At 35.7% G+C, this 144,179-nt stretch overlaps 1 pseudogene; it reads left to right on the forward strand.

The window, feature by feature from the left end:
- The first annotated feature begins 44,691 nt into the window (after positions 1 to 44,691).
- On the forward strand, positions 44,692 to 45,433 carry LOC118834978 (annotated as a pseudogene).
- Positions 45,434 to 144,179: the final 98,746 nt, after the last annotated feature.

Below are 144,179 nucleotides of genomic sequence, written 5' to 3' on the forward strand. Positions count from 1 at the left end.
AACCTTAAATAGGCTCCTCTCTTCCCTATTATGTCCCCTTGATGAATCAACTCTGCACTATACTCTATGTTCTTGAATATCTTGTATCCTTGTCCTATCACCAATGATGCTTTGCCAAATCCCAACCTTGGATTATTTCCATTACGCGTGTACTTCACTTCTATCCATATGGTATTGAATAGAGGTAGAGGAAGTACAGAAACTTGTGCTGACTAGGTCCACTGCATATTTTTATTACCTAATCTCAAATCAGCCCTCAGCACAGCAAGTCATTAATTCTACCCTTCCTTAAAAGACTCGCTATTAAAGTCTTTACAGTAGCCATTCTGAACCTTTCTATCTTTCCTCAAGCTTCTCTCATTACCTCCTCTTCCACTTAACCCTCTGAGATGAGGACCTCAGCCTATATTTAGCTAGAATTTTATACTTTGCAGAAAAATTATTAAAGTAATGTGATAAGCTCCCCTTTTCCCCTTTCACTTCTCATATCAATTAAGCACCTTCTCCCAATATTGGCTCCTTCACTCCTGTGTCTTATATATGGGTAGCGCATCTTTTTTGCCAAGCTAACACTACTACAGGTACCTTTGATATTATACAATCCCAGGTGCTCCAACTGATGACCCCCACTATCATTACTACTCTCCGTTTTGCCTTCCAGGTATTAGTATTTTCTGGCTCCCTTCCTCTCTGTTGCCAAGTCTTATTGCATTTCACTACTACTAACTATAATTGTATTCAGGGTTCTGTCCTTAGTCTTCTCTTTTTGTTTTATAACATCTGCCTTGATGATCTCATCAGTTACCATGGTTTAAATGGTCATCTCTATGCACATAATTCCCAGATACCTATTGCTAACCCTGGTGTCTCTCCTGAGCAATAGTCCTCCATCACCAAATGCCCTTTGGACCCCTCAACCTAGATACTCTAGAAGAATGTCCAAAACAGAGCTCATTAACTCTCCTGCCAAACTCTGCCCTCTTCTGAACTTCCATATTACAGTTGAGGGCACTAACATCATCCTCCAAATCACCCAGTATTACAATCTTTGGGTCATCCTTGATTCCTTATCAAATTCACCCACATATACAGTTTGTTTAAATCTTTTTATCTCTACTTTCCCATCATATCTTATATATATATATATATATATATATATATATATATATATATATACACATATATATTCCCTGTTGTCCTCTTGTAGAGCTTCCAAGCTGTTGCAGCTCTTATCACTTCATGCCTCGACTATTAACAATAGACTTCTGCTTGTTCTCCCTGCCTCAAATAGCCACTGAACTGCCAAAGTGATTTCTATAGAGTGGATCTGACCATTTCACTCTCCCTACTTAATAAACTCCAGCAGCAACCTATTACCTCTAGGATTAAATGTAAAATCTGCTAGCATATAAAGCTAATTATAAACTGGACCCTTCTTACCTTCTGATCTTATTAGACTTTGTTTATTTTCACACACTCTATATTCCAACATAACTGGCCTTCTTGTCATTGTTTACATACTTGCAAAGGACATTCAGAATCTTAGATCTAGACCTTTTATCCAAGACCTCCATGCTTGTAATGTTCTCTTTTCTCTACCCTACTTTTAGTTCCCCTGGCTCTCTTCAGGACTTAGCTAAAATCTGTTGAAGAATTATCTCAAATCCCACCTTAAGTGAGAGGCTTTTCGTGGGTTCACACTAGCTTACATCTTCCCTCTAAGATTATCTTCATCTACTATGTATGTATCTTGCATGTACCTAGTACCACATGTGAGAAGCATTATGTTTATGGCCCTCTCATCTACACCTTTACTGATGAGTGAATGAGTGGTCATGTGGACCAGAGAATTCTGAACATGAAGGTTAGTCCAATCTACGGGTTTGCTACCAAAGAAGACTATGTCAAGAAAGAGTGGAAAAAGTAGAAGAAATTTGGAATCATACTGTTTATTTTATCCTTATATTCACTCTTTCATATAGAGAGGCATTTAGATAGCATAATGGATAGAGTGGTAGGCCCGGAGTCATGAAGTCCTCAGGGCATATCTGGCTTCAGACTCTTACTAAAAGTGTAACTCTTGGAAAGTCACTTAACCTCTGTCTACCTCATTTTCCTCACCAATAAAATGGGCACAATAATAGCACTTACCCCACAGGTTATTGTGAAGACCAAATGAGATAATATTTATGAAGTGTCTGGAATAGTAAGTAGCACACAGCAGGTGCTTAACAAAATGCTTATTTCATTCCTTTTTTCCCTGCCTTTCTTCTTTTACAAGAATTTTTTATTTCCTTTTATTCTTCCTGCATCTTTTGGTTAATATTAACTTCACCTGACCAAAATCTGTCTTAAAAATATAAAATTTTACTTAAAAGGCTTAAGCATTCCTTAGATAAGAAGCCAGAATAAGAATTTTAACTCTCCCTGATTCTTTGGCTACATTTAAATTCTCCTTCTCAGTCAGTCTATTTGTGAATCCCCTAAATGCAGTTAAGTTAGTAACCTGAATTAGTTTAGTTTGGTGAGATTCATTTCCTCAGGGGATATTTGAGATTATGACTGTTTAAATAAGTTTGTTCAAATTTTATGACATTGAGGTAAGCATGGGATTATGGATCTATTTTTTTTAGCTTTTATGACCTAATAGGAATGTACAAGATTGCAACATGTAAATGAATTATTTCCATGTCACTCTGATATAGCTTTGCCTATAAGAAGACTTGTCAGAATCCTCATAAGTGTTCAAGCTTTCCCCCCCTGAAGCTTAAATCCATGCTTGAGTGTAATAATAAAACATAGGCTTTTACTTTCATAATTTTCACATTTAATATATACTTGCCAGCAGTTATCCACCACATGAATGCAAAGAGAAGATAATTCTTCCAATACACATTTGGTAAACCAGGAATGGACAGGCAGTGAGATTGGAAAGCCTGGAACTTCCACTTCAGAAGTTCTGTGCAAGGTTATATACTTTGAAGAGGAATACTCAGTCAGATCATAAAGACTGCCATCAAAAAAGAAAAAAGGAAAACACAGACATGGAGTTAAGTTTGTCTTCTCTGTGTGTCCTGTGAATTTCTATGTATTATTTTATGTTTTGTTTATGTTATGTTTTGTTTTTTCAATCCCTTGTATTTGAGTAATCAGTCCATTGAAACTTTTAGGATGTTTAATCTGGTAGTTGCCCAGACATTCTGATGAGCAAGCTACTGTAATTCAAGTATTTAAAGCAAGGGCTGGATTGATAAACTATGAGTTTTAATAGGCAAGACAAGGAATTTCCCCCCAAACCTGGTGTCCTGTTTTCCTCAAAACTTTGTGCCATTTTTAACCTCATTTTTTTTTGCTCATACATAAGCAAGAAACTTGTCTGTATGTTATGGCCATTGTCTCTGGTTCTATCCTGGGTAGGTTCTAACACCCTGGTTCTGACTGCTGATTAAGTAGTCCTGCTTCAGTAGCTCTAGTCTGGTATAAATCACTGCAATAAGTTACTCAGAGATCCTCTTTCTGTTTTAGTTTTGGTTCTGACTAGACTTTGGAAGGCACCAGTACTGTGGTTTGATCAATGGTTAAGCGATCCTGGAAAGAATGCACTTCTGGCATATATTTCAGTGTTATTTTGAGAATGGGTCAGAAATCACCTGGGAAATTTTATTTTTTCCATTTACTGCCTCAATTATCTATTTAATACTCTTGTTGATGCCAACAAAAACAAGGTTTGGCCTGACATATAAAAATTTATTTTGAGGCATTTAGTAAATTTATTTTAGTATATTAATCTCAGTTAAATTGTTTTCTGTGATTCTGATTTGATGGAAAATTTGGTTCTAAATCATTCTTCTTTTGTATCCCTCAAATTCTGGTTCAAATATTCCTGGTATTTTTCTAAAGTAATCAATTTTGCCCTGAAACTGAAAGACAGGCTGCCCAACAATTGGCTTTGACACTCATCCCAACCTATGTCTCAGTAGGCTTTTATAATTCAGAAAACCCCACATTCTTATTCAAGCATGAAGTTCTGGCCCAAACTCTCAGCATAATACATTCCATTAACTCTTCCCAAGAAAAGTCATTGAAAAGTAATAAATTGAACCAAGTTAAGGGACCTTAATTCTGAATCCCAAAGATATATGTGTATGTGTGTGTGTGTGTATATATATATATATATATATATATATATATATATATATATATATATATATATATATATATATATATATATTTGTACTAGGGTCTTAGGCTACATTCTTAGCAATATCATCTGATATAAAATAAGAGTCAACTTCAGAATAACTCTTCCATTTAAATTCTTAGTTCTTTTTTCCAATCGATTTATGGGAATGAAAACCTAGGATCTTTCAGCAAATATTGTTGGGAGGGACTCATTAGAACTGTATCCTGGTGGCTTTTATAGACTAGTTTCTACCATCTTTATAATTCTTTCTTTTTCCTCCATCCCTGGCTGAGATATTTCATGGTCTGTGCAATTATTGGGTCATTCAGCCCTGCAGGCAGCAATTCAGTTCAATTACTCTGCTTTCTGTGGTTGAAATTACCTCTTTTCTAGTAATGATTCTTTTCTAAGATGTGAAACACCCAGATGCTACAGTGATGAGCACCATTAAAAATACCTGAGTAAACAAATAAACCTAGCCAAAGGCTACCATTTCTTTATGTCACTTCATGAATTCCAGTCTCATGAAAGAAGCACTTTTGTTAGAGACTTCACAGTATTCCAATTCATTTTATTCTCCTTCCTTTCCCAAGAGATTGTTAGAGAAGTATTTTTTTTAGACATAGAGGGAAGGATATAAGAATCATGCTGCTTCCAACCCCCTGTCCTCTTGAAAGGGTGAGAGGAAGAAGGGACAAATTCTGGTGCAGTTATCAAATCCTGAATGCTCTTAGCAGGGAAGCTTCATTGAAAAAGAGTAATTCTGACCATGAATGTCTGGCCCAACCTTTTCAGTGAATCACAAAAGCAGCAGACACAGCAGCTGCTGAAGGAGATTGTGACTTTTGTCTGCTTTATGTCATTAAGAGCCACCAATACTCCTAAAAAGGGATTAAAACTTGTGAAATTGTGATAAATTTTCCATTTTCAGGTATTGTCTGACTCCTTATGAGTAAATGATTACATGATTGCATTAACATCTGCTGTAGATGATTGTGTTAGCGAACTGACTCTATCAACACACACACACACACACACACACACACATATATATATGGAATAGGCCCGGATACTTCTTAGGACATGCTACTACTTGTTATGTGGAAATAGTTATAATCAAAACACTTTTTTTCTCGTTTGCTTATCCCTGATCACAATGCTTTATCTGACTGTCACCTATAAGACAGTAGATTATTTCAACTATGATGCACACAGTTGGAAAGGACAAAAATCACCACAAATGGCTATGAAAGTAATATATTTAATCCATTATTTGATCACCAGCTGCATTTCAAAAGGACAAGTTGTGGGAAGGCACAGTTATCCTCCCTACTATTAACTTTGATGATAAGGTATATAGGGAATGACCCTTGCCCTACAGATATTCTCTTCCCAGCCTCTTTCTGCAAGATACATAAGGGGCTTTGGGCTGAGAGAGCAAAAGAGGAAGAAATATGACAGCAGTGTAGAGGGTGATGGAAAAAATTAATGTAAAAAGAACATGTAGAGACATGCAAGAGTCTCATTGAAAAGGGCAGGAGTGCTCTTTGCCTAGGCTGGTGGCTAATTCCATTAACCAAAATGAGTTAGCTATAGCCAAAAAAGGTCACAGGTCCCTACCAAGAACCAAATAAATCATCAAACTCTCTGAATTTCAGCTTGCTCCAGATGTCAAATTCTAGCTCTCATACACCCTAAGTGAAGGAGGCACTAACTCTAGATTTCCTGTAGACCTCATGACCAATCCAATGGAAAGTGAGTCAAGCATACTAAAGAAAAATGGATACCTCAGGCAAGGGAGTATGTATGCCCTAGAACCCTAGAATTCTTGATTATTGGCCAATATTTTGTCTAGAAGGAACTGGGGGGGGGAGAATATCTAGGGTTTGGGAAAGTGGGAGATCATATTGAATTTCATAAGGGTTTATGTTTTGTGATAAATTTTGTACTCTAGAAATTAAGTAGTATTTATTTGCTTATTGATCCTATACTCAACTGAAAAGAAATGCTGGATTCCAGGTTTTGTGTCTTCTGTAGGAAACTAGCTTTATTAATCCAAGGTTTTATGACTGGTGCTCACTGAAAATACAGTATAACAAAAGGAGGCATGATTTGTCAGAGGATGGGGGCAAATATTCATTAGATAGATCTATAGATGAACACATTTTTAGACACTCAGTAGTACTGCCCCTCAGAGATAAGGGGAGCTGAGGCACAAAAGACAATTTACTCTCAGCTAACCACAGTCAGCATGGCACTGTGCTATTTCTGCTGTAGTTTATTACTACTCCTCCTCCTCCTCTTCCTCCTCCTTTTGTAATATTTCTACTGTTGTAAAAAAGCATGCACATACTTCCAGGGTGGGTGTGGAATCCCCACTCAGGAGCTATCAAAACTTTCTGGTGGTTAAACAAACATATCATTACATCTCTTACTAACCATTGATGACTTGTTCTAAATAATTATGCTCCAACATTATTCAAAATTAATTTGTATCTCCTTCCCTTACCAATTTAGTAAGGATGGAGATAGAGGCAAGACAATTCCAGAAATTCATTGCTCACTGTTTGGAATACTCCTTTTTTATTTTAAATCAAGATTTTTTTATTTTTAGTTTACAACACTCAGATCCACATGATTTTGAGTTCCAAACTTTCTTCCCCCCTTTCCTCCTCCCCCGCTTCCTCCCCAAGATGGCATGGAATCCAATATGTCTTCTGCATAAAACTTTGCATTGAACTTATTTACACAATAGTCGAGTTGCAAAGAATAATTATGACCAATGGAATGCATCATGAGAAAGAAGAAATAAAACCAAAAACAAAAGAGAAAAAGAAAAAAAAAACAAAGGAAAAAAAAAGGAGAGCAAACAGTGTGCTTCAATCTGCACTCAGACTCCATAGTTCTTTCTCTGGATGTAGATAGCTCTTTCCATCGTGAATCATCCATCGTGAGCAAAGTCTATCAGGGTTAGTCATCACAGAATCCATATATCTGTAGTCGTTTATAACGTTTGCCTGGTTCTGCTCCGCTCACTCAGCATTATATCTTGTAGGTTTTTCCAGGGTATTATGAAATCCACATCTTCCCCACTTCTTATAGCAAATAGTATTCCATTACATTCGTATACCACAACTTGTTCAGCCATTCCCCAATTGATGGGCATCCCCTTGATTTCCAATTCTTTGCTACTACAAAAAGAGCCGCTATAAATATTTTTGTACATATGGGTCCTTTTCCCACTTGTGTGATCAATTTGGGATACAACCCTAGGAGTGGTATTGCTGGGTCAAAGGGTATGAACATTTTTATAGTCCTTTGGGCATAGTTCTAAATTGCTCTCCAGAATGGCTGGATCACTCAACAACTCCACCAGCAACGTAACTGTTCCGATTTTCCCACCTCCTCTCTAGCATTTACCATTTTCCTGTTTTGTCATGTTAGCCAATCTGACAGGAGAGATGTGGTACCTAAGAGTTGTTTTGATTTTAATTTCTCTAATCAGTAGTGATTTCGAGTATTTTTTCATATGACTGTAGATATCTTTAATTTCTTTCTCTGAAAACTGTCTGTTCATATCCTTTGACCATTTCTCAGTTATGGAATGGCTTGTATTCCTATACATTTGGCTCAGTTCCCTGTATATTTAGATGAGGCCTTTATCAGAGACACTAGTTGTAAAATTTTCTCCCAATTTTCTGCTTCCCTCCTAATCTTTGTTGCATTGGCTTTTTTTAAATCAATCAATCATCTTTGAAAGCTTCTTACTATTCTTTTTCATGGTGTTTTTTTTTTCTCCTGGTTTCTGAAGTGGATCTCTGCTTCTGGGGCTCAGGGGCTCTGTCCCAAGTTGCTTGTGTTAGGATCTAGCTTTATGTACTATGGCCTCTAGTTTCATGATGTGTGGGGGAGGGGTAGTGTGGGAGTCTCCTCTTTTCCATGAGTGTTCTACAGCACAAGTGGTCTCAGCTCTTGTCTGTGTTGGTGTCTGCCACTTCCCCTGCCTGTGCAAAGCCAAGTCTGGGGTCCTGGCATTGACGTTAGTTAGCTCCACCCCCTGGGTCTCAGTTACTCTGTTGTTCTGCTCAGGTGAGGGCTGCTGGGACACCTCTCTTCCTGCACTAGTCTCCTTCCACCACCACAGGAAGGGCCCTCTCCCCCACTTCTCTCGCATACTGAAGCCCCCCTTCTGGCTCCCATGTTTCTCCTGAGGTATTATTCTCTGGGTTTATTCAAGAGAGGGATAAAAGCCATTTTACCTTCACATCATGGCTCCCACAAGTTTAAGAAGCCGAATTTCAAACCTTTCGACTGTGAGTTGGAGGCCTCTGGGCTAGCTGCTCCCATGGCTGCCAGCTCTGCACTCCGACAGACTCCTGTCCTGGGCTGAGAGGCCTGGGGCTGGATTGCGGCCTTAGCCAGTACTTCCACCCTGGGCCTGTTCCTGCTCCGGTGTTTTGCTCACCCAGCACTCTCCCAGACCGGCTCACTGGCTGGATTCCTCTGCTGTTCCCTGTTGTTTAGTCTGGTGCCATTCCACTTGCCCAGCACTCCTACCCCTTTCAGTCTACTAGTGGCTTCTAACTCTCTCAAATATGCTCAGATTCCCTTTTTTAGACAGAATTTGTCTGTCTAAATATCTGACAGAATTTGTGAGAGAACTCTGGTAGTTCCTTCTTTTCACAGCACCATCTTGGCTCCTCCCCCCCCTTTTTTTTAAAATAGAAGATCAAACAAGACCCTGGCTTTAATTGACAGGAGGGAAGACAACACTGTCTTTGTCATTAAGATCTTCAGTTTATTGAATTAATATCATAATATTCACTAATGCTGCCTGGCACTCTTTTGGGAGGCCCATTTATCCCTATGTAAAGAGTTGGTGAATATCCAATAGTGACCATTAAGTCAATAAATAATGGTCATTAGTAGAACTAGTCATAGGAGCTTCTCTGTCACATTCTTTGATAGAGAACAGGTATCTCTATTCTTACCAGCAGGTCAACAACAACAATAAAAAACCTGCTTCAATATGTGTTACAATGCAGTTAGCAAGTAGTGGAGATACAAAAGAAATACGAAAACAGATCTTGCTCTCAAGTTTCATACTCTTTTACAATGAGGTCTTCGTATACATTTGGAAAAGTGAAGAGAACAAACATTTACCAAATGCCTACTGTGTGCCAGACATTGTGCTATGTGCTTTACAGATATTATTTTATTATTACATCACTTAGTTCTAGGTGTTCAGTGGTTCTTATTCCTCTCATCCTCCTCTGTCTCATTCTTGCAATCCCTGGGTACAGTTGGACTTAAAAAAAAACAACAATATGCATGTATATCGTTATCGTGAATGTATCTATACATACATGTGTACATATACACATGTATATGTATATACATACCTACGTATATATGCAGTGTCTTTCATTTTTAAAAGAAAAAAATCATTCTCTTTTATGCTCTGATGAAGAGTGAGAAACACTTTCACTCTTTTCTACTAGGAGAGGAAGAAGCCTACAGCTGAGCATAGATAAGGGTTATTTTTTTCATGGCCACAGTACAGATATCATGGACCCTCTGTAGGTCAGTGGAAAAAAAAATTCCTAGAAACCATACTTGCTGCAAGTAAGTGTTTTAGTTCTTTGTTTATGTTATTAGTTCTTTGGACCAAGTGAACTGCCAAGGCAAAGAAATAAAACCAGTGGTCTTTATCTGTTCTTTGCAATCATCCTATGGACCTCTTTTTATGAAAAGAGATCATATTCATAATCCTCCAATTCTGCAAAATAGTTATCAATTGTAACAAAATTTTGCACCTGTTGTACAGCACCACTAATTGTGAACTTAAATTACATCACAAAACTTTTATCCACGTCACCCTATTCTATCATATACATTTACTTTTAGATGAGACTTTTGGCATCCTAGGCATTGCCCACATTTTAATTTAATATCTATAATCAGTTTGCATCAGGGAGTGAAAATGGTCCTAATATTTTATTCGTGACAGGCTATGCCATAAAATTTATTCATCAAGTCAATCAACTACTTCTTATCCACAATATACCAAGTGATATTGCTGGTTCTACAGCTGTCTTACATACATTCAAAGAATGTCGTCAATTTGTAGCCCATTTCAAAATGTTTCCAATCCAGTTTCTTAGAGTTGCCACCTGATTTGCCATACTTTGCCATTCTCTTCACTTGAGCTATCATTTCATTTATGAAATGATATCTCTTTTTGTAGTAGTCTTATTGACCCTCCCAGATAGCTATGTAAAGGGAGTTTTTAGCTTTTACAAAGGTATATTTACTTCAGAGATATGGCAAGAATAAATTCACAGCTGTTTCTGTCAAGTACTTAAGGGCCTACTATCCCCCTATGCCACTTTGATCTTGCTATTTGTGGGTTGGAAGAAGTTCCCACAGATCACTGTTCCACCAAGTTCATATTCAGACATGATATAACTTATGGATGAATCTTCATCTCTATTTTCACTGACCTGAGTTTAGAAGATCACCTTTGCTTTTTAGGGCATTGATAATGGGTTTCCTGAAAAAACTCTGTATCAATATTGACTCCAGATTCCTCTGACTTGCTCTCCTGAACCTGCAAAACACAAATGATTAAAGATGCCACTCCCTTCACCAAAATGGAAAAGAGCAAATTCCAAAGACTACATCCTATTTCTTGAGGTCACGTTTGTCTTAGACAGGAGAGAACCTCTAATCCCCTCCATTTACAGCATATTCTTCCACATAATACCTTGAACAAAGAAGATTTTTAGAAATCTGAAAAGAATGAGTTAAAAGAACTCAAGAGGATTTAATAAAATAATTCCTGGTAATTTTGATCTTTGACATTCATTTACTCTGGGTTTTAATAAAATGCTTTTGAATAGTCTTGGGCAATGTTCTGGGTTATTAACTTTTAAAGTTCAACATTTTGATTTTCTTTTCCTCACATAATGGCAATATTTTGGTCATCATTTTTTAATTCCAAAATTGAATGACTTTATGGTGGACTTAAAGAGAAATTCCCCCATTCCCTCTAAGATGCTATAAAGACAGCCACACTGGCATACCCAAGATAGCTGCTAGTTCAAGTTCTTTTATCTGCTTTACTGGGAAAGACAGCTGTTTCAGGGGTCAAAAATCTTTAATTACATAAAATACGAACAAGAGAAAATACAAAGAGAAACAAAGACCAACAGACAGGCTTCTACTGCCTAAATCAAAACAATACTGCTATATATACTTTATACTCACCACTGGATTGAGACAGCCCTTACCTCTGAGCTGTCGGGGAGCTCTGAACATATGGCCACTCAGAGTCTCGACCAGGGAATCACAAGATCCTTCTTGTAAGCGAGCACCAAAGCAAAGAGCTCACCTCTCAGAATATATACTATTTCAGCTAATAGGCTCAGAGCCAGAAAGCATCACAACCCTCCTGACTCAGTGCCTAATTAGAAATTAACAAAAAGTGTGTAAGCCTTCCTACAAGCAAGTAAGCTTCCCTTAATGGGCTCCACATGAGGCCTATTGATGGGCGAGGAAGATCTTTGTCCCCATTAGCCTTACAGATGCTAAATAAAACGATGCATGATTACGATTAAATCTGGGGAAAGGAATGAGACCTGTGTAGATTATTTCATTAATGTGAAGAATTCCCAGTGAAGAAAGCATGCACATCAGCAACTGTTTTGCAACTTATAATTCTTGAGTTGTCAAGAGCACTTAAAATTTAAGCAACTCACTAAAATTATGTCAAAGATTCTATGGAAGGTTTTTTATTAACTATGACAAGATTGAAACAATTAGTAGAGGGTTACTATCATTCCTGTTCATTTGTGGCTCATCCCCAGTCACTTTTTTGATGAGTTCCAAACATAAATCAGGATCCATTCTAGTATGTTTTCCTTTGTTCTGTATTTTTGCCTTTACTTCTCTTATTATTGACGTATACTTTCCTACCTGTATCTCTCTAAGTGAAGATAGATGAAGATGTTGAGTGTGTGTGTATATAGCACTATAGTACTCTACTCCTATCTAGTATGCAGGAAGAACTGTTTTTCATAAAGTAAGCACTACTGGAGAGTTAAGTTCATACCTAACCTGAAATGCTACTTCTTAGTGGGAAAAAAGCAGAGGAATCTAAATGTCGGCATGACTAAATATCCCACTTGGATTGTAAATAGACAGTAATAACAATACTAATAACATAATTACACAGTATCTTTCTCTGAGGAGTTCAAAGCATTTTAACAGCCTCATCAAATTAATCCTTCCACTGAGGAAGGGAGTAATTAATTTACAGATGGGCATACAAAAGAACAGAGGCCAATCAGTCGATCAGGTCTAGATCTCACCCTGTGCAGCTAGCCAGCTCCCATGTTCCATCCAAAACGTTATTTCATACTGCTGTCTGTTTCCTGCCTGCCTATCTGTTTGGTAGATCAATATTTCCTGTAGGCCAGTGTGAGCCTTTAAATACAGCAAAAACCCACTGAAGACATCTATCTCCACAGCGGCCAGAAGTCCTTTTCATTTTTAACCAAAGTTGTTCAAATATTCATAAAGTGTGAAAACATGGGCACTTCGCACTGTATCCATGAAACAATTTTGTTTCTGTTTTGAAAAGCATCGCTCATGGTGAGCAAAAAAAGCTAATAAGTAAGAGAAACTGTGAGACATTAATGAACAGTGGGTGGTGTTCTCTGTCAAAAAAAATAGCAAGCCGTCTGACTTGTCACGGTATTATTTGTAACCAGGTAAATAACTGTTTATCATTCTCTCCCTAAGGGATCAATTAAAAATGAATCCTAAGTGATGAAATACAGCTTCAGGAACTAAAAGGGGCTCATTATACCTGTTTCTCCACTTAGTTTGCACACATATATTCCCCATAAATAGTAAAACTGGATTTTAAAACTTCTTCTCTAGGATTATGGATAGATTGCAGATCTGAAATACTGAACAGAAAGAAATGAGAAAGAGGGAGAGGGAGAGAGAGAGAGAGGGGGGGGGGGGGGGGAGAGAGAGAGAGAGAGAGAGAGAGAGAGAGAGAGAGAGAGAGAGAGAGAATTATGTGACTTTAACATAGATTGTCACGGATGAATTTTAACACTGGATATGTTGGTGACATGCCATGCTGCTTTAGGCTAGCCTCTCTACTATATTAAGTTTTGAATTATCAGGTAAGCATGAGATGGGAATCTCTGCTGCTTATCCATTTGCTAAATCACATGTGCAGACTAATAATTTGGCTTCTTAGAGTGGGTAAAAAAGAACATGGCCAGGTATCCTAGAATATAGTATGGACATAGGGCAGAGCAAAAGCTCTGAAAAATCTCTTTTGGCAATCATAAGAGTTACAGGATTTTAGAGGTGAAACCAACCTTTCAGGCCAACCCACTCCTTTTTTCAAAATGAGGATATTAAGCCTAAGAGATATTAAGTGAATTTCCCAAGGTCATGCTGTGCAGTGAGAAGTGACAGAGCCTGGATTTGAACCAAGCTCTTCACAAGTCCAATATGGGAGGAAAAAAAAACAAACACATATAAGAACATAAAGACTTATTAAGAATTATAGACAATAAAATTTTCACTTGATTTTATTCAGAATGCCAAACTCATCATGTCCTTAATAGTAACTTTGGTTTCATAATAGCTTTTTCTCCTGTTGGACGTATCTTGATAACTGTATCATTCCTATATTTCAATCTCAAATTGTCTCTGTATTAACCTCTATTGAAACTCTCCAAATCATAGGCCAAAATTTCCATGGAGAAACCCTCCTCTGCTCCCTACACCTCAAATTTATGGTTATTCAATGCCCCCACAATGCATGTTTTAGATGGAAGTCCTCCTAATCTACTACCTTTGATCTTACTACCATTCTGATACAGTAAAGTCCTACTTCTCCCCAATCTAATCCATTCTTGTATAACCCTCTATAAATCCTCATATCCTTTGGAAACTGCATCCTGCTGTATTCTATAACACCTTTTATTCTTTACTTTTTTTCTCTTACTAGTATTAACTTATATCTACTATCTGATGAATGAATATATTCTTTTCACTTTTTCTTTGTATCCTCAGCACTTGGCAATATACTTAACATACCACAAACAGCCAATAAACCTTTATTTATTGATTGATAAACAAACATTTTTGCTGATTGCAGTTTCTTGATTCAGGTCAGTCCTCCTTGAAAAGCATTTTCCTGTATTGGAACAAAATGAGACACCTACATGTAATCCAGACATTAAAAAAGTTATACTTCATCATATTGTAGGAGGATATTCAAATATGATAGGAAAAATAGGACACCACATGTCATTTTAGCTAAGTATAGCTCCCCTGCAACTATATTGGTCTTGGTGCTCCTCTAGTCAGGTATCTGAGAAAGGCTGGAACTCCTCTTGGCATATTAACTCAAGAAATCAGGAAAAGCATGTCAACCTTCTGAGTCCGTTGGGCCATAGTAAGTCTTGAGAATGGTTTCAACACATTTTAAATGAAATAACTAACATCATCTAAATGGCAAGAGATTCAGGAAAATCTTCCTCTAGCTATACTGTCCACAAGGGATTTTTGCCTTAGCAAGAAGAGGCAACATATGCATATACTGATAAGCATAGACTAGATACAGGATGATTTTGAAAGGAAATCACTAGTAGATGGATGTGAGGAAATGTGTCACATAGAAAGTGGCACCTGAGCTGAGTCTTGAGTAAAATAAAACAAAATGAAGAATTGCAGATGAGGAGAGTGAATTTTAGGCACAGTTATGGGAGGCGATATTTTATGTAGAAAGAACAAAAATGAATTTAGGTTAACTATAGTATACACACACACACAAAATGTTTAACGGCCCTGGAAAAATTGATTGGGCCAGTTTGTGATGACTTTAATTGCCACACCAAGGAGTTAATATTTGATCCTAAACACAAGATGGAGCCCCTGGACTTTGTTGAATTTAAGAGGTCAGATCTATACTTCAGGAAAATCATTTTGTATGGCTTGGGGTGGGGAGATATGAGTCAGAAAATTAATTAGTAGACCAGTTTAACTGACAAGATGAGAGGAGACCTTACATCTCTTAAATCGTAAATGCAGCTGAAGATCAATAGGCTAGAATGCACTGTGTTTTTACCTCCAGTTCCACTCAATCCTCAGTTTAAGTTCTTGATTGACTTGATAGAGAGTCAATTTTATTGAGTGAAAAGCTGAAGTCTGCTGAAATTTCAGTTATTGATCTTCAATTGCATCTATGCTTGAAGAGAAGCAAAGTCATTTATAGGTGCTTGCTATTCTCTGCTGTCCCCTCTGGTTTGAGAAGGAAAAACAGGTGAAAAGTAGGCTTTTTAGCTAATATGCCTTTGTATCCAATGTCTGCTAATTAAGTCATTCAGAATCATAGTGAGTGGAGAATTACATATATCTGTCTACTTTGCCCAGAGAAGGTCAACGAGGTGAGATTTGCAATTCCCTGGCTTAAAAAAAATCTAACTACCAAATAGAGAAGCATAACACTTGTAGTACCCTTTTAAGGGTGATTATGAATTAAGGAAGCTTGCTAATGCTTCATCAGTTTGAGAAGATGGAGGAAAAAATTTACTCTGCAGGGAAAAGTAGAGAGCAATTAGAAGAAAAATGTCATCCTGTTGTGCATTTTTCCCTGATAGAACCATGACAGACACTAAGGCCTGCACATCAGATTTGTGATTTTCTTCAAGTAAATTTTCCTCATTTGTGTATATCTCTGCCAGGCTTTTCTCTTTGACCACACTTTCTTACACATATTGAATACATTTGTGGAAGACTATGACCTAGGTTTAGGTCTGAACTATAATATATTGACTACTCTATCATTTGGCTTATATTGAGTATCTATTGTGTTTGGATTCTTATTTGTTTATTTACTGTCTATTTTTAGTTAATTAATTTAATTAATATATTTATTTTTAATATCTAATGGCGTCATCATTGTAAGTGACTTGTTTCTGGTTTTATTTAAATGGAAACACTCTAGTTGGGGCCCAAAAAATATAGGTAGGAGTGAGAAGAGAAAGTGCATTCCCTAAAACATGGTTGTCTCTACTATCCCAAGCTAGAAGGGAACTTGGAAACTATCAAATCCAATCCTTCTGATTTTATATGTGAGGGAACTGAGTCCTTAGAAGTTCAAGTGACTTACTTAACTTAAATTCACCCAGGCAGTAGATAGTTAAACACATGTCCTTGGACTCCAAAGTCAATATTTGTTGGTTTTTTTCACTACGTGAAGTCACCTTCTAGAGATATAGATGGAGAAGTGAAATGGTAAAGTAGGGTGGAAAAGAATAAGGAAGCAAGGTGAAACCAACATGGCAAATATGGCAACTGGAAGGATGGTTTTACCTTTTTAGAGAAATACGGAATTTCAGAAGAGGAATGGGTTGTAGTGGAAGATAATGAGTTCAATTTTGGACATGTTAAGCTTGAGATGGCTGCAGGATAGATCATGTCATTTATAGATGATATGTGTTAGACAAACTACTCTCTTACCATATTTTTCATTGTCAAGAGGGGAGAAGGGACAAAGAGAAGAAAATATATAGGAAGATAAGTAGGAGTGACATACACAATTAACTATTATGAACATGACTGTTAGTGGGATGAACTCACACTCTAAAATAAAGAAGGTAGCTGAATGATTCACAAAGTAGAATCTAACAATATGTTACTTATAAAAAATACAATCAAAACAGATTTGCAAAGAATTAAAATGAAGAGTTGATGCAGGATATAGGTAATAGGCAGACAACAAAAGTTATAGTAAAAAGACGCATGACAAAAGAAGTCACATGGGGAAAATACATTTTTTTGAAGGCATAATAGATGTTGAATAAATGTTAATAATTAATACATATGTGCCAAATAACATAGCATCTAAATATTTAACAAATATATATATATACATATATATATATATATATATATATATATGTATATATATATATATATATATATATATGTATATATATTGAAGGGAAAAATAGTAAAAATTCAATAGTGGGAGACATCAATGTATCTCTTTCAGATTAAGACAATGTTACCAAAAAGATAAAGGAAAATGAAGTTAAGGAACTGAATAAAATTTAGCAAAATTAAAAATGATAAATCTCTTGTAATTTTTGAATTGGAACAGAAAATAATTCCTATATTCTTTAGCCATGTATTGAACATATACGAAAATTAGTTACATCATGCAGCACAAAAATCTTACAATAAAAAGTAGAAGTGCAACAATTCTAGAATTTATCAACTTTCTCATTCTCTTTGGTAGATATTAGTGTATATGTTTCAGTTATCTTCATGGTAGTCTTTTTGCAAATACTTGTCATGACCACTACAATATGAGATGACCTGATGGTCCATGAAATGATCTTCCTCGCTGCTGTTATATGTGTGATATAAACCAACATTGCCAACTTTTAAATTTCCTTTCCAAAGAGATTCTGTAATTTCTTTTTTTATTATTTTAAATATATATATATATATATTATTTTTAGCTTACAACACTAAGTTCCATGAGTTTTCTCTCTCTCCTCCTGCCCTCTCCCCCTCCCCAAGATGACATGTGATCCAATGTAGGTTCTACATACACCTTCACATTGAACTTATTTAAATAATAGTTCAGTTGTAAAGAAGAATTATAACCAATGGAATGAATCATGAGAAAGAAAGAGGAAAACCAAAAAAGAAGGGGAAAAAAGAGAAAAAATAGTTTGCCTCAATCTACATTCATACTCCATAATTCTTTCTCTGGATGTGCACAGCTTTTTCCATCATGAGTCTTTTGGAGCTGTCTTTGAATATTGCGTTGATGAGAGGAACCAAGTCTATCAAAGTTAGTCTTTACAGATATTCTGTGTCTGTAATCATGTATAATGACCTCCTGGTTCTCCTCCCCTCACTCAGCATCAGTTCATATAAGTCTTTACAGGTTGCAATGAAGTCTGCCTGCTCCTCATTTCTTATAGCACAATAGTATTCCATTACTTTCATATACCACAATTTGTTTAGCCATTCCCTAATTGATGGGCATCCCCTTGATTTCCAATTCTTTGCCACCACAAAAAGAGCTGCTATAAATATTTTTGTACATACTGATCCATTTCCCACTTGTGTGATCTGTTTGGGATACAGTCCTAGAAGTGATATTGCTGGGTCAAAGGGTATGCACATTTTCATAGCCCTTTGGGCATAGTTCCAAATTGCTCTCCAGAATGGCTGGATCACTCAACAACTCCACCAACAATGTAACAATGTTCCAATTTTCCCACATCCTCTCCAGCATTTATCATTTTCCTGCTTTGTCACTTTAGCCAATCTGACAGGAGAGATGTGGTACCTAAGATTTGTTTTTATTTGCATTTCTCTTATCAGTAGTGATTTTGAGCATTTTTTCATATGCCTATAGATATCTTTGATTTATTCCTCTGAAAACTGCCTGTTCATATCCTTTGACCATTTCTCAATTGGGGAATGACTTGTATTCCTATAAATTTGGCTCAGTTCCCTGTATATTTTAGAGATGAGACCTTTATCAGAGACACTGGTTGTAAAGATTCTTTCCCAATTTTTTGCTTCCCTCCTAAACTTTGTACAAAAACACTTCAATTTAACATAATCAAAATTATCCATTTTGCATTTTGTAACTCTCTCTCTCTCTTGTTGGGTCATGAATTCTTCCCTTTCCCATAAATCTCACAGGTAAACTATTCATTGCTCTCCCAAATTGCTTATAGTATCAGCTTTTATTCCTAAATCATGAACACATTTTGACTTTATTTTGGTATACAGTGTAATATAATGGTCTATGCCCAGTTTCTGCCCTACCATTTTCCCATTTTCCCAGCAGTTTTCATGAAATAGTGAATTCTGAACCCAGAGGCTGGATTCTTTGGGTTTATCAAAGAGTAGATTGCCTTAGTCATTGACTACTGCATCTTGTTTACCTAACCTATTCTGCTGATTTACCACTCTGTTTCTTAGCCAGTGCCAAGTAGTTTTGATGACTGCTGCTTTATAATACAGTTTAATATCTGTAATGACCAGGCCACCTTCCCTAACATTTCTTTTCATCAATTCCCTGGATATCTGGACCTTTTGTTATTCTATATGAATTTTGGTATTATTTTTTCCAGCTGCATAAAATAATTTTTTGTAGTTTGATTGGTATGGCACTGAATAAGTAAATTAATTTAGGTAAAATTGTCATTTTTTATTATATTAGCTCAGCCTAACCATGAGCAACTGATGTTTTTCCATTTATTTAGATCTGACTTTATTTTAGTGAAAAGTGTTTCATAATTGTGTTCATATAGGTCCTGGGTCTGTCTTGGCAAGTAGACTCCCAAATATTTTATAATGTCTACAGTAATTTTAAATGGAATTTCTCTTTCTATATTTTGCTGTTGGGCTTTGTTAGTAATATATAGGAATTCTGAGGATTTATGTGGATTTATTTTATATTCTGCAACTTTACTAAAGTTATTTATTATTTCAAGTAGTTTTTTGGTTGATTCTCTAGGGTTCTCTAAGCAAATCATCATTTCATCTTCAAAGAGTGATAACTTAGTTTCTTATTTGCCTATTCTAATTCTTTCAATTTCTTTTTCTTCCCTTATTGCTAAAGCTAACATTTCTAGTACCAAATTGTATAATAGGGGTGATAATGGACATACTTGTTTCACCCCTGATCTTATTGGGAATGCATCTAGCTTATCCCCATTACAAATAATGCTTGTTGATGGTTTTAGGTAGATGCTACTTATAATTTTAAGGAAGACTCCATTTATTGCTAGGCTTTCTAATGTTTTTAATAGGAATGGGTGTTGTATTTTGTCGAAAGATTTTTCTTCATCCATTAATTATATGGTTTCTGCTAGTTTTGTTGTTAATATGATCAATTATGCTTATAGTTTTCCTAATGTTGAACCAGCCTTGCATTCTTGGAATAAATCCTACCTGGTCACAGTGTATTATTCTTGTGATAAGTTGCTGCAATCATTTTGCTAATATTTTATTTAAAATTATTGCATTAATATTTATTAGGGAAATTGGTCTATTGGTCTTTCTCTGTTTTGACTCTTCCTGTTTTATGTATTAATACTATATTTGTGTCATAAAAAAGAATTTGGTAGGACTCCTTCTTTGCCTATTTTCCCAAATAGTTTAAAGTATGGGAATTATTTGTTCTTTAAATGTTTAATAGAATTCACATGTGAAAACATCTTGGGCTGGAGATTTTTTCCTAGGGAGTTAATTGGTGGCTTGCTCAATTTCTTTGTCTGACATGGGGTTATTTAGGTATTTTAATTCATCTTCTGCTAACCTGGACAATTTATATTTTTGTAAATATTCATCCATTTCCCTAAGGTTGTCAAATTTATGGGCATACAATTGGGCAAAATAATTCCTTATTATTATTTTATTTTTTTCTTCATTGGAGGTGAATGCACCCTTTTCATTTTTGATACTGGTAATTTTGGTTTTATTCATTCTTTTTTTAAAACAAATTGACTGAGGGTTTATCAATTTTATTGGTTTTTTTTTTCATAAAGCCAGCTCTTAATTTCATTTAATAGTTCAATAGTTTTCTTGATTTCAATTTTATTAATCTCTCCTTTGGTTTTCAGTATTTCTAACTTGGTATTTAATTGTGGTATTTCAATTTGTTCTTATTCTAGCTTTTTCAGTTGCATGCCCAATTCATCAATCTCCTTTTTCTCTATTTTATTCATGTAAGCATTTAGAGATATAAAACTTCCCCTAAGAACTGCTTTTGCTGCATCCCATAAGTTTTGGTATGTTGTCTCATTATTGTCATTCTCTTGAATGAAGTTATTAATTGTTCCTATGATTTGCTCTTTGACCCACTCATTCTTTAGGATTAGATTATTTTGTTTCCAATTAATTTTTAGTTTATCTTCCATGGTCCCTTATTACAAATAATTTTTATTGCATCATGATCTGAAAAAGATGCATTGACTCTTTTTTTCCTTTCTGCACTGGATTGTGAGGTTTTTATGCCCCAGTTCACAGTCAGTTTTTGAGTATGTGCCATATACTGCTGAGAAAATGGTATATTCCCTTTTATCCCCATTCAGTTTTCTCCAGACATCTGCCATGTCTATGTTTTCTAAAATTCTATTCACTTCCTTAACTTCTTTCTTGTTTGTTTTGAGGTTAAATTTATCAAGTTCAGAGAGAGGGAAGTTGAGGTACCACACTAGTATAGTTTTGCTGTCTATTTCTTCCTGTAACTCCCTTAACTTCTTCTCTAAGAATCTAGATTCTGTACCACTTGGTGCATGGATGTTAAGTAACGATATTACTTCATTGTCTATGGTGCCTTTTAGCAGGATGTAGTGTCCTTCCTTATCTCTTTTAATTAGATCTGTTTTTGCTTTAACTTTGTCTGAGATTAGACTTGCTATCCCTGCTATTTTTTTTACTTCAGCTTTAGCATAATATATTCTACTCCAGCCTTTTACCTTTACCCTGTCTGTATCCCCTTATTTCAAATGTGTTTCTTGCAAACAACATATTGTAGGATTATGGTTTTTAATCCATTCTGCCATCCACCTCTGTTTTATTGGAGAGTTTGTCCCATTTACATTCACAGTTATGATTACTATCTGTGTCTTTTTAGTCCTATTTCCCCCACCACTAATGTTTTTATTTCTCCCTTCTTCCCCTCCTCAAAAGAGTTTTGCTTTTGACCACATCCTCCCTCCATATTCCCTTCCTTTCAGTTCCCCCCTCATCTTACTCTTTTCCCCTTGCTACTTCTTCCCTCCCTCCTAACTACCACCCACCCCTTTTATTTCCCCTATCCCTTCCTACTGCCTATAGTACAAGTTTGATTTCTATACTTTTCAGAGCATGTCATTCCCTCCTTGAACAAAATCCAATGAGAGTAAAGCACAAATTCTGCTCTTCTCCCTCCCTTCTTTCCCTATACTATATTTTTGTGCCTCTTCATGTGATTTAATTTACCCTTTTCTACCTCATATGATGTAATTTACTCTTTTCTACCTCCTCCTTACTTCTTCTCCAAGACCTATCCCTTTGCACTCCTTAATTGTGTTTTTTATTATCATATCAGTTAATTTATACTCACATCCTCTGTCTATGTATGTCCCCCTTTTGATTGTCATAATAAATATACAATTCTCAAGATATCTATATATATATATATGTGTATATATATATATATATATATGTATACATATATACATACATATACACATATATAACAAATATAAAACAATATAATACTATATAAGGATATAAACATTTTCTCTTTATTAAATAACAAGGTTTTTTTCACTCTCTGTTTATGTTTTTATGTCTCTCTTGAGTTTTGTATTTGAAATTTTCCATTGAGCTATGGTCTTTTCATCAGGAAGGTCTGGAATTCTCTTATTTCATTGAATGTCCACCTCATTGCCTGAAAAATTATGCTCAATTTTGCTGGGTAGTTGACCCTTGGTTGTAGTCCAAGATCCCCTTGCCTTGCAGAATATCATATTCCAATCCTTTCTGTCTTTTAATGTAGAAGCTGCCAGGTCCTGTGTGATCCTGACTGTAGTTCTGTGATATTTGAATAGCTTCTTTCTAGCTGCTTTGCAGTACTTTCTCCTTGACCTGATAATTCTGGAATTTGGCTTAAATATTCCTTGGAGTTTTCAATTTGGGATGTCTTTTAAGGGGTGATCATGGATTCTTTCCACGACTATTTTACCCTCTGGTTCTAGGACCTCAGAGTAATTTTCCTTGATGATTTCTTGGAAGGTAATATCCAGGCTCTTTTTTTCATCATGGTTTTCCAGTAGACCAATAATTCTTAGCTTGTCTCTCCTGGATCTGTTTTCCAGGTCAGTTGTTTTTCTGATGAGATATTTTACATTCTCTTCTATATTTTTCATTCTTCAGATTTTGTTTGGCTAATTCTTGATGCCTCATAGAGTCATTAGCTTCTACTTGGCCAATTCTAATTTTTAGCAACTTGTTTTCTTCATTTAGCTTCTGTACCTCCTTTTCCATTTGGTTAATTTTACTTTTTAAGAAGACATTTTCTCCAGTTAGATTCTGAACCTCCTTAACCATTTCATCAATTTTACTTTTTAAAAATTTGTTCTCATCAGTGAATTTTTTTTCCATTTTTTCTTTTACTGCTCTAATTCTGTTTATAAAATCCTTCTTGAGCTCATCCAGGAATGCTTTTTGGGCTTGAGACCAGTTCATATTCCATTTTGAGGTTTCAGAAGTGGATATAGTGTAATTGCTTTCCTCATCTGAATTTGTATTTTGATCTTCTCTGTCCCTATACTACGATTCAATGGTCTTTTTTACTTTTCTAGAATCCTTCTTGATGGTGGTTGCCTTTTTCGTGGCTTTTTAAGTGTGTGTTGACTCTATCCAAAGCTTCTTGGACTGAGAATTGGGGGCCTGGTTACTGGCTTTGTGTGCTGTGGCCTCTGCTTTTGTCAGAGAGGCTATTTAGTGCTGCCGCTCACCTGGTGCTAAGCTGGAGTTGGCTGGTGTGTGCTATGGATTGAGGCACAGTGAGGTCTTTCTGAGTCTCCTGGGGTGGGGGGTCATGGTGTGAGGTATGGGGGAAGGGTGGTCTGGCTGCTGGAAGTCTCCTCTTCCCCTAGGGCTGCACTATAGCATGGGTGGTCTCAGCTGTTGTCTGCCCTGATGTGTGCCAGTTCCCCTGCCTATGCAAAGGCATACCTGGGGTCCTGGTATTGGTGCCAACTACCCAGGGCTCAGGGCCTCCCTCTGGTCTGCCAAAGTGAGTCCTACCGGGGCACTTCCCTTCCTGCACCGATCTCCTTCTGGCACCACAAGATAGGCCATTTCCCTAGCCTCCTGAGCTATGAGATTGCTGATCCTCCACTATTGGCTCCTCTATTACAGGGTTTCTCCTAGGGAAATATTCTCTGGGTTTGCAAGTTTCATACCTTTAGACTGTGGACTGAATGCCTCAGGAGTAGCTTCTGCCTCGGCTGCAAGGTATGTGCTGCTGCCTCATGTAGCTCTGACAGGCTCCTATCCTGGGGCTGAAAGGCCTGGAGATCACCACCACAGCTGGCAGTTCAGCCCTGGGCCTGCTCCCACTCTTGCTCTGGTACCCTTCCCCACCCGCAGTGCTCTCTCAGCCCACAGATCCATCCAGTTGACCATGGGGATTCTCCTGTGTTTGAAGTCTGCCACACTCAGTCTCCTAGTGTCTTCTACCTCACTCAAATCTGTTCAGATTCACTTTTTTAGAGGTATCTGACAGAGTTTGTAAGAGAGCTCCAGGAAGTCACTGTTTTCATGCTACCATCTTGGCTCCACGAGATTCTGTGATTTCTTGTATTTAGAGGTAACTTTTTTCACTTCTGTTTTCATTTATAGAAAGCAATCAATCAATTGGTAATCATTTATTCAACAGTTTCTACGTGCCAAGCACTGTATCTAAGGATACAAAAATAAAAATTAGAGATTCTGTGCTCTCAAGCTTATATTCATTTGGGAGAAACAAAATACTTTTCCTAGGACTACACAACTAGTAAGTGTATGAAGCATCATTTAAACGCAGGTCTGTCTCCAAATCTGGTGCTTTGTTCACAGAACTACCTAGATATCTCAAGATAATGACAAAACCCTGGAGTTTACTGAGCAGCACAGTAACATGTTCAGTTCTGTGCTTTAGGAAAATCCCTTTGACAGCCATTTGGAGAATGGATTTGAGAGATGATATGCTTGAGGCAAGGAGCCAAATTAAGAGAATATAGCAGTGTTCTAGAGAAGATGGGATGACAGCCTTAACTAGGGTGGTGGATAAATGGGTGGAGAGAAGAGGGCATATGTAAAAGACTTTGTAGTAGAAATGACAAGATTTGGCAATTGACTAGATATATAGACAAAGAGAATGAGGAGTCAAGAATGAGAATGAGAATGAGGTTGAAAAACAAAGTGGCTGGAGGCATAGTGGTGCTCCTAGTAGTAATACTGAGTTCAGAAAATGAATGGGTTTATGGGGGGAAGTAATAATAAGTTCTGTTTTAGACATGTTGTGAATTAGATGACTGCAGAACTATCAATTTGCAATATTCAATAATTAATAAGAAAAATATGGAGCAAGACAGGCTGGGAGAAAGCTGGCACCCAAAACCAGCAGAGATCCCCAGGCCTCCCAACATAGGATGGAAGTCTGTGGAAGCAACAATAGGCAATTGGAAAAGAAGACTCAAAAGCAAAATGAAAACACTAACTCATTAAAAATTAGAGTTGAGCAAGTGGAAGCTAATGACTCTATGAGGCATCAAGAAGTAGTAAAACAAAATGTAAAGAATGAAAAAATAGAAAAAAATGTGACATATCTGATTGGGAAAACAACTGACTTGGAAAACAGATCCAGGAGAGACAACTTAAGAGTTATTGGTCTACCAGAAATCCATGATGAAAAAAGAGCCTTGGCAGTATCTTCAAAAAAATTATCAAAGATAACTTTCCAGAGGTCCTAGAACCAGAGGGTAAAATAGTCACTGAAAGAATCCACCAATCACCCCCTGAAAGAGATTCCAACTTGAAAACACCAAGAAATACTATAGCCAAATTTCAGAATTACAAAGTTAAGGAGAAAATACTGCAAGCAGCCAATAAGAAATAATTCAAATATTGTGGAACTATAGTAAGGATCACTCAAGATCTTTCAGCTTCTACAATAAATGAGAGGAGAAATTGGAATACGGTACTGCAAATGGCAAAGGAGCTGGGACTACAAGCAAGGATCAACTGCCTAGCAAAATTAAGCATAATTTTTCAGGCAAGGAAATGAACATTCAATGAAACAAGGGAATTCCAGATCTTCCTGATGAAAAGGCCAGAACTCAATGGAAAATTTGATCTTCAAATGCAAAACTCAAGAGAGACATAAAAAGGTAAGCAGGGGGAAAAACCCCCACAAACCTTATTAATCAATAAGGGCAAAATATTTACATCTTTATATAGGATAATATCATCTTTTATGTGTGTGTGTGTGTGTGTGTATGTATATATATGTATATATATACATACATACATACATACATTTATATGTATGTCAATCTTGAGAATAGTAGAGCTATTATGACAATTGAAAGGGATACACATAGACTGTGGATGTCTGTATAAAATAACTGATATAAGGATAAAAAAACATAATTAAGAGATGTAAAGGGAGGGTTATGGGAGAAAGGTAAGGAGGTAGTAGAAAAGGGTAAATTATATCAAATGAAGAGGCACAAAAACACATAACAGTAGAGGGAAAGAAGGGAGGGAGAAAAGCAGTATTTGAGCTTTACTGTCATCAAATCTGGTTCAAGAAGGGAATAACATACCCTGATAAGTATAGAAATCTAACTTGTCCTACAGGCAGTGGGAGGGGAAAGGGAGAAAAATAGGGAGGGTGGTGGTCAGAAGAGAGAGAAGAAGTAGCAAGTGGAAAACGGTAAAATAAGGGAGGCGAATCAAGAGGGAGGGTAAACTGAGGAAGGCGGCAGTCAAAAGCAAAACCTTGTTGAGGAGTGGAAGGGGAAAGGGAGAAATAAAAGCATAAACAGGGGGGAAATAGGATGGAGAAAAAGACACATATAGAAATCATAACTGTGAATGTTAATGGGATGAACTCTCCCATGAAACAGAAGCAGATAGCACAATGGATTAAAAACTATAGTTCTACAATATGCTGTTTACAAGAAACACATTTGAAACAGGGGGTTACACACAGGGTAAAGTTAAAAGGCTAGAGTAAAATATACTGCACTTCAGCTAAAGTAAAAAAAAGCAGGTGTAGCAATCCTAATCTCAGACAAAGCAAAAGTAAAGAGATTTAATTAAAGGAGATAAGGAAAGACACTACATTCTGGTAAAAGGCACCATAAACAATGAAGCAATATCATTGTTTAACATATATGCACCTAGTGGTATGGCAGGCAAATTTTAAGAGAGGTTAAGGGAGTTACAGGAAGAAATATACAGCAAAACAATAATAATAGCAGACCTCAACCTCCCCCTCTCTGAACTTGATAAATCTAACCTCAAAATAAATAAGAAGGAAATAAAGGAGGTGAACAGAATTTTAGAAAAGGCAGATGTGGTAGACCTCTGGAGAAAAGTGAATGGGGATAAAAAGGAATATACTTTCTTCTCAATGGTACACGGCACATACTCAGAAACTGACCATGTACTAGGGCATAAAAACCTCACAATCCAGTGCAGAAAGGCAGAAGTACTCAAAGCATACTTTTCAGATCATGATGCAATAAAAATTATTTGTAACAAAGAACCATGGAAAAATAAGCTAAAAATTAATTGGAAACTAAATTATTCTAAAGATTGAGTAGGCCAAAGAGCAAATCAGAGAAACAATTAATAAATTCATTCAAGAGAATGACAATAATAAGATAACATACCAAAACTTATGGGATGCAGCAAAAGCAGTTATTGGGGGTAGTTTTATATCTCTAAATGCTTACATGAATAAAATAAAGAAAAAGGAGATCAATAAATTGGGCCTGCAACTGAAAAAGCTAGAAAAAGAACAAACTGAAAATCCCCAATTAAATACCAAATTAGAAATATTGAAAATCAAAGGAGAGATTGATAAAATTGAAACCAAGAAAACTATTGAATTAATAAATAAAACAAAGAGCTGGTTTTATGAAAAAAATCAATAAAATTGATAAGCCTTTGGTCAATTTGATTAAAAAAAAAGAAAGAAGAAAATCAAATTACTAGTATCAAAAATGAAAAGGGTGAATTCACCTCTAATGAAGAGGAAATCAAAACAATAATTAGGAATTATTTTGCCCAATTGCATGCCCATAAATTTGACAACCTTAGGGATATGGATGAATATCTACAAAAATATAAATTGTCCAGGTTAACAGAAGAGGAAGTAAAATTTCTAAATAACCCCATCTCAGAAAATGAAATTGAGAAAATCATCAATGAACTCCCTAGGAAAAAATCTCCAGGGCCAGATGGTTTTACATGTGAATTTTATCAAATATTCAAAGAACAATTAATTCCTATACTTTATAGACTATCTGGAAAAACAGGTGAAGAAGGAGTCCTTCCAAATTCTTTTTATGACACAAATATGGTACTAATACCAAACCAGGTACAGTCAAACAGACAAAGAAAATTATAGACCAATTTCCCTAATGAATATTGATGTAAAAATTTTAAATAAAATATTAGCAAAAAGATTGCAGCAACTTATCAAGAGAATAATACACTATGACCAGGTAGGACTTATTCCAGGAATGCAAAACTGGTTCAATATTAGGAAAACTATCAGCATAACTGATCATATCAACAACAAAACTAGTAGAAACCACATGATTATCTCAATAGATGCAGAAAAAGCCTTTGACAAAATACAACACCCATTTCTATTAAAAATACTAGAAAGCATAGGAATAAATGAAGCCTTCCTTAAAATTATAAATAGCATCTACCTAAAACCATCAACAAGCATTATTTGTAACGGGGATAAGTTAGATGCATTCCTGATAAGATTAGGTGTGAAACAAGGATGTCCATTATCACCCCTACTATTCAATTTGATACTAGTAATGTTAGCTGTAGCAGTAAGAGAAGAAAAACAAATTGAAGGAATTAGAATAGGCAAAGAAGAAACTAAATTATCACTTTTTGCAGATGATATGATGATTTACTCAGAGAATCCTAGAGAATCAGATAAAAAAACTACTTGAAATAATTTAGCAAAGTTGCAGGATATAAAATAAACCCACATAAATCCTTGGCATTCCTATATATTACTAACAAAGCCCAACAGCAAGAGATAGAAAGAGAGATTCCATTCAAAGTTACTGTAGACACTATAAAATATTTGGGAGTCTATCTGCCAAGACACACCCAGGTCCTATATGAACATAATTATGAAACAGTTTTCACACAAATAAAGTCAGATCTAAATAAATAAAAAAAAAACATCAGTTGCTCATGCTTAGGCTGAGTTAATACAATAAAAATGACAATTTTACCTAAATTAATCTATCTATTCAGTGCCATACCAATTGAACTAGCAAAATTTATTTTACAGAGCTGGATAAAATAATAACAAAATTCATCTGGAAGAACAAGAGGTCTAGAATATCTAGGGTATTAATGGAAAGAAACTCTAGGGAAGGTGGCTTAGCCATACCAGATATTAAACTGTACTATAAAGCAGCAGTCATCAAAACTACCTGGTACTGGCTAAGAAACAGAGTGGTGGATCAGTGGAATAGGTTAAGTATACAAGATGCAGAAGTTAATGACTATAGGAATCTACTGTTTGATAAATCCAAATAATCCAGCTTCTGGGCTAAGAATTCACTATTTCACAAAAACTGCTAGGAAAATTGGAAAATGGTAGGGCAGAAACTGGGCATAGACCAATATCTTACACCATATACCAAAATAAAGTCAAAATACATTCATGAGTTAGGAATAAAGGCTGATACCATAAGCAATTTGGGAGAGCAAGGAATAGTTTACCTATTAGACTTATGGAAAAGAATTCATGACACAACAAGAGATAGAGAGCATTATCAAATGCAAAATAGATAATTTTGATTATGTTAAATTGAAATGTTTTTGTATTAAAAAAAAGCCAATGCAACAAAAATTAGGAGGTAAGCAGAAAATTGGGAGAAAATCTTTACAACTAGTGTCTCTGATAAAGGCCTCATCTCTAAAATATACAAGGAACTGAGCCAAATTTATAGGAATACAAGTCATTCTCCAATTGAGAAATGGTCAATGGATATGAACAGGCAGTTTTCAGAGAAGTAAGTCAAAGATATCTATAGGCATATGAAAAAGTGCTCAAAATCACTACTGGTTAGAGAAATGCAAATAAAAATGATGCTTAGGTACCACATCTCTCCTGTCAGATTGGCTAAAATGACAAAACAGGAAAATGATAAATGCTGGAGAGGATGTGGGAAAATTGGAACATTGTTACATTGTTGGTGGAGTTGTTAAGTGATCCAGCCATTCTGGAGAGCAATTTAGAACTATGCCCAAAGGGCTATAAAAATGTTCATACCCTTTGACTCAGCAATACCACTTCTAGGGTTGGATCCTAAAGAGATCACACAAGTGGGAAAAAGACACATATATACAAAAGTATTTATAGTGGCTCTTTTTGCAGTAGCAAAGACTTGGAAATCATGGGGATGCCCATCAATTGGGGAATGGCTGAACAAGCTGTGGTATATGAAGGTAATGGAATACTTTTGTGGTATGTGATATGTGGTATATGTGATATGGACTATATGTGGTATTGTGATATGGACTTCATAACAATCTTGAAAAAGCTATAAGATATAATGCTGAGTGAGCGGAGCAGAACCAGGAGAACATTTTACACAACCACAAATATACGGATTCTGTGATGACTAACCCTGATAGACTTTGTTCTTCTCAGCAACAGAGGGTGCAAAGACAACTCCAAAGGACTCATGATGGAGAATGCTATCTACATCCAGAGAAAGAACTATGTAGTCTGAATGCAGATTGAGGCACACTCTATGCTCTCTTTTTTTCCCTTTGTTTTTTTTTCTCTTTTGTTTTGTTTTTGTTTTGGGTTTTTTTTTATTTGTTTCTTCTTTCTCATGATTCATTCCATTGGTCATAATTCTTCTTCACAACTTGAGTAGTGTGTAAATAAGTTCAATGCGAAGTTATATGTAGAAGATATATCAGATTCCACGCCATCTTGGGGAGGGAGTGGAGAGGAGTGGAAGAAAATCTGGAACTCAAAATTATGTAGAACCGAGTGTTATAAACTAAAAAGAAAAAAAAAAGAAAAATGTGATTGATTTGATTCACTTTTACTTTGCTATGCCATTTTAGGGAAGGGAATTAGGTCAAATGGAAGAGCAATTAATTAGCATGTCAGAGGCAATAGGATCAAAGATGATGTTTTCTAAAATTTTGGAAGATGTTGTGCATTGGATAGTATATTGCATTTTGAGTCAGAAATTCAAATCACAACCCTGCCACTAACTACCTATGTGACCCTAGTCAAGCTCTTTTCAATATACTTGCCTTATTTTCTTCATTTATAAAATGGGTTTCTCTCTTCCTTTCAATTACAGTTCAAATATGCTCTTCTGTATAAATTTTTTTCTTGGTCTTTCCAATTTCTAGTGCCTCTCTCCCAAATTTCCTTAGATTTAACTACTTTATATGAATTTGCATGTATATTTAGCTCTTTAATACATACTTGTTGGCTCCCCCATTAGAATGTAAGTTCTTTGGAGATAGGAGTTGTTTAATTCTTCGTACTTGTATTCCTGGTGTCTAGCCCAGTGTTTGGCACATAGTAGAAACTTAATAAATGCTTTTTTATTAATGAATTGGTTAACTAAGAGATTCTCACTTGGTGACTGCTAAGGTACGTTTAAGTTCTAAAATGATGACCGAATCATGTAATATTTGTAAAATGCTTATCACAGTGCTTGGTGCATAGCATGAACTTAAGAATTGTTTCCTTACTTACTTTTTGCCTATAAGACATCTTAACAGAACTCTGAACTGAACTTGTCTTAAATCAAAATCTATTTAGAAGCCATGACTCCAACAGAATAAATGTATTTAGTCAGAGGATGTTTGACCCGGGACAATCTAGGAATCCTCTGTGCCTTAGTTTTTTAAAGAAAATGCATGATTTGGACAGACTAACTTTTAAGGTATTTTCTACCTCTAAACCTGTAGTGTTCTATATACTCGTGGAATTCTGGATGAAGATCTCACATTTAGAGCATCAGGAATTAAATTAATACTTATAGGCAGTATAAGAAAATTCTGATTTTTATGATGGTAGGTCACCTTTTACCCCATGAAACCCTAGTCCTTGCAAAAGTAGAAGGGGATCACACAGGACTGAGTCCATGTTGAATTTCTCTGTTTCATAGGTTTTCATGGGTATGGTCATACTTTTATTGTTAACTGCAGTCTTCTGCTTTTTCCAGCCAAGCCTTTTCAGTTTATGTCATTATTTGATATCAGGATTAGATAATGCCTCTGAATTCCTGCAGCATTTAGTTTTTCTTGCATAAATTATATGCTTCTTGGTGTCTTGTAGCTATTGGTAAAATGAAAACTTAGCAATTACTATACATTTAATACAAAAGTGGGTGCTCTGTAAACAGTTTTGCTGACAATGTGCTTCTATTGTGCCTGAATTTGAACAGTAAGAATGTACAGTAGAGGTCTTGATTTTATTGCTTGGATTTTATTCTCAATCAATATTGTCCAAGGTGAAAGTGGTCAGGAAAGCATTGCCATATACTTAAGCTAATGTGTGGTAATTTATCATCATAGTTCTATAAAGAAGAATTCAAAATAATAAATGAAATTATTGATATATTTTATTTTTACTTCACCTTCATTTGCATATCCATCACCTATGAACAGCTACTTTTGGTAATAAAAATTACCAAAACTGGGAATAAAATAGTTAGGCATGAGTAACCTACACATAAACTATGTCTGAGTATCTACAGTGTACCCCAGCCATAACCATGCTCCATTTTCCAGAATAGATGAAAAGTATACTCTCTGTTCTTCCTTCAAACTAAATTTAACCAAATTACACAAAGCTTTTAGTTGTTATTTTGCTGGGTCTTTCCATTTTTATTGTTTTAATCCTTATGTGTATTCTGGCTTTTTTTTTCCTCATTTTACACATCTTCCCATATTTCTCTATATTTTTCATATTCATTATTTTCATGTAACAATACTATTCATTAATTTATTTAGTCAATTGCCATTTGATGGGAATCTACTCTTTCCAGTCTCCTTGATGTATATGCCTGACAGTGGTATTTCATTAAAGGAAACAATCCTTAAGTCTATGCTATGTATCAAGCACTATGATAAATTGTGAATTTAATAGCTATTCACTATTAGGTCAATAATCTAACATGTCTTTAGCTCCAACTAGCAGTATCACAATGTGCCAAATACTGTTACAAAAATATAAAGTTTAAGAAAGATATAAGTAGCTTACAAAAATATGACTCAAAGTTACATTCTTTTTTCTTACTTTATAATGAATATTAAATAATCTCACTGGTTAGTTAAAAACAGATATTCACTCAATGTTAAACTTTATTTATAAAATAAACAATAAAGACTAAAAGCTACATCTGGCAGTTTCATAGGCTATTTTGCTGAATTACTCTTGTTTCTTATTACAGTGATCATACAAATAAGATTAATATATGTGTAATATTTATGTAATTCACACATACGTCTACATATAAATATATAATTTATAAATATATAAACATGTAATTTATGCATATATAAACATTTAGTGCAATATGCACAGAATTATATAATTTTTATATTATTATATCATATGCATTTTTATATATGAAGACAATATATATATATTTCCTGTTGAGTAGGTAATATTTATTTTCCAATAAATGAAAGGTAAGGTACATTTGTCATCAATCAATAAGGATTTCTTAATCCCTGAGCATGTGCAAGGCACTATAAAAGGTGTTGGATGTATTGAGGCAAATAATCCAATACTCAGTTATCTTAGGGAGCTTAAATTTTATAAGATTGTTTTAATTTTTTTTTCACATTGGTAGTAAAATGCATGAAACAAATTGTTTCACCAATTTTTTTGTGTTAAATTGTATTATAGTAGAGTCATGCAAACTTGAAAATGAACAAATGAGTATTTTTCATTACTTGGATATAACACAACCCAAGATCCCCACTGAGTTATACTGTATCCTAATAAATAATGAGAAGAGAATTCACTTCTTTGAGGTTTTGTGTAGTTGAATATGTAACTGTAATCTGACCTCATGTCTCAGAAAATTATTTCAATGCCAGCTACATTATAATATATTATTCCTTAAAATGAAGTATGGATTTGACTACTGCCTTAAAGTGACCAAATTTCATGTAATAGATAACTATGACTTCTCATCAGGGTTTCAAGTTACATATTTTCTTGCCAAACAAATTTTATGCCAACATTTATCCCAAGATGCTCTACAAAAAAATTTCAAGACTATCTGACAAATTGTTAGAAAATTACACTTTAGAATATGAATATATAACAACAAAAAATCCTGAAAATATTATATGGTGAATGTAAGAGTGTAGTAGACATGAAAACATTACATGGTGAATATAAGAGTACAGTAGACAGAAGGAAGAGCAAAGAGAGAAAAATATCACTTTAATCCCCTGCTAATTCTCACAGATCTGAACTCCCAGAAGAAAAAGAGATATGAAGTTTTCTGGCCTTATGTATATAATAAAAACATCAAAAATGTAAAAGGTCATAAGTTTTGAGAAAAGCTTGATCTTTAAGTCAATGAAAGGAAATGTGGAAAATTCTTATGCTTTCTTACTTCATTATCTGATAAGAGGTTACCAGACAAATCACAAATATCAAGGGATTATTTTCAAAGAATGACTTTTAATATCATATTGCAAAGATAATATTTTAATTGAGAAAAATAACAAAAGAATACACTAGGATTCTAAGGAACACAAAATAATAGGGATTTCTCATAATTGTCACAAAAAGTTGAACTTTTTTCTTCCAGTTCTGATTTGAAAGATAATAATGAGATTAGAAAAGCAATTTCAGAGAAAAGATGATGCCACATTTTTAACAACAGAAAAAATACACTAAGTTATACAGAAGAAAATGAAAAGTTTCGATCAAGAAATAAATTTGAAGAATGAAATTATGAATAGAACACCATAGCCAATAAAATCCAATTACCTTCATTAAGATGTTCTTTTAGAAAAATCCTTATGTAGAGTTGCATCATTCAAATTAAAACTTATTTAGAAAAAGATTATGTAGAAATGGCAACAATACATTAAAGATGTATGGGACAGAATTTTCAAATAATAGGAGAGACATCTTTAGGAGAAACAAAATAAATTTATTTTACAAACCTTGCAAGATTTGGACACACCTCCATAATGGAGGAAGCTAGGTAAAAGGGAACCTGCCTTAATTTATACTCTTAATGAAAAGATTCCTGCCCACCTCTATCCCTTCTCACCACTGGGTGGAAGGTGGGCTTACAGTCTAGGCACAAAAACTAGACAGAGGACCAAGGTTGATCCAGTCCATTCAGGTTTTCCCTATGGGAACTCAACTGCCAGGGTGGTATCTGAAAGTCTAGGAGAAGAAATGGGGGCTGGCAGGGAGAGACCTTCCTGGAGCAGAGAACAAATAGCTCACAGGAAGTGCATTATATTCGTATTTCATGCTAACATCTGAGAGAAGGGGAAGGGCATGCCCACAGCTCCAGGCACTGACCTTCTCGAATCACCACAAGGCCAAATCCCAAACCTCTCCTACTCCCTTAGACATTTCCTATTTCGGAAATACGAGAAGAGTGCAACTCCTGCACTTCACTCTGTGAAGTCTTCACAATTATCCTTCCCATTCAAAAATAACTTAGACGATTTCACATGCTGAAATTTGGAGGGGAAAAAAAAAACAAAACTAAAGAAGTCTTCCAAACAACAATTTTGTCAAAGTTTTAAAATGACTTACTATATATTTCTTTCATTTTATGTAAATTTGGAGGGACAGGGATGGGGGGGGAGGGTAAGCTAAGAAATTTCCCCAATGTTAAAGCTACTGAGAAAGAAATCATGGGATATTATTGAAGTTGCCTTTAATCTAAAGGATAACAATGGCATTTGGAAGCTAAAAAGAGGCATCACGGGGAATATTCCACAAGAAACCTGAATTTTTTGTCCAGTCATCCAATAGATAAAATTGAAGCACTCCTCCAATAATAGAAGATGATAAATATCTGTCACTTTTGAAATAGAAGGGATTACTTATATTCTGGAAGTTCCTAAATGACCCTGATTGTCATTCCTATGATATGAGTCAAAACAAGAGATAAAAGGAGATCCAGGAATGCAGAGAAAGACAGAGAGAGACAAGAGGCAAAGAGAATGCCACCTTTACCCCCAATTGAGAGTGCTGGGAATTTCATCAAGAACTATCTACACTACAGAATGGAAAGGAGATTGTAGGGAACATTTTCTTTTAGCTTATGTATTACTTTGGGGAAGCATTTAATAGCATGAAGCTGATTCTTAAGGCAAATTTTTTCCCTCAGCTTACCTGCTTGACCCATAAAGTCATAAAATTTTGAAAATGGAAACAACCTTAGGAAGTCAAAGTTGCAATCTTCCCTGAAACACTTTGTCAGTCTAAAGTAAATCAACAAGCATTAAGCATCTGCTATGTACCAGGTACTGTTTTAAGCTAAGCACTGAAGGATATAAAGAGAAGGGGACAAAAAAGAACATTCTTGCTTTCAAGATCACAGTATAATGGGCTTTGTTAAATGGACCTGTGACCTCTGAGTGATACTTCCAATGACAGACTGTAATAGTAATTAAGGTGGGACTTTTTGCTGTTCTTCTCTTAAGTGCCTTTAATGATTCTGGCCTTTGTTTGAATGGGGCAGATAAAGTGGGATTTTGCCTTGGAGTGTTTCTCAGCATTAAGACAATCAAGAGTCACTGGATTGTATATGATGTGATACTAGTGATGGGGAAATTTCACACACCCAGCCTGGGTGAGGTCAGAGCCCTCAAGGCTCTGAACAGGATATAATTGAGGGGATCTTCGGGTTTGACTTTTGGAGCACACTCATGGAAGGAGGGTTGAGACCTGACCAAGCTGTAACTGCCCCCTGGCTTTGCTAACCCAGACACATTGGTTCTTCTCTGGTAACTGTGTGTGGAGATTTGATCACAAAAGGTCTGTCTGTTGATGTTTGTAATTTCTGTTTGTATTTGCCTTGAAGTTCAGGGGGCTGATCTTTTCCCCCTGAACTAAGTGGTTGATATATGCATGTTTAATTAAACTGAGATTGTTAACCCCTTAAAGTTGCTTTCCTTAGAAAAGCAGATCAAAGAACCTGTGTTGGCAGCTTTCTGTGTGCTGGTTGTTGGTGGGTCTTACACCCCCACAGTAGCTGTTAGCAGATTGTTGCTACACAGACAGATCATTACTCTGTGAGGCATCACATTCAAGTTTGTCTAGCTCAAAAACAAAAACAACCACCTTTGTGTTTATACTCATTCTTACAGAGCAAACTGTTCTGAGTACTTACATTTTCAAAGCAATGAAGTAGATAGTAATGTAAGAGAGTTGGGGTGGGGGGGAGGGAGAGCAGTTTTGTTTCCACAGAGTCCAAAGCATTCCTCTTCCTTCCCCTCCCCCCCAGCTTTAGCAGAATGTAAGTCAGGCGACTGGTTAGAAGGAGTTCTAATCAAAGCCTTGGGGTGAAAGGTTAGAGGCTTGTGTGCATGCTTAAAAGAGCCATGCTTAAAGGAGCCATTTGAGGATGGCATGACTAGGCAGTCAGGGGGTTGTATGTGGCCAATGAAGTGCCTGGCGGGAGATTCGAAGGAAAAGTTAATAAAAGGACTGGCGTCCATTTGAGTCCTTTGTACGCTCCTGTACTCTGTTCAGGGGACATGCCCACTTATTCAGACTGAATAAATGTAAAACATAATTAAAGCACCCCCACTTAGGTGGTGTCCTTTCTCATGAGAAAGCAATAAAATTCCTTTTTGCCTTCTCTCGAGAACAGTCTCTATTTTTAATGTGATTGGTGATCTCTGACCCACACAGTATGGGGAGAGAGAGAGAGAGGGAGAGAGAGAGAGCCAGAATCACATAGATGGAGATAGAGACACAATAACTGAAACACAGAAAAAGAGATGGCAAATCAAACAGAAAGGAGGAGCAGCTATATAGCTACATACACATATGCACATGTATGTATATTTTATATATCTATATCCGTATATCACCTTCTCTTAACTCAAACAGTAACCACTCTGTTGAAACTTTTCTTTAGCTCAAACTTGGGCTATTGAATTAACCTTCAGGTAGATTTCTCTCCTTGAATTCTATTCCCTCTTCCAATCCATCCTCTACTCGGCTTAAGTGATTTTCCTAAAGCACAGTTCTGAAAATGTCACCTCCATGCCCAATAAACTCCAGAGTCTCCCTTTTTCAAAGCATCAAATATTTAAGGACATTTAAAGCCCTTCTCAATCTGTCTCATTTCTAAATTTCTGTTCTTCTTACACTGAGTACCCCTTCAAGGACAATTGTCCAACATCGTAATCTACTTGTTTTTACACATGACACTCAGTCTCTATTCCCCATGCCTGTAATGTGTAACTCTCACTCTTCACCTTAGCCTTTTGGCTTCTTTGAAGACACAGCTTAAGGTCTCTACAAAAGCTTTTTGCTACCACCACCAACCCAACCCTGTACCTTCCCTCTAGGATTACCTTCCATTTATATTGAATATATCTTGAATGTACATAGTTATTGGTGTGTTGCTTGCTCCTTGAGGACAGAGGCTTAATTTTGTCATTTTCTATCTCTGGTCCTAAGCATCATGTCTGGTCTTTAATAGGTTCCTAAGAAATTCCTGCTGACTGGATGACTGATTACAAAAACGTCATGACTGAAGAAATAGTCACATAAATGAATTAATAGATTCATTATTGTGTTAAGGAACATTAAATTAGCAATGTATACTGCTATGATACACTACAATTACTTTCACTCTATTGAAATATCCAAGTCTTCTTTCCATCATCATCATCCTCACCATCACCATCACCATCACCACCACCACCACCACCACCGCCCCCACCATCATCATCAACAACAATGATGGCACCAACAACACCTTTCTATTAAGCCTTTACTCTGTGTTATGTATGTTGTTAAATGCTGTGAATTCAAAGAAAGTTTCTATCAAGGAGCTCACAGTCTAATAGGAGAGACAACATGTAAACAACTACTTAAAAATAAGTTATATACAGGATAAACTAACTGAAGGTAGACTCAGAGGAAAAGCACTAAGATTAAGGAAGCCTGGGAAGGCATTAGCAATCAGTGAGGAGGGGGCAAACATAATTTTCTCCCCTTTGTTCCACCAACTTCTACTTGTTTGGTTAATTCATTCTCAAACAAGTGAGAGAACCTATGAAACAAAGGCCAAAGCATTTATGTTATCTGGGGCATGTGAAAAGCATTATGAGGTCACTGATTACGGGGAGAAATATTTTCACAGGAGATAAAACACAGAATTCACTGGTTCTGATTTTTCTACACTTGTTAGAATGAAATTTAAAAAGAGAATGTAAAATCCAAGGCAAGATGTTAAAACACCAAAATCTATATGCTAGATGAATCTGGGAATTATCTTCAATTTTATTCCCCCATATCTTTCTTCTCAATGGACTACCACTAATTTGAAACAATTCAGTATGCTGGATATTAAGTTGGAAATAAATTTAGTAAGGCTGCTTTATTTAGAGAAACCAAAGTACAGAATTTAATGACCTTTGAAATCTAATGTTATTTCTACCAAGTACAACAGAAATTAACTTCAAACCAGAAAATTAAAAAATTAAAATAAGGAGACACAACACTTGTATACATTACTTAACACCTATAGTGTTAGTGTAGCAAAACTGTCCCACATCCAACTTATCAGATATAAGGTTGAACTGGAGACCCTGATTCCTGGTGGCAAATTTAACAGAAACTTGGTGGAATAAGACCCATGTGCTGATTTTAACTATAGAAAGATATATCTCATCCTAAGGAAACAGGAAAGAGCAAAAGAAGGAAAGGAATTACTGTACATCAAGAAAAAATGGAAGGAAATGCAGGAACCACAGTGGGAGGAATTATTGCAGAGAAAATTTGGGTAATGACCAGTGGAAACAAAAGCATAAATATTAGTAATATTGAAGTGTAAGAAAAATATATATGATTTGGGGAGAGGAATTACATATTTTGCAGATTCTTGATAGTGATAGTGATAGGACACTTCAATTATATAGACATGTTACTGCTTCCTTTTTGCCAAAAAGTATAGCAATTAATATTTTTCTGACAAAACTTAATGATCATTTCATCCTTCAAAAGGTAGAGTAAGCAACGAGGGGAAATTCTATTTGGAATCCGATTCTTCCCAGTAAGCAAGAACTTAGTTTTGGTGGGAAACGGATGGGAACCTTTAGGAATAGTCATCAATTCATTGTAAAGTTTGTGACAAAAAAGTAGAGGCAACTCCTAGCTATACTTGCAAAATGGATTTCATCATTACTGATTTCAAAAGGTTTATGTGCACTTGCCTGAAAGAAGAAGAATAAACAAAATCCCCTGGATAAAATTCCGCAGGGAAATTAAGTTAAGGTGGAATGGGATGCTCTCAAAAAGAAAATTCTGAAAATGTAAAGAGAAATCATTCTGAAGAAAGGAATGAAAGATGTCTAAAGATACCAAGGTAAATGCACAAGAAAATAAGAAAATAACTTCAATTTTTGAAAAAAGAAAACTACAAACTATGGGGAAAAGAGCAAGTAACAGATAACATGTATACAAAAGCATAGAGCAGACCAAAGGACATTGTTAGGAGTGTCGACGCTCAGAATGAGTTGAGACATGCAAAGAAATTGAAGGTCATCATAAAGCTTGCTTTTCAAAAAAAGCTATATTGAAGAAAAAAGGCTAATCAAAGAACAGGTATGACCATTACTTATGGTGAATGGGACAAACATAACTCACGACAGAAACAAGGCAGAACCACTCAAGTGTCATTTGGCTTCTGTGCCCTCTGTCATGGAGAATTCAAGTTAAAGTCCAGTTCCCTTGATGTTTTCTAGTTCACAGGCCCAAAAGAACTAAATCTGTCAGTACTGAGAATACTGGCAGGTATAATTTCTGAACCACTCATAGAGATATTGCAAAAGTAGAGAAGGGTAGAAGCACAGTTTACAAAAGCAAACGATGTTTGTATTTTTTTAGAGAAGGAGAGAATGGAAACTACCAACTTAAATCAGTAAGCTTGACCTTGATTCTGATAAATCTTTCGAATGTGTTACTAAGGATAGTTTTTAAACATCTAAAAAAAAAAGGAAAGACTGCTCACAAAGGTGATCATGACTTCCTCAAGAAAAGATCATGCCAGAGTAACCTTATTCCCTGTGTGGACAGGGAGATTACCCTTAGCAGAAAAGGAAAATGTTAAAGAAATCACTTAAGAATTTTCAGAAACGGAAGGGAGAAGTGGCCTAGGCACTTATGGAATTCCCATGGTTTGGAACAAGTTCAACAGACAAACCATAAAATGAGTCATTTATGGTCTGATATTAAATAGGAAGGAGGGACCCTCTAATTCTAATGTCCCAGGAATCTTAGTTTGTCCATGTTCTGTTTTAAACTTTTCTTCAATTACCTGGCTAAAAGCATAAGTGGTATGCTGATCAAAATTTTAGTTTACATAAACCCAGAAGGGATAACTAAAATGATGGAAAAAGTAGAGTCAAGATTCAAAAACAACTTGATAGGTGAAAACACTGAACCAAATAGGATAAAAGTACAAAGGAACACTACTGTAAGTAAAATGTAGAGGATGTATAGTTGGCAGATGGTCATCTGAAAAAAAAATTCTAGGCTTTGAACATTTAATTTCAAGCTCTCTATAAATCAGTGTTATAACATGGTAACCAAAAAAATGAGTGACCTTCAACAGACTCAAGTAGGAATACAAAATGGAGAGTTCTGCTATATTCTGCCCTGGTCAGAAATATCTTGAGTATTTTGTTCAGTTCTACAGTGGAAACAACATTTGAAGAATGACACTAATAAGTTGGAGAATAGCCAGAGGAGGAGAACCGGGAGGTTAAAGTCTTTCAAGTTAATGCTGAGTGAAGGCAGTGAGGTAGCATAGTGGATAGAACACTGGACCTGGAATCGGGAAGACCTAAGTTCAAATATCACCTCAGATACTAACTAGCTGTGTTAAGTACATGTCACTTAACCTCTGCTTCCTTTAAAAAAAATCAGGGTGATAATAGTATTTACCTTCCAAGGTTTTGTGAAGATGAAATGAGATTTTATTTACAACATGGGATTGTAAACTTTAAACCACTACATAAATACTAGGTTTTATGTTGTTGAAAGATAAAGGACTTGTAGACATTTAAGCTGGAGTAGAGACAACTTAGGGGAAACAATATAGTTGTCTTCACGTACTTATAGAGCTACCATGTAGCAGAGATTAGGCTTCTTGGCCTGAGAGGACCCAACTAGGAAAACTGGAGAGAAATTGTGAAAATTAACATTTAATTTTAATGAGAAGGGAAAATGCTCTCGTTCTAATAGTTATACAAAAATAGCATATGTTACTTGAAATGTCAGTGAGTTTCTGTTCAATTGAGGTCCACAAGCAAATCCTAGATTATTCCTTGTCAAATACATTGCACAGAACTGTTTTTTCTTTTTTTCAGGTATGAATTGAACTCTATGATTCTTTTATTCTATGGTTGCCCCAACCTCTCTGCCATCCATTTTTAATGCTTCTGCTGGGGGACAAGGGGAACGTTAAAACTCAGAGAGATATCTGAAGTTATGCTGGCCTGCCAGCTAAGTATCATTTCATTCCACAGATGATTCAGGTAGCCATCGATTGAGACCTCTCTCACTTAACTCCCCTACAGTACACAGACACCAGTGGTATACCTCAAGCGCACTTAAGTTTTCTGGCACACAAAATGTTTTCCATAACTGCAGTGGATGGGTCCATTGGAAAAGGGGATCCTGATTGGAAAAATAGCATATTCACAATTTATTCATTTAGACCTCTGAAAACAGAAAATCCACAAAAGGGCTGAATAATAGACTATTGTTACAGACAACTAAAATAGATGGAGATCTCATGATAGTTCCAATGAGCTGGTAATTTCCAGCAATTGGCTTTGGGATGAAAAAGGTTTATTTTCTTGCTGTGATGAGCTGTCAAAATTTCTGGGTCTTAATCTAACTTCATTCTTAGCAATACCTGGAGTCATTGAAACATCCTTACCAGCAACTTGCCTGGCTTATGACTATTGATAGTTTCAATAAAAGGAATTTTTTGGCTCATGTTATGAGAATAATTCATAAATTTTCAACTTATCTATGACAGATGTTCCTCTGATCAAAATGGTAGATCTTATCATAAGTTTAAAAGGAAATAGATCAAGGAAATAAAAATAATTAAATTATTACCAAGTAAATTTAATCAACATAGAAAAAATACTAATTCCATTCCATACAACCTCCCATACAAACAAATCAATTTTCTTTTAGTTTTGGTGGTCTAAGTTATTCGGACAATTATCTTAACATTCTGATTTACTTTTCCTGTGGAGAGATTCTGGATTAGAAAATGTTACCACTTGGAACTGAGGATGAAATTATATTTTAAAAATTCACTTTTACTCCCAATCAATCAGTAAGCATCTGTGGGAATACAAAGACATAAATAAAACAGTCTTGACTCTCAGGCAGTTCTCATTCTATCGGGGTGGACTACAGGTGGCTAGTACACACACACACACACACACATACACATGTACACATACATATAAACTGTGTATGTATATGTACTAACATATAATATATAATGTAATATAATGATATGATATATGATACAACATAATATATCATATAATATCATATATGCAAACAAGCTAAACCAGGTTGAGGGTAACTGACAGGTCTGGTAGGGGGATGTCTTCCCCAAAGCATATGAAGACTTCCCCCAGCAGAATGAGAACAATTTGTTCCAAAGGCTGAAGGCAGCTGGAGTGCATGGCGCTTGGGTAGACATCAAAGGTGCCAAGGTCATCCACTGCATCCCAGGTCATCACCCATGGTCTTAACTTTTATCTTGCCACTGGATTTCTATGACTCTGGAAGAGAGAGTGAAACTGAAGGAAGACTTTGTGCAACTCCTCCTCACTTAAATACAATTCATGTAAGATTCGAGATATCATACCATGGTGTCATTATTCCTCTTTGAAAACAAAGGATGATCCACAAGGACTATAGGCAAAATATATACAAAACTAACATAACATCACGGGGAGTAGAAGGAATCAGGAGAGGTTTTCTGTACAAGGTAGTGCTTGAAGTGAGCGTAGCAGAATTGCGGTAGCTCAAAAGAAACGTGAGATGTGCAAATTTACAGATATGGCCACTCCAGACGTTGATATAGAGTAGACTATTTGTTCTCAACCTGTGGTAGAGCCTTCCGAGCTCCTATCGATCTAATCAACCACAGTCTGGCATACTGTACCTTGACTCCAACATAGTGATGTCATGTTGGTCCTCTTCAAGAACAAAAGACATCTGTGCCACCCGGGGGGCAGGAGGGGGCGGTGAGGAGGGGGAGGGGTGGACAGGTAAGAGCGACTTCGGCCCAGCGCTCCTGAAAGTACTGGGGTGTCCGACATGGATATGGGCCAGCGGTGTGCTCAATAGCCTGGCCTAGGTAGGTGCCATGGCCCTGACCGAGGGGGTGGGGGACGAGGTGACTGTCCTTTTTGGGGCACTCCTCTTTCTCCTGGTGCTGGGCCTGGCCTGGATCTCTACACACACCTCAGAACAAGGTGATCTGCTGCCCCAGGACTCAGGGACCCCCTCCCCAACACAATCCAGAGAGGCTGCAGTATCCAGTCAGCAACAGCCAGGGTGCTACGGGATCTGAGGCCCCCACACTGAGACACCGAGTTCCAAACTTTTGGTCAGAGCCTGGCTTGGTATCTCCAGAAGCACCCCCTGCCCCAGCTCTCAGCCAGCACCCTTGGGGCTTAGGCTGAAGCTCCTCAACGACTCTGGGCAGGTAGCTAGATATCCTGGCCACAGGATATCATTGGCTCCTTGAAAAGCACCTAGTTTGCAGGCCAGGAACACCAAGTTCGACTGATATACCAAGGGCAACTTATAGGAGACGATGCCCCGACACTGGGCTAAATTCACCTCCCCCCCCCCCACACTCCCCGCCTGCGTTCTCCACTGCCACGTGGCCGCCAGAGCAGACCCCCAACATCTAGGCTGCCCACCGGGGTCAGAGACCGGCCCCTTGGGGTTGGGAGTGGACGATCTGCTGCTCCCCCTGCTGCTTCTCATGCTGACGTTGCTATGGTACTGCCAGATCCAGTACTGACCCTTCTTTCACCCAACCTCCACCCGGCCTCACCCTGCTGGTCAGTCTCCTGGCCTTCTCAATGTACCGCCGCTAGTGCCTGTCAGAGCTCAGGGCCAAAGCCACCCCGGATCCAACTCTCCGAGGCACAGGGGGAGCTACTGCCTCCCCCGGCCCGCAACTTGGCCAGGCCTCTTCCTCCTGCCCTGAAGTCCGGCTCTGCACCGAGAGCTACGGGTGCACTCAGAGCCCTCCCAGCACAGCTTCCGGCTGGCTCCCGGAACCACAGGCACCGCCCCCGCTCCAGGCCGTGCAGCTGTTGTCCCTGCTTGGGGGTGCAGGGCATGCCCAAGCCTTTGGGCCCCCGCGAAAGCACAACCTGCCCATGCACCTTGACCGTTGCCACTGACCCTCGGAGCGACTAGGTCGCAGCCGGCTCGGGCTCCCCTGACAGGACCATGCCGCCGCTCTTGTTCTTTGCATGGACTTCTATTAAACAAAAATGTGAATTACTTCCCCCCAAAAAACAAAACAAACAAAAAACAAAAGACAACAAAACAATCAAGTACTTGAAATAAACTATGAGGGAAAATGGGGATTTTCTGGGACAAGTAAGGAGGCAGTAAATCCCAGGAATGGGGGACAGCCTGGGCAAAGATGCAGACACCTGTGATGGAGTGTCATATGGGTAGAACAACATGAAGGTGACTTTGGATAAACTGTACTTGAAAATTATGGTCTTGGAGTTATTGTATCAATGCATGTCTGTTATTTAGCTATAGAGGCAGATGTAGACAGCTGTAAAGTTAGAAAATGAGCTATAGGGAAAGAAAGAAAAGAGAGAAAGGAAGAAAGGAAGAAAGGAAGAAAGAAAGAAAGAAGGAAAGAAAGAAGGAAAGAAAGAAAGAAGGAAAGAAAGAAGGAAAGAAAAGAAGGAAAGAAAAGAAGGAAAGAAAAGAAGGAAAGAAGGAAAGAAAGAAAGACCAATTGGTCAAGACTCACAACTGATATCATATCCTACTGAAATGTCTGTTTCTAGTGTGATGGTGTTTAGGAATAGGAGTTACAAGGAGCCAAGAAATCATCTAATTGAGACCTGTGATTTTGCCCCAAGGAATTAATGACATCCAAAATCACAGAGGTAAAAAATAAAGGATTCAAACACAGGTCCTCTGCCTACAATTAAAGAAACTTTTCTATTACATCATGATTGGGGGCCGCTGTCTGTCGACATTCAGAGGAACATGACAACACTAATCAAACTTGGCTACTTTACTATTTATGCTGATTCATCCACATGTACATTAAACTGATACATAAAAACATTAGAAACTGGTGAAAATGATCATGTTACTCAAAGTTTCTATCCTGTTGGTTTGGATTAAATGAGTCAATGCACATAATTTATAAAGCACTCATGCTTCTTGTTCTATTTTGGCTGAATGCATGTAAAATCATTAGTATCCAATTATATTCTTAATATTGGCCTATCTATGAATAGTTGGCAAATTTTTAAAAAATTGGGAGTAATGACAAGTGTATTAATAACAGATTGACGGTGAAATTAGTATCCATCAGCCTAGTTTGAGGACAAAGTCTCCTGCTTGTGCTTCTGACTCTTTATACTTTACTATCATGCCTCAACAGCCTTCTCACTTTGGAATTTTTGTCCATTTTGGCCTCTTTCAATGGTGAGTTCCTTCTAAGGCATTCATTTTTGGTGGGGGGTGGGGGGGGCAGGGCAAGCCAACCATACTTTGTTCTCCTCCTAGCTGTACTTCTGACTCTCCATACACATTTTCATGGCCCCAAACAAGTACTTTCTCTCCAGCCCTTTCCATCTCCTTTTATCTATTATCTTCTATCATTAGAATGTAAGCTTTTTGAGGGCAGGAGACTATATTACTTTTTGTTTGTATTTGTATCCCATGTACATTGCACAGTATTTAGTTTCTATTAAAGGTACAGAAAAAATCAATGTTGATAGCTATGAGTTGAGTTTCCTTCTAATAACATATAATTTGGAAATTTGAAATTATATTTTTAAATCATAATGCTCTACCCATCTATCTCTCCATTTCACTCCTCCCAAAGCTATTCTTTATCATCATTGAATTCAATCCATTTTCTTCCAATTTGTTGCTATCTGATTAGCTTCCCTTCTCCTTTTCATATTTGACACTTTAGTTAATTAAGTTTAATTGATAAAGCTCTGTTCCCCACCTTTGAATCCTTTGATTTGCGTCCTTCCGGTGTTCATCAAGTGCCTATTCTCAACCTTAAGGATATGTTTTCTGAAATTGTGTCAGCTGAGTCCATTTAAAATTCAAGTAAGCAAAGTTCAGCTAAGACCTCATTGCTGCATATCTATCCTTTAATTTTTCCTTGAAAATAATTCTATCACATGCCCCAGAGCCAGTATTACAAATTTTATTCTTATTTCTTCTCCCCCACCCCCACCCCCAAGTCTCTGATTCTAAGCAGATAGCCTGGCCTCTAACTATACTGGGAAAGTCAAGGCCAAACCTCGCACATATCTATTTTCAATAATTCTGGCCCAATGGAAAAAGGAATTTATAAACAACATAGAAAATTTGAAAACTAAACTCTTGATTACCAAAATGAAAATATAATGAATCAAAAAGATCCAGTCCCCACTTGCTTAAAGGGCAAGTGAAAATTATTGCTAGGTATCATATACGGAGAGCTAATGCATTCAATATTTTTTCATAGCTATAAAACGGTTATAGATTTCAAAAAAAATAAATTCCTTTCACAATATAAGCATTTATAGATATCATCACGTATGTAATGAAATTGTTCTGAACATATAAGCTTTTAAAATTAGTAGAAAAATTTTATTTATTGTCAACCAAGTACTTAAGTATTAAACACCTACTATGTGCTAGACATGTCAGTGGGAGCTTGACATACAAAAAGAAAAATACTACCATCCCTGCCTTGAAGGAGATTACATTCTCTGTGGAGAGATGACATATATTTAATTAAGAATATACAAAATAAATACAAGGTAATTGGGGGTAAGGTGAAAGCACCAGATGTTGGGAGGAATCAAGAAAGGTTTCTTGTAGATGTTAGTTGTAGCACTGAGAGTGGAAGGAAATAAGGGATTCTAAGAGTAAGAGGTAAATATAGAGACCATTTATAGGAATAGATGACAGCCAGTGGAAGAACACTGAGAAGGGGCAATAAAGTGTTTTGTGTAAGGAACAGCAAGGCCAGTTTGGCTGGACAACCAAGTGGGGAAAGAGAGTAATATATCAGGGCTAGAAAGCAGATTGGGTCTAGGTTTTAAGGACTTTATATTTGATCCTAAAAGCAAAGAAACTTTTGGAATTTATCAAATAGGGGACCAACAAGGTCAGACCTGCACTTAACAAAATTACTTTAACAAAAGAGTTTGAGTAGATTGGAGTAGAGAGAGACTAGAGGTAGGAGGTCCTATTAGGAAGCTGTTTCAATGCTCTATGTATCCCATGATGAGATCCTGACCTAGAATGGTGACTTTAGGGGAAAGAGATAGATTTGATAGATGTTGTAGAGGTAGGAATGACAAGATTTGACCAACGATTGCACACGGGGGTGAGGGTGCATGAGACAGAAGTTACAAAATTAGTTATAACTTTGACAGAAATAAGGGAGTTCAGAAGAAAGGTGGACTTTTGGTGGAGTGTGATAAGCTATTTTTCAACATATTTAGTTAGAGAGGCCTAAAAGACATCTAGAATGAAGTGCTCATTGAAAATATCATTATTTTTATATCATTTTAAAAATACTTAACAGCAAAAAGATTATCAAAGTGAAATGTTCCACTATTGTAAAAATCTCACAATTCATAATACACAAAATGATGTGGAAGTCGCCTCAGGCAAGCTTCATAAATTTTGTAGCTTAGTAAAAATTCATTAAATAACTATTTATTCCTTCACTCTGTAGAGGATGCTTTTAAAAATGACTATCTGAAGAGAAAATTCAAACACCAGGCATTTATCAAGTGTGTCATTTGTGCCAGGCATTGTGTTCAGTGCTGGATACATAAAGAGAAAAAAAAAGAAAAGACAATCTTTAAAGAAGTTACATTTTACTGAGGGTTTTTGGGTTATGACGATATTTTTTCACCAAAATTTAAATACTAGACATACACACGATAAAAAAAAAAAGTGATTTTGAGGACGGCACCAAGCCAATTAGAATAATGCCATTTGGTGACCCTTGGAGCACCCTAGGGTCCAAAAGATTGGGATGATGAAGAAAAGCACTCCAACCACGGGGGTATCCTGTGCAAAGGCACTAAGGATGAAGATAGAATATCATGTTCAGAGATCAGTAAGGAGGCCAGTTTGGCTGGAAGAAAGAGCAGATGAGGGGGGCAGAATGAAAATCTTTTTACAGTGACAATTTGGATCTATATTATTAATACCTTTAAGAGTCAAACAGAGGGGTTTATATTTCACTTTAGAAGCAATAGGGATCCACTAAATCTTGTTGAGCAGTGGAGTGGAACCGTCAAAATTGTGCTTTAGAATTATCAATTTGGGAAGTCTGCATACAAAGAATGGAAAAGATGAATGAAGGAAATACATTTGGCATCTATCACAATTATCCCAGCAATATGTGAAATAAGCTTAGACAACAATAGGACCATCTGACGATAGAGAAGGAAATGAATGTGAGAGATGTTGGTGGGGGTACGGGGACTGACAAGAATCATAACTGATTGGATATGAGGGAGTGATGGAAAGTGAAGAGTCAAGGATGATTCCTAGTTATAACATTGAGTGAAAAGAAATGATAAAGATCAAGGCCATGAAAATAGTGAGTAAATTGAGATGAAAAGTGAGATTAAAAAGAAAAAACAAATGAATTATTTTTTAATAAATTGAGGTTTTGAGGTACCTATTGGACATCCAGGTAAATATGTACAGCAGACAATTTTGATGTAACAGTAGAGCTCTGTAAAGAACTAATAACTGGATATTTAGAATTTGGAGTGATCCTAACAGTGATAATAATTAAATCTAGAGGAACTGATTAGATTACTTAGAAAAATACAGTAGAGGGAGTAGAGCATCTAGGTCATAGTAGGGCTATGTCCACAGACAAGAGACCTGTCATGAAGTAGTAAAGACAACTAAGATGGATAGAAGGACTAGCATGTGAGTGTAATATAAGGCAACCCTATGGAAGTGATTGTGTACAGTACCGAATTAGAGGAAAGAGGTCAAGAATGATACCTGGCAATTGTAAAATGATTTTTTAAATTTTATTTTTAGCATGTGGAATAAAATAGGCATCCCCATAACACAGTACAATAAAAAAAGATGACTGTAAAAGAAACTGCAAGTTCTACTATGTACAACTTGTTATTCCTATCAAATATACAACAAAACTATCTTGTAAATTTCTTTTTTTTTCTTCCCTTCCTCCCATTCCCTAGAGAGGGCTACCATTACATATAACATCTCATTTGTAACCTCCCTGGCTTTTAAGATAGGCACTATAGGCATTATCATTTTACAGATAAAGAAAAGTAAGGCCTAGAGAGGTTAAATGGTTTGTCTATGATCACACAACTGACAAATATCAGAGATGGGATTTGAACTTGTATCTTACTGATTTCAAGCTTAGCCTGAGAAAAGGTCATTGCACTAAGTAAGAAGGATATTATTAGTGATCTTGGAGAGAGCTATTTCGGTCAAGTTGTGAGGCTAGAAGCTAGTGAAGAACAGATTGAAAAGTTAATAGGTTATGAGGCAATTGAGGCAGTGACAGAATATTTTTTCCCCAGACTTTAGCAGTAAAAGAGAGAAAGACATGTAGAAAGAGATCTTGAGGAGATGACAGGGTACAGTGCTTATTTTTTGTTTTTGTTTTAGGATAAAAGTGATGGATATCAGTATGTTTGTATGTAGAAGGAAAGGAACTACTGGTTAGCGATTGAATGTTGGAAAGGATTAGGGGATGATAGAAATATAAGGTTCCCAGATATAGAAACAAAATATGAGGAATGTCAGAAGCAAATTTCAAATAATATTTGGAAAAGTATAAGAATGAATCTTTCCTGTTGCAACACCCTTACCTATAACTATGACTATTGTAGTCAAGCAATATTGATTTTGCATTTTTAAATATATTTTGTTCTCTCAGATTTTGTACAATAGATTTTTAACTTTTTTCCCAGTCTGTAACAGTGATTTTTGAAATTCTAATGATTTTTACATGTAGAAAGAAACTGTGATTATATCATATATCAAAGTAATCAGAACAAGTTATATTTGTTAATTTGTGTAATTCTTGTCAGTTACAGAGATTCAAATTTTGTTTCTAATGACACTGCCATAACTTACAAATCCTTCTTACTGTTGAGATCCTATTTGCAGAGTGTTCAGCTCAGTTCTTGTCATAGCAAGCACTTGATAAATACTTGTTCAATTCTTCTTTACTACTTTTTCACTAGCCATGTTCTTTCCGGCCTCATCAGCATCTTTGCCCAAGTGAGTTTATTGTACATGAAAGAGGCATATCAATCTGCTACCCTATGACACAACTCACCATTCTTATAACATCCTGGACCAAAGTACCTCTCCTTGGCCAAGATCTGTGTTGTCTCACTTTCAGAATGTACATTGCTTGCAGGGAGCGATTATTTTTGTTTTAGTTATTGTATCCACAGAACTAAGCACAATACTTGACTCATAGTCATCATTTGATTTTTTCAGTCATTCATTCTTTAATTTTGTAAGTACCTTTTCAAATCAGTTATTATGATCTTGATTTATATTCATGATTTATAGCACTGGCTCCTTGTACAGGTAACTGCTCTTCTAGTTTGATTTAAGGGTTCTTCCAAATTTTTGCTTTCCCCAAAATATTTATAGCCATGACTCTAACAATTCACCTCTGGAGTCATTAATAGGTTAGAAACAAAGGTGGAAGATTTATGTTAATGTCTACAGAAGATCTCATTAGGAAATAGACTCTTATTGGTAGAGATTCATTTCTCAAAGTAGCTTGTTGGGCTTTCTGATAAGCCAGAGAACAGACGACATTTGGAGAGAAAGGAGGAAAGAAGAAAGACAATCATAAGCCCTTTCTGGTTGGAACTAGTAGAAGGGTCCATGATAGTACAGGGACACAAAGGAAAGGGATATTGAAGCCAATAGGACAGACACATTTGAGAAGTTTATGAGACAACTAAGGAATAGATAATAAACTACAAAATTAACAGAATCACAGAATTCTAGAGTTGGATGGTACCTCAGTAGCCATATAGAAAGGGATGAACTGGAATCAGCTCTGAGCTGCTGTAATGTTAATGTAATGGGAAGATCTTTCCCATCCATTAATAGGCCCATGTGACCTGCTTGGGTCACACTGAAGCCAGAGTCACATGAGCCTGTGGTGGAAGGAGTTTGCCAAATAGTGGAGCAGGAAGGGGTGAAGCAGGATGTTGGAGTGATTTGAAATTTGGAAAGAGAGAGGGGAGGCAGAGAGAGCAGAGCAAGCCAGCATGAGTGAGAGAGGGAAGGATTTTGCTTAAGGGAGTTCATTTGTGGGGAGGTCTGATAGAGGGAAGGCTTGAGGATGGTGGTGCCCCCTGCATTGATAATGTGCATAAATTTCTTTGTTGCTATGGGGGATTTGACTTTCTGGTGTTTGAATAAATGTTTTGGTTTTGTCTTCAATGAAGAGAGTCTGCTATATGTTGTGCTTCAAACCTGGGAATATGCCAGCATATTCATAACAGCTGCCATGGGTATCACATTGGTGATATATACGTGTGGGAACCGGTTATTAAATTTTCAGTCTAAGCATTTATGCTTCAGAAATTAACTATTTTTACAAATCATAGCTTATTTTATTGTTTTGCTTATATCCAGACTTAAAGTATTAATAAGGCTGATTAAACATGAAATTCTATATACATACTTTTTTTTTAATTAGCCCAGTTAAACTTTTACCAGGACACTTTTGTATTGCTCTTTAAACATTATCTGAGCTCAACAAATATTCAATAGAAGACTAAGAGAATGCAGACATCATCAGACTAGGGGTCTGGTGTCTGTAGGCTAATAATAATAATAATGTTAATGTAATTAATGTAACACTTTGAAGTTTGTAAAGAGTTTTATATCCATTATCTTGTTTGAGCCTCAGAATACTCCTACATATTGGCTAAACTCTAATTCAGAAAGAATCCACACAAATTGACAAATATCCAGTCTTTGTTTAAAGACCTTTGGCACTGGCCATAGTGGGAACATATTGCCTTTTGGTTGGCCCATTCCGCTTTGGGATTGCTCTAAAAAGAGAGAAAGTTTCTCCTGATATGAAGCCTAAATTTGTAAATTATCTTCATTTATTCATTAAGCATTTATTATGTACAAAGCCTCTACTTGGAGTTTTATAAAGGCCTGGCAAAAATCATGTCATTATGATATGTGATTAAAACCCTTTTTTTTTAATCCAGTTCCCTGCAGACTTCCACTTTTTTGCAGCTGTTTAAGTGTTGATTTGATCATACCACATTGCTTTTCAGTAAAGCAGATTAATTACTACAAACAAACATGACTGAGAAGCAATATTTAGACAGTAATGATCATCTTAAGACGTGAACATATGTAATGTGATGGAATTTCATTAGTGTTTCTGATGGAAAACTAAAACCTTGAAAATAGAAAAGCTTGATTTTTTTTTCTTTCATATTAAACTAAATGATAGTTCCACTCTAGCTATAAAAAAGAGATTTTTGGTTCCTTACCTCTGCCACATGGTAATTATTGGCCCCTCTGTTATTTTAATGGGGAAAAGAGAACAAGGAGAAGATGAAAATGAAGAAGATAAAGAAAGTGGAGGAAGAGGAAGAAGAGGATGAGGAGGAGGATGAGGAAGAAGAGAAGAAGAAGAAGAAGAAGAAGAAGAAGAAGAAGAAGAAGAAGAAGAAGAAGAAGAAGAAGAAGAAGAAGAAGAAGAAGAAGAAGAAGAAGAAGGAGAAGAAGGAGGAGGAGGAGGAGGAGGAAGAGGAAGAGGAGGAGGAAGAGGAGGAGGAAGAGGAGGAGGAAGAGGAGGAGGAAGAGGAGGAAGAAGAAGAAGCAGGAGGAGGAGGAGGAGGAGGAGAAGCATTAAGAACAAAACAGAAATTTCACTCTTCAAATCTGTAAGACAACGTGAGAGGAAGCAAAGATTTCATGCTAAATGTGGGACTACAACAAACTTTAAGCAAGTTTCCTTAATGCTGACATGTTCAATATTTGTTTAAGGAAGAAATAAATCAAAGCACTTAGAGGACGTTGTGAAAGGTGGTGAACTTTAAGCATAACAAACATTTACACAAACATTCCTTTCACGAGGTCAAAAATTTATATAAAAGGTTCAACTTAACATTTAAATTAATAACAAGGGCTTAAAACTTTTGACTCTAAATTAAATTAATTTAATTCAACAAACATTTGCTAATGTACCTACCACATACAAGGCCTTTTGTTATGTTCTCGGAGCAAAAATGAAAGCCTACACCATTTTTGCCATCAAGGATCTTAACATTTAGTAGAAGAGAAGACAGTTTCACAAATATATGAATAAAAGAATGAACTGCAGTTTCATGGATATGGGTAACTCTTGGCATGTAAACTTCTCTAAATGCAAATAGAAATAACAACTCTTAACTGACTTAATAAATGGCTCATAAGACCATTTAGTTTACCCAGGGTTTTTATAGCATCAAGAGTGCTGGATTTGAAATCAAATGATTTATGTTTGAATCCAAGCTGTAACTGTAACTTTGGGCAAGTCTTTTAGTTTCTCTAGGTCTTGGTTTTCTTATCAGTAAAATAATGGGGTTGGGCTAGTTGACCTCACAGAGTCATTCCAGTTCTAAATCTGTTGCAGAGTTGAGTCTGAACCCAGATCTTCCTGGAAACAAATCTAATTATCTCTGTGCTATGCCTTCATATCTATTGAATACAAATGACAATAAAAATTAGTAACTACAGAAAAGAGACAAGAAAGTAGTAGAAAAGTTTTGGGGTAGGGGCGGGGTATGCCCCTACCAGCTGGCAAAAGATTAGGAAAGCTTTCTTGGGGGAAGTAGCATCTAATTTGGTTCTTAAAAGAAGGTTGGCATTTAGACAAGAATATGTTTGGCAGGGGTGGCAGGGGAGGGGGGAGTCCATTCCAGGAATTAGGGAAGGTATACACAAAGATACAGAGACATCAGAGGACAGGATGAGATAAAAGTTGAGATAGTTCTAGTGTTATCATAGCGATAGAACACTCTCTAAGTATGAAAGCAGGGAAGCATCTATTTAGGAACTTAGCAAAAGGGACAAAAGGTTTAAAAGAAAAACATACACTCAAGAGCTGGGATTCTCATCCAATGTCTTTCACATACTTACCCATGTAATTTATCTTAATCAGGACTGTTTGCCTTATCTACAAGATAGCAGTAATCAATCAAACTTTTTCTAGAGCCTGTACAGAATGATAACAGTCTTTGAGTAGTCTTTATAAAAGGGGAAATGATGCTTCTATTTGGGTATCTTTGAATTTTCATGGGTATTTTAGGTCTCCTCTTTAGGAAAGCCATAAAAAGCAAGTTAATAGAAGAGATCAATTAGAAAACAAACCATGGAAGATATTAATAAATATCATATAACCCATTAATCTTAGTATGAATTTAACAGGATTGAAATTAGAACATATGAAACCGAGTGGTTCCCCTGTGTGCAGAATGTCTACAGTGTTATTTAGATTGAGACTATGAATTAATACTGTGAACTGCAAATGTTCAAACCCTTCACACTTAAAACCTGTCTATCAAGAGTGTTTATGTTTGGAACTCTCCATAAAATTGATATACATCATAAAAATCAGGTATCTTTGACCTCAAAGAAATCCAGGCTTCTTTACTTCATTTTGTCCATTTCCTCTGTGATTGAATTTCATGGGGTAGGGATGTATTTTAAGGAGATTGCAAGGATGGCACATTCACCAGATATTTTTCAAGGTTCAAACGTATTTGGCAAGCACTGTACATTCATGATCTTAACTGAGCTTTGGAATTATCTGAAACTCTCCACATTGTAGTTAAGAAAACTAAGACTCCAAGAGATTAAATGACTTGCCCTGGTTTGCATAGCTAGTAACTATCAAAGTTAAAGTTCAGACCCACATCCTTATGTTTTCAGGGTTTTATCCATTATCTGTGCTGCCTTGACCATGTTTTCACAAGGAAACAGGCTTACCCAAAGTCACAAAGGCAGTAAAGAGCTGACCTTGGATACAAACTAATGCAGAAGGCAGTATTTTCCATTGAACCATGGTCCTCAAAAGGGGGTAATAATGTTCACTGTCTTCTATCATATTCCTCTGTGTTCTTCATTCTTTCACTTATTTTCAATTTCTCCCTGCCTGCTGGCTAATTTCCCACTATGTAGGAACATGTCCATGTTTCCTCTATTACAAAAAAAAAACTCATTTGATCCTTTCATTCCCACAACTATCCTATATCTCTTCTGCTCTTTATAGCTAAGCCCTTCAGCAATGCTATCTACAATAGGTGCCTCTGCTTTTTCTCCCCTCATTCTCTTCTTAACCCTCACAATCTGTCTTCTAACCTTATCATCCCACTGAAACTGTTGTGTCCAAAGTTATTCCTGATCTCTTGTTTGTTAAATCCAACAGCCTTTTCTCTATCTCTCGTCCAAGTTTCTACAGCCCTTGACACTTTTGATCAATACTGACCTCCTTGGCTTCCTTTAACTGTCAGCTAAAATCCTTCCTTCTATGGGAAGCCTTCCCCAAGCTTTCTTATTTCCAGTGTTTTCCCTCTACTAATTATTTTCTATTTATTTTCTAACTTGTTTTACATATATATATATATATATATATATATATATATATATATATATATATATATGTTCATGAGCTATCTTCCTCATTAGATTGTAAGTTCATTCAGAGCAGGGATTGACTTTTGCCTCTTTTTTTTATAACTCCAGTGCTTAGTGCACATAGTAGGAACTTAATAAATGTTGTTGACTGATCAAATGCTTTTAAAATCAGCTTGTACTCCAAATTAGTACAAGCTCATTATGAGTTACTTGGCTATTCGGAACCTCTTCACCATGGCTACTGGCTTGCAATTCTCTATGAAATGGTTGGAGCAGCTATTTAGCACAGTGAGTGTTGTACATGGAGTTAGGAAGACAAATTTGAGTTTAAATCTGGCCTCAGACACTTGTTAGCTATGTGACCCTGGACAAGTCACTTAACCCTGTTTACCTCAGTTTCCTCATCTGTAAAATGAGCTAGAGAAGAAAATGGCAAACCATCCCAGCATCTTTGGCAGGAAAACCCTAAATGGGGTCATGAAGAGTCAGACATAACTGAAAACGACTGAACAACAAAGAAATGGTAGTGGTCAGGGTCCATGTCTTTAGTCAATTTCTAATTTTAACAAGCCAAGAGTATGGTTTTTAAAAGGTCAGATTGAAGTTGTTGTAAGTACATTTGTGTCCTCTTGTTTTTAGCCTCTCTTCTGACTTGGAATTAGTTTTGACCTTTGTTCTCACTAGTTGATGACCACAGTGAGTATATTTATACACACAATTCTGACATGACTATTGCCAACTTGCCATTTCCTTCTGCTAAGATAGATATATTGAATTCCATTTTGTGTTATTTTTTTGGTGCTTCTCAAATTAGAGAGAGGAAAACAAGAAGAGGGGAAGAGAGAGGAGAGAGGGAGGGTAGTGAAAGTCGGAGGCAGGGGGGAAAGAGAATATATAGGAAGAAAAGGGGAGAGGAAGGAGAATATAGGAGGAAAGGGGAGAAGAGAGAGAAAGAGAGAGAGAGTGTGAGAGAAAGAAGAGGAGTAGGTGAGGGAGAGGGGGAGAGTAAAGGAGCTAGAAAGGGGAAGAGGGAGAGGGAGAAAAAGGGGGAAAAGAGGAGAAAAAGAAGGAAAGAGAGGTGGGGTGTGAGAGGTTCGAAAAGCAGAGGAGGAGAAGGAGTGGGAGAGAGAAGGGGAAAATGAGAGGTATGGAAAAGGGATAGGGGAGGAGAAGGGGAGAGGGCGAGAGTGTTAGAGAAGTTAGATAAGGGAGAGTGGGAGGGGAAGGAGAGGGAATGAGAGAGGTGAAAAGAAAGAGGGAGAGAGAATGAGGAAAGGAAAAAAATAGAGATGGAGAAGCCTGAGTTGGAGAAGAAAAAAGAGGAATAGGAGTTTTGATAGTCAGGAACTGTTTGAAATGGAGACTTCAAGTTAGTCATTTCCCCCTTTCTCCTTTGAGGGAGGCAAGCTGCAGCAATCCTAGCAAACTGAGCTGAAACTCTCATTTCTCTTAGGGATCAAGAAATTGTACTGAACTGTGTTCTGTCATGACTAATCAGGCAAGCAGCACCACAGACACCCAGATACCAATCTACTGCTGGAATATCACTGCCTTGCTTGACCCATTCAATTTTCTCTGAACCCAAGCTCCTCCTGTCCAGTATGATTTGTGTGATTTTTTTAAATTTACTTAAGTGACTTCATTATAAAGGAAGTTAGTTTCTGGAGGATTTATTGATCCATGCACCTCTGTCTCTACATAGATGTCAGTGTCCATGCATGTAAACAATCATAGAGTTATGCACCCTTCAGAGGCAGCAAGGAGGAGTGGATAAACAACCATCATCAGAGTCAGGGAGATCTCACTGCAATTCCTGACTATGTCACACACTAGCCTTTTGACCAAAAGCAAGTTGTATAATGTATCAGTACCCCAAGCAACTTTGCCAATTTTTTGTTAGAAAAGAGAGCTTTCAAATAGGGAAGCCTCCACATTGCTGATATCAGAAGTCTGAGTGACTCTTTCCTCTCCCCAAATATGTAAACCTATGTTTGCACACAGATACATATATGTAGGTGCTATTTTTCTCTTATGCCCTCTCACTATTTGAAATTCTAAAGCATAGCAATAGTCATCTATATTCAAACTCAATATTGTTAATAAAGGTATAGATTTGTTAATAATGTGACTAACATTACTTGCTAAAAGTGTAATATTTTTGAAGTAGAAAAGATCTTAGAGAGTTTTTGTTTGTTTGCTTCATATAAACTTTCTTTAAATTGAAAGAAGAAACTCAATGCTGTGTAGGTGCATTGCTACAGTCCAGAGAGTATGTTTGGAACTCTTCTTTGGCTGTTTGCTTTTTTAGTTCCCCAATATCTAGAGGAAAAACCTCAACAGCAGAAGAGAAATGTGCCTCCAGGGCACCAAGTCAGGTGATGCTCCAGAACCTGTTTAAGCCTATAGGGCACAAAACTCAAAATCACCCAGAACAATTTGGTCCTTAGTGATTCGAAGCTTTTCATTGTACTTCATACATCTTGTTGACCAGTCTTTTAAGTCCAGTCAGAAAGCTTGCTCTTTCTCTTTCTTTCTTCCTTTCTTCCTTTCTTCCTTCCCTCCTTTCTTTCTTCCTTCCCTCCTTTCTTTCTTTCTTTCTTTCTTTCTTTCTTTCTTTCTTTCTTTCTTTCTTTCTTTCTTTCTTTCTCTCTCTCTCTCTTTCTTTCTTTCTTTCTTTTTCTTTCTTCCTTCCTTCCCTCCTTCCTTCCTTCCTTTCTGTCTTTTTCCTTCTTTCTTCCTTCCCTCCTTCCTTCCTTCCTTCATTCCCTCCTTCCTTCCTTTCTTTCTTTCTTTCTTTCTTTCTTTCTTTCTTTCTTTCTTTCTTTCTTTCTTTCTTTTTCTTCCTTCCTTCCTTCCTTCCTTCCTTCCTTCCTTCCTTCCTTCCTTCCTCTCTCTCTCTCTCTCTCTCTCTCTCACCCACCCACACACACACAAACACACACACACACACAAACACACACAAACAATCTCCTCAGAGGCTTTGTTTCCTAGTCCCTTAATTTGTATCAGAAAATAAGTAGCAGAACAGTGTTAAATGAGTTGCGGTGAAATGGGCTTCACCTTCCCATCTTACAAAAACTGCTCATGCAATTTAAACAGCAGACATCTGGTAACCTTCCATATATTTGAGGACATGCACAGTGTGGGCACACTTCCAGTTAGGAAGACCTAGGCTCAATCCCGCCTCTGACAGATACTAGTTGTGTGACCTTAGACAACCTCTTACTCCCACAAGCAACCCTCTAAAACTATATGCTACAGTAAGTGCTGATCTGCATTAATAGGAGGAATTTCCTAATGGGAAGTTTACTCTGACAATTAAATTAAAGGTCTAATCTTAAAAAAAAATTAGTAGGTAGTGGGAAAATTTTAAAAAATCAATAACATATGGTATCCCAATATCTTTTGGTGCTGAATGAATGAAAAAAAATGTATTATGTGCCAAACACTGGTAAACTTAAAATTGTTGTAGGGGAGTTCAAATGCTGATATACCGCAGGAATAACACAAAATACAAAATGACACACACACACAAGATAGCTATATTAGTTTGAAGGTGGGAGAGATCTCTTCTGAATGCTCCAGTTAGAGAAATCTCCATTGAAATGCTGAAATCTTAATGAATGCTAAGATAGCAATAGTCATTCGTTTTAGGCTCAGGGAAATACAAGAAAAAAAGACGGGAAAATATTGCATGTGTTCAGAAGAAATGGAATTGTAATCTTGAATAAATAAGCCCAAGATAGTGATGTTCACACTTTACCAAGTCCCCAACCTAAGAGAGTCTGTGATTGGAAGCCAAAACAGACAACTGCTTATATGGCATGGTTTGAGAATGACTAAAACCCCTAAGTCTAACTGATTGAAGACAGCTCTTTAGTATGTAAATATTCTAGATGAGAGAAAGGCATGTGCACTGATGCAAGCCAAGGCAACAATGGAGTACTTGGTCAAAAACTACAGAAAAGCACTTTTTTTTTTTTGCAGCCAGACAAACTGAATATGACTCAGTGTAATCCAGGAAAGGATTATACTTACGCTATGAAATTCACTTTTTTAACACAAGTGACTTTATATTTATTTCTTTTAAATTACAACTTATTAGATGCAACCCATCATTCTAGCCAACCGAAATCTCTTTGGATTCTGACTGTATCATCCACCAGGTTAGCTTTCCTACCTCCTGCCAACCTTGTGTCGTCTGCACTCACACTACTTTTCCATGTTTTCCCCCTATGCTAGAGTGGCTGCATGGCACTATGGTAGGAATACTGGGGTTAGAGTAGAAGATTCAAATTCAAATCCTAACTTTGTCACCTCCTCAACCTTAGCCAAATCACTTATCCTCTCTTGGCCTCAGTTTCCTCACCTATAAAAATAAGGATTTGGGCTACAGGACTTATAATTTTCCTTCCAGCTCTAGATCTATGCTCCTATTTGCTATTCACTGTGTGTGTGTCATCTTTGATGAGTCATTCTTTTGTCTCCACCACAATTTTTTTTATCTTTAAAATGAAGGATTAAATTAAATACAGACCTCTGGTACAGATCTCAATCTTTTCATGCATCCCTCCTTATCCTACACTAATTATCTTAAAATTGTATCTTTTCTGATCTCCCTCTTCTGGACTAAACCCTCTTCTAGTCAGTATAGTAAAGAAATTTATAAGTAGCCAGTATAAAGTAGCAATAGCAGAAGTAAGATTGCAAAGGAGAGCCTAGAAGTCACGTACACACTGTCTCCCAAAATCAAAGGAACATAATTTATAAACTAAATCATAGATTAATCAAAATCACATCCTAATAATATGTACTAAATCAGACTGCATCTAGGTTGTGCTGTCAGAGCCTTTTCATTCTATGATATGTTCTAGTCATTGGCAGTAAGACCATCAGAACTTCAAATGGTGTTGATAATTTTATGATAAGGACATGTTAAATTTAAAGTTGTAGTGAGAATTTTGAGATGTTTTGGATATGTAAATTAACAAACCCAAAAGTGGCACAGATAACAGTCATTCTGTTTTCTCTGAAAATCCCTATGAAAATGAGACCTCAAACTCTTGCCCCTAAACACTCTTCAATCTCTATCCAGTCCATGCTGCTTCCAACTTCAAATTATGGTTATGTGACTTAATCACTGGGATTTTCCCCATCCTCCTCCTATGCTGCCTGCCTCTTTTCACCACCCTATCCCTGTCCCCACACCATTGCCCTCTATGCTCTTTTGCCATTTGTTTCTGTACTTCCTGTGTCATTCACCCCTATACCCTCTATGCCTTAATAAAGTGTGATTGCAACCTCACTTCCCACTGCTATCATGGACTTTCCCTGTGAGTGCCCAAAGAGCCCAGTGTGCTGCACTTTTTTAAATAATTTCATAAATTAGTTAGCAATTAACTAATCTTGTCTTCAGTATATAATAAATCCCCTATTGAGGGTACAGCAGATACACTAGAAACTTGCTTCTAATTCTCTTGATTCTATGTGGGTCTCAGTGTTGCATTTGGCATGTCCATTTATTATCAGTATTAAGGCAGCACATGCATTTCATAAGGTATTTTAAGCAACTTCACCAGCGTAAGTCATCAGAGAAAATGTATCGAGGGGCACCTCTTTCTGGTCCTTCACAAAAATACCAGCCAAATAGAAGAAAGATTGTGTTTGAAATGTTCAACATCAGAGCATCAGAGCTATTTTATGTCAGCATTATGTGGTCTTGACAAATATTTGCTGTGGTTTAAATATTACCTGATGCTCAGACCAGAAGCCATGTGGAATCATTTTTCTCTTACATCACTTCCTAAGTTTATTATTGCCTTGAAACTACAATCTAGAGCTTTATTTTAGATAAGATAGGCATCTATGTGTCAAAAATTATTCATTTTGTTTTTCCTTGATAATATTTATTTACTTAAAATTAATTTTGCATGGAACCTTAACATTGAGAATTGCTAAAGTGAATTAAATTTATTTAGCAAGTATTTACATTTAATTTCAATGCATAAAGTTTCATAATATTTTTTTCTTTAATTCCCTGTCCTCATTATGACTCTATCCATCATTTTTACATTCATCTTTTATTAACATTGCAGTAGTTAGTATGTAATCCATTTTTCTGGCTCTCCATTTTTCCCACTTTATATAATGTCATAATGATCTTTCTGGATTTCTTTATATTCATCAAACATGTTGACCAAACTGCATTAATAAACACATTGAATGGCAGCATGGAATAGTGGCTAGAGGGCAGGCTTCAGAGTAAAACTCTAGCAATGAATGGGTTCAAGTTGCCTCTAGCACACACTGGTTGTGTAACCCTCAGCAAGTCACTCAATCAGTCTATCATTTTAAATGCCATTTTATATTTTTTACAAATGAGCTTCACCTTACCCCATTACCAGCTCCAAGAAGAAAATCTGTCAGATGCCTGATATATCAAAGGCATGCGAAGCTCAGGTGTTCTTAGTGTGGCTGGAGCCTTTACTTAATATGATTTATGACATTCCAGGCTAATTCGGCTTACTCTTTCTTATTGGCAAACTGTCCTGTAATTTGCATCTTCAAATGTACTCAAAGTGTCTATGCTAGATGTCTATCACATACATACGCACATAGAGTACTGTCTTGATGACTGATAATGGAAAACAAAGGTAAAAGTTCAAACAACTTTTCTTACCCTCATTAACCTTTTTCTTAAGCCTGTGTGTTGCTCAGCAGGTAAGGAGTTTTATCTGTGTGTCACCATCTTCACCTACAGAGAAAAACCATCCAAATGTTCTGAGACAAGAACTACCTTCAGAGCAACTACAATTTTGAGCTTTTAAAAAATCTACTTATTTTTAGTGCTCAGAAATTCTCCTTGTACCTTCACTTCACCTCATTCCCCATTAAATGAAGCCCTTCAAAGAAGCTAATAAAGTCATCCAACATAACAGTCCACAGTCAAAGCCCCTATAAGTGTTCATTATATGAGTTTTCTCTGACTTCTTTTTTTAGATGTGTCATCTTCTCAGCTTTCATAACTACAGAAATCAAATCCATTTTTTCTTTGAAACAGTAATAAACCAGAACCATAGAATTTTAGAACCAGTTGAACAAAAGCTGAGAATGTAAATAAGAGTATCACTTTCTAGTGTCAGTGGGTTCCAGAATCATTATTTGAAAGTTTGGGGGCCAGTTCAAAGACTTGTAACCGAGCTAAGTGGTGAGAAACAGAGGAAGGGAAAAACACAGCTGATGAAGAATGATCAATTCCCGCTTTCAAGGAGCTCACAGTCTAATTGGGAAAAGAACATTGGAATAACAATACACAAAAGGGATATAAATTGTTGAAATTGGAGATAACCTTGGAAGGGTACTAGAAGTAAAAAAGTTTCTTTAAGGAAGCTATGTTTTTAGCTGAGCCTTTAAAGAAGCCAGGGATACCAGGAGGGAGAGATGAAGAGGAAGAGAATTCCAGTCGTATGGGACAGCCAGAGAAAACGCCGAGATTCTGAACATGGAGTGTTTTGTGTGAGGAATAATAAGGAGGCCAGTCTCAGTCGACTGTAGAATAAATGGAAGGGAGGGAACTTTATGAAGAATGGAAAGATACAAAGGGGCCAGGTAAAATAAAGCTTTAAAAACCAAACACAGGATTTCTATTTGATCCAAGGGTTGATAAGGAGAAATTGGTGTCTATAGAAGAGGAGGACGATATCATCAGGCCTCATTTTTAAAAAGATCACTTTGATACCTGAGTATAGGATGCACTGGAACGAGGAAATTCTTAAGGTAAATAGACCAGCCATCAGGTTATTGCAAGAAGCCAAGTATGAGATTAAGAGATTCAGCAACAGAGTAGTGGCAGTGTCATAGCAGAGAAGGAGATATAGATGAGAGATGTTGCAAAGTTGAATAAATAGGATTTGGCAACAGATTGAATGTGGGGCATGAGAGATTGAGGATTCAAGGATGACACTTAAATTGTAAACAACTCAGATATATTTCCTTTCTAGATTAGTATCACAACTGCAGGGTCGTAACTCTAGAGCTACCAGGGCTTTCAGCATCTGTCTAGACCAAACTTTTATTTTTTTAAAATGAGGAAATTGAAGAACATTAAGGGATTTGCCCAAGTTTGCACAAATAGTAAATATAAGTAGAATCTGAACCCAAAAACAGAATCCAGAGCCAGCATACCTGCCACTGTCTTCTTCAAGTTTTAAGGAAGGCAATATCATGGCATTAATGCTTCATCTGGAGAGTCACACGTATCATAATTCAGGGGTGACAAAGCTGAACTAGAAACAGTGCTAATAAACCATATTCAAGTTTACATAAGGATTCCTGCCTACCACACACTGACTAGAAAACCACATGTTCATGTTATTTATGTTCTATTATATTTTTATTAATTTTGTTCAATTTTAATCCAATTACATTTTAATCTGGACCAATTTTCACTCAGGAGTGTTGTCCACCGAAATGAAGCAGTAGGCTTAGTTTTTGACACCTCCGTTGTAAGTAGCCCATGGTTGTATCTCACATTATGATTTACAAGGGACTTTCCTTAAAATGATTCCATAAGATAGTATAAATATCATTATCCCCATTTTACAGATAAGAAAATAGAAAGGTGAATGGTGAAAAAAAATTGCCAATGATTACAAAGCTATTAAATGTGATAATGGACACTTAAACATAGATCTCTTGATTTCAGACAGTCATTTTTTAGTGTATAAAAGAAGGTAAACTAAGTCTTTCAATTACCATTGGGAAATTACTAGGAGAAAAGCAACCAAAATTTCAAGTAATATTTAGATTAGCTATAACAACAATAACTTGGATTTACAAAATCCCACGGAGACTTTTCTATTATAGACTCTGAAGTATTTTCATATGCATTACCTCATTTATTTTCACATTATGCTGGTGAAAGTAAGGCAATTATCCTTCTTGGATTAAAGAGTGAGAAACTGACATACAAAGAGATTTTATGACTTTCTTCCTCAGTGCCAGATAATCATAGAGACATTCTGAGAAACACAAAAGAAAAATTGAGAGCTTTTTCTTAGCTTAGTTCTTTTTTCAATAATTTACATAGTCTTTCTCATTCTAGACATTGCACAACACTGAATTAAATTACTCTCAATTAATTAACAAGTATTTATTAAGCACCTACTATGAGGCAGGTACCATCACAGGCACCGAGGATACAAATATAAAGTATTCTAATAAAACTAACCTTTTTATTCCTTTATCTTGACATTTGTCTGTGCATTTCACTGTAATCTTTTTGCATAAAAACTTTCCTGATCTAGTACTGCTAGTACCCTACTTCCCAAACTACCATGTACATAACTACTTTGTATGTAAGCTTATGCATATATGCATAAACATGTATATGTATATAGAAATATGCATAGATTTTGTTAACTTCATGCTATATATATATATATGCATATATATATATATATGTGTGTGTGTGTATACACACACACACACACACACATATAAGCCAGACCTGAAATTCATCTTCCTGAGTCCAAATCTGGCCTTAGACACTTACTAGCTGATTGACCTTGGACAAATCACTTAACCCTGTCTTTATCAGTTCCTCATCTGTAAAATGAGCTGAGGAAGGAAATGGCAAACCATTCCAGTATCTCTCTGCCAAGAAAACCTCAAATAGAGTCATAAAAATTGGACATTACTGAAAACAACCAAACAATAAGAACAACATACATGCATAAGTATATATAATTTATGTATATATGTTTATGTGTGCATGCATGTGTGTGTGGATATGCTTGTCTGACCTATTATAACATATGTCATAAAGAGTAAGGATTGAGTTATTGTTTCCTTCTGGCACATAACTTGTTAGTTGACTAGTTGGCAAAAATATTCAATGATTTTCTGGGACAAAGTAGGTTTTCTTCATTATAAATAGCATAAAATCTGAATACTCCAAGGTGAAATGCACTGATTTATAAATTATTATAGACTCTCATAGTCAAGATATTAAACTAAATCATAGAGTCCTCATCAGTGCATACAACTCCCCGAGATATTACCTCAACACTTTAATCATATCATTGTATAGGCAAATGCAATATATCAGATAGTATGATGTTATCAACAAAGAACTCCAAAGTTAGTTAGGAATTAAATCCAAATACTTTTCAAATGGAAAATATCAGTGAAAATGATAGGTTTTAATGAGAGAAACCTTTTATTTTTTCCCATTTTTAGAAACTTCAAAAGTTATATAGAATTTAATTCAACAAATATGCAGTAAGTTGATACTCTGTTCAGAACATTGTGCTATCAATCAAGCAATAAGCATCTACTATGTGCACTGCATTAGGTACTAGACAAACAAAGATAAAAATAAAACTATATCTGTTCTCAAGAGGCTTGAATTTTCTTTGGAGAAATAACATAAGCAGGAACAAGTATATTTCAAATATATACAAAATGAATAGAATGTAAATTGAGAGGGCGCAATAACAGAAATTGACTCTAAAACAAGGATTTAAATGAAACATAAGATTCTGAGATGTGGAAGTGAGGTTGAAGTATATTACAGGCATGGAGATAGCAGGTACAAAGGCATGGCATTGGGAGCTAGAATTCTTTGTGTGTGAGAAAAAATATTAAGGTCATTTTGGCTCCATCACATGGTTTTGGGGTGATGGTAATAATTAACAAATTTGGAAAGTGGGGTTGAAACCAGGTTATGGAGGGATTAAAAACTCAACAGAGGAATTGGAATTTTCCAAAGAAGATGGTGATATTTTAGGACCTAGAGTAATTGTTGGCAAACTACAGCCAGAATCCCATCCTAGTACAAACCACGGTGAACTAAGAACGTGTTTTTATGCTTTTAAATAAATAAATTTTAATTTAAAATGTAAAAATGATTCTTAGCTCCTGTTCCAGCTCCTGTCCAAAAAAGATGGTGATATTCTAGAACCTAGAGTAATTGTTTGCAAATTACAGTCAAAATCCTGTCCTGGTATAGACCAGGGTGATCTAAGAATGTCTTTTTATGCTTTTCAATAAATAAAACTTTATTTCAAAATGTAAAAATGATTATTAGTTCTTGTTCCAGTTGTACAAAAGCAACCTGTGAAAGCACTCTCCCTAGGGTTGTAGTTTGCTGACCCTTGGCCTAGAGAATCCCAAAGTTCTAAAAATTGTGACAGAAGGAAAAATGATTAAGAAAAACAAAATGACTTCCAATTGAGATGGCTATTTGATAGGCCATACAAGTGCCCAATTCTTTCAAAATTATTCCAGTAATGATCTAATAAAAGTACCAGATCAAATACAGACCAATAAAAGCAGAAAAGACTTTAGTAAGTCTATTCATCCAGCCCAAGTCCAAGACTGAAGAACAGTTCCAAAAGACACTGAGAAGCCAGCATAAGTACAGGTGAACACATCAGAAACTTTCAACAGGCAAGAAATAGGATATCCCAAGGAATGTTATGACTAAGTACCAAGGAATGAAGAGATCACCTGGTGCTCTGGTAAAGAAAACCTCTGTGAAAGGTGGGAAAGTGGTAGCATTGTAGCTGCAGAAGTCCCAGGAAGGAATGGAAGCTCACCCAACACCCTGATCAGGTAAGCTTCAAAGAGTCTAGAGAACTACCCAGCACCCTGTTCAGGGAAACACAAAGTGAGGACAAGAGACCACCCAGCTTTCTAGTAGGGAAGGCCCAGTAGATAATACAGCATCCTGATAAAGGAAGAGAATATAATAAGGGAAGTAGAAAATGACTGTCTCTTCATCAAGGAACCCCCAAAATTACATAGACCACCCAGCACCCTCATCACAAAAACCCCAGGGGGACAGATGTACCCTGATCAAAATTGTCATTGTCAGGGGAAGAGGAAGTAGAGAAAACAGACTACTTAGCAACTAGATCAGGAGAATCCCACTGGGGCAGAAGACCATTCAGTGCCTCAGTCAAGGAAGCCATGGTGAAAACAAAAGACTATATAGAACCACATCAAATGAAGACTTAGATACAGAGACCACCTAGGCTCCTGATAGATAACAGCTAACCATAGGGATCTGACTGGAAATGATGACGCCTATCAATACTCTGACCACAAAAACACCAAATGAAGATCAACAAAAAGAACCTAGGAAAGGGATTTCATGACCAAACAGAACCTGACTGCCCTATACAAGAATGTGGGAAGGGTCAGTTTCTTGGCCTGGCACTAGGGATCAGGTCAGGAAATAAGGCTGAAAAAATGAATAAATAGAAAAAAACAGCCATTATAAATCTTAGACAGATAGGTGAAAACAAAGCCTATATGAGATAATTCAAAGTAATTTCAAGAGGTAGGGAATATTAAAATCTGGGCTGGGGGAGGGGATAAGAAAAATACTCATGCAAGGGATGGATACTTAACCGAATTTAAGAGATTGGATTTCTAAAAGAAATAGTGTTTCTAAGAACTGGGGAGAAGAGAGCACATTATAGTCTATAATCTATACAAAGGCAGATACAAAGGAGATAAGAGAATGTTGTAACAGGGAATAGCTAAGCTAGTAGGTCATTTGTTTGTTGATCATAAGACCTACAACCCAAATGAATGTTGGAAAGGACTTGATAATAAAAAATCTTAGATGATAGCTCCTTTTATGCTCACTATTGAACATTTACTTTTGGAATTCATATTGCCCAAGAACAAGTTGTTGTTGTTTACATATTAAGGGACTATGACCCTTCCATTGTCTATGCATCCGCTTAACCACAACAATTTCAGTTTCTAACCTTGGTAATGGGAAGGAAGGGAAGAAGTTGTTATTCATCTTTAATTTCATTGGTATAGAGAGCTGCAAATATGGAACTGCCCTCTACTAATGAAGCTCAGTAACTCTTCTGTGTTACTGTGTTACTGTGTTAACTCTTAGAGAATTGACTGAAACCCTTAAAGTATTCAGAGGCTTGTCAAGACTCACATGGCCAAGATGCTTCAGAAGTAGAATTTGAATGTCGGTCTTCCTGATTCTGAGGCTAACTCTAAGCGCTACACCACATTAGTCAAATCTGGAGCCAAATATTATAAATGCACTTGTGTTATAGCAACTGTCCATTACTATGATGTATTTTTCTACACTTGAAAGTAGAGTTTGGGTCCTCAGCAAAGAAGTTTCACATGAAAACTTCTGACTTTGCCTGCTTTTGGTAATAGGGCCAACATTTTGCCATGATCAGTACCCCTGACAATTTTTTTTCCTTGGGGATTTCCTTGCTTCTCAATTTTCTTATCAATGCTCTCTGATCTATCTATATAATGGATTTATCAAACTTTATAATCATCTTGAATATTCTGATACCTTTCATTTGGAAAGGTCCTATATTTCATGACCAGCTAGCTTTGAGGTCCTTCCAAGATAATGAAGTAGTCGCTGACACATGCTTTTAGTAAGTATTCACTGTTGCATGAAGAATCCACAAATTCAATCATCTAAGCAAGAATCATGGAAAGCTGAAGCCTTCTAGTTTAAATCACTTGCCTGCTGTTTAATCAGATTATTAGGACAGTCTCTGATAAACAGAATTTTGGAGAAGTTCTTCAATTATTTGGATGTACAATTTCAGCCAAATTAAATGTAAATTTAAGAGCCTCTGCTCACAGAGGAAATCTTTTCCACCAGGTCTTGATATTTTGGGGAATTTTAAATATGAGGAAAAATCTGTCTCATGGAAGATTAGCTCCCCTGTGTGCCAGCATTTTCTCTGTCACCTTAGAAGGAAGTTTTAACTTTGTCCTCATTTACAGTAATAATATCACTTGCCCTGCTGAGGAGGAGGACTGGCTGTCACTTAGAGAACTAAGTACTGGACAAGGCCTTGATGCTGTATCTCCAACTGGTTCGAAGTTGGAGTTTCATCTAACTAGTACAGATTACAGCTAATTTATTGCCAAAGTCCCATATCAGGCCCAGACACAGGTTCCTTTCTTTAACTTGCAATAATTGAAGTCTGCACATCTTTTTGTGTGAAAGAAGTATTATAGACTTGAGTTCTTCAATTACAATGAAATGCTATCTCTAAATCTTACACTGGATCTTATGATTTTTTTCAAAAAAGAAAAATTCTCAAGTTACAAACACTATTTCTGGTATTTCTGTTTTTATCAGAGACACAGTATCTTTGCTTATCAGCACCAAGACACCCAACAACAGAAAGGGGAAAGATAATTTGCTTTTTTCTTGATCTTTTCTGCTTTGCAGTAATAGATGAGAGAATGATGCATTACTGAGCTGGCTCTGCAGACAACAGGGAGAAACTCAGATGTCAGGACAGGAAGTCAACGAGAAAAAGTGGGGATAAGGAAGAAAGTTTTATACCTCATATCATAACCTGAGGAATTTCCATAAGAAACTTCCATTTTATATTCTTCTTCCCGGTTATGAAATCTTTTGTTTTTTTTATAAAAAGTATTTGTTCAATCAACTAATATCTATTAAGCAGCTGCTCTGTATATAGTACTGCATTGAGATTGGTATGTAATTAAGATAAGACATGATCCCTGCTCTTATGAAGTTAACAGTTCACAGCTAAAACTCAAATTTTGATAACTGTAAGGTGGTATCTTACCAAAGTGAATTTAAAAAGTTCAAAATAAGATGTTCTGTGAGGTTTCAGGGATAGTCAACACAGAGACAAGGTTGTAGAGTGGCTAGAATCCTGGACTTGGTTCAAATCCTGTCTCTTACACCTACTAATTTTGTGATATTCAGTCAGTCACTTCACCTTGTCTCAGTTTATTTATCTGTAAAATGGCTGAATTGGCTTGGTTGATCTTTAAAGTTCTACACAGCTTTAGATATATAAATATAAAGCAGAGGTACAAGTGAAAAAAATGCTGGAATTTGAATCAGAAGACCTTGATCAAATCCTGGCTTTCATGTGACCTTGGGCAAATTACTTAAACTCTCTGGGCCTCAGTTTTCTATAAAATTAGAGGACTAGAGATCTCTAAGGTCCTAGCCAGCTCAAGACCTATGATCATGTCATCCTAATAATTGTAGAATGAGAACAAATTGATGTAAATAGAAAGTGTGTCTGTGTGTATGTGTGTGTGTGAGAGAGAAAGAGATAGAGAGACAGAGAGATAGACAGAGGCAGCAGACAGACAGACAGGCAAAGAGAGTCCTTTTCCAGCATCAAAGTATCATATAAATTTCAGTTATCATTACCTCTAATGGGTGAAAGATGAAATGACTGAGGAAAACAAAGGTTTGATCTTCTGAGTGTGTTGATTTATTAAGCAATGCACACCAATTGTCTAATGAATTGGGACCAGGCTCTTTCCTCAGCTTAGGGCTGGACCCCAAATACAGGAGGAAACAGACTTTTACAAATTAAAAACAATCCAATAAGACCAATTAATTAAAAGAAACAATGCATTAGGTAATCTAATTTTTAATTAGAGGAAAGGTTAGGGACTTTCCAAGTTGGGAAGGGAAAATGAAGAGGTACAATTCCCCGAAAGCAGAAAAGGAAATATAGCCTACTTCCCCCAAGTGTCTGTAAACAATCAAAGAAACATGGAAACAATAACTGATTGATTTAGTATAGGGTCAGTATTCAAATAAGGCATATGGGTTGCTTGATATGTACAATTGTGAGAAAACTCCTTTTATCAGTCTTTGGCCCTGACTGGGTTTCTGGTCAACATAACCTAGGTCTTTGTTTAAAGGTCTTAATCAACAGAGAGAGGTGGTCTAGTTTCCTAGCTGCATAAGGCTAGGTTCAAAAATGAAATAAGATTTTCTCCCAATTCTCACAATTGAATAAACTTTTCTCATAAGACAGAAATTGAATTAGACCCACAACTAAGCTAGCTCCAGAACTGAGTCACAAGATGGAGTCAGTGTGGTTCACTCAATTCCCACAATTAGATGCTTTCTGTCCTAATCCCCTCAATTCCCTCATACTGACCAGGGAAATTTAGGGAAGGCTTCATGCAAGAGGTGACATTTCACTTGAAATCAATTAAAAAATACTTGTTAACCACCTACTGTGTGGTTACTAGTCACATTTCCATACTTCACTGGATTTTTGATCACATCATTATAGGTATTTTGTCCAACAATGTAGATCATGATTTACCTGTGTCTGCTTATTCTTTGACAGCTTCATCCATGCACACCCATACATGTGCACGATCCTGTTCATCCAACATTCTTGCCTCTTCCTCAAGTTCTGTGCCAAGAAATATAATGCTGTGCTCAACAATAATGAAGAAATGTGGAAGAAGGACAGATTTTAGAAGGAAAATATTTTATTGTTCCCTTTTGGGTTTGAGTTTGAGGTGCTTCTGGGTCTCACAACTTGAGGGAAGATAGCTAACAGACAGTTGGCAATGAATAATAGGTGAATGAATAATAATAGACAGATTTGGGTTAAATATGCAGAACTGTGAATCATTTGCATAAAGAAGATATTTGAAACCATGAGACTTCTAATAAAATATGTGTAGAGAATAGGACCCAGAACAGAGCTCTCAGGAATAACTTCTCTAAAGAGCCAGAATATTTATTGTGAACCATCTAGTATTGTCCACTAGACATAAAAAAAGAAAAATGGGAAAAAAGATTACAAGCCTAACATAAGAGGCAAGATGCAAAAGTGATAAGAGGCTTCAGTAATTCAGGCATATGCTAAAGGGAGTAGCTGATTACTTATTTACTGGATTTAGTAATTTCATCTTTCAAAAGGAGCAACCAAGAAGAAAAAAAATTCCGATAATAATCTGATCTTTAGGAATTGGATGGAGGTTTTGGGGGTGGAAATGATGAGAACTTTTCTAGGAAGTGAACATTCCCTTCTAACTTTTCTGGTGGAGAAAGAGGAAAACTGGGGAATAATCTTGTACACAGCCTAGAATGTGAGAGAGCAAACAGCCAAAAGACTATAGGACCACCAGTTTAGGAGGTCTTTGGAAAAGGCTCAGAGGAAAATTAGGTAAGAGTCCACCCATCTACAGGACAGGTTAGCCTAAGTGGTAGAAGAAACTACAAAGAAAGAAATTCTATAGACAAAAAGAGAAACTATTTTACTGAATAGGAAAATAGTAATTATCTAAGGAACCTGACGTGGATACACTAAGAACATGCCAACCAACTTGAATATTTTAGAACATCTCTAAGTCAAAACTGAAAGAAGAGGAAAATAAGTGGGAATGAATACATGGCACAATCTAAAATAATAATGTCAAGGAGTACTAAACCTCAGAAATATCTGAGATAGGCAAGTAGAACTACAGACAACAACAACAAAAGGATTTGTTTGTATTTCAATATTGGGGAAAAGGGAAAGGATAAAAAAAAGGACAGTATCACTGCTTTATGTGTAAGATGATGATAATTGACAGTAAAGTAAAGCTTCTTGATTCTTACGCTATTTTGTTTTTTGTTTTTTTTTTTTAGTTTTTTCTCTCCGTCGGGGGATGACCTTTGGATTGGAAACAACAGAATGCAAATGGCTAATAGAGAGATAATACTCATTTTAAGTAAGGTGATAGGAAGAAATCCCCCAGTTGTTTTTAATGAGTTTAACTAATTAGACTCACATCAATCAACAAGCATTTATTAAATGTTGCTTTGGTCTAAGCAAGTATCAGGTAGGGTGGGCTGAGGTGGGGTCAGGCTGGAGATATAAGCACAAAAAAATCAAACAACAATTGTCAATGTGCTTACATTCTAATGAGGCATATAGCAGTATACATGTGTGCATATATTCATGTTTAAGCACATGCAGAATAAATACAAAACAAATATAAAGTACACTAGTGGGGACAGGGGGACTGAATGTTGATGAGATAACTAACAGTTTCATGGAGAAAGTGGTGTTCATCTTCTTAAAGAAAACAATGAATTATCTGAGTTGGAGATGAGGAAAAAGCACATTGCAGGCATGGCTAATGTCCATGTAAAGTCAGGGAGATAGGACATGGAATAATCTGTGTGAGGGGCTAGTAGGAAGGTAAATTTATTTAGACCACAAAGCTTGGGAAGGGGAGAAATGTATGACATGAGTGGAAAGGGGAATTGCAGACAGGTTTTTGAAAGGATTTAAAAGAAAAACAGAGGAACTTGTGTAATTCTAGAGGCAATAAAGAGCCACTGGATTTTATTGAATGGTACAGGGCCATGTTCAAACATACACTTTAGGTTAAAATACACACTCATGCACATACATACATACATACACATATGCACATATGTGCACATATATACACATGCATATGCATATATGTACACATATATATCTTTCTATCAATCATTTTACAGTTGTATCTGTTAGTGACATTTAAAAGATCATAGAGAATGGGACAGGTAACTTAAAATTGGAGAAAGACAAATGCCCTTATTTATTCACTTATTTATTTTGGTGGGGTTTTTTTTTTTTGTTTTTAATGGGAAAATCTGAAAGTAAAAAATACAAACCAGTGAGCTTGACTTTCACACCTGAAAACATTAGAAAAGGAAGTAGTGATAATAAAGAACTAACATGACTTCTTAAAGAACAGATTGTGCACAACTGACTTATTTTCCCCCTTTTTTATATAGAGTTACTACTCTGATAGATGAGGGCAATGATTTTGATCTATTTTATGCTTTAAGAAGCAGGGAAAGAATGAAAGAAATAAGCAGTTGTTAATCTCCTACTATGTGGCAAGAACTGTTCTAAGTTCTTTACAAATATTATCTCATTTGGTTCTCACAATAACCCTGCAAGTTAGATGCTATTATCATACTCATTTTATAATTGAGGAAAGTGATGGAGAAATTAATTGACTTGACTAGGATCACACAACTAGTAGTCTAAGCCTGGGTTTGTATTCAGATCTTTTTTTACTTTAGACCTATTACCCTGTCCACTGAAGCTACCTGCCTCTAAATAATAATAATAATAATACAATTCATATTATTTTTATTTAAAAAATGGAGAGATATGGACCAAATCATGTCTCATTTAGATGGATTTGGAGCTGGCTAAATGTAGAAATTTAGAAAGTGATCATTAAGGCTTTGATGTCAACCTGGAAGAGTTTTCATTGGCATGCCCTAGGAATCTATGCTTTTTCCTATAGTATTTCACATTCCTCTCATTGATTTAGATAAAGGTGTAGATTCTAAGCTTATATGTATAAGTAACACAAGGCAGGGAGAGATAGCTAACACACTGGCAAACAGATTTGGGATACAAAACAGTGATGAGAGGATAGGACACCAGGATGAGTCTAAAAGGTGTAATTTATTATGGAGAAATATTGGATTCTACACTGGGTTCAAAAATGTACTTCGAAGGTGAAAAAAGGCAGGAGAAAATGTTAGCAGATTTTTTTGGTTTAATTTTTGATCTTAGGGTTTTATGAGACTGTAAGATCAATATGAGTCAGTAGTGGGCAATGGAAACCAAAAAAAGTAATATAAACTTTTGCTATATTAGAAGAAGTGAAGCATTTATCAGTGATTGGTGACATCTCTGTGGTACTCTGCCTTGGTCAGAGCATATCCAGAAGACAGTAATCATAATGATGAAGTTCTATGCCATATGAGGGTTGACTGAAGAAATTGAAGATATCTGGTCTGGAGAATATGCAAGGGGACCATGAAAACTGTTTTTAAGTATTTGAGAGATACCTTGATGAAAAAAGTATTAGGTTTATTTATATTCTTTGAAAATAGAGGATGAAAAAGGGAACAGGAGGTTAAAGTTGTAAATAGGTCAATTTTAGGCTTAAAAATCCTATTTATTCAAACATTCTAACAGTTGAATATACTGCTTTGGGACTTAATAGGCTTATTATATTTATTAGACTTAACTGGAGGTTTAATGCAGAGGCTTGTTGAACAGTTATCAGGCATTTTTCAATGAAAATTCTTCTCCAGATATCACTTGGACAAAATAGCCACTGAGGTCCTTTTCATCTCTTAATTCTGTTATTTTGTGATTCTGATTTCCAGCAAAAGAAACTACAAAGGAGAGTAGGAAGACAGTAGTCACAGACAAGGAGAATGTTGAGGAGAATCAATGGTTGATTACGTTAAACAAACATTTCAGCATCTGCTATGAATGCTTAGTGCTAAGTCCTGGAGTCAGGATCCTAGGCCAGTCAACAGTAAAGAAAGCTACAGAGAAGTCAAAGTAGATTATGGTTGAGAAATGTCCACCAAATTCAATGCGTATGAGATCATTACTAACTTCTGAGAGAACAGTCTCAGTTGAAGGGAGGGGTTGGAAATCAGATAGCAAGAAAATTAGCATTAGTGAGTAGTGAGGAATTCAAAGCAATGGAAGTAAATTATTCTTTCTAGGAGTTTTGCAAAAGAAAAAAAGTAATCATCAATTCACAAAGGCTGGGTCAACTACGTTTTTTTTTGTAAAGAAAAGGGTAGATAGGAATGTATAGGTAGTTGGGAAAGACTAAGTTTATAGGGAGGGACTTAGGCTGAAATAGAGGAAATGACTCATGGGATTCTGGAGGAAAAAGGATGGGAGAAGGATCACATACATAAGAAAGGATGAATGTAGAGGGAGAGCAGTTTTAAGGTTCAGAGGAAGGGGCCTCACAAAGTATAGGACTGATAATTTTGGTGATATTAGAGTCAGCCAGGCGGTACAGTGGATAGAGTGCTGAACTTGGAGTCAGGAAGAGCCAACCTCAAATCCAGCATCAGACACTTTAGTAGTTGCATGACCCTGGGCAAATCACTTAACCACCATATGCCTCAGTTTCCTCATCTGTAAAGTGAGTATAATAATAACATGTACCTCACAAGGTCGTTGTGAGGATCAAATGATATATTTATAAAACACTTAATATAATAAATGGCACACTATAAGTGCTTAATAAATGTTTATTTCCTTCCTTCTTCTAATGCATCTTCTGAGAGAAGGAAGGACCAAAGGCCTTCTGTCCTTGAGGAGAAAACATTTTTTAACAGCTGTTGAGGGCAATAGGCTGGACATTCAGCCAAATAAAAATAAAAATTTCCTAAGCATTTGGGGGAGGGGCATTGGGACTAGAAAAGGGGAATATGTAGTGGACACAGTAAGCACAGGGATGTGACTTAATGCAACCGTATTCAATAGAACAAGCAGGATAGACTGAAATTGGTGAGGGTGGGATGAAGAACAGAAAATTCTTGGTGGAGGACTGGAAAATCATGAATGGATATAGGACAAGGTTATAAAGGTGCCAAGGATAGAACACACTGTATTAAATTGATCAGCTACAGGTTCTAGACCAAGGGTTATTAACTTCTTTGTGTCATCGAAACTTTGGAGGTCTGCTAAATTCATGGACTCCTCAGAATAATATCAGTTGCCCACATTTGTAATCATAATCAAATTTTAAATTTTACTTAGAAGACAGTGAAAATTAAGCTGTATTTTTCCCATCCAATTTTACACACTCACTGAAATATATTCATGAACACCAGATTAAGAACCAGCAGTCTAGACAGTTCTTGGAAGAAATGATGCTGAAATTGGGGTGGTGGACTGAGAAAAAGAATGTGATGGGGTGACTATGGGATTAATGGGAATAAAGAGCAGTTTCAAGAAGAATGAGAGAAAAGCAAAAATGGAAAGAAAGAAGATTATAACAGGAGAGGGGAAATTTCAGAATGTGAAATCATGGAGATAGCAGAGTTTAGTGATGATTTAAGATGACATTCCTTTCCTCTGGCTGAGGTAGTTGAAATTCCTGAGGTAGTTTAAATTGGTAAAGGGATTTGAGGAGATGATGAACCTGGAATTCTGGGCATTTCTGGTTATATCAATGTTGAAAGCCTCAAACATGAAGGTTGGATTTTACTGAGTCAAGTTCTAAAGAAAAAGAGGGAGAGTGACCTCCTTAAGAAAGGAGGGAGTCAGGAAGAGCACTATAATAAGAATCTTGTCTTATGAATATAGACTAACAGATGGGTGTGGAAACCTAAAAGGAGGAAGACTGCTAAGGCATGATGCCTGAGAGGAGACTTAGAAGTGACTATGAGGGATATGGTTATACCAATTCTTTCTCCTGACTTGATAGGCATCACCTTCAATAAGAGAAGTAGCAATTGTTTGGGGACTTTAGCTTCCATGGTTCTGTTACCATAGAAAGGTGGTGTATGTACAGTTACTGTTCTCTAAATATTGGGGGGTGGGACTGGAGATAATGTGGGAAGGAATTTTGATCAGGAATTCTTGGTCCTGGGAAAGGTTTATATTCACATGCAGCTTCATCTCATTACTTAAGTGGAAAAATAGTGGAGAATGAAACAGACCCAGAAGATACACCAAGTAAAGAGAAGGGTATTATGGGACATTATCAGGACAATGAAATACTTACTGGAAGAGCAGTAAACTTAATGTTTACTCTGTTACTTCACTGTCTCTCTATGGCAGTCCATTCATTACCATAGCCAATCCCACTCCCATCATTTGAGGAGCTCAGTGGATTTGGTAAATGAAAAATAATTCTTCCTCACATAGTGTGGGGACACCAGGATCCAGTAGAAAGAACCCTATACTGGGGCCAGGACACCTGTATTTACATCTCATCTCTGAGGCATACTAGTCATTTGACTTTAGACAAGTCAACTTTTTTCACCTCTCTGTGCCTTAGTTTTCTCTGAAAATTGGAGTCAATAATATTTATACAATTTAGCACAGATAAATTTGAGAAAAGTATTTCAGATACCTTAAAGCCTGAGATTACATTGATTCTGAATCATTTTTATTGATTTTATTTATAGTTAATTCATTTTGTCTTGTAATTGCCTAAGTCATGGTCTCTGAACTTAATGCATAAATTCAGCTGATCTGAAAGGAGTTAAGTTTAGAAATCCAGTTCTGCTTATTACTGTTCTATTCTTGCCATGAAGAAATCTGCTATGCTTGAGGAATGTTTGTTGACACCAAGAAGTCTGGTCTAGCATCTTTACACTACCAAGCTAGCCTTCAAGAATGGCTGATATACTATCCAAAGAAATCTAGTTGCATTGCAAGTGGGCTCAAACAATGAACGTGTCTTAGTCACAGGAGGGAAGGAGGTGGTTGTTGCTAGCCCCTCATTCCCTACTTCCAGCCAATTATATTGTTTCCCCATGCCTCAGCATGGAAACAATCATGTTGTTCTCAACCCCATGAGGTCACCAACCCTATATAACCAATTGTATTCTTTTCCCACCTGTGAAGTCCTATTTTTTGTTCTAGAAACAAGGGGAGTTGTTTTTCTTCTCAGGGTCTTTGGCTATAACTGAGGCAGACATAGACCTATTCTTTTGGCAGGTAGCACCCCTGTTAATAAAATGTTATCTTAATTGGAGAAAATGTGCCTCAATTTACTTCTATTGAAGTTTATTCATGACAAGCCTTATGGATATTTGAAATGTTCATAAGTTAGAAGATTCTGGGAAGATGGTCAGAAAATTCCAAGCTCCCAAGATTTTCCCCACAAAAGAAATAAAATAGCACCTTAGGGTGAACAAAGTGCAGGTAAAAATAAATAAGAATAAGGGCACAACTGGGGTCTTTCTGGGACAATTTGAGGTCAGGAAAAAATACCAGGATGAGGTTTGGTCTCTGCAAAGAGTAAACACCTCCAGACTAGGGTCCCCTTTGACAACAAGATGCAAGCCCTAGGGTTAGTTGGTTTGAGAAGCTGCCTTGGTCCTAGCCACAGGAATTTTTACCACCACTCCCCTCACCAGGATAGTGAGGGGAGTTGAGTGTCTGAACCCAGGAAGATCAAATGAACCTCTGCTGACAAGCAATACCAGACCCATCTGTGCTGCTGGGGTGATGCAGAAGCATTGGGGCATAACGTTCCTGGCTGTGGGCACTTATAGAAAGTTGAAGGTTTGGCTTTGGTTCCAGGCTAGGGGGGAGAACTGAAGATCTGGGGCAAGAGGAACCATCCCCCATACCCTAGGGCCAGAGGTGATTACAAAAATTAAGCTATTACCACTAAAAATGAACAGGCAAAGGAGAAATAATTCAATCACATAAAACTATTATGGGAATAGAGAAGACTGGGGTTCACCTTCAGAGGATGATACTAAAGTAAAGAAACCCTCAAAGAGTAACAGCAAATGGTCACCTGCCCTAAAAGAATTTGTAGAAGTTCTTTAAAAAGACTTTCAAAATCCAATGACAGAGATGGAGGAAAAACTAAAAAATAGTAAGAATAATCCAAGAAAAACAAGAAGATTATGAAAGAAAAAGTCAACCAATTAGAAAAAGAGGTACAAAATCTTAAGGGAGAGAATGACACCTTGAAAATTAGAATTGGGCAAGGTGAAGCCAGCAAAATTATAAGAGATCAGGAAATAATTAAACAAAATATGAATAATGAAAAAAAGAAGAGAAAGTGAAACATCTCATAAGAAAAATAACAGATTTGGAGAATAGATCAAGAAGAGAAAATATAAAAATATTCTAACTGAAAGATACTAAAAAAAGAATCTTGATAAAATAATACAAGAAATATTACAGTATCCTGAAATATTAGAACAATCCATTACCACTTAAAAGAGATCCTATGAGGAAAACTCATAGAAATATTATCATAAAATTCCAAAACTACCAGCTCAAGGATAAAATATTAAAAGCAACAAAAATAAAATGATTTAAAAATGATTGTGCCACAATTAGAATCACACAAGACCTCACAGTGGAGACCTTAAAGGACAGCAGGTCTCAGAACACTATATACCAAAGAGCAAAAGAATGGGGTCTCTAGCCAAAATATCATTCCCAGCAAAGTTAAGCATAATCCTGAATGAAAAGGAAAAATGGACATTTGATCAACTGTCAGACTTTCAAGACTGTGTTATAAAAAACTGAACTTAATAGAACATCTGACATACAAGAATCAAGAGAAAAATAAAGTGCATACCAAAGACTGATTGTAAGGGATTCAATAGGGACTGTCTACTTTTCATATATGTAAAATGTATGTCTAAGATTCTTATTAATAATTGGGTAGTTCATAAGATAGATTGAGGAAAACCTGAGTATGACATGAATTTAAAAAGTAAAACCATTTAAGAACAGCTAAAAAGGGTAATTTATTTTATACAAATCAGGTGAAAGAGGAAGAATCAATACAGAGGAATTCAATGGGGGAAGATGGCTGGTAATTCTGGTAGCCTACTTTCATTGGGAATGGGTTTAAGAGGGAACATTACATATATATTTAGAAGAGTATAAAAGTCTTCCAAATTCTGAAGTGATAAAATGGTAGAACCATAGGGAGGGAGGAGAGGACAAGGGAGGGATCTTTAGAGGAGAGAGTGAGGGAATAGATAAAAGGGGGTATAGAAGGGTGTTTAGATTTATGGGAATGGGAGAACAGGGGGGGGATCCTTGGAGGGGTTTAGGCAAATAATAGGAGGGCGAGGTGCCGCGTAGAAGTAAAGTAGAGGAGGCAGGAGGGATAGGAAACAAGAGATGTGCACAAACATAAAAACAAAATAAGGAGTAAAATTTGTTTGGGGAAGTATATGTAAAAATTTGTATGTATATATGTATATGTCTATTTATATATGTATAACTATAGAGAAACATATGCAGACTCAATTGTATCCTTCAAGGTGGGGGCAGGGGAAGGGAAAAAAAAGAACAATGTAAAAAAAGTGCACAGCAGAGAACAAAAGAAAACTTACAAGGAAGCAAACAAAAGATGGAAAATTCTCAAGACCAAGTATATTATTTATCAAACAGACTTTCTTGAAAAGAAAATTTATTGTTACATATTTTGAATCCTCTCTTATGTTCTGCTATGCACATGACATGCTTTTTTTTCTTTCTTACTTTATATTTAACTTCCAATATTTAAGTTTATGATATGGTTTTTTTTGTTTCTTTTCTCTATTTTGAATTTGTGTTCTGGAGTTTGAGTCTAAAAATTAAAAGAAAAAAAGAAATGTTCATAAATTCACCTCTTAGGTAATTAAAATTATTTTAAACATTTCCACCAAAGAGAAAGCACAGTAAATTAATTATCTGATCATTTTAAAATTTCAGTTATCTCAGTTCATTACTAATACATAGAGACTTAGACTCTTGTTTTGAAACCTATAAAATTAGAAATATCCAAGATGACTAAATTACCAGAACAGCTCATTTGTATTTACTACATGTCAAATAAGTACATACGTACATAAATATATAAATAAACAAATAAATAAAAGGGCACAGGCTGAGCAAATAAGTGAATGAATAAATGAGTAAGCAAATGAATGAACAAATAAAATGATGAATAAATGAATGGATGAACAGATAAACAAAAATACCTAAACAAAGGAATGAATATATAGATGAATGGATAAATGGATGAACAAATAAAAATGAATGAATGCATAAACAAATGATCAAATGAATGAAAAATAAAAGAATTAATAGATTAATAAATGCAAGTTTTTATTAGCACCCTTTTAAGAATGAAATGGGGGGTGGAGCCAAGATGGCAGCTGGAAAGCAGGCACTTGCTTAAGCTCTCCCCTAAATTCCTCCAAACACCTGTAAAAAATGGCTCTGGACAAATTCTAGTGCTGTGGAACCCACGAAATAGCAGAGAGAAACAGGTCTCCAGCCCAGGAGAGCCTGGATGGTTGCCAGGAAGGGTCTATCACACTGTGCTGGGAGTATAGTGCAGTCCAGCGTGGGCCTCACCAGGACAGATCAGATTCAGAGTCAGCCAGCCAGAACAGGCCTTAGGGTGATGAATCATTGAGCTGTGGCAGTTACCAAACTTCTCAACCCACAAACACCAAAGAGCAGGTTAGTGGGAAACTGTGGGATCGAGTTCAGAACAGTACAGCCAACAGCCCTGGGGGTAGCAGAGGTGGTCGGGTGGTGGCCATGGTGGCAGCAGCAGGAAGCTCCTGAGGCTGCTTCCAGAGCTACAGCTTCAGCTGCTTCCAGAGTCCCTCACTCACATGGTTGGAGGAATCTATCAGCAGATCAGAGCGGGTGCGCGAGGAGTATTTTGTGGCACAAAGGATGGTTCTCTTGCTGTGCCCTGCTCAGATATGCATTGTGGTGCTGATTGGCAGTTCTTGGGGGAGGAAGAGCACTGTTGAGACAGAACCTGGGCTGATAGTGAAGTAGAAGTAGCTCTGAAAACAGTAGTACTTGGACCCTAAAGCTTGGGACAAAGTACTCTCTACTCTACAAGCAGTCATACCCTGACAGAAAGCTCAAGGGTCAAGTAGTTGGCTGGGAACATAAACAGGCAGCAAAAATGAACTCAGACTCAAACTCATACTGAAACTCGAACTCTAGATTTCCTTTTTTGGTGACAAAGAAGATCAAAACATACAGACAGAAGAAGTCAACAAAGTCAAAGAGCCTACATCAAAAGCCTCCAAGAAAAGCATGAATTGGTCTCAGGCCATGGAAGAACTCAAAAGGATTTGGAGAAGCAAGTAAGAGAGGTAGAGGAACAATTGGGAAGAGAAATAAGAGTAATGCGAGAAAACCATGAAAAACAAATCAATGACTTGCTAAAGGAGACCCCAAAAATACTGAAGAAAACAACACCTTAAAGAATAGACTAACCCAAATGTCAAAAGAGCTCCAAAAAGCCAATGTGGAGTAGAATGCCTTGAAAGGCAGGATTACCCAAATGGAAAAGAGGTCCAAAAGACCACTGAAGAAAATACTGCCTTAAAAATTAGATTGGAGCAAGTAGAAGCTAGTGACTCTATGAGAAACCAAGATATTATGAAACAGAAAAATGGAAGACAATGTGAAATATCTCATTTGAAAAACCACTGACCTGGAAAATAGATCCAGGAGAGATAATTTAAAAATTATTGAACTACCTGAAAGCTATGATCAAAAAAAGAGCCTAGACATCATCTTTCAAGAAGTTATCAAGGAAAATTTCCCTGATATTTTAGAACTAGAGGGTAGAGTAGAGATTGAAAGAATCCACCGATCGCCTCTTGAAAAAGATCCCAAAAATAACACTCCTAGGAATATTGTCACCAAATTCCAGAGCTCCAAGATCAAGGAGAAAATACTGCAAGTAGCCAGAAAGAAACAATTTGAATATTGTGGAAACACAATCAGATTAATACAAGATCTAGCAGTTTCTACATTAAGGGATTGAAGGGCTTGGAACATGATATTCCGGAGGTCAAAGGAGCTAGGAGTAAAACCAAGAATCACCTACCTAGCAAAACTGAGTATAATGCTCCAAGGCAAAATATGGATTTTCAATAAAATAGAGGACTTTCAAGCTTTCTCAATGAAAAGACCAGAGCTGAATAGAAAATTTGACTTTCAAATACAAGAATCAAGAGAAACATGAAAAGGTAAACAAGAAAGAGAAATCACAAGGGACTTACTAAAATTGAACTGTTTTGTTTACATTCCTACATGAAAAGATGATGTGTGTAATTCATGAGACCTTTCCCAGTATTAGGGTAGTTGAAGGGAATATACATATGCATACATACATACATACATACATACATATATATATATACACATACACACACACACATATATATACACACACACACAGATATATATATATATATATATATATATATATATAGACAGAGGGCACATGGTGAGTTGAATATGAAGGGATGATATCTAAAAAAAAAAATCAAATTAAGGGATGAGAAAGGAATACATTGAGAGAGGGAAAAAGGTAGAGATAGAATGGAGTCAATCATCTCACATAAAAGTGGCAAGAAAAAGCAGTTCTGTTGGAAGGGAAGAGGGGGCAGGTGAAGGGAAACGAATGAACCTTACTCTCATCAGATTCAACCAGAGGAGAAAATAACATACACACTCAAATTGGTATCTTACTCCATAGAAAAGTAAGGGGAAGGGGATATAAAGGCGGGGATGATAGAAGGGAAGGCAGATAGGGGGAGGAGGTAATCAAAAGCAAACACTTTTGAAAAGGGACAGGGTCAAAGGAGAAAATTGAATAAACGGGGACAGGATAGGATGGAAGGAAATACAGTTAGCCTTTCACAACATGAGCATTGTGGAAGTGTTTTACATAATGATACAGGTGTGATCTCTGTTGAATTGCTTGCCTTCCTAGGGAGGGTGGGTGGGAAAGGAAGAGGGGAAGAAATTTGGAACTTAAAGTTTTAAAAGCAGATGCTCAAAAAAAAGTTGTTTTTTGCATGCAGCTGGGAAACAAGATATATAAGGAATGGGTCATAGAAATCTATCCCGCCCTACAAGAAAGTAAAGGGAAAGGGGGTGGGGGCAGAAGTGGGGTGATAGAAGGAAGGGCTAACTGGGTAATGAGGCAATCAGAATATATGCCATCTTGGAATGGGGCGGGGAGGGTAGAAATGGAGAGAAAATTTGTAACTCAAAATCTTGTGGAAATAAATGTTCAAAACTAAAATATTAAATAAAAATGATTAAAAAGAATGAAATGAAAAATCTAATTTTTAATTAAAATGTCAATCAAATTTATAGCTGCATAACATAGTGATCCTTGGATGTATTCATTACCTCAAATAAGAGCACTGAAATTCATTTAGACATCTGTCTTTAACTTTCAATGCCATTGTAAGACAAGAAGTTCCACTGCAGATGAGTAGGTGATGAAATTTTACAAAGAGAACTCTATTTTAAATTTTATAAGTTTATATTACATTTGTAGAATTTTACATTTATTTATGTATTGTGGACTCATTTTCATTGATAAGAAAAAAAAGGATGATCACATACTGGGATGATGGCAGAGTAGGTCAGAAATTTCCAGGCTTTCCAGATTTCCTCCATGAACAGGCAGAAAATCATCACAAAATGAACATAGACGAGGAAAAAATAAAGGGGTGAAGTAGTTGTCCTTCTAAAATACCTTGAGAGGACCTCCAGTGCTGAGTTTTGTACTGAATGAAGGGTAGACACATTCAGGCTGACTCCACTGGGTCAACAAGAGGTAGGCCTTGAAGGTAGCTCTGTAGGGAGGTGTACTAGGTCTCAAAAAATTTCACCTCAACTTTCACCTCACACACAGCCTCAAGAAATTTCACCTCACAGTCTTAGTTCACCCTCATAAACTTTTACCTCCCAAAGAATAGCAGATAGCTAAGTAGGGGAAGATTGAAGGACCCTCACTATTTCAGACCCCAGACCTAGTATTGCTGACTAGATGTGATCTCAGGCTGTGCCTGGAGCCAAGGAGGAGCAAGCACAAGCTGAGTTAGTGTGGTACCACAAGGAGTAAAAAATTTTGGAGACAACATTGTTAGGGGCCCTAACTGTGGCTTAGTGGAGGAGAGGAGTCCCTAAGGGGGAGTCCCTAGACAGAATTCAAAAAATAACAGTAAGGAAGACCTGAGGCCTGGGGCAACATTACTCACAAATCCAGATCAAAACAAGGTCATAAAAATAAGCTGCTAAAAATTAAAATGGAACAAAATAAAAATGAGTAAGCAAAGGAAAAAGAACTGAACCATGGATAGCTACTTTGGAGTAAAAGAAAATCCAGGTTCATATACAGAGGAACTGAAAGACCTTCAAATATTTGTAACAAAAAGACCAGAACTCAATGGAAAATTTACTATAAAAGATCCAGGAGAAATATAAGGAAAACATTAATGACTAATTAGAAAGCACTCAGTAAGGTCAAACTGTTTACTTATCATATATACATATATATATATATGTATATATATATGAAAATGTTATTGGTTTTCTTAAAACTGTCATAATTACTAAGGTAGTTTGAAAGAAATATTGGGGCTGAGTTGTGTATGATGGGGTGATTCTTAGAAATAAAATTGGTTAGGAAAAGGTGAAAGGAACAATTATATCATAAAAATCAGGTGTGAAAGAAAGAATACTAAGGAAGCAGGTGGAGGTGGAAGGCTTGTGATGTCAGGACACTACTCTCATCTGGGTTGAAAAGGAAACAAAGTGTACATCTGGAAAGCTGTAGAAGTCTTTTCAACTTGTAGAGAGGTGAGGAAACTGGGGACAGGAGAGGGGAGGGACTTTTAGTTGGGTGTACAGATTAAGATTTAGGAGGGTGGGGGACAGAAGATAAGGGATGGGTTCTTAGAAGGGTGGGTAAAATAAGGAATAGGAGGGTAAGGGGAGAAAATAAGGTAAGAGGGTTAGGGTGAAAGGAGAGGTTGAGAAGGTAAACAGTGAGTAAAAATAAGATGGGGGGAAATTCACAAATAGTAATTGCAACTTTAAATGTGAATGGGATGTTTATAGCAGCTCTCTTTGTGGTGGCAAAGAACTGGAAATTGCAGGGGTGCCCATCAATTGGGGAACGGGTGAACAAGTTGTATATGATTGTGATAGAATAATACTATGTTTTAAAAATGATGAGCTTAATGATCTTAATAAAACATGGAAAGACTTTCACAAAATAATGCAGAGTGAAATGAGTAGAATCAAGGGAACATTGTATACAGTAAGAACAATATTGTTTTTAGAATAACTTTGAGCAAATAAGTCATTTTGACTATTATAAACAGACAAATAAAAAATAAAGGACATGTGAAGAAAGACAGTATCTTCATCCAGAGAAAGAACTGATAATAGAAGTATGTATAGAATATTTTTACATTTATATCTATCTGTTTCTAATAGTAGCCATCTCTAGGATGAGAGAGGGAGAAAAAAAGAAAAAATAGGAAATGAACATGACAACTTTATATATTTAAAATTAATAGCAAGTTGTATATAATAGGTTTGCAGTTTTATACGCAATCATCTTTTATCTTAATTTTACTATGTTATAGAAATTCTTGTTTTATTCCACAATTAAAAATAAAATACATTTTTAAAAAAGAATAAAAGGATGAGAATATTCTCAGGTATGATAACATGGCATATGTAACAGTCATTTGGTATTTTTTCTTGAAATATAACATTTCATATAAATGTATCAAAGCAGTTCTCAAAATCAGAAAATTCAAGTAACAATGATAATAGTTCATGTGTGTAATGCTTTAAGGTTTATAAGGCACTTTTTATACATTAGCTCATTTGATCCTCACAGTTTTATTAGGTGAGTTCTGTAGTTATTATAAACCTCATTTTACAGAAGAGGAAATGGGCCAAAGGAGGTTAACTGCCTTCCCAAAGTTAATGTTTAACATGGCTTAAAAACATTTTGAAAGTCTAGACTCTCAAATTTGGAAAAATGTTTAGAAGCCATGTATCTAGTCATTCATCTCCCTGAAGCAATTGAGTTGAGGAGTTGGAGGCTGAAAGAACCTACTTAAATTTCAGCCTCTGATGCTGATGGGCTATGTGATAATTTCATTGCTACTCTATGAATTTCATTTTCCTTGATATGTCGAATCAGTCAATACCTATAGTATTTTTCTTCAAAGGATTTTTGTGAGGCTCAAATGAGATATGATACATAATCAACAAATGTTAGTGAACTGGATATGTGTTAGTTCTTACTCATTATTTTTCTTGTTCTGCTCATCTTCTATCTGATGGATTTCAGAAAATGAAAAGGGAGAGCTTGTTTTCCTACTATTGTTCTTTTATTTTTACTGCTAAGTGGGTAATAATAAGGGCCAAAAATAATGACTTTTAAGAGAAGAAAAGTAATGAGATGTAAGCTCATCTTTTGCAACTTTACTAATACCATTATCATGAAGTAGGGCCAACTTTGCTATTCAAGTAGGAGATAGAATAATGGGAGTAATATATATTTAATCCTTTTCTCATTTGGTTTTGAATTCTTCTCCTAAGTCTCTATATGTTGAGAACTTTTCATTCCACTTTAGAGGATGTATCTATTCCTATGGTAATAGCTCTTAAAAAATAATGTGCTTAAATTGTTACAATTCAATGTTATATCTAGATGATTATGGATAGTTGCTCCCCCAGGTACTCCAGCTTCAGTACAATTTATTTCTTGATTTTTCAAAATAACTAGGGAAGGAGGATGGAGGATGGAAATTTGCAGTAAAAAGAAAAAAAGATTTGTTGTTTGTTACTTCAAGGACAATAAGGAACTTTTCTGGCACATATTACTGGACAAATTATCATATTTTTCATTTGTAGACTAAGCCTGACAGTAAATCAATAAAATTTGTTAAGTGCCTACTATATTCCAGGTGGGGGAACTAGGTGGTGCAGTGGATATAATGCCAGGTCTGGAGTCAGGAAGACTCATCTTCCTTCATTCTAATCTGGCCTCAGACACTTACTAGCTATATGGCTTTGGGCAAGTCACTTAATCCTGTTTGCCTCAGTTTACCCCTCTGTAAAATGCTGGAGAAGGAAATGGCAAATTACTTCACTATCCTTGCCAAGAAAATCCCAGTGGGGTCACAGAGTTGAATACAACTGAAAAAACAACTGAATAACAAAAATGTTCCATTCCCATAAGCACTGGGGATATAAAAGAGAGGCAAATGATAGATCCTGCCCTCAAAAAATTACAACTTAGTAGGAGAGACAACATGTAAACAAATATGTACAAAACAAGCTATACATGAGAAAAATAGGAAATAATTAGCAAAGGGAAGGCATTGAAAATAGGAGAGGATGGAGAAGGTGTCTTTTGGAAGGTTTGATTTTAAAGGAAGCCCGGGAGGCCAGTAGTCACAGTAGAGGAGTTTAAGAATTCATGCAGGGGGGACAGCCAGAGAAAATGCCTGGAGCCAAGAGATGGAATATCTTGTTCCCAGAACAGCAAGAAGGCCAGTGTCACTGAATCAAAGAGTATATGGCAGGGAATTAAGAATACTGGACAAGTAGGAGGGGGCTAGGTTATGAAGAGCTTTGAATGCTGAACCAAAAATTTTGTATTTGATCCAGGAGACAAGAGAACCACTGGATTTTGGGGGGGAAGGAAGGGGGAGGAGTGATATGATCAGACCCGAACTTTAGGACAATCAATTTAGTCATGATTTTCTGTTATTTTCCTTTTCACCTACCTGTAAGTTAACATCCTTAGCTATCTTTCTCGTCAGTATGATATATGTGGACTCCACCATTTAGACAAGAAGAAACCCTATAGAGTGAACTGAGATAAGTGAAAAAGTTTCTCTGCCAATAGCACTGATAGCATCTAGTAGTTACATGGATTTATGACAGTTATTGATTTACAAAAATGGACATTACTGCCATCTTCCATGTGCCAAGTATAAAATATACCATGATCAAGGGAAAGTGGAATCTGATAGTGAGGACCCCTAAAGTGACTCAATTTTAATGCAATTATATAAAGATGAGAAAATCATTTTGTAAATGTAGTTTTATAAAGTCCTTCTTACAAAAATTATATATTACAATGTCTTCTGCCTTATTATGTACCCAATGCATTTTTCCAATATAAACCATTTGTCTTGTAATCCTCTTGACTTGAGAAGTAAGTCAATGAAATAAAATAAGTTCCACTCTCTTTATGAAGAGCATGGGGCTCACTATTCACTACAGAGAGTAAACTTTAAGAAAAATTACAATATTCTGCACTCTAACCACACAGACGAAGAACATGCCCTACTTCCACTTGAATTTGAAAGCTATACCTTATACAAAAGTTTAACAAGTAAATGATATTTTATTTTGTAAATTCTAAAATGTTATTGTTGGCAACATACTTTTTTATGAATCATGAAGCCTTTCAAAGTTTTTTTTTTCCTTATGAAGAATAGGACAGGAGAGATTCTTCAGGTCTACATAAATAGGAAAATTGGCTAGTCCCTTCTTCTGACACAAAATGCATTTTTCCATAGCTAGCTACATTTAATTCCAAAGTGATTCTTTGTCTTTTTCCTTTAACTTTGAAGTTTTCTGATCATATTAGGTAGAAAACCTTAATAAAGTTCTAATCCATCTTTAATACTTCTTGACTTTTCGGGAGGATATCTATTCTTCCATTTTTTTCCTAATGATATGGAGCTAGGAGTATCAGAAGACTGGAGCAATAACAGCATTAGCTGTAGCTATATGAAGTGTTGTTTGCCCAGACTTTGAAATGCCTCCAATTCCTGTGAGTCTATGTCTCATTTCTATGACATAATTTCATTCTTTCTAGTTTTTAATGCATCTTGACCTTTACTCACTTAAGCAATTTAGATGACACCATGGATAGAGCTCTAGGACTGAAGTTAAAAAACAACAGAGTTCAAATCTGGCTTCAGATACTTATTAGCTGTGTGACTATGGAAATGTAACAATTTCTATCTGCCTCAGTTTCTTTATAAATGAGGATAATGATAACCTCTATCTCCCTAGAGTGTTATGAGGATAAAATGACAAAGTGCTTGGCACAGTTCCTAGCACATAATAGGCCCTTAATAAATGATTGTTTCCTTCTTTCCTTCTTCATTTCTTTTCCTTATCCTAGAGTGTTCATTTTGCCTTCTCTGCCTTTTAGAATAATATTTATCCTTCAAAGACCTCCTCAGATGCCAAGTCTATTTAGTCCTTTCTTGGTCTTACCAAGTCATAAAACTGTCCTTTGAACTTATCTTGGATTATCATTTTCTGTTCTGCATTATAATTGTTACATATTATCATATTTTTTTCTAGTTTTTATCCCTCTCACTAGAGTGGAAGATCCCTGAAGTCAGGGACCATGTCTCAATGATCTTTACAATTTCTTCATTGCTGAACACAGTGCTCTTCATATAACTTGTTTGAAGTAAGTAGTTATTGGAAAGAAGGAAAGAGGGAAAGGATAGAAAAAAGGGAAGGAAAAGGGGAGAAGAAAGAAGAGAAGGAAATAGGAAGCAGAAAAGAAGGATAAGCATTTTTTTTCCTCTCCTCTTCACTGTTAGACTTTCTTATGTTATTTTGTTCTGCAGTTAGTGAATTGACTTTAGCAATCCCTACTACCTTCTTTTCTAGTACTTCTAATACATTCTGGGAGGGGAAAGAGGAAAACCAAGGTTCTTGATAAGGAAAAAATATATAAAAATCAAAGTAGCTGTGAATGAGGACTCAACACACTATCCTTTGAAGAGAAGAGTAAGAAAAGTTTGAGGAAGGTGGCTAAACTGAGACTGACATTGAGTAACAGTTAATTGAACCTAGGGGCAATTGTAAGAATACACACCCAAACTTCCAATTCTGAATTTGAATCTATAGGATTTCCTAAATAGTAATTCCTCTTAATTAAGTAGTCTCTAAGCAATAGTCTGATTGATAATTTCAGTTTTACAGTAGTAAACTACAACTAAAGATGATATCTGCATGGAGTTGCATTGAGATCTAGAAAATTGTCAGTTATTCATATTCATAATTGTTGCATATGATAAAAGTCTTCCAGATATTTACAATCACCTAGGTGATCCATTGCTTTTACCTATCTTTTCTGTGTATAATTTGTACCTTTCAGATATAATAATAAAGGAGCCATGACAGTCACATATGAACTCAACTTGACCCATTCACATTAATCTCTTTCAATGTGTACTTTTGCCCTAGATAAGGTTCATCAAATATTGGCAATTCATTATGATCATAGATCTAGAATTATTAGGATCCCTAGAGGTCATCTAATCATACTTTCTTCTTGTAATCATATCCCCTCATTTTACAAAAGAGGATAACCAGGCCTAAAGATGATCAGTGACTTGCCCCAGATCACACAGATAGAATGGGCCAAGCTAGGATTCCAGCTTACCTCCTGTGATTACACGTTCAATATATTTTACATGACTGATCATTAAAAAAGGTTGTGAATACATTGAAATTTCTTTATTTCTTTGTTTTTATGTCTTAGAGAGAATATAAGCTTCTAGAGGGTAGAGGTGCTATTTTTCATTTTATCTTCATATACTGAGTACCTAATATAGTAACTTGCTTATGGGTAAAGATAGTTATGTCTACCAATATACGTGGGTACCTTTTCTGCAAGGTTTTAATCTTAGAGAGTTGCTTAGACCTCTAAGAAGTTAATTAAGAGACCCAGGTCATATAGACAATAAGTGTCTGGGGGGAGAGAGTCTCAAAGTCAGGCTTTCCTGGCTTTGACCCAGCTCTCTATCTTCTGTATGATTTTGCCTCTCTTACATGCGTTGGATATTTAAAAAATAGTTGTCTGATTGGATTGTAATATATGTACCAGGTTGTTTATAGATATTTTTTCTTAAGAAATTCTTCTGAGACAGTGACTTTAAGACTAGACATTATTAAATACTAAATCCTCTCTTGGTATTACAAATCCCTAGATGGAAAGAGCTTATGAAGAGTCATGAATATCAGCTCCACCTCTAGGCTCTGGGGGCAAGTCCAGAGACACATTCTTGAGCAGAATCTTTAATGCTCTTCTGGGGCTCACAGTGCCAATTTTACCTTAATGCGATGTACTTTAATAAAATTCTAGGGAATGTTCTCCAAGTGCATGTCTGAAAATTCAAACAGACTGGCACTACCATCTGCTAGTTCAGATAAGAGGCTCATCCGTCTGTTTAGAAGGTAGCTATGAGGCTGGCTAACAAAGGATAATGAAACACTGCCATCCTACAGCATCTATGGATGGCTGATGGACATGCATCACCTAATTAGGGGTCAAACCAACATTTGTAGGATATGGTGTGATTTTGATTTGAATTCATTGTGACTGTGCTCTAAACAGCTCTGCATGAAGCTCTGGGTATAATTTGGACAATGAACCTGGCAGCTGCTTCATTTCAGTGACAAGACTTAACGAGGGAAAAGTGTGATTTTGGGACTTCACTTACCACAGTGGTTTTTATCATTTCACAAAAGTGAAGGCAGGAGTTGTTCCTATATGTGGGGAAAATATAACCTATAATTTTCTTCTCTGTAAAAGTGTTTTTAAATATCTAACTAAATAGAACACATAGACTTCTCATATTAAATGGAACTCAAAAATCACACATATCTAAAAAAATTCTAAGTAATATATCCATTTGAGTTTAGCACAGTTAAGCAGATTCTAACCAATTAAAATAATAATTCCTTTTGAAATAGAAAGGTTTTATTGTTTAAAATTAGTCTAGTCTTTGTGTAACTTCAGACATGAACTCAGAGAATAAGAATTGGTCATCTTTAATTAATTTTCTTTTGGTTTTGACAAGATGACAGGACTTAGAGATCATAGCAATATCATGAACATAGGATATGTAGATTTCATTAAAACATTTGATATAGTCTCTCATAATATACTAGCAAAATGATGGCAAGATGAAAAGCCTTGCTTAAATATTTGTAATTAGTGAATTGCTGAGCAAAATTATACCCATTGTTGATGTCTTCTGTTCTTGGAACTTTTGTGTCATTCAGGTTATTAAATATGATCAACTATGGATAATTCTTTGCTGAAGTCAACCTGTTCCATTCTCATGTTTAACAATGATATTCTTGATACTTGGGTAGACCATTCTCAAAGTTTCTTCAGAGATAAGAAAGTAGGCACATAGGATAGTAGTTATTGATATAAATTCGAAGGTGATCTTTTGCTTCGTTAATAGATGATTAATTTCCAGAATAAGAGAGGTGATAGTCTTTCTGTACTCAATCCAGTTAGACTCCCAGGGTCTTTGGTAAGTGAGTTGAAGCTGAAAGGTTCTAGGTATCAAATCTCCTCATTTTAAACATAAAGAACTGAGTCTGAGAAGCGGTTAATGAGTTTCCCAAGGTCATGGAGCTAGTAAATAAAAGAGCAAGGAACCCAGGCCTCCTGATTACAAATTCATTTCTCTTTTCATTGTACCATGGTGCTTCATTTGGAGTAGTTTTATGTTTAGTTCTGAACAACACATTTCAGGAACAACATTGACAAACATCTGGATGCATATTCAAAGGAAGGCAACTAAAAAGGTAAGGACCTTCAATACCATGTTATACTAAGAACTTTTGAAAAAAAATAGGAATATTTACCCTAGCAAAGATTCAGATAGAATATGTATGATAACTATCTTCAAGTATATGCAAGGTTGTCAAGTGGGAGAGGGATTAAACTTATTCTTTTTAGCCCCAGAGATTGAAATTAAGAGAAATGTTGCCTAGAACCATATTTTGGGTCAATATAGTGGGGAAAAAATCCTAATAATCTGAACTGTCTAAATATCAATTGGGCTACCTAGAGTAGATGATAAATGTGTTCCCTCCAAGGTTACCTCCAATTTATCCTGTACATATTTTCTTTGTACCTAGATATTTGCACGTTTTCTAATTGGCACAGTAGAAAGAGCACTGGATCTGGAGTCACTAAGTTCCTGAATTCAAATCCAATCTCAGACACTGGCTGTGTGACTCTTAGTAAGTCACTTAACTTCTATTTATTTCAGTTTCCTCAGTTGTAAATGGGGATAATCATTAAATCTACCTCCAGGACTCTTGTGAGGATCCAAAGATCCAAAAAGATAATATTTGTAAAGTATGTGGCACAGTACCTAGTATATAGAAGGCACTATACAAATATGAGTTATTATTATCATTATAATTATTACTGTTTTCTCTCCCATTAGACCAGGGCTGTCCAACTTTGGGTTTTTATTGAAACAATAGACAATATATTTTGATTTGCCATTTTAGTGAGAGCTCTTCTATGCTTGTAGGCAGGCCACATAAATCGTACTGCAGGCCACATTTTGGACAGCCCTGCATTAGACTATGAGCTTTCTGAGGGCAGGGAATGTTTATATGTTTGCTTTGGTTTGAGTTTTGCTTTGGTTTTTGCCATTCTTTGTATCCCCAGAGATTAGCACCATGCCAGATACATAGGAATCATTTAATAAATGTTTGACCCATCTCTGGAAGCCTTTAAGCAGAGACCAGATGGCCATTAGCCAGGATGATTACAGAGTGAATTCCTGTCCAAATACAAGTTTGACTACTGGTCCTATGAAGTCCTCTTCAATTTTATAATTTTTCTATTCTGGAATGAGACCTAGAATTTATAATTAGTTTTATTGACTTTCAATAAGCTTTTACTAAGCATCTCCTTTGTGGAAAGCAGCAAGGTATAGCAAATATAATGCTGGACTTGTAAGCAAGATGGCTTGGAATTAAATCCCACTTCTGACACTTCTTAGCTCTGTCATCATGGACAATGCATTGAACCTTTCTGAGCCTCAGGAAGCTCACTAGGAAGGTGAAGATGAGTGGTGATCTGCATTGGTGGAGGGAATCCCTACACCGACACTGATCCTGGGCATGTCAGAGTGGTGACTACAAAGAGAAGTAAAAAACAGAATTCCTCCCCTCAGGGAGCTAGAAATAGAGTTGAAGAAGCCACTGAATTATAGAACTGAGTGCTAGAAGGGACCCTAGTTGGAATGTAATTCAACTTTTACTCATAAGAAATGTAAAGACATAGATAAGCTATGATAATATGAACTATATCACATTAAGCACACAGAGGAGGATGCATATGCTATGAGATCCAAATATAAGAATATTTTTAGGATCATAAAATTTAGAGCTAGAAAGACTCTTACAGATAATTTCATTTAGTCCCTCATTTTAATAGAAGGAAACTGAAAAGTTAAGATTACTTTTCCTAGTAAGTCACCAAGGTGGGGTTCAAACCCAGAGCCTCTGATTACAGGTCTAATACTCTTTCTATTATCCCAAAATCTTGAATGGTTTCATCCCCTAACATATTCAGGGGTACCTGCTGCCTAGAAGCTGTAGTTGTTGTTCCTGAATGGCTGTTGCTCAAATCTAAACATAAAATTACTGCAGATGAAGCATCATGGTACACCGAAAAGAGAAATGAATTTGGAATCAGGAGACCTGGGTTCCTTGTTCTTTTCTTTACCAACTCCATGACTAGTTAACTCATTAACCCTTTCTCAGCCTCAGTTCCTCATGTTCAAAATGAGGGGATTTGACACTCAAAACCTTCAACCTCTAACCTAGTTACCAAAGACCCTGGAGGGTCTGAGGATGATATTCTCCCAGAAGCTGCAAGTACAGCCCCAAAAGTAGATCAGAGTGCTGAAAGATTTAATACAATAAATATCAGTTTCTGCCCAAAACACAGAGATTAGCCCCATAGAAACCAGATACTTCATCCTTGGAAGTCAGTAGATAACTTTTAAGAAATTAATAAAGTTAATTAAGAAATGAATAAAAATCAAACCTTAGCCAGAACAGCCGAGAGTTCTTGCATTTTAAACACAAAGCTTTTCAGAGTTCTTAGTAATATAACAAGAGTTAAATCAATGAAATAATGAATGATAGTTGTTACTTACATGGTATTTTCCTCTTTCACACTTAGCCCTTGGAAACATCACATTGGCTATTCCTTCTCAATTATAGGTGACAATACTGATTACTCAAGATGCTTGAATTTGGGCCTGACATATACTAAGGAAAAGACTTTCATAATTCACCAAGTTTTTAAAATAGTGTATACCTAAGACTTTAGGCTTCATCTGTCCTTTCTGTACCAGTAATCAGCTATATCTAGTCAGGACACTTATATGTGGTTCACCTTATTTAATTAGCTTTTAAGCTCCTAGAAGACAAAGACTAAGCTTTTGATATGTGCTTAATGGTATCAATACTATAGCCAGGTCTCTAATGACTAAGTAGAGGAAATAACTGATAATTTTGGAAAGTAATCTTCCTTTCCCTGAATTGCCCAAATAATACGCTCAATAAATTCAACCATTCAGGTATAATTTGGACAAACTCTGGTAAATATTAACAGATGACCATCTTATATACTGTCTTGTTTTTAGTGTAAACAACACAGTATACCCAACAATATTATTAAATAGGAAATAACTTTTTTTCTGTATTTTTTAAACTCATTAGTAAAGGCACATGGTGAAAAAAGATATAAAGTTAGACTTTTGGACCTATATGTCTCGTTGTTGTCCCACTATTTGTTTCAGTTACATAAAACAGCACCAAGACTGCAAAGAAAGACCTTGCCAGTTGCAGAACAAACCTGCCTCTACCTTTTGCATTCTGAGAAATCCTACAGATGGAAGAAAGGTGCCTGGGTAAATAAAAATAGGATATGTCAAATTGGGGGTTCTTTTCCCTCTTAACACTGTTCCTTTTCCCCTATAGTCTCCTCATTAAATAAGTCTTCAGGAGAGAAATCCGGGGGGTTATAGTAATAGAATAGGAGTCAAAGGATATAAGTTTTCTGGTCCTTGCTTATGAGCTGTGTGACAACGGGATAAGTCCTTGAACTTCAATTTCATTATCTGTAAAATTAGAGATAATTATACTTGTTCTACCCATTTTAAATAATTGTCATAAGGAAGACACATAAAACACCTTTAAAGTTCTATATAAATGTCTGATATAATAGCTGATATTTATATAGCACTTCGAGGTTTATACAAAGTACTTTACATTCTGTACTCACTTAGCAATAGAAATCAGCAGTGAACCACAAGCAACCTTCACAACTGCTCTACGATTTCAGAGAGGAGGTGAGCAAGGGTTTTGTTTCCTCTTTCCTAGGGAAACTAAGGGCAGCTAAGTGTCACAATGGATAGAGTATTGGGCCTGGAGCCAGGAAGACTCATCTTCCTGGTTTCAAATCTGGCCTCATACACTTACTAGAGATTTGATCCTGGGTAAGTCACTTAACCTTGTTTGCCTCAGTTTCCTCATATGTAAAATGAACTGGGGAAGGAGAAGGCAAACCAGTCCAGTATCTTTGCCAAGAAAACCAACAAGGTCATGAAGAGTCAGACCTGACTGAAATGACAGAAAAGCAACAACAGTAAGAAAAATGTAACCTCAGAAGAAAAAAGCTCTAGGTGGGAAAATTCTCACCATTTTATATTCAGCAACCCTTATCTTATTTGCTTTAGCTTACCCTACGGGAAGTTGTGGGGTTCCTAGGCTATTATGAGTAATAAGACAGTGGTTCTTACAACATTAACAGCAGGTTGTTGGTACTTCAGCATATAATTCTTAAGTTAAACAGTATCAGTAATATAGAATTCTAATAGTAAATAGAAAAAGTCCAATAAAATGAAGTTTCCACGTAACCAGTTGAATATATAGAACTTTTTTTTCCAGTAATGGTTAAAGCACCACTAAGCTTTTTTAGACTTTTCTGAGGATGAGGGTGAATTTTATTAAATCCATTTTATGCATGAAAATTAGGGCTTATTGAGAGAATTGTTCTTCCTAAGTGAAACAAACAAGCCACAGATCTGGGACATGAACTGAGAAATTCCATGTCTGTTCTTGGTCACTTGGATAAGTTATCCTTTGGTCTGGAGGGGTCTGATGATTTTGTTTTCCCCCTAAAGTTTGTACTTTTTTACAAAATGAATTTGAAAAGTAATTAAATTTCAAATATCTAAAAAGCTCTGTGAAAGAAGAATGATCTGTAGGTAGTAGTGTGATGCCTGCTCCTAGGAACCTGAGAATGATGGATCTCAGGACTTCTGAGCTACATTGGAGATTGAGTGTCTGCACTGTGTTCAGCATTAATATAATGAATCCCAAGAGGAAGAACCAAGATGGAGGAGTAAAGGCAGGTACCTGCCTGAGTTCTCCCAAATTCCCCTCCAAACCACTTCAGAATAATGCCTTATAATTAATTGTGAAGTGGCAGAACCAAAGAAAGGACAAGGAGAAACAATTTTCTAGCCCAAGACAACTTAAAAAATGAACAGGAAAGTTCTCTCTCTCTTGCATAAGAGTAGAGAGGAATGCAGCAGAAGCTAAGCCTCAGTAAGCCATCAGCAGGCCTTGGGAGTGACTGAATCAGCAGCAGTTTTCAGAACTCTCATTTTACACACTATAAGGGGATCAGAAAATTGGTCAGAAGGATATTACAGGGGACCATTCACTGGAACTGAATGCAAGACTTTGTTGCATTGCCTATATGCAGTTATGGTTCACATTTCCAGGGTGAGAAAGAGTACTAGCACACTAGAGTGTATAGGAGCAAGGGAACAGGGGCCTTGGTCATAGATCCAGGGTGCAAAAGGGTTCTTGTGATCACTCAGAGACCAGTGCACAAGTCATGACAGCAAGGATCACACCTCTTCTTAGATCATACCATCTTGAAAGAACTGAAAATTTCCAGATATCTGGAACTAGCTCTGAAAACAGCAGCATGAAAAACCTGAAGCTTAGGAGTGTACCCCTTCTGGGTACTTAGGACAGTACCACTCCAGGGGTAAAACCAAAATTTAACATAAAAATAAGAGTCAAGAAATAGCCTGGAAAAATGAACAAACAACCAAATGGAATCTGACCATAGAAAATTTATATGGTGACTGGGAAGATCAAAACACAAACTCAAAAGAAGACAACAAAGTCAAAATTGCTCTATCCAAAGCCTTAAAGAAAAATGTGAATTGGGCTCAGTCATGAAATGAATTTCTGGAAGAACTTAAGATGGATTTTAAAAATCAAATAAGAGAGGTAGAGGAAAATTTTGGGAAAAAAAATGACAGTGATACCAAAAAAAATCATGAAAAAAGAGTCAATAACTGAAAGGAGACAAAAAAAATGCTAAGGCAAATAACACCTCAAAAACCAGAATAGGCCAACAGGCAAAAGAGGCAGAAAAACCCACCGAACAGAAGACCTTTTGAAAAGGCAAAATTGGCCAAATTGAAAAAGATATACAAAAAATCACTGAACAGAATAGTTCCATATAAAGTATAATTGGCCAAATGGAAAAAAAAAGTTTGCCAAAGACTATAATTCCTTAAAAATTAGAATTGGGCAAGTGATAGCTAAAGACTACATGAGACATCAAGACACAAGGAAACAAAATAAAAATGAAAAAGTAGAATGAAATGTGAAATATGTCATTAAAAAGTGACCTGGAAAGCTCCATGTTGTGATATTATGTATTGAATGCTTTACTTCTCTGATAGATTGGGTACATGGCTTATGGGATATGGTTCTCTGGTGTCTGAATAAATGGTTTACTTCTTCTACCTTCTATGTGGAGAGTCTCATATACTTTGCGATACAGAGCCACATAGGCATTTTGACAGTTATCATATACATTGTTATTATTGCCTGAGTGATACAAGCTTGGAACTCAAAACGTAATAAAATAATAAAGAAATTTTTTTTTTAAAATGTGACCTGGCAAGTAGACTGAGGTGAGATAATATCAGAATTATTGGACTACCTGAAAGTCATGTTAAAAAAAAAGAGCCTAGACATCATGTTTCAAAAAATTATCATGGAAAACTGCCCTGATAGCCTAGAACCAGAGGGTAAAATAGAAATTGAAAGAATGGAGAGCACTTAGAACTCAATTTTTTAAAAAAATTGTTAAAATTATTTTTATGTGTAAATGAAAAAAAATAAATATTTTTTTAAAAAATATGACGAGGCCATCGAAGCTGGGGGTCAAAAGTTGCATGAGGAAAGACTAACTGGTCCAGGTCCAAAACAGAACAGGTTAAAGATCCTCTGTTATTCAAGAACACAGTGAAGCCCATGCTTCATGTTCCTGCACTTCCAGCCTAGAAGAGAAAATAAACCTAGTTTTTTTCTTTAATTAATCATTAAATAAAAGTAACCATCAACATATCAAATATCCTGAGGCCAGAACTCCTGTTGATCTTCCTTTTTATCTCCCCTTCTTCTTCCTGACTCTTTCTTTTCTTTGCTTGAATTCTAACTACAATCTACTCCAACTGCTTAATTTCTCTTATTTTGTTCAGGGGAGGGACAGTAAAAATAATCATGATTTTTTTTCTTCCTAGATGTTATACATACATATTATATTTTCTACATTACTAGGTATATGTAATATCAGTGATTTTGACAACTTACATACACATTAGAAACCTTTCCACATTTTTAAAAATAGGTTTAATAATGTATGTGTGTGGTTCAGAATGTTTGTTTACTTCATGTTCATTATTGAGGCACTTGTGGCAAAATTAGAAATCCCCACAGGCACAAAAATCACTTCTCATGATTGACAGGGTTTTAATAAATGATTATAATTAGTTCTCTGATTTCTTGTTATGACTGGTCTGCTTCAAACACATCACACATATAGATATAAACATACTCACACACACCCCTCTCAGTTTCTAATGGAATTCGGCATTCATGTGGAGAAAATGATTTAGGCTAGAGGATCATTACACACCTTTTACAAAGATTTCTCTGTAGAATAAAAATATAAAAAGCACAATTTTATTATGCAATAGACAATTCAAGCCATTTCCCAACCATACACTAGTGGCAACTTTTCAATTACACACTTGAACCTTTGTTACAAGAAAGGGTAAATAAGGTTTTAATAGGAAAGAAGTTTTAGATAGAAAGAATAAAATAAAATGCTGATTTTTTGCTCATATTTTCTTTTTAAATAAAATCCTCCTAAAATAAAACATGCAAAACAACAGGAAATTTCCAAACATTTGAAGTTCTAGTTAACTTAAAACCACTTTGATATAACGTGCTGATCTAAAAATATGTCACAATTGATGAGTCCATTGAAAACCACATGATGGAAAATGCATTTTAAACAGTGTAAATGTGTGTGTGTGTGTGTGTGTGTGTGTGTGTGTGTGTGTGTGTGTGTGTGTGTATTTTATAGTGCAGCTAGGCAGCACAGTGGGTAGAGAACTGGATCTGGATTCAGGGAGACTCATCTTCCTGAGTTCAAATCTGGCCTCAGACACTTCTTAGCTGTGGGACTCTGGGCAAGTCATTTAGCTCTGTTTGTCTTAATTTCCTCATCTATAAAATGAGCTAGAGAAGGAAATAGCAAACTACTCCAGCATCTTTGCCAAAACTCCCCCCCAAAAAAACCAAACGGAGTCACAAAGAGTTGGACATAACTGAAAATGACTGATCATCAACTGTCTTTCTATCTATCTGTCTATCTATATATCTACCTATCTATCTTTCTTTCTATTTATCTATCATCTATTTATATATATATATATATATGTGTGTATATATATATGCGTATGTGTATGTGCACACATATATCTGTTTAATGTATGTGTATATATATCACTTTCCTCCCCCCACCACAATTTGTTTTTTTCATGTTGTTTGCCAATGTTTCATTTATTTTGTCTTTATTTTACATTAATACAGCTTTGGAGAGCAACTTTTATATTATAGAATTGTTACAGATCTTGTGCTAAGTGCATTCCACCTTTCTTCAGAATTAAAACTGTCAACTAAAACTGTGGGAAATATATTGTGTTGATATTCCACTGTTTGAGCTCTTTTGAGGTATTTTCATTTGGATGGCCCCATAAAAGGTGTATGGAGATATTACATAACCATGAGCCATAGAAGGTCAGATGGAGAATGCATTATCTGCCATATTCTACAAAAACAAAAACATTAAAGAAGGTCATGGAGATATCTTGAGTCTTATGTCATGCTTAATAAGCATGGGTAAGTATAGAGAAAATTATTATCATAAGGTTGGCCAAAGATAAATGGTACTTTTTACTATGGAGACTTAAGAAACTAATCAACATTCTAGTCATCATCAACAACAAAAACAATATTATCATAACTATCATCTTCAGTACAGTGTGCTGTCTACCCTAATTCTCACAAATACTTCTTCAATTGTAGTTGTAGAAAGTAGGGCAAAAAGTGAGAGAGTTCTAAGAAGCACAATTTTTAGAACATCTATGAATCTGAATTTGTTAATACTCTTCATGTGTGATCTTTGTTGAAAGACCAATAAGGAGACTCACTACTATATGTACTAAACCTGCCAGCATGATGTGCTAGATAGATTACTATTCATAGAGTCACAAATAATTGAGTTCAAGTCTTACCTCAGGCACTAGATTTGTGAACCTTGTCAAGTCATTTAGCTTGTATGTGCCTCAGTTTATTTCTCTGTAAAATGAGGGGGCTTGGATTTGATGTCTTTTAAATTTCCTTCAAGCTCCAAATCTATGATCCTATGAAGACTCAGTGACAGTACAATGATGGAGATAACTATATCAATACATTGAAAACTAACGGAAAGCAAGGTATAACACAGGCAAATATATATGCATATATATGTATGTATATATGTATATACATATTTGTGTGTGCATATATATATGTATATATATATATACATACATACATGTTTTTGACCATTGTCATTTAGTAATCTGTGTCAAGTAAAGAAAAAAGATTTTGAATAGTTGCTTGTAGAGGAGGCTCTCTAAATACTTGTATTTACATTTTATATGAATTACATTGAGACTTATAGTGCTTTAAGCCCTCTGAACTCCACCACAATGTGACAGATTGATCTGTGTCCATGAGAGAAATACAGTGGATTAAAAAAATCTATATTGCCCATACCTTGACATTCATCTGAATGGATGTCTTGTCACATTATTCTGTCACTACATATTGAAAAGGCATTGCAGAAGGAAAGTGAGTAAGAGAAATTGAGTAACAGAAAGAGGTTAGTTTGTATGCAGTTATACCATGTTTTTAATGATCCCAAATTACTTACAGGCTCCAAAGTTCATGGAGTTTTTTTTACACATTTTTCCTAGAAATACTACATGGCTATAAAGCATAAAACATTATGTCATCAGATGAACAAAAATGACTAGTAGTCTAAAAGACAAGAGGAAAGTGCAGGATGGCCTATCATATGTAACTTCTGATAACTTGTATGGAAGAAGTGGTACAACAGAAAGCACATGTATGACTGAAAAAAGATAGACTGATATGTAAATGTGAGTGATAATATATGGACAACCTGGATCCTCTGCTGTAATCCTTGAAAACCTGAGGAAGTTTTAGAATGTGAAATGGTTAGAGATAATTAGGCATTCAACTAACTAGTATTTTTTGTGCATCTACTCTCTGTCAGTTGTTCAGTCGTTTCAGTCAGGTCTGACTTTTCATGGTCCCATTTGGGGTTTTCTTGGCAAAATAATGGAGTGGTTTCCCATTACTTTGTCCAGCTCATTTTACACAAGTAAAAACTGAGGCAAACAGAGCAAGGTGACTTGCCCAGGCTCACACAGCCAGTAAGTGTCTGAGGCCAGATTTGAACTTGGGGAGATGTCTTCCCTACTCCAGGCCCAGTACTCTATTCATCGTGCCACCTAGCTTCCACTCTGTTGGCCAAGTACTGTGCTATGAATGGAGATATAAATACTTTTCTCTTAAGAAGCTTATATTTTGATGGGAGAAATGATAATTATATATGTAAGTTTCAAAAAAAAAATAGATGTAAAGGTAATAAACTTGAAGAACCTGCTTTAGATTCAGAATTAAGGGCAGGTCCAATTCCCACCTCTTCTACATACTGGCAATTTTAAAATTACACACTTATTTTTTAAAAGTGTAAATAGTCCAGGATGGCAGAGTAGGAGCATAAACTCACCTGAACTCTCTCAGATTCTCCTCAAAACAACTTTAAAATAATACCTCGAACCAAATTTTGGAAAGGCAGAACCAATAAAAGCTTGAGTGAAACAATTTTCTGGCCTAAGATAATATAGGATTTCCACAAGAAAAATTTTCCTCACCATGATAGTGGTTAATTTGAAACACAGGTCAGGCTGTGCTTCAGTGCCAAGAGCAGGCCTTGGAGGTAGCTGCATCATTGATAGAAACAGCTTTGGGAGCTCAAAATCCACAGACAGTAAAGGGATCAGACAACTGATCAGAAAGATTACAGGGGACCATCTGCTGGCATTGGGTTCAGGATGCTGTTGCGTTGTCCATACAAACACAGTCCCTGGATCACAGTCCCAGGGCAAAGAGTACCACAAGTGCTTGCAGAGACAGTTGCAGGGTAGAAAAGAGTGCTTATAGTTGCTCACAAGGGATCCAGGGCCCTGGTCTCAGTTCTAAGGTGGAAAGGAGCATTAACGATTATGGATGCAGAAGAACAGAGGACCTGGTCACAGATACAGGGACAAGAGCAATGCTAGCCCTTGTGGATATAGGAGAACAAGGTCCCTTCCTTGGTAAAGAACAGAGTACAAACTGGGGAAGCAGTGGCCACACCTCTTCTTAGATCATAATGCCTTGAAAGAACGCAAAAATTATAGACTTTCCAGAACTAATTCTGGAAACAGCTTAATAAAAAACCTGAGTTTTGGGACAATATCCCCTTCACAAAGGTAGCAGAACCAAATGTTAAAAGGTAAAAGTCAAGAAATAGGTTGGAAAATGAGCAAAAACAACAACAACAAAGAACCTGACCATAAAAAACTGTTATGAAGACAGGGAAGATCAAGACACAAACCCAGAAAAAGAAATTATGTCAGAACATCTCTAAGCAAAGCCTCTAACAAAAATGTGAATTGTACACAAACCCAACAAGAATTCCTGCAAGAGATCAAAAAGCATTTTAGAAATCAAATAAGAATTAGAAGAAATATTGGGAAAAGAAAGGAGAAATTCAATAAAATTAGGAAAAAAGAGTCAATAGTTTGGTTTCAAAAGAGGCAAAAAAATGAGAGAAAATAATACCTTAAAAACAGAATTAGACAAATAGCAAAAGATGCACAAAATACACTAAAGAGGACTCCTTAAAAAGCAAATGGGGAAAAAAGGTACAAAAGCTCACTGAAGAAAAAATTCCTTAAAAATCATAATTCAGAAAGTAGAAGCTAATGATTCCATGAGACTAGAAAACAAATGAAACAAAAATCAAAAGAAGGAAAAAATGAAGAAAATATGAAATATCTCATTGGAGAAACAACTAATCTGAAAATATATCGAGGAGTTCATTTAAGAATTATTGGATTACCTAAAAGGGTGAAAAAAAGAGCCTAGACATCGTATTCAAGAACTTATCAAGGAAAATTGCCCTGATATCGTAGAATCAGATGGTAAAATATGAATTGAAAGAATCTACCAATCACCTCCTAAAAGGGATCACAAATTGAAAACCCACAGGAAAATTATAGCCAAATGCCAGAGCCCCCAGGCTGAGAATAAAATATTTCAACTAGCCAAAAAGAAACAATTCAAATATGATGGAAGCACAGTCAGGAGCACAAAAATAAAAAATAACAACTTCCATATTAAAGGATTTGGGGCTTAGAATATGATATTCCAGAAGGCAAAGAAGCTAGGATTACCACCAAAAAAAACTTATCAAGCAAAACTGAGCATACTCTTTCAGGGAAAAAAAGGATATTTAATAAATAGATGACTTTCAAACATTCCTGTTGAAAGACCAGAAATTTCAAATACAAGACTTAAGAGAAGTATAAGAAGGTAAACATGAAAGAAATATCATAAGGGTCTCATCAAACTTAAACTGTTTGTATTCCTATATGGGAAGATGATAGTTTTCATTCCTAAAATAATTTCATTAGTAGGGCAGTTAGAAGGAGTCTACATAGATAGAAAGCACGGGTGAGAGTTGAATATAATGGGATAATTTTTAAAAAATAAGACAAAGGGGTGAGAAAGAAAGATGTTTTAGGGAAAGGGAAAAGGGAGAGGAGAATAGGGCAAATTATCTCACACAAAAGAGTGAAAGGAAGAGCTTAATGATGGAGAAAAAATGGAGGTGTGGTAGATAACACTTGAACCTTATTATTGGAATCGCCTCAAAGGGGAAATGACATCTTACTCTATAGAGAATTAGGAGAGAAAAGGGGAAATAGAAGGGAAGAGCTAACAGAAGGGAGGGTAGTTTAAGGGAGGCAGTGGTCAGAAGGATAACAGAATTTCAAGGAGGGCTGGCTTAAAAATAGAAGGATAAACGGGGGAAAATAGGATAGAGGGAAATAAACAGTTAGTAATCATGACTGTTAATGTGAATGGGATGAATTCAACAATAAAATGAAACCAGATAGCAGAATGAATTAAAAATAGAATCCATCAACATGTTGTTTATAAGAAGCACAATTGAAGCAGAGAGACACACAGAGTAAAGTAAGGGGCTGGAGCAGAATTTATTATGCTTTAGCTGAGGTTAAAAAAAAGTATGGGTAGCAATCATGATCTCAGACAAAGTAAAAGCAAATATAAACCTAATTAAAAGAGATGAGCAGGGAAGCTACATTTTGCTAAAAGGTACCATAGGCAATGAAGTAATATCAATACTAAACATATAGACATCAAATGGTAAAGTATCCATATTCTTAAAATAAAAGCTAAATGAGTTACAGGAGGAAATAGAAAGTAAAACTATAGTAGTGGGTAACTTCAACTTTTCTCTCTCAGAACTAGATAAATCTTACCATGAAATAAAAAAGAAGTAAAGGAGATGATTTTTTTAAACATAGATAGACCACTAGAGAAAATTAAAAGGGAATAGAAAATGATATACGTTTCTCCCAGTTGTACACGGCACTTTCACAAAAATTGACTTTGTAATAGGACATGAAAACCTCACAACCAAATGCAGAAAAGCAGAAATATTAAATGCATTCTTTCTAGACAATAATGTAATAAATATCACAGTAAATAAAAGTCCATAGAAAGATAGATTTAAACTTAATTGGAAACTAAATAATATCCTAAAGAATGACTGGATCAAAGGATAAAAGAACAAATCATAGAAACAATAAATAGCTTCATTGAAAAGAATGACAGCAATGAGACAACATACCAAAATTTATAGGATGCAGCCAAAACAGTATTTAGGTGAATATTTATATCTCTAAATGTTTACATCAATATTTTTTTTAAAAAATCAGAATAATGAATTGCTCATGCAACTAAAAAGCAAATTAGAAAAAGAACAAATTTAAAATCCCCAATTAAACACCAAATTTGAAGTCCTGAAAATGAAAGATTAATAAAAGTGAAAGTAAGAAAACAATCAAACTAATAAATACAACTAAGATATGGTTTTATAAAAAAATAGATAAACCATTTTGATTAATTGAATTAAAAAAGGAAAAACCAAATTACCATATTAAAATTAAAAGGATGAATTCAACACCAATGAGGATGAAACTAAAGCAATTATTAGGAGTTATTCTCCAAGCATTCTGGAGAGTAATTTAAACCTATGCCCAAAGGGTTATAAAACTGAGCATATCCCTTCACCAACAATGCCACTACTAGATCTATGTCCCAAAAAGAACAAAGAAAAACAAAAGGATTTATATTATAAAATGTTTAGCAGTTTTTTGTGATAGCAAAGAATTGGAAATTGAGAGGATGTTCATCACCTGACAAATGGCTGAGCATGTTGTGGTATATGATTGTGATGAATGACTATTGTGCCATAAGAAATAACAAGCAAGATGTACTTAGAAAAACTTAGGAAGTGAGTAGAACCAGGAGAAAAAGGTAAACAAGACAACAAGGTACAGTGATATTGTAAGGTTATCAACTATGAATGTCTTAGCTATTCTCAGCAATACAATGATCCAAGACAATTCCAAAGGACTTATGAAGAAAGCTATCCTCTTACAGTAAAAATATTGATGGAAATATGAATGCAGATTGGAGTATTTTTTTATTTTATTTGACATGTTGTTTTGTTTTGGTTTTTTTTTGGGAGGGGGTCTGCATTTTGCAACTTCACTAATATGGCAATGTTTTACATGATTATAATGCATAATCTATGTTGCTCTCCTCAGAGAGTGGCAGGGGAGAGAGGAAGGGAAAGAACTTAGAACTCAATTTTTTTTAAATAAAACAAACATTAAAATTTTGATATGTAATTGGGAAAAATTAAATAAATAAAAAAATTCTGTCTAGCTGAAAAAGAAATGGTTAACACAGTTTTACCAGGATTAATGACTGGTCTTAACTTCTTAATGCTACAGTTAATCCTCTAAGAGTATGTCGTTGCAAAACAATTGTTAATTATCTTTATAGGGAGAAAATATTTAATAATTGAGAATTTCTGCCCTTAGACCAAGGAAATCACACTTCATGAAATCAGACTTTGTAGACAAAAGAATCCAACTTGAGAGAGAGAGAGAGAGAGAGAGAGAGAGAGAGAGAGAGAGGCAGATAGAGATTACAGAAACTGAGAAGAAAGAGGGAGAGACTTAATTGGCAAACTAGGGATAGAAATCACACATGATGTGATAGCTTATAAGGATTTTGATTGGCATCAATAGAAAAGATGCAACTATGCAATCATCAAAGTAGTACACGATCACATTGGGTGGAATTTTTGCCTCCTGGGGTCTGCTATTATTGTCTCCGTGTGTAAAACCCTCTTTTTTATCATTCCCTCCCCCTTTTTCTTATCTCCTTTCCCTCCTTTTTCCCTATTGGCTAAGATAGATTTCCATACCCAAATACTCTGAGACAGAGTGTGTATACATATATATATATATATATATATGTATGTATGTATGTATGTATGTATGTATATATATATGTATCTTTTCCTTTCTGAACCAATTCCAATAAGAGTGAAGTTCAAGCATTGCCCACCACCACCTCCCTCATTTTCCCCTCCCTGCCACTATAAAAAATCTTCCTTGCATGCCTCTTTTATGTGAGAAATTTTCCCCTTCTTCCACCTTTCCTCTTCTCTCAATGCATCCCACCTTTCTCATCATTACATTATTTTTTGGAGATAATCACAACATTATCGACTCATTCCTGTGCCCTCTATCTTTGCAGACTCTTTCTAACTGCTCTAATAATAATAAAATTCTTAGCATTACAGGTGTCACCTTCCCATATAGGAATGTAAGCAGTTTAACTTTATCGAATCCCTTATAATTACTCTTTCACACTTCCCTTTTTATGATTCTCTTGAGTCTTCTACTTAAATGTCAAATTTTCTATTCGGCTCTGATCTTTTCATCAGGAATGCTTGGAAGTCCTCTATTACATTAAATATATATTTTCCCCTGAAGGATTATACTCAGCTTTGCCTTTTGTAATATTATATCCCAAGCATTATGCTACTTTAACATGGAAGCTGCTAAATCTTGTGTGTTACCCTGGGAGAGGTGTGATGACTGCTTTTTCTGGTCTGCTCTCTGGTCTTTACCCTGGAAGAGCCCATGCTCCCCTTCAGCAGCAAGTACTAGTGCTCATCTTGGCCTTGGAAGTGTGAGTTGGTCCTCTGCTCTCCTGCCATTACAAATGTAAGTGCTTTTTGTTGCCCTTGAACTGCAACCCAGAGCTGCTTATGAGCTACAAAGTTACCAATCAGCACCAGCTACACCCAGTGCCAGCAAAGGGTCCCCTGTAATTTCTTTCTGACCAGTTGTCCAACCTCCCTGCCTTTTCTAGGCTGAGAGCTCATGAAGCTGCTGCTGCTTTCACAGCTAACTCCAAGACTTACTGCTGGTATTCCTGCCATGTTTCTGGTCTGCATACCTCCTGTTGTTAACAAACTTCTCCTGCAGACTTCCTAAGTTATCTTAGGCCGAAAAAAATGTCTTGCTGAACTCTTGTTGGCTCTGCCACTCCAAAATTTTATTTGAGGCTTTATTTTAAAGTTTTTTGGATGGAAATCTTGGGAGAGTTCATCTGGGTCCTGGCCTGTACTCCACCATCATGGCTCCCTCTGCCATACCTTTGAATTTTATCTGTGTTTAACAATGAAATAGAAAATGTAGATGGGTTTGCTAAATCCTCCCTTACTTAGGAGAGTGACATCTGAATAATTCCATGAGACTTAGAACAAGACTGCTGAATTGTGATCCTTTTCTACTCCATATTATTCACCTTTTTTATAAGCTGTTAGTGCCTACTCTTTCCCACTTGTATACTCAATGGCACAGTGGAAAAAGTGATGGATTTAGAATAAAAGACTTGATTTCAAATCCTAGCTTTGCCACTTGCCACTTTATGACACTGGGTAAGTAACAAAATCTCTGAACCTTAATTTCCCTATCTGTAAAAATAAGGTTTTTGTATCAGATGATTTCTGAGGCGCCATTCAGCTCTAAATGTATGATCCCATGATTGAATGAAATACAGATCAACTATTGAAATGTACTTTTTCATACTTACTAAATTCTTTACTGATGAGAGAACTTATTTATACTTCATCAGTTTCTAACTATGCTTATGAGAATATATTTCATTTACTTTCAATTTCTCAATCTCAGCACAGTCATAGTTTTATAACATCATCCCCTCCCTGACTCCCTTATACCCATTAGACTTCACTGTGCCCTTTAAATCTAGCTGATAACTTTCTTTTTTTATCTGCCATCTCTTACCACCTATTCTAAATCACAGAACCTAAATATAATCCCTTACCATTCCTTTCTCCCCCCACCAAAAACAAACAAACCCAATAGATCTTGCCATTATCTTTAGTGACTTCTATAAGGAAATTGCAGAAGATATAATCTACATTGTACCACCAGAATCCCAGAAAGGGGGCCATTATCCAGAAAAAGTGTTGCAGTAGATAGAATGATGGTGTTACATCAAGGAGCAGGGTGTATTAGAAGAGTGATAACTTTAAGGACTTCAATCCCACTTTCATGCATTTCTTTTACCCTTACCCTGGAAATGTAAGTGAATGAGTCCAGGAACAGAGCATCTCTTCTCCTTTAGATAGAAAGATCCTACTACCTCAATTTTCTCCCATCTCCCCTCACTCCATCCCTTTTTGTATTTCTGGCCATATGGATTACTGGAATCACAGGAAGAGAGATAAATAATTCAAGGTAGATATGGAGTGTGTGTAGAAGAGGTAAATACCACTTAAGTCACAACCTCACAAAATACTGGGGTAGAATGACTGTCAACTCGCACCTCTTTGTGTTCTGTAATATCCATAGACTGTATTTGTATTTTCTCTTTTCACTGAGATTCTTTTCCGTATCTTTCATCTCCAGTAACATAAGCATGCTGCATTGAGACAACTGGTAAGAGGTGTTTAAGAATTTCCTTATCTCTGAGGGACAGATTTTCATCTTATTGAAACAAAGTGGGAAAATCCCCACAGAGCTAAATAGGATGTAACGGGCCCCAGGAAATAAAAAATAATAATAATAATGCAAAGACAATGAATTAAATAACCAATGAAATGTTAGACCCTGGTCTTACCTTGGAAATGATTGTCTACCTACAGAATTGCATACTGGTGTGTTTATGACCATGTATTTGACAATTTCAGAATGACCAAGAGGTCATTGGCCATAAATAAATCCATGTCTTAATGAGGAACCAAGCAATGGTGTCCTTTCTGACAGAGATAGGTGAAACTAGGGCTTCGTGGATGAATGACACTGTTTACTAGATTAGAAAGGGAAAGCTGAAAAGGTCATAGTAAGATGACTGAAAAAATTCTCAAAAGGGAAGAAATAGAAGTAGAGATCTTTTCAAAGGAAATTAATCTATTGGGGAAAAGTATCATTAACTACCTGAATTTATTTTACGATAAAACTGCAGATAAGGAAAATCCCAGGGGTGTCATCCTTTGAAGAAAATCACTTGTTTTCAATAGCCAAAAGGTCAAAGAGCAATTCTTTGCCCCTAGTTCTATCCATGGTGTCTAATTTAGTCCTTAAAAAGGCCATTAAAGTAGAAACAGTCATATCACAGGCATTTTGGTCATTTCCACAGGGAGAGCTCATCCTATATTGTTCTTTATCTTCTCTTCAGAAAAATCTGTAATCGTAAGAGAAGTTAAAAATAATGAAAGCCTCTTGTACATCGGGGTCTGTATTTTTAAAACCACTTTTGCATCTATCTCTTCTCCAAAGAGAAACTGTCTGTCCCTTTCTGGGGATCAATGCAGCAAACTGCTTGCATAGGAAGATCATCTAGTTAGTACGTGATTCAGTTGTGAACATTTCTGGTAGGCCTATTCAAAGGGAGTATATTGTACATGAGATTCTTATTAGATGAGCTTGGAAGACCAGAAATGTTTCTAAATGGACTGCTAAGGGGGTTATTTATTTACTTGGTCAAAGGATGTGACATGATAATTGCCTCCCCCCCCAAAAAAAGGAGATGAGATTGGCATGATATCATTGTTGCTGCTGCTGCTGCTGTCACCATTATTATCACATGACTCAGGATTTAAAAACTGGAACAGTGAAGGTGATGTTGGAGGCAAACATCCCTAAAGCTGTACAGTGTGTCTTCAGGACTCTTACTGTACTTTTAAAAAAAATAGTCATCACAAATATCATATAAGGCATTGCAATAGAGAGTTATTTGCCTCTACGAAGGCTGTCCTGCTCTACACAAAGGAGCTACTTTAACATAAATACAGACCAGGGAGAGTGAGAGTTACTAATATTGCTTTACATGTAAATTATGTAATCATTAAAAAGAAATGTTTTGTATGTTCTTCCTTAATACTTGTTCATTTTTTTTAAATTGTCAGAACCATAATAAATTTCCTCCATGTCCCCAATATAGATGTGAATGAAGACTTTACATCCCCAAGACTTTTATGAGATTGGTGCTAGTACTCGGGGGAGGGGAAGAGCTTTACCTGTGTACTGACTTAAGACCAGTTCAAATAAAAGTGCACACATTAAAGGAAAAAAAACCCAACAACTGAGCTTGGAAGGAAGAAAAGATCTATGGAATTCCATTCACCTGCTATGTAATCTTATTCAAACCTGCAATATTAAACAGATCAATTCTCCATTTTTCAAGAGTGGAAAATATTCAACTTTTACATGACAATACTGAACCAATTTATCCACTGTCAAGCCAGGCCATAGTTTATCAAGAGTGTAACAGTGTTAAGACAGAATTGGGAATGAAGCTTGGATGGGAATGAGAGTGTACGAGCTTGCAGATTATTGCGGGGTTGGGGGGTGGAGAAGGATATGAATTGGGAAAATATCTTAAATTTCTGTCTCTGCTTATGTTCCCCCACATTAATAGAAATTATATATATATATATATATATATATATATTTCATAATCTGTTATTTAAACCTCTGCTTTAGTGACACAAATAATAGGGAATTAGCTGTTATAAAGAATTTTATGATAGATGTCAGTCTGTCTTCAGCAATTTCCACCCTGGAGAAATAAAGAGTGTTGCATAGTGAGCCACTATCTATGGCTGTTTCCATAATCTGATCATGTCATCTAAAATGATATCTCTTGCATGAAGCCTTTCCTAATATTCTAAGGATTTAGCACTCTCTCTTCTAAATAAATAGCATCTTTTTATTTTGCACATATGTAATCATTTAAATGTTTTCTCCCTAATCAGAAATGAAAGAACGTCTTGAAGGCAGTGACCATTTAGCATTTTTGTCTTTGAATCCCCAGGACCTATCACACTATCAGGCATATGGTAGATATTTTAAAATACTTGTTGATTAGAGAATGGCTTTATGTATGGTAAAGTTTTTTTTAGCATTATCAGAAATATAGCTTCTTTACAATATTAGGTCATTGGGATGTAGGTGGCAATAACAATAAAAAACTATTATTTATTATTTTTATTTGAGCCATGTAGTCACACCATCTTCTGCAGGAGAAGCAGGTATTAGAAAAGAAATCAGCATGTTCATAATTACCTAAAGAAAATTCTTCAGGTTTTTGAAGAAGTCTAGTTGTCCAGGATAGCAATTAGTTGTAAAGGTCACTGCTAACGTTAATAGGTCTCAACCAGGTATCGACGTGATATATCCATAGTATTACAAATCTGCTGTACTACTATTTTAACCACAACCTTTGGTAAAACTGATCAATCTTATTTTGCCTGTATAAAGTTTGAGAAAATTGACATCTAAGTACCATATTGCATGATCCAATCATAAATTAAGTTGGGAGTATTTCTATATGCTGCCTCCTATAATGTATGTAAATTCCTGCTTTCTAGCCAAGCCTTGTAGCTTCCACATTCTCTGTTTCTCTCTGTCTCCATCTGTCTCTCTTTCTCTTTTTCTGTCACACACAAAATACAGAGTATGAAACAACATACGTCCTTTCTCACAGTAATAATAATGAAAAAGAATATCTCTCTGTAGGTCTCCTATCAACTCCTCCTCCCCCATTGTCACACAACATTGCATTGGCATTCTTCCCATAAGTTAGCAGATTATAAGGTTAAATGTCTCAGGCCTGGCTAGAAACTCAGATGCATTCATAAAAGCAATCTTAATGAAGTTTAACTTTCAGAAACTCAATTTGAAATGTCTGGATATTGTTAAATAATTTCTCCAGTCTTCACCTGGAGCTGTCTACAATGGTTGTTAATTCTAGAAATCAGTAATTAGCTATTGAATCTCCTGAAAGAGGTGATAGGTAAAAATCCCTATTCCTTCTCTTTACAATCAGAAATTTTATTTGTAAGAATTATTTGGATCATTGTATCTTGTGTGGTTTTATTTGAATTAATAAATATTTTAAAATATATACTCAAAATAGGTAGAATCAAAGAAATGTGGACCATAATCCACTGGAAGTTTATCTACTGATCTCATTTAGTACTATATTTTCTGAAGAATCTTGATATCTTTCCCAGGGCATCCCTATCTCTTAGGCAAAAAAAAAATAGAATTCAACAGAATCATTCTTATTAATGTTGTTATTATGGTAATTATTATCATCTTAAAGATAATATCCTTGGAAATTTAGGTAAGGACAGCCATGCCAGATGACCAAGAACCTGCAGCAAATAAATAATCATAAATAAATTTGAATGAAGGGTTGGCTTCTTCATAGAATGCATATTAGTCTTAATCCAGAAAGTGGTCATAATTAATAGATAAAGGGTTTAATTAAAAGAATATGTGGTGTCACAAAGTCAGAACTGTGCATTGATCATTGTGAGCTTTACAGGTGCTTCCTTAGTCTGGAAACTGTGACACCACATTTATCACCAGTCCTATTTTTAGAACTTTAATTAGCAGATCACCAGGCTTTACCTCATTAACTTAGGTTTTGAAAAAAAAAATTATTTACAGAGATAAGCACTAGGTTAAAAAAATTACCACTCCTAAATTTGTTAAAAAATAATAGATTCAAACATTTTTGACACTCATATATATTTCATGGTGAGCCATTTTGACCTTGTTATATTGATGTGATTCTCCCCTCTTCCCCCATTCTTCCTCAGAATTCATTAACCTTAAAATATGCATACTTTTTAATGACAATCCAGGCACCTCCCTAATTTGTCTTAGAATACACTTTATAACTCTGCTATAAGGCCTTTAATTAATCATTTGCTAGAATCGCTCCTTTCCTAATAGTTTTAATTTAACCTCCTTGCTATCAAAAGGGATTGTGCATTTAAATGCTCTTAACTAAAAAGTACAATGGAAATAGCATAAATTATGATTATTACAGATTTATAGTATTTTAAATAAATATTATACAATCTTGAAAGTGTTAATGACTTAGTCACATGAAGATCTCTGTGGAAGTTCATCAGTTCATATTCGAGCTATGACATAGTATGTATATCACATATTAAGGGATATTAGGCATTGGAATCAGTTTCCCTTCACTGGAGTTCTTCAAATAAATGCTGACTGCTCCTTTAAAGAGTACAATGTAGAAAGGTTCTTCTAATAGTAGTTGGATTAGATACTGTATGAATTTCCTTCCAACTCTGGTACTCTGTCAATTTGTAAGGGTTTCCTATGCATGGCCTTATCTCTTTTATGGTAGTTCAGTGGCATAGTGGAGAGAGTTCTGGATTTAGCATCAGGAAGGTGTGAGTTGGAATTCTGCCTTAAACACTTGCTATCTGTGTGACCCTGGGAAAGTAATTTAAACTTTTAGCCTCCGTTTCCTTCTCTGTAAAGTGGAGGGATAATAATAGTACCTATCTCACGGGGTTGTTGTGAAGATCAAATCAAATAGAACTAATAGGCTATCCAAGCCAACTACTACTTCAAGACTACTTCAAGACCCCTTTTATACTATACCCTTTATATACTTATATACTTCAGTCAGTATTTGTTTGAAGAGCTCCAGTGAAGGGAAACTGACTAGAGTGCTGGTTCAGTCCATGGCACTCATCAGTAGCTTTTACAATTTCCACCTATTCCTCTGTGAGCTTCAGTATAGGACCATGAAGAATAAATTTAATTCACATCCATATGACAGCCCTTTGAATACTTGAAAACAGCTATCATGACCCTTTGAGATTTCTCTTCCCAGGTTAAATATCCCCAGTTCTTTCAGCTATTTATTTGGAATGACCTCAAAGCCCTTAGACATTTTTCTTTAGGTTCACTCCAACATATTAATGCCCTTCCAAAAATGTGGTTTCTAGAACTGTAAATTTCTCTAGATGTATATTTTGATTGGCAGTGTGATGTAGAGAAAAGAGCACTGGATTTGGAGTGACAAAGGCCTGAGTTCCAAGTTTACTTAAGATAGACTTGAAGCACATTGCTTATCTTTGTTCTAACTCATTTCCTCATCTGGTAGTAGCATAAAGTTGAGATGATGATAACACCTACCTCATAGAGGCCCTGAGAGGACCAATTTAAATAAGTTATAGAAAGTGTTTTATAAACTTAAAAGTGTTATGCAAATATTAGTCAGTAGTATTATTATTTTATCTAAATAATCCTAAATAATCCCTAATCTTGGATGCCATACCTCTCAATGTAGCTGAAAATAGAATTTACATTTTTGGCAGTCATATCAGTGTTGACATATTCAACTTTATAGTTAAATAAAATCAATATTATTTTCAAGTGAACTTCCTCAGGAGGAAGTTATACCTTCCTCATCTTATATTTATGAAGTTCTATTTTTGAATAAAAATATGACTTTATACATACTTCTATTCAATTTCATCTTCTTGAATTTAGCCTGAATATATATGTATATATATATATGTATATATATATTTTTTTTTAATTCAAATTCTGTTATCTGCATCTTTCATTATTCCTCCCAATTTTTCACCTGGAATCTTGATAAGTTTGCCAATTATACCTTTATCAAATTCATTAATACAAATGCTTAAAAACACAGCATTAAATACAGCTTTGGACTCTGGAATCCTTTCATGGAAAGTCCTTCCAAGTTGACATGAAACCATTGATGAATCTTCTTTGGGTGTGACCATTCCACTAGTTACCAATCTATATACACACATTCCCTTCATTCTCACTACGTGACATAACCGTATCATTTTTAGTCATCCATTTTTGTATATTATGCCATTTATTGTATACAATTCATCATTCATAAGAGGTTGCAGCCTGATTAGATTCACCAAATGTAGGGGAATACCTACAATTCAGATCCATCTGAAATTATGGTATTCCATGAATTTAAGTCATACAGTATCATAAGTCAAGTAGACAAGCATTTATCAAGGACTTACTACATGCCAGGCACTGTGTTAAGTGCTGGGGATATATAGAAAGGTAAAATGAAACAAAGAACCCTTCCATGCCCTCAAAGAGCTCACATTCTAATTGCAGAGAAAATATCCAAATAACTATATGCAAATAAGATATAGACAAGATAAATCAGAGTTAAACTTAGAGGCAAGTCTTTAGCAATAAGGAGAATAGGGAAAGAAGAAGAAGAATGTTAAAAAGATATACTTTGATGGCATGAGCATCCTTGGATTATTGAAAGTTTTGTTAATTTTCCCAGAAGCTAAATAATCTACCCTCTTTTTATTCAGTCCTTGTGAAAACTCTATCTCTCTGTGATAGAGACAGGGATAAGGACTATGATTGCATTGGTAAAGGGAACTCCTGAGTGGAATTTTTGAGGGTCGCCTAAAGAACTGAGAATTTCAGTGATTTGCCCAGGGTCACAAGCCAGAAATATGAATATATGTGTTTATACATAATACATACATACATATGTATATATATATATATATGTATACATATAGATGCACCCACATATATACATACATGTGTGGATGTATATACATATATGTGTGTGTACTTATAAATTCTATTGAATTAACTCTGGTATTTTAAAGGAAATAAATGCTATAATAACAAATGCTTTCTTTATCTGCTTAGTTTTTCCTATGTAAAATGCATAATATTTTAATTTTGAGTAGCTAGAGATTTTGTTGAAAAAACTTGATAGTCTTCCAGACTCAGTGCAACAAGTAGAATGTCATCTATCAGTTAAAGTTCCAGGAAAATTCATTATCAATAAAGAATCTCTCTTCCATTTTGATTCTTAAAACCCTTAGTTCCCTTCCAGGTTCAGCAAAAGTATCTCCTAGTTCTTGACACCTCTCCTGTCTCTCTCAGTTGTTAGCTTGCCCCTCTGTAACACTAAGCATTCTTTCATCTATCCTGTATTTTCTTTGACTATGTTATATTCCTCTAGGAGAAAAAAGCCCCATGACAACAAGGGTAACACTTCTGATTTCTATACCTAGCAGAGTACATGGAGCTTAGTAGGTATTTTAAGAAATTCTTGTTTATTAATGGTGGACTTGGTGTTGAGTATCTTCCCTGATACTGACAAACATATTTCACTTTTTTATATCTCACAGATATCAGTTTGTATTTTACTTTATATCTCACTTGATGCCACCAACATCATTAGATTGTTGAATATAAATATCTTTCTGACTCTATCAATGGAACTTATATGAATTTGATGTACACATTCAAAACACTTTATTTCAGGAGAGACTTTAAGGTAATACTCTACTCCAATGAGTTAATATTTTTGTAATCAATAAATAATAAATACTGGTATCTATTATTCATTACAACTTTCAGTTATGTGATTGAAAATATGTAGTCTGCATATAATTGTCAACAGTTTCCATTTCATATTCTCATTAAGGATACTATGAATGGGAAAAATTCTCATAACACATTTGTAAAGTTGTTATAAAAATTAGAAAGCCATATTATGGTGTTTCATCACCATAGTACTGCAGTGTTTCATCACCATGGTACTACAGTGTTTCACCACCATGGTACTATGGTGTTTCACTATAGTACTTATCAGTGGGAAAATGTCTTTCATTTGTATAAATTTGAATTCATTCCTTATATATCTTGAAAATATATTGATCAAAGAAGCCTGCTGCAAACTTTTTTTCACCCAGGTAACTCTTTCTAATCTCAACTGCATTGATTTTATTTGTTTTAAAAACTTTTTAATTGTATGCAATCAAAATAACTTACTTTATCTTCTGTATCTTCTGTAATCTGCTCTCTCCCTTGTTTGTTCATGAATATTTCCCTTCTAAAAAGATCTGAAAAGTAACCTCTTATTTCATCCTCTAATTTTTTTATTATATGACTTTTTTGTCTATATCTATTAGAAGCTTCCCTGTCCCCCATGGAAAGAAGTTCAAAGGAGAGAAAAATAATGCTTGCTAGCAGAAAAAATAAAGTTCTAATTTTTAAAAAATACCATAGTTTTTGGACCAAAAATTTTAAATTGGTCAAGGATCCTGTTTGAAGGTCATTGTAATTATCTGAGAAGTAAGTTCTGAATAGAAGACAATATCAATGTTAAGAAAGAGGGAGAGATGAGAAATATCAATATGGTAGAATTACATGACTTAGTAACTAATTGGAACTATTCAATTGCTAGTGGATTCTCCATTACAAGAGGCTTTCAAGTCAAAATATTGAGTGGACACTTGTCAGGCATTATATAGTGAGGTTTTGTTTGGTGGGTTGACTATATAGCCACCAAAATCATGACAATTTGGAAAATTCTGTGATTCTATAGTTATGAGGGATGAAGGAAAGGAGAAAGTCATTGCCAATTATCAAGAGCATAGGTAAGTGGGATAATGATGATGCAAATAACAGAAATAGAGAAGGGGAGGATTCTGGGTTTGGGTAATGATACTGGATTCACTTTTAAATATTCACAAGATAGAATCCTATCAGAATACAGTACTATTTTTTCTGTCTTTATGAAAGCTTTCAGTGGCATGACAATTTATTCAGAATATATCATAGAAGTAGTTTAAAATACCAGATACAGTGCCCATTGTACAGCCAAACAAGAAAGTTTATAGTTTATAAGCATTTATTCCAATGAGCTCATAATTAATTAATTCATGGATTCATTATGCATTCAACAAGCATACATTAAGAACCACTACATGCTTTACTTTGAATGAGACATTGGGCATTGCCTCTAATTTTAATAAATTAACGAATATAATAGGTGGTTAGCAAATGTAGTAACATATTAATGGGAAACATATAGTTGGCAAGCCAGTTCAGTTAAAAAATTTTACATCAAAAATTTCATTACTACACATTTATTAGACTTCTGTAAATAAAAGGTAAATTCTGCACTTCTGTGCAGAATAGCTGTAGATATTATACACTATTGTAATGGATTGTGAAACCATTCCCTTAATATGTCTGTTTGAACATTTCCTACATGCTACTCAAATTAAAAAGACTTTCACAAAATCCATGCTTAAATAGCCCTAATGTAATTTTCTCATTCTGCCAAGTGAATTCAACAATGAAAATATTAGGACAGTCCCAATTAAAATGACAGAATGGCAAGAGAGTCAGATAGTTGAACAATATTTTCACCTCTGGCTGTTGTCTTCAATTAAAATTCCCATCAAAAGGAAGAATTGATTAGTCTCTTCAAGCAAAAAGTCTAGCATCAAGCAACTAAGCTAAATCATTTCCATTAGAGTTTCCAATGCATTTAAGACTGTCATTTCAGTCTGCTGAACGAGTCTGTGCCATCCTAAGCAGTTGCCTTCATTACAGATACTGATTTTGCAATCAGTGGCATGCTGGAAGTTCAAGAATGTAATCTAGAAAGGTCAGAGTTCTCCAAGTGAAAAAAGTCCTGAAAAGGTCAACTAATTACTATCAAGTTTTATGATGTGCATTGCTGCTATTCTTTGATACAGAGTTGTGAGTACACATTCTAATTACAGGCTGGTGCTAGCTTTGTAATGAAAACAATCTATTTCATTATTTGATCTCTAATTTTCTCATTTGTGACATCTTTGATTAAAAAAGAGCACACAAACCATCATGATGATTGCACCAAGGGTAATGCTATTATTATACTATTAAGACAATGCCCTGAATGACAACTGGAAGAGTCTAGGAAGGAAAATGCATTAGAAATAATTGTGTTTATATGTTTTAAATGTAGCTAATCACATATTAATTTTTGATGCACACAATCTTCTAAAGCATGGGAAAACATTAAGCACTTATATATTAGTGATACAAAGTTATATTCACATATCACAACTTGGTTTGTGAGAAATATATATGTATACATATGCACACATATAGCTATATGCATTGACATGTAGATACACAGAGAGACACATGTGTGTGTGTGCGTGTGTGGCAGAAACTATGCATGGAAACTACATGAATGCAAATCAGCAACTCAATTGTAAATTGTACTCTTAGAAAGTTGTATAGAATATTGAGAGGCCCAGTGACTTCCCTAGGATCATACAGCTGGAATATGCCAAAGATGAAGATGGTACAAGGATAGCCCTTTATCTACGCTGCCACAAGGGCTTTTAAAACACAATTATAATTGTGAATTTTGGCATTTTGCTTCAGCATTGCATCTAAAAGACAATATGACTCAATAATTTGACTTCTTGAGTACAATAGTCATAGGTTATCACCCAGTTGCCTTTTAACTATTCTTTTATTTCTCCTTCAGAGAGCATGCTTCAGAATTTCTGATTAGTTTTGCCACATTTTAGATAGCTATACTGGATATAGAGCCTGATTGAATATAGGTCTGTGCGTCTTTGTGAGTATTATGGCCTAATATATACAAAGCCAAAACATAAGAAGGTTTCTAATATGCAAACCAAACATTTAAGTGACTGACAACTCTGCCACTAAACACTTATGTGACCTTGGGCAAGTCACTTAATTTCTCTGAGATTCATCATTAAAATAAAGATGTTAAGATGACTACAAGGCCCCTTCTAGCTACCTACATATCCTATGACCCTATGAATGAATTATTTTTATATGAATACCTGTGTTGTATTTTATATTATCAGGTATTGAATGTATCCCTTTTGTTATTGGGAGTGCCTTTTCACTAAGTAGTGTTTTGTTTAACTCTTGTGACCCACCTTGTTTTGAGGTGCTTTTGCATGAATTGTTAATTTACAATCTCACCTGTAAATGTGGAGATAAATGATTAAACAAGCCTATTTATCACTTATGGAATCCTGAACCCACAATAAAACCTCCATTTTGGGAGATTCTTTTCCTAAGTAGAAAAAATTTAGTTGATTATAACATCAGCCTTTATATCTAAATTGTGTACCCATTTTGACTTTATTTAGGTATACAGTGTAAGATATTGGTCTAAGCCCAGATTCTGCCATACTATTTTCCTGTATTCCCAGCATTTTTTGTCAAATAGTGAGTTCTTAGCCCAGAAGCTGGAGTTTTTGGGTTTATTAAATAATAGATTGCTATAGTCACTGTCTACTGTGTCTTGTGTACCTAGCCTATTCCACTGAACCATCACTTTATTTCTTAACCAGTACCAAGTAGTCCTGATGATTGCTGCTTTATAATACAATGTAAGATCTGGTATGGCTAAGGCAAATTCCCCAGCATGTCTTTTTATTAATCCCCTTGATATTCAGGAACTTTTGTTCTTCCAGATGAATTTTGTTATTATTTTTTTCTAGCTCTAAAAAATGATTTTTGGTAGTTTCATTGGTATGGCAATGAATAAGTAAATTAATTTAGGTAGAATTGTCATTTTTATTATGTTAGCTCAGACTACCAAATTGCAACTGATATTTTTCCAATTATTTAGATCTGACTCTGTGTGAAAAGTGTTTTGTAATTGTGTTCATATAATTCCTGGGTTTGTTTTGTCAGGTAGACTTCTAAATATTTTATAATGTCTATAGTAACTTTAAATGGAAGTTGCCTTTCTATCTTTTGCTGTTTGGCTTTGGTAGTAATATATAGAAATGATGAGGATTTATGCAAGTTTATTTTATGTCCTGCAACTTTGCTAAAGTTGTTTATTATTTCAAGTATTTTTTTTACTTGATTCTCTAGGATTCTCTAAGCATATCATCATATCATCTGCAAAGAGTGATAACTTGGTTTCTTCTCTGTCTATTCTAATTCCTTCAATTTCTTTTTCTTCTCTTATTGCTAAAGCTAACATTTCTTGTACTATATTGAATAACAGAGGTGATAATGGACCCCTAATATTATTGTAAGTGCTTCTAACTTATCCCCATTACATATAATGCTTGTTGATGGTTTTAGGTAGATGCTACTTATTTTAAGGAAGATTGCACTTATTCCTATGCTCTCCAATGTTTTTAATAGGAATGAGTGTTGTATTTTGTCAAAAGCTTTTTCTGCATCTATTGAAATAATCATTTGGTGTCAGTAGTTTTGTTGTTGATATGATCAATTATGCTTATAGTTTTCCTAATATTGAGACAGCCTTGCACTCCTGGTATAAATCCTACCTGATCAAAGTGTATTATTTTTGGGATAAGTTGTTGTAATCTTTTTGCTAATGTTTTATTTAAAACTGTTGCATCTATATTCATTAGGAAAATTGGTCTATAATTTTATTTCTCTATTTTGATGCTTCCTGGTTTAGGTATCAGTATCATATTTATAAAATAAAAAGAATTTGGTAGGACTCCACGTATTTTCCCCAATAGTCTATACAGTATTGTAATTCATTGTTCTTTAAATGTTTGATAGAATTCACATGTAAAACCATCTGGCCCTGGAGATTTTTACCTAGGGAGTTCATTGATGGCTTGTTCAATTTTTTTTTTCTGAGATGAGGTTATTCAAGTGTTTTACTTCCTCTTCTGTTAATCTGGGCAATTTATATTTTTGTAAATATTCATCCATTTCATTAAGATTGCCAAATTTATTGGCATACAGTTCAGCAAAATATTTCTAATTATTGTTTTAATTTCTTCTTCATTGGTGGTGAATTCACTCTTTCACTTTTGATACTAGTAATTTGGTTTTCTTCTTTCTTTTTTTAATCAAAGTTACCAAAGGTTTAACTATTTAATTGTATTTTTTTAATAAAACCAGCTCTTAGTTTTATTTATTAGCTCAATAGTTTTCTTGATTTCAATTTTATTAATCTCTCCTTTGATATTCAGTATTTCTAATTTGGTATTGGGGATTTTCAGTTTATTCTTTTTCTCACTTTTTAAGTTACATGCCCAATTCTCTATTTTCTTCATAAAAGCATTCAGAGATATAAAACTTCCACTAAGAACTGCTTTTGCTGCATCCCATGAGTTGTGGTATGTTGTCTCATTATTGTCATTCTCTTGAATGAAGTTATTGATTGTTTATATGATTTGTTGTTTGACCCACTCATTCTTAGTTTTAGATTATTTAGTTTCCAATTAATTTTTAGTTTATCTTCCCATGGTCCTTTATTACAAATAAGTTTAATTGCATCATGATCTGGAAAGGATAAATTGACTATTTCTGCCTTTCTGCAGAATGTGAGGTTTTTATGCCCTCGTACATGGTCAATTTTTGTGTATGTGCCATGTATTGCTAAGATAAAGGTATATTCCTTTCTATCTCCATTCAGTTTTCTCCAGAGGTCTACCATATCTACCTTTTCTAAAATTCTCTTTACCTCCTTAACTTCTTTCTTCTTTATTTTGAGGCTGGATTTATCAAGTTCAGAGAGGCAGAGTTTGTGGTCCCCCACTAGTATAGTTTTGCTGTTTATTTCTTCCTATAACTATCTTAACTTCTCCAAGAATTTGGAGGCTATACCATCTGAAGCATATGTTTAGCAATGATATTACTTCATTGTCTATGGTGCCTTTTAGCAGGATATAGTTTCCTACCTTATCTCTTCTAATTAGATCTATTTTTGCTTTTGCTTTTTCTGAGAATAGGATTGCTACCCCTGTTTTGTTTTGTTTTGCTTTCTTTTTTTACTTTAGCTGAAGCATAATATATTCTACTATAGCCTTTTATCTTTACCCTGTGTGTATTCCTCTATTTCAAATGTGTTTCTTGTAAAAAAAACATATTGTAGGATCACATTTTAATCCATTCTGCTATCCACTTCTGTTTTATGGGAGAGTTCATCCCATTCACATTCACATTTATGATTACTCTCTGTGTCTTTCTCTCCATCCTATTTCCCCATCCCCCTGTTTATACTTCTACTTGAACCTTCTCCCTTTCCCTCCTCAAAAGAGTTTTGTTTTTGACCACCACCTCCCTCAATCTTCCCTCCCTTCTAACCACCCCCTCCCTTTTTTCCCTTTTCCTCTCCTGCTGCCTGTAGGGCAAGTTAGATTTCAATACCTAACTGAGTATGTTATTCTCTCCTTGAATCAAATCTGATGAGAGTAAAATTCAGACAAAGCTCATCTCCCTGCCTTCTTTCCCTCTACTGTAATATGTTTTTGTGCCTTTTCATGTGATGTAATTTACCTTTGTCTGCTTCCTCCTTTCCTCTTCTCTAAGTACAATCCCTTTGAACCCCCAATTAGGTTTTCTTTTCATATCAGTTAATTTGTACCCATACTCTCTGTCTATGTATAGCCCCTTTAAATGTCATAATAAAGATATAATTCTCAAGATTTATAAGTATCATCTTCCCATGTAGGGATGTTAACAGTTTGCCCTTATTGAATAACATGTTTTTTTTCTTTCTTTCTTGTTTACCTTTGTATGCCTCTCTTGAGCCTTGTATTTGAAGATCATTTGAGGTCTGGCCTTTTCATCATGAAGGTCTGGAAGTCCCTTATTGAATGTCCTTCTCCTTGCCTGAAAGACAATACTCAACTTTGCTGGGCACTTAATCTTTGGTTGTAGTCCAAGCTTCTTTGCTTTATGGAATATCATATTCCAATCCCTCTGCTCTTTTAATGTAGAACCTGCAAGGTCCTGTGTGATCCTGACTATAGTTCCACAATATTTGAATTTTCTCTTCCTGGTTGCTTGCAGTATTTTGTCCTTAACCTGATAACTCTGGAATTTGGCTACAATATTCCTTGGTGTTTCCAATTTGGGATCTCTTTCAGGAGATGATCAGTGGATTTTTTTCATGAATATTTCACCCTCTGGTTATAGGGCCTTGGAGCAGTATTCCTTGATTTCTTGGAAGATGCTGTCCAGGCTCTTTTTTTCAACATGGCTTTCTGGTAGACCAGTAATTCTTACATTATTTCTCCTGGATTGATTTTCCATGTCAATTATATTTCCAATGAGGTATTTTATGTTTTCTTCTTTTTTTCATTCTTTTTATTTTGTTTGACTGATTCTTGATGCCTTATAGAGTCATTAGCTTCTACTTGCCCAATTCTAATTTTTAATCAATTGTTTTCTTCAGTTAGCTTTTGTTCCTCCTTTTCCATTTGACCAATTTGACTCTTTAAGAAATTGTTTTCTTCAGTGAATTTTTTTTTCCATTTTGTCAATTGTACTTTTAAAGAAATTGTTCAATTTTTCTTCCACTTCTCTAATTTGACTTTTAAAATCCTTCTTGAGGTCTTCTAAGAAGACGTTTTGGGCTTCAGACCAGTTCATATTCCCCTTTGAGGTTTCAGATATGGGTATATGGACAATTTTGTCATCTTCTGAATTTGTTTTTTCACATTCCCTGTCCCTATAGCAGCAATCTATGGTCTTTTATAAGTTGCTTTTTGCTCATTGTGTTTCCTTTTTTCCTGACTTTTAAAGTTGTTCTCTACTTCTGGGGCACAGGAGGTTCTGTCTCATGCTTCTTGTGCTGGGGACTAGGGCCCTAGTTACTGCCTTTCTGTGCTGGGGTCTCAGGTTCTGGCAGCTGGCAGCTATGTAATGCTGTAGCTTACCTGGTGCTGAGTTGAAGCTGATGGTGGACTGGTGTGTGCCGAGGCCAGGTGAGGTCTTTCTGTGTTTTCCCAGGGTTACACTGAAGCTCAAGGGGTGAAGTGTGGGGGAGGGGTAGTCTGGCCACTGGAGGTTTCCTCCTTCCCAAGGGCTGTCCATCCAAGGTGTACATGGTGGTTCTCTGCGCTGGTGTCTGCCAATTCCCCTGCTGAGTGAAGACACACATGGATCCTGATGTTGGGGTTTTCTGGCTCCCCTACCTTGGGGCTCAGAATCTCCTTCTGGTATGCTGAGGTGAGGAATGCTGCTGGCTTGCCAGAATGCCTCCTGTCTGTATTGGTTCCCTTCAGCCACAGCAAGAAGGCCCTTTCTTGTTAACCCCCCTAGCATCACAAGCTAAAAAACTCTTGTACCTCATCTTTCTGCAGGCTCCACTGTTCCAGGATTTTTCCAGGGGTTTTTCTGGGTTTTTCCAAGGTGAGTAAGGGAGAGGGAGAGTGACTTACTGTTTACTCTGCCGTCTTGGCTCCCTGAAGTCAATTTTTTTATAGTATTACTTTTATAGTATAGATTGTTCTCTTGGTTCTCCTCCCTTATCTTTGCCACAGTACATATAAATCTTCACAGGCTTTTCTGAAGCCATCCCCTCCATCATTCCTTACAGCACAGTAGAATTTTGTCACATTCATATACAAAAATATATTCAATCATTTCCCAATTGAGGGCCATCCCCTCGGTTTCCAAGTCTGCCACCACCAAAAGGACTTCTATAAACCTTTTTTGGGTAGAAATGAGTCCTTTTCTTCTTTAACCTTCTAGGGGCATAGACTGAGAAGAAGTATTTTTGGGTCAAAGGGTTTGCACAAGTTTTCTATCTTTTTGGCCATAATTCCAAACTGTTCTAAAAAATGGATGGACTAGCTCACAGCTCTGCCCCATTTTCCCACAACCCTTCCAGGATTAGTTATTATGCATTTCTGTCACTTTGGCCAATCTGATGGATATGAGAATGTACCTCAGAGTAGTTTTGATTTACATTTCTCTAATTATTGGTGATTTAGAGCATTTTAAACCTAACTATTGATTGTTTTGATTTTTTCCTCTGAGTATTGCCCATTTATATCCAGTGGCCACTTAACAATTGGTGGAGTACTGTTTGCAGGAAAGCCCTAGCAGAAGGGAAGTTTGCAGGATGGCTTGGCTCTTTGCTGTGACACTGTGTTTTAACCTCCTTGATGTTACATTGAGGGAGACTTACTGGTTTTGAAATACAATTACTGCTACATCAAATTGGGGTTATTCGTTCTGGGATTTGATCCTCTGGTGTCTGTACAAATGTTTTACTCCTGCCTTCTATACAGATAGTCTCTTATACTTTGTGATTCTGAACTATTCATGGTCACCATCAATATTATGAATTACTGATACGCAAGTTTCCTGTTTTTCTTCTAATTTTTTCACTAGTTATGTTTGTGCAAAAATATTTTAATTTTACACACTGAAAATCATCCATTTTACAGATAATTTTTGCTCTTGGTTTTAGATAGATATTACTTACTATTTCAAGAAAAGCTGTATTACTTCCTATGCTTTCTAGTATTCGAATAGGAAAAGGTTTTGTCAAAATACTTTTTGAAATTTATTGATAAAGTCATAGGTTTTTGTTGTTTTTGCTATTGATGTAGCCATTTATACATACAGTTTTCCTAATTTTGAACCAGTCCTGGTAAGAGTGTATGATTTTGTGTGTTTGTGTGTGTGTGTGTGTGTGTGTGTGTGGCATATTTCTGAAATTTCTTTTATAGTATTTAATTGAAGTTTTTCATCAATATTCATTAGGGAAATTAATTGGAGATGATCAGTAGATACTTGCAATTTTTTTATTTTATACTTTGGCTTAAAGATATCAGGGTAGTTTTCATTTATAATTTCTTGAAATAGGATGTCTATGCTCTTTCTTTTTTTATGGCTTTCAGTTAGTACAATAATTCTTAAATTATTTCTTCATGAGCTGTTTCTCAGGTTAGTTCTTTTTCTAATGAGATATTTCACATTTTATTTTTTTTAATTCTTTGCTTTATTGTTTCCTGACATCCACTTTGATTCTATGCCAGCATTTCTATCCCACTGTGCTCTGTTCACAGATTTCTCCTCCAGTATCCAAAGTTGTCTTAAGCTGGACGAATGACCTTTGGTTGGCCTTACCACTCCAGAATTTTATTTGTGGAATTATTTTAATTTTTTTTTTGGAAAGGAATGTTGAGAGAGTTTGGCTGAGTGCTTCCTCTACTTTGCCATTTTGGATCTGTACCTGGAAGTCCCAAACATACCAACTCTTGAAAGAATAAAGAAATTATATGAAGAAATAGTCAGTAAAACTATACTGGAGGAGGAACTCAAGTTATTCCCTCTTATACTTAAAGAAATCTATATATAAAATAAAAAAAGAAATTAAGAATATAAATAGAATTTTAGAAAAAGTTGGAGAAGACAGACCTCTGGAGAAAAAGAAATAGGAATAGAAAGTAGTATACTTTTTCCCATCTATACATGGCATCTTCACAATAAAATAACTATGTTTTAGGGAATAAAAACCTTACAAACAAATGCTCCCCAAAAGAAGTATTAAATGCATCATTTTGGACAATAATGCCATAAAAATTACATTGAATTAAAGCCACCGAAACATAGATTAAAAATTAATTGGAACCTAAATAACTGAATCCTAAAGCATGATTGGATCAACCAAATCATAGAAATAACAAAGAATTTCATTAAAGGTAATTACTGTAATGAGACAGAAAACCAAAATTTGTGGGTTATAGCTTACATCAACGTAAGAAAGTTCAGATCAACAAATTTTGTAGGCAAATAAAAATATAAAACAAAAAAAGAACAAATTAAAAGTCCCTAAATAAACACAAATAGAAAATAGAAATCTTCAAAATCAAAGGACAGATTAATAAAATTGTAAATTGAAAAAACCGTCTGAACTAATAGGTACCCTGATTGTAGAATTGCTTCAATATTTGGAAAACAAAAAATAGGAAAACTATCGCATAATTGAATATAACAGTAACAAACAAACATATCATTATATGAATAGATACAGAAAAAGCTTTTAACAAAATAGAATGGTAAAACACTTAAAAGATGAAGCTTTTCTTAAAATTATAAGGAGTTTCTATCTGAACCTATCAAAATTATCTGTCATGGGGATAAATTAGAAACCTTCTCAACGAGATAAGCAGTGAAACAAGAATGTCAGTTGTGACCAATTTTATTTGACATTGTACTTAACACAAGAAAACAAGAAAAAAGGAATAAAAATAGACAATGAGGAAATAAAAGCTATCACTCTTTGCAGAAGACATAATTGTATACTTAGAGAATCAACCAAAAAACTAATTGAAGCAACTAACAACTTTAGCAAAGTTGTATGATATAAAGTAAACACATATAAATCATCAGCATTCCTACAAGCTAACAAACTGAGTGGGAAGAAATGTAAATAAATAAATAAATTTCATTTTTTTTTAAAAACTGAAAGCAATATGAAATATTTAGGAGTCTACCTGCCAAGACAAACATAGGGAATATTTGTACACAATTACAAAACCCTTTTCACACTAATAAAGACATCTAAAAACTGGTTCATTGTTGATTACTAGGACAAACCAATATAACAAAAATCACAATTGTAGTTGTTAATTTATATATTCAGTGACATACCAATCAAAGTGACAAAGAATTATTTTTAAAAGCTAGAAAAAAGCCATGATAAAATTCATTTAGAAGAACAAAAGGTCAAGAATATAAAAAGAAATCAATGAAAAAAATGTGAAGGAAGGCAGCCTAGTAGTACCAGATTTCAAACTATATTTTAAACTAGTAGTCATGAAAGCAATTGGTTATTGGCAAAAAAAAAAATACAGTGGTGGATAGGTGGAATTGATTAAGTACACAATATGCAATAGTAAATGGCCATCATAATTTTTTGTTTGATAAACCCAAAGATCTAAACTCTTGAGGCCAGAATTCATCATTTGACAAAAATTGCTGGTAAAACTGGATAGTCATTTGACTAGAAGCAGCCACAGACCAACATATCACATTGTATACATAGGTACATGATTTAGACATGAAGTGTGATATGCTAAATAAATTAAAGGAGCATGGAATAGTTTGCCTGTCAGATCTATAGATATGGGAAGAAGAGTTTATGAACAAGCAAAAGAAAGAAAGGAGCAAGGGAAGTAAAAGGATTAATTTTGATTACATGGAATTGGAAAGGCTTTGCACAAACAAAACCAAAGTAGTTAAAATTAGAAGGTAAGCTGGAACTGGCATGGGCTTGTGTGTACAAGTTTCTCTGATAAAGACCTCATTTCTCAAATATATAAACAATTTCTAAGAAAATGAATTATTACCTAATTGATGAATGGTCAAAGAATATGAATAGACAAGTTTTCAGAAGAATAAATCAAGTCACATAAATCATCAGAGCTTAGCAAATGCAAATTATAATAAACTCGGATGTACCATCACATCTATTATATTAGCTATCATGAAAGAAAATGAAAACAACAAATGCTGGATGAGATGTGGAAAAATTGCGACTCTAATGTGCAATTGGTGAAGTTGTAAATTGGTCCAACCATTCTGGAGAACAATTTGGAACTATACCCAAAAGGCTACAAAACTTTGCATACCCTTTGACCCAGCACCAACACTACTAGGTCTACATCCCAAAGTGACCCGGCAACTCTTTTTGTGGTGACAAAGAATTGGAAATTGCAGGAATGTCCATCAGCTGAAGAATGTTTGAACAAGATATGGTAGATGACTGTAATGCAATATTATTGTGCTGCAAGAAATGATAAGTGGTTGATTTTAGAAAAATTTGAGGAGTCTTATGTGAATCGATGGAAGTGAGGTGAGCAGAACCAGAAGATAGTATATAGTAACAGCAAAACTGTCAAGATGATCAACTATGAAAGAGTTAGCTATGCTGACAAAGACAATGAACCAAGGCAGTCCCTAAGGACCCATGATAAAAAATGCTATCCACTTCCAGAGAGAGAACTGATAAACTCTGAGTGTAGATTGAAGCATAATTTTTAAAAATTTCTTCATTTCTCTTGGGGTGTGGTGTGTGTGTGTGTGTGTGTGTGTGTGTGTGTGTGTGTACGTGTGTGTGCGTGTGTATGTCTTTGCTTCGTGGCTAAAATGGAGCTATGTCTTACCTCACTTCACATATATAATTGATATCATATTGCTTGCCTTCTCAAGGCCTGAGAATGCGTTTGTTATGATGATAATGAAAAATGCCAGTTTTGGGGGAAATATTTTGATTTAGCTAGTCTACTAGTTGGACTCATTCTTTCAAAAAGAAAAGGGATATTTAAAAATTCCTGGGCAAAATCTTTTGATATATATTAATATTGTTTTTGTCATTCATTTCATGACTAGATAGAATTTTCATGGTTTGCATTATAAGGAAACATTTTTAGTGACCTCAGGTTCTTCAAAATTTTCCTTTTATATTCTAATACTTCCTCAATTTCATATTTATTTCATCTAATTATGGATTAAAATAAATTATTTCTTTTAATTTCCTTTAATTTTTTTCTACAATACATTGTTGTTTTTTGAGAGGCAAGTTATTAAAGCCATTGACTATTATTAATGAGACATGTTTCTACTTTTGTTTTATGTAACACTGGAGTGAGGCAGCTTGGTGTGGGGGATAGAAAAGTGACTGCATAGCCAGAAAGACCTGGGTTCAAGTTCTGACTCCAGCATATACTGGGTTGTGTAACCTTTGGAATATTACTTAACTTTTAGTTTTCTAAGCAACCCCCTAATACTACAATTCCCAGAGAGAGTACCAACACATTGTGAGCTTGCACACCGGGGAGTTCCCTTTATCAATGAATTTGCAGAGCATATTTCTTTCCCAGTAGAATTAGCACATAATAAAAGTATTCATGTCTTCAGGCCACTTCATGTGCACTCATGGTTTGTCCATTTAGTGGTCAGTGCTATCTACATTGAGGCATTGCTAACTGGTCAGGAATAGGTGTTTATTATTTGTTTTGGTGTATCTTTCTTTCTTGTGCTACCAGAACATAAGGGAATATCAGATGCTTCACTGCCCTTTAAATGCAGATCATCACAATGCTTTGAGTAGAGAGAGTCAACCTATATGCCTATAACAACCTTGCTGGAATGTTAACTGTATCAGTGATTTTGCCAGACCTTCAGAAAAGCCTCAAAGCTTCTTGTCCTACACACACACACACACACACACACACACACACACACACACACAGATCAAGGGCATATATAGTCTAAGATATAGAGTCACAAGAAACTCTGGGGGGAGTGGCTGTAACCATCAGCAACAGAAGAAGCTTTACATGAACCAACTACACAAGGTCTTATTAATTTTCTTTCAGTTTTATCAGCCACCCCTATAACCACCTTCCTCCATCCTCATGATACACATAAGGGGTTATATAATTTTCTCTACTAGTATATAGACTAATAATTTGGATAACATTCTTATGTTGTAAGTATTACAATGATATGTTCATAGGGCTGCTCTAAAACTAATTATTGAAAATGTCAATTAAAGTGAGTAATAGCTGTCTGGGTCAGTTCACTTAGGAAATTGGAGCTGGTGTTAATGAATACAAGTGAACAAATTGGAATTTTTATTCTCTCATAATAGAATGCAATCTAAGGCTGAGCAGTCATCTCATGAATGCATGACATTAGTAACAAGGAAGAATGTTCTTTGAGTAAGAAATAATGAATAAAAGCAGGCATCAATTTACACTCAAAGTTTATCAGGTATCTCTCTTTCTCTCTCTCTCTCTCTGGAGATGGATAACACTCTTCATCGTGGGTCCTTTGAAACTATCTTGGATCGTTATATTAATCAGAGTAGCTAAATCTTTCACTTTCTGCATAACATCATTACCATATTGCCATTACTGTGTACAATGATCTCCTGGTTCTGCTAATTTCACTCTGCATCAGTTCATATAGGTTGTCTCAGGATTTTTTCTGAAAACATCCCTCTCATCATTTTTTATACCACAATATTATTCCATCAATCATATACTACAACACATATCAATTTCTCCAGTTGATGGGCATCCCCTCAATTTCCAGTTCTTTACTACCACAAAAAGAGCTGCTATAAATATTTTTGTACATATAGATTCATTCCTTTTTCTTTGATCCCTTTAGGATTTAGACCTACCAGTGGTATTTCAAGGTCAAAGGATATGGACAATATTATAGCCCTTTGGATATAGCTGCAAATTGTTCTCCAGTTTGCAACCCTACCAACAGTGCATTAGTGTCCCAATTTTTCCACATTCCATTCAGCATTTGTCATTTTCCTTTTTTGTCATGATAGTTAATCTGATGTGTGTGAGGTCGTATCTCAGAATCATCATAATTTGCATTTCTCTGATCAGTAGTGATTTAGGGCATTTTTTGAGGTGACTTGATAGCTTTGATTTCTCCTTCTTAAAACTATCTTTTCATATTCTCATTTATCAATGGGGAAAGACTCTTATTTTGACAAATTTGACTCAATTCCCTATGTATTTGAGAAATGAGGCCTTTATCAGAAAAATTTGCTATAAAAAATTCCCCCCAGATTGTCACTTGCCTTGTAATTTTGTACACATTAGTTTTATTTGTCACACCATCAAAATTATTCCTTTTACTTCCCTTGATCTTACCTATATCTTGCTTTGGTCATAAATTCTTCATCCCTTGTCCATGGAAATTTTTCCATGCTCCCTTAATTTACTTTATGTCTAAATCATGCACTCACTTTAATATAAGGTATGAGATGTTGGTCTGTACCTTGGTTCTGACAAACTACTCTCCATTTTTCCCAGGAATTTTTGTCAAATGATGATTTGTGGCTCTGATAGTTTAGATCTTTGGGTTTATCAAACAAAAAACTACTGTGGTAATTTACTACTGCGTATTGTGTACCTAATCAATTTCACTGATTCAGCTGTATTTCTTAACCAGTATCAGATGGTTTTGTTGATTGCCACTCTATAATATAGTTTGAAATCTTGTACTGCTAAGGCCACCTTCCTTCACACTTTTTCACTGGTTCACTTGATATTTTTGACCTTTTGTTCTTCCAGATGAATTGTGTTATGATTTTTTTAGCTCTATAAAATAACTTTTTTGTTACTTTTATTGGTATGGTACTGAATAAGTAAATTAATTTAGGTAGTATTGCCATTTTTATTATATTGATTTGGCCTACCCATCGGCAATGAATATTGCTGTCCCTAGGACTGAACCTATTCTATATAGTTTCACAGATAAATAACTGTAATACAATGGAGACTAGATTAAATTATAATAAGATAGAGTTTGGATCCATTTTAGAGATGAAACAAGCAATGAAACAAGAAATTTGCATGTTAAAGGGGGCTACCTGGAGAAAATAACAACTCAGTGTAATAGCTCCTATGATAGAAGTAAATCAGGTTGGGGCAGCTAGGTAGTGCAGTGAGTAGAGCCCTGGAGTCAGGAGGACCTAAGTTCAAATTTGGCCTCAGACACTTGACACACTTACTATCTGTGTGACCTTGGGCAAGTCACTTAACCCCAATTGCCCTGCCTTCCCACCTGCAAAAAAAAATTAATCAAGTTCCTTTGACAACTGATAACAAGTGTAGTTTGGCACCTTGAAATAAAATCATAGAAGAATAAGGTTGATAGGGACCTCACACTAGTCAGAAATGTCTCTAAGCTATATAGGAACCCCTCTTTTGTCCCTGGAATGTGATATATCATCCAAATCTTTTCCTACTTTTTTTTTCTTTTATGCCATCATGTAGACATGTGCTTAATATATGAGATAATTTTTTTTTCTTCAAATAAATCTTTGTAGCTTTTTTGCTTGTCAAGAACCCTGAGGTAGAAAAAACATAAGAAATTAGTCTGAAAAAGGTCACCTGACCAAAGACCATTAATTCTGGGGAAATGACAAGCCAAGGTCAGTCAATGGCGAAGGAAGAAAAATACCAGGAAAATATTCTTCTTTGACAGAAAAACAAACTTATGGATATGTTCACCTTCCTTCCATTGGAAACATTCCCATAGCTTATAAATAACTTCTAAGGACGCCAGATACAAAGGCTGATAAATCAAGAAGACAGTATGAAGAGAGGAGGAAACAGTAGAACTGGTGGTTTTTATTGAATAACTTTGACACTCACTACAAGATGCAATTATTTAATTTCTTCAGATTATTCAGGGGGAGATGAATTGACAATCCTTTTACTCTCTGCATTTTGAATGAAATTACATGATGCCAAAACTTCCAGATGAACAGGTAAAAATTTGGTCACCTGAATAACTCGCTTTCGTGATGACAAACGTCCTGAACTTTCTAGATATGCAGATATTTGTTATTGTATAGTCAGTCATTCCATACATGATTATTAAATACCTCATATGTGGCAAATACTGAGCAAAGCACCATGGAAACTGAATACGACAAAAGACTGCTCTGAGGAACTCACAGTCTAATGGAGGAGTCAATGCAAACACAAATAATCCATACACTGATAAATTGGAGATAATCTTCAGGGAGAAGGCATTAGAGTTAAAGAGGATCAGGAAAGGCTCCCTGACATAGGTAAAATATTTGGATTGTTATGTAGGTGTTTTAGGTTCTCTGAAACACAGGCCATGGGAGACATGTGACCACATGAAATGAAAGTAAAGAACAACTCACGCAAAGGAGATTTTGTAAAAAGTTTTTCTAGTCTTAAAAAAAAAAACTATCCTGACTAAGTTACCTTGGGCAAGTCACTTCACTTTCTTGGATCTCAGTTTCCTTATTTACTAAATGAGAGGGTTGGACTACACGGCCTCTGAAGGACCTTCCAGCTCTAGATCTATGATCCTCTTCTTTTACCTATTGACATTTCACTAGAAAGCAAAATGTCTACTTTGATCAGTCATTTTTAGTCGTGTTTGTCACTTCATGATTGTGACCCCCATTTGAGGTTTTTTTGTCAAAGATACTGAAGTGGCTTGCTCATTTTACAGATGATGAAACTGAGGCAAACAGGGTTAAATGACTCACCCAAGATCACGCAGGTAGTCAATATCTGAGGTCAGATTTGAACTTAATAATATGAGTCTTTCTTCCTTACTCCAGGTCTGGCACCATGTCCACTGCACCATCTGGCTTCCCATAATCTCTGCCACCTAGCACTTAATGAAAAGGAAAGCTTTAGAAACTCTTACTCCTTATATCATTGTAACCCAGTAACGGGTCCCACTGAAAGAGTGGTAATTGTACTGGGCTCTGTGTTTGACCCTGAAGGGCCTAGAAGAGTTTTATTTGTAACTCCCACACCAGCTTTTTGTGTGTGTGTGTGTGTGTGTGTGTGTGTGTGTTTGGAGAAGAGTTTAGTCTTATAGGATTTGCACATATAATTGTAAATTACAAACAAAAAAAATCACCTTGACTTTGCTATTTCAAAATTGATGATTTCTTTGGTGTAGGTACTTTTATCTACTGATATAGTCTCTATATCCCTTAACAAGTGGCCTTTATAAGATAATATGGCTCAAAATTTCATCACCGTCAGGACAATCTGATAATGAACCTCTTTGAAATTAGGACAATAGAATCATAAATTTAGAAGTTGAAGGGAATTCAGAGGTCATCTAGTCCAACCTCTTCATTTTCCAAATGAGGAAACTGCATGCCAGAGAGGTTAAGTGGCCTACTTAGGGCATGTAAGATTAAGTAGGAAAACACAGATTGAAACCCAGGTCCTCTGACTCCAATTCATGAGACCTTTACATTGCCCAGTTAGACCAGTAATTGGATGATATATACAGAGTTTGTACTTAAAATCTTTCTATGCTAGTAAAGCTTCCCAGTTACAGACTCTTGATATAGCATATTAGAGTCCAGGATCAACACTAATGCAAAATGGAAGACCTTGGTGAATGTTTGTGCCAACAGGAGTACCTTCTGGAGCAACATGAAGTAATGGCAGATTTAAACAGAATTTTGTGTCATTTGCAGATCTAATTTGTCAACATTTCAAATACAAAGTTTTGCTTATAATAATATCTAGCACATATATAGTACTTTAAGATTTGCAAAGCATTATATAGATTGCCTCATTTGATCCTCACAAAACTATGAGGTAGGTATTATCACTATTTTTAGTTCAAGACTGAACAGTCAATGTAGAATATGTGTAATATGTTAATATGTGTGAAATGTCAGTACTGCCTCCATGAACCTCCTAATTAAATACCTCTCCCTCAATACTATGATTTATTCTGATGTCACTTTAATCAATGGCCATAATTCTAATTAGAACCATGCCATTTCATTGGCTCATCTATTTGAAGGTAGCTGTACTATTGTCTCCAATTGAATGACATGTTTGTTTTAAATTAGACAATCCTCATAAAATGGGATGTCACCCCTATGAGTGCAGATAATACTTTGTTTACAGCTGTCTCAGCCATTCGTACTACTTAACCTATAAATTTCACAAAGTCAAGGACTCTATGATATCTAAATTTTGCTTCATTGTCCAGTGCCTGGCACAATCACTTGCCTTACATTAATTGCTCAATAAATATTTGTTGAATTATTATCAAAATGATCATGTTTTAAAGATTGCATTTTGAAATAATAATACCTGAGTCAAGGTACAAGAGAAAATACTGAAAACTTTAAATAGATAGCCTAGAATGAATTAATTGAAATTAAGGAAATTCATTCCTTTCACACAGTAGGGTTTCAGGACAAAAAACAGATCAAGAATTAATTTTCAAAATGATATAATTCCATGACCATATAGTATTCTAATAGTGGATAATCATTCAACTTAATTGTCATGTTTAAACAGTTAAAATGTTAATGTGTGATTTAACTAGTCCACTTAGATTCAACAGGAGAATGTTATGCAGTTATTTACTATACACTTCTTTTGCTACCACTGAACATTGAAATATTCTTTTCATTCATGTCTGAAAGATTACCAGTTTCCTATTTGCATTGATTTGGAGAGAAATTGTCTGGAAAGCAGTTATTATGTACGATTATTTCTTACATGAAAACTGTCAAGAAACCTAGGTAAACTCAGTTTTTAAAACTGGTCTTGTATTTAATTCACACAGAGAAGCTGCTGACTGAGGTAATGAGAGGTTTATCCACTAGAAGAGGTGGATGTGCTTTCCTATCTACAGGACAAATAGCCCTCAGAATTGAGCTGAGAGTTGGGGGAATCTAAACCTTCATCTTTCAAAGAAAAATAAATTCAAAGGAAAATATATTTCCAGACCAGAGTTTGTCTGTAAATACTTAACCTAGAATCAGTAAAAAAAATGATTCCATTAAAAGTTTGACAAGACAGAAAGTTCTGGAAGGTAAATGATCACCTTTTTTGTTTTGTTTTGCTATTTATATAGCTCTTAACGTTGTTCCACATCAAAGCTTGTTCCACCCTGAAATCACTGCTCCACTGGGATCCATTTTCTATTAATCACATAAAGGCCTAGTAACACATCTGGAGTAATTTTAAACAAAGTTGACAAATCATTTCCAACAGTAGGGGCCAGGAACCTGATGGAATTACTTGGCTCTTCTTCTAACTCGCACCTTGTGGTAAAATTGTTTCTACTACACGAGGCTAATTCTAGGGCTAGTCATGAATTGCTGCCCCAGATAATGAAGTTGAGTTCATTTTGGCCCCACATTATAAATGTGTTATTGTCTCAGCATGCAATAAAAATTATTCGCAGTGCGAGCATGAAGTCGGGCTAGTAAATTGCCCCCCAAACAGACTTATCTTCAATTTATGACTTTGCAGGTTTTGCCTCTCATAATGATTAATATTATATCACCATTTAAGACTTAGGTCGTTCAGCAATGCAGTCACCATAGCCCAGAAGTCAGTGAAGTGTAAAAGCACTTACTGTTCAATGAAAATAATGTCCTGTGGCAATTTGATTAATGGATATTTTTTCCTATACAGAATAAAGATTTAAATGACAAGAAACAGGAATTAACCATACACACATGCACATACACACACACACACACACACACACACAGAAACATCCTTTCAGTGAGGAAAAAAAAAATAGTAATCAAATACAGAGTGGTAAGAAGAAAAGCAACCACTCATGAAATGGTCCCATTAGAATTAATGAAAAGATCTTTCCCAAACGACCAACAAAGGAGAGGGAAATGTCCAAACATGACAGGTCTTACAAGAGAAATAAGATGGGAATGGGCAAAAAGATGAATTGAGGGAGCCTCTTAGAGAAACAATAGGTGGAGTAGCTCTGAGCATCTCAAACAAGGCCTTCACATCCCCTAAAAAAGACCTGTCCCCTAATAAAGACTCATATAAGGAGGACTTCCCTTAAAAAAATAATTATAAGGAGAAGACAATGAGATCCCACAGAATGTTGTTGTTACACATGTTCCCCAATTGTCATATGTCCAGTGATACCAACACATAATAAATGAATTTTGACTTAAATTTCTTTCACTTTGGAGCAAATGCTTTCTCCATTCAAATAAAGAATGGCAAAAAATGGTGAGGGAGCATGGTTTAATTAGTAGATGTCTGTATAACAGTATGTAACTCACAACATTCATATGCTACCCTATTTCCCCCTCTCCTTGCCCCAGTCTGTTTCTTCTATTATTGATTCATTTTCCCCCAATTCACTCTTGTCCCTATGGTCAATGTTTCAACAGTGGTCCCTTTTCCTTCACCTACCAACATGCTCAGATATCTTAACCTAAGTTAAGAAAGACTGATTTTTTTTTCTTCCTCACCTTCATATTTGAATTTCTAAAAAAGAGTAATCTATATTAAATGTTTCCATGTCTTCAACACTGACTCATTTTAGCCCTTTATAATCTGGCTTTCTAAGTTTTACTAAAATTGTACTCTCAAAGGTCAACAATTCTAAAGCCAATGGCTTTTTCTTAGTCCTTAAACTCCTAAAGTACGCCAATTAAATACTGTTTACTAAACTTCTTAGTACTCTCTCCTTTCATGGCTTCCATCTCACTCCATCCTCTTAGTCTTCTTCTCCTCCTGGGATGTGATGAGAAAAGTACTCTTCAATCCCATTATTATGATTTTGTAATGTACTTATGTGGGGGAAGAAAAGTATATTTTATCTCTATAACTACATTACACATTCTTTATAGGAAATGGCCATATCTTTTTTTTTAATCTTTGTGTCATCAGTGCTTAATTGAGTATCATTTATTTAACAAATTCCTTGTGTCCAAGTTCAAAGCTTTACTAGAATTAAAAATATGGTAAGACTTTTAGGAT

Source organism: Trichosurus vulpecula, chromosome 1, assembly GCF_011100635.1.
Source record: "Trichosurus vulpecula isolate mTriVul1 chromosome 1, mTriVul1.pri, whole genome shotgun sequence".
Lineage (NCBI taxonomy): Eukaryota > Metazoa > Chordata > Mammalia > Diprotodontia > Phalangeridae > Trichosurus > Trichosurus vulpecula.